Here is a 123,014-nt window from a genome sequence, read left to right as displayed (position 1 = left end):
ATGGGCCTATACGTAATATACACACACAACAAGGCAGTTATTTAACCACTTAAACCCTGTGCACTTAGCAGAAAATGAACTAATACTATCGTGTGTGTTATTTTCACCAAATGGCTTGCATGCCACCTACAAGCTCGCATTCTCGCATGTCGTCGCCAACTGCCATTTCTGCAGAATATTCCAACTAGAATAGGGATGCATTCGCACAAGTTGTGTCGAAACTCGAATGGCTACATATAATGTATATAGGATGACACTTTGTGTCTGTGTTTCACAGAAGAGGAAGTGATCAATTCATGGGGGGGTGGGGGGGGGGGTCCTGTCGTCACTGTCGGGTGGAGACCTAGTGACAAAACCCTTTCTTATCTGGAAACAAAAAAAGATCTGATCCAATGTAGTCATTATTTATTCATTTTTTAATTGGTTAGAATTATACATAAAATCCACTGAAGTAAAATTGACAGTCAGTGCTCAGTGCCTCTTCTCGCTTCCTTTTCCTGTGAATTTGTTTGTTCATTCAGTCATCAGTTTATTCATTTATTCAATCAATCATGAGGAAGCATGTCTTAAATAAAGTGCACACTCATTTCACTGCTCTAGTGTAACTAGAGCCTTGATCAATGGACCCTTGTGGTCCATTTTTATACTCTCTGAGTTAACCCCTTGAACCCACTACCGGTATACTGTCTCTATTCTGGGCATGTCATAATAGGCAAGCATTCTGTGAACATAGCAGATCTACAAGCTCAACAATGCACTTTAATGCAACACCAAAATGTGTTAATAGAGTTTAACCACTTGAACCCTATTTTACACTTCAGCTATTTGGAAATAGCTGATCTACAAACTCACAATTTGTTTTAAAACATGCTTTTATTAAGATTTGAAAGATTTGGAATGTTTTTTAAACGTTTGAACGACACAAATCCTGTAGGGTCACTGGCACAGAATATTGAAATTGATTGAAGAAACACTGCTTTAGTAAGTGGTTTAATTAAGCAATTAACAGTCTTTGCTGTGCAGTTGCTGTGTGCATGGGTCTTAGGATACCCAAACGCAGATCAGAAGCAAGCGTGACGCATTTTGATGCAGTGTGAATATTGCTTGGCTTCTCCTATTTCTCTAGCCTGGCTGGCTACTCTCTGAAATAATCAATACTTTTACTTTGGTACTGTAAGTATATTTTGATGGCAATACTTTGGCACCTTCACTCGAGTCAAACATTTGATTCGGCTGTTTTGCTTATTATAACCCTACCCTATTTTTATATTGCGGTATTGCAACTTTTACTGAAGAAATAAATAAATCTGGATCTTGTACACTCAAGTACTCAGACACCAACTGGATTTATATCGTGATATACTCTCTCTCTCACACCAGAGGACATTTTGTCACTTCAGCCTCACACTTTCATTGTTACATTTGCTTGTAAGCCCATGGGGTCTGTGCCAGGCATAGGCCATCTACTTTTTTCTCTTTACACTACATATCTTCGCCAAAAATAGCCGACCTCAGGCCCAGATTGGACAGTCTGGCAGTGCAGTTATATAGGGCCAGGGCTGAGCCAAAACAAAAAGATAGTAATAAAAAATACATAGTAGGGTCTGTTTGAGCCGTCTTTGGGCCAGTGTAAAATGCAAGGGCCCATTTTCTGTGCCAGTCCGTGCCTGGCCGACCTACAAGCTTGTGATCTTGTAGATCTGTGATGGGGCTCAGGAGATGATCCATGATCCATGGGTCGGCGGTTCAAATCCCGGCTCCTCCTGTCTACATGTCGAAGTATACTTGGGCAAGACATTGAACCCCAAATTGCTCCCGATGTGCTGGTTGGTACCTTGCATGGCATCAGCCGCAATCGATGTATGAATGTGTGAATGTGTGAATGTAATGCACTATGTAAAGCGCTATATAAATGCAGCATTTGACATTTTAGATCGTGTATTTTTGCCTGTATGTTCTCTCCAGAAAGGGACACTGGATCTGATCTCCACCTCTGAGAAAGCCTCGGATTTTCAGGTTTCCCATGAATAGAATTATACCTTGTTGTTATAACATAACTTCTCACCGTATCTCCTTTCATAGGTCAAACAGAATGTATCAACTATTATTTGATTGCATTTGATCTGACTCAAGGAATTCACTGCAGCACTTAGTAAGCAGGCCGACGAAAGCTTTCTACATGCGTCACGTCTTAGTGTAAATATGTCACAGTGTTTTGTTTTTTTACTACAAGTTGGCATCTGAGTGATGCTCCTCGTAACATATAGGCCTATATATAGTGTCGCATAGGACACATGGTGGCCATCTTGCTCTCACGTCATTATCGGGCGGTGGGAAGTTGGGAACCCTATGGGGTGGGGTTTCCCACACCCCTCTCCCGAGCATAACGCGAGAGCAAAATGGCTGCCGTGTGAATATGGTTAACTACCACTTAACACTTCACTCAGTGCTTACTCCCTGCAGCTGTGTGTGGGTGGCTGGCTGGCAAAGAGTGTTCTTCTGCTTATGAGACATTTCTGTCACCTGTTAGGATATTGTGCTCTGGGGCAGCAGAGGGTTTCACATATATATACATCAGTCATATCATTCCACCTCATGCACACATGGTTTGTTTATTTGTTTTATTATGTTGGCACCGCCTCTACGTCATTGCTCGGCAAGGCTTACTTACTTACCAGGTTTATGTTATTATTACAAAACAATACACTACCTAAAAACCCAATGGCCCTATTTTATAGTTATTCTATTTTAAAATATAGCCAATCTACAAGCTTACAACGTACATGCTGCATTTTGATGTGTGTTGTGAGCTTGTGGACCTCCTGTTTTCAAATGTCTTACTTTGTTGTAGGTACAATCTTGGTGAAATTGAAAAGGAGATCCACGTTCTGTTTTACTGCTCTGATGACATAAGAGAAGTATTTGTTAACAAGATGTCTTCTATTTGTAGGGATTTCCTTGAGTCAGATGATTATGAAAAAATGTAGCTATGTTTTGGTAAAGGAGTTTGGCTAAATTCATATGTCAAGCTTGGGAGAGAAGACAGAACACTGTAACTCTGAGCTGTAATTTAAGAATCATAAAAGTCTGTCCATTGTGCTAATTGAGGGTGTGGGCTCACATGAGATTTTCCTTGATGTTAAGAGTGGCATTTGGAGGTGTATTTCTTAACTAGGGTATGATGTAAATTTCGGGACACATCCTCAGTAGTGTGCCTTTGAATCAGGGGGTGTATCGGCCTTCAACGTTCTTATAGCCCAGCAAGGGTCCTTCTGTTTAATCCAGATCCACTGGCTGCCTCTTTCAGCTGCTTCAGAAAGTCTTGCACTCATAGGCCTCCTCAACAGGTGACGGGACTGTGAGCTCTATTACATACACAGACTTGCGTGAAGGGGACCAGAGTACCATGTCTGGCCTAAGGTTGGTGGAAGCAATCTCAGGTGGAAAAATGAGTTGCTGGCCAATATGGACAAGCATCTTCCAGTCCCAGGCCATGGCTAGGTGTCCAGTTTCTGGCTTTGTAGGAGGATGCTTGGGCTTTTCTTGTCCCTCCCGGATGAATGTTTTGATGCGATTTGATGCGATTGCTTGTTCTTGGAGTTTGTTGCACTCCTCTTGATCTCAAGTGCTGCCGGCAGGTTCTTGAGGACCTGACTGTGCCTCCAGGTGTAGCGGTCTTGTGTGAGGCATGATGTGTCTGAGAGTCGCTGGAGCTGGGCAGAGGGGGCAGGTTGGATCCTCGCCATACCACTGATTTTTGGTGATGGCAGCACATCATATATAGCTCTTATGATGAAGCTGATGTTGCTTGCTTCCATTTGCCATAGCTCACTCCAGTTGATCTTTCTCCTCTCCAGACCTTCCCACCGCATTGCCCCTGTTTGACAAGAGACACAGCCGTTGCACTTCTTGCGGTCTCCTCTTGCCTGCGCACCTCCTCGAACACAAGTTTCCTCCGCTCAGATGTTGATGCCTTATGCCAAGTTGGTTTGCTTGCTGCCAGGCCAAAGCCTACTCTTCCATGCTGGATATTCATATATGAATATAATGTAAACATGCTGTAAATGTAAATGTGAAATGTTGTCTTATAAACCCATGAGTACAGGACACGAAAAGAAATAATCAATCAATCAATCAATCAATCAATCAAACAAACAAACAATCGATCGTGTAGGTGATGACTATACAGTTGTAGCCCACTTTTACTCAAGTAGCCTACATTTTTAAATAGCCTACAGATTACTATTGTGGTATTGTACTTTTACAAAAAGAAAGAAAGAAAGAAAGAAAGAAAGAAAGAAAGATGGAAACAAGCCATAGTGCTTTCTTGGGTTCAATCCTTTTAGCATTGCATTTTTATGAAACTGTACTCTTTGACCTTTTTTTTGCAAACTGTTATCAATCAATCAATCAATCAATCAATCAATCAATCAATCAATCAATCAATGTGTAGGAATAGCCACCATTCCTATAACTACAGGATGGATGCTGACTGATCACAACCACCAGCATGACTGGGGTACAGAAGTCATGTTAAGTCAGCCAATGTCCACTAGAGGTCACCAGTGCTCTACAATAGGGATAAATATAGATGGGGATGGATGGCGTTGAATTTCTACATTAGACTGACAGGGGACCTAGTACACGTGTTGGATTTCACCTGCGAGGGCCTATAGGGCCCATATGAATGAAACTTAACACGCAAGAGATGTGTAGAAGCCCTATCAGTAGCCCACATACATGCATACATACTGGTACAGTACATGTACAGCGTACGCACGCACGCACGCACGCATGCACGCACGCACACACACACACACACACACACACACACACACACACACACACACACACACACACACACACACACACACACACACACACACACACACACACACACACACACACACACACACACACACAACAAAAACATGACAACAAAAGCGCAGTGTGAAGTATGTGATGTAAATACATGAAGGGAATCAACTATATGATTTCATCTAAATTAATGTTGACCTGTACCGTAGGTCCTTAGTTGAATTTAGTCTCTAACTAAGGGTGGTGACTGGTGAGTGAGTCCATGGTGAGTGAGGGTTCAGTTGAGCCATTGCGTGCGAGCAAAACAAGAAGATGACACTGCAGTATCACACGACAAGTTGTAACGTTTATTACACACATAGAGAATATTGCTGCATTGTCGGGCAGACATCTCCATCTCCATATTCTAACCTTTTGTGTTTTTTCGTAAATGAATGAATGCCTATAGGCTTACTTGATCACACTACAACATCACACAAAAGTATGAAAAGTAGCAAATGCACAAGTTCGAAATGTGGCACGAAGCGATACATTTTGAGCTAGTATATAGATCTGCTACTTTGATGCTTTTTAATTTGAATCCTGAGTAACAGTTTTGGACATATGAGGTTTCCACCCCGACAGGCTACTGGGCACATGGCATGACCAGAAGATTATGAGGACCGCAGAGTAGAATGACGAGTAACAAAACAAATTCATCTGGTATGATTGTGCACATACAGGTGTCAGTCTTCCTGATAAAGCAGTTGATGCACATGTCAAGTGTATCAGTATGTGCTTAATGCAGATGAGAGTGAATCAACACAAATATTTAGCTGGCCAAGCAGATACATGACCTAGCTTTGTTACATTTGCAAAGCTGTTGTGACTATAAATAAATATGATTATGATGACCGTTCGACAAAAGCAAGCACAATTCTACATAAATAAAAAGATAAGTGGTATCAAAGGTTTGTCACAGAGAATGGGGGGGGGGGGGGGGGGGGGGGGACTGGAACTGGCTGGTTTATGGTTCCAAGTCAATTGTAGCGTGATATTGCCTGATGTGACCCCGGTAGGTCACAGTCAGTGCGTTCAGACTGCTGAACCCAGCAGAGTGGCAGGCAGCAGTCACATTACAGCCTAGTCTTCTCTCCACTGAGAGCACACAGTCCTGCCACAGTCAGCAAATACACAGCCACCACCTCTAATCCCACTGCCATGGAGCCCCTCTCCATTGTCACACTGTCTGTCACTGCTCCTGCTTCAGGCTCTCACTCAGTCACAAAGGAAAAAGACCCTAATGAGCACTTCCCAAAAGTTTACTATAGAGGCTTAGGGAATATGCCATGTTTCAATTTCGTTTGACTACCTCCATGCTGCATGAGGTAAAAAGTAAACTTTTATAACTTATGGTAGCTGGTTATAGGCCTACCCTTTTCAGAGACTTTATTTGAAAACCACTTCATGGAACTTGGCCAATTATTGTTGCACTGGCATACCCATTTTGACACTTAAACCAATAAATACCCATTCGAATGTTTGACCTAATAAAAACGTGAATCAGTTAATTGACAAAAAGCTCCGGGCGACAGCGGGGGCGAGCCCCCTATATGGACGAACCAATCCAAATCAGACGCACCACAAAACGATGACAAAAACAACTTCCAACCAGCCAGTCAACTCTCCCTTTCCCCCCACGTCCATCTGATCAGTTGTATGTACACACACGTGGGGCAGCCCTGTACAGCTCCAACCTGGCAACCTCCATTCAGTCATTCATTAGTAAAAAAAAACCCAACCCCAAACAAGCACAGTTTATCCAGGAGTTACAACAGCAATTTGACGACTCGTTTGGCGGAAAGTAAACAAACAACGCCAGCTGCGCTTGTCGGGCAGCCAACCGCTGGCAAAAAATACATTATTTATCAAAGTTCAACTCCAGGCAGGACTACTATGACCAAGATTCTTTCAGCTTGCAGCGTTGTCAGATCTGCGAGGCATGCATATCTCGTTGGCAGAAGACTGGGGAATGCTGCTGCCTGTTTCAGACCGACGGCAAAACTTTTCAGCATAAAGGTAACAGTGACAGTGCAATGCACGGTTGTCTTTGAAATGCTTTAATCTGTACTAGTCCTACCTAGAGACCCAAACAAACCACACCAATGATTCCCTAATCGCTATGCAATAGTTGCATCATGTAGTTGCATATGATGTCCTTAAAACGGCTTTGTTGCAAGTTGCAAATTGTGCATTGTTGTGGTTTGGGCCTATAGCTCAATGGTTTATTAATTAAAAATAAAACTTGTCTCCTGTTGTGTACTCCAATATACTCCAGTACTCCACACAACCGCCGCGTGTTGTTTAATACGTCAGTCGGTGGGGGGACCCGGGAGTTGTTCAAGTTAAAAGGCAGCAGCTGAGCCAACAGCGTGGTGCTTCAGAATGTGAAGTTCAGTGCAGCAGCATCATCATTGTGCCAAGTGCCATATACAGTAGGCAACTAGGCATAGACAATAAGACAAAGTAGATTGAAGTGTAAATTTTGATCTGATAATGATGCACCATCCATGTTCAAAATTATATATATATATATATATATATATATATATATATATATATATATATATATAAAATAATATTACATTTAGGTAAAAAATTACACTTTGAAGTGCTGCCCACTCATGTTCCTCCAAATATGGGGTGGGTTTACCAGAGACTGATAACTGCTGGTATAGAGGGAAATTATGGGTAAAACATACTGTATACCGGTAGTCATGTATACATTGTTTTGTTATCTAAACACAGGGCGAAGTTTCATACTAAATCTTTAACTAATTTGGCTGGGGACCCACTGGAACTCCCTCAAGGACCCTGGACTGGACCCCACATTGAGAACCACTGCCCTAAAATGTCATTCACCCAGGGGTCTCTCAATCCATCCCTGAAAGCTATAATAATGTCATTCTTTTGAAATTATATCTGTTTCTGGCTGTCTCCCACCCTTTTCCCCAATCGTCCTCCCAGGCACATCGTGCCAGGTACAGAATTTGTCTCAGCAGTCAGCAGCATTCACAAACAATAGCTTTCCCTCTGAGCATGACATCTGAGGTAGGGCTGGGCGATATGACTTAATAATTCAATTCAAAACACTTATTTGTAATTTTGTATATCACCTTTCAAATGCGTCACAGGCAAGAAAATGTAGCTTCACAATTAAAAGTCTTGCTACTATAGTGGCTAGTCAGGGTAGTCAGTCAATCCTGGTCAATCCGATCAGATGATCTCAGGAAAGCTCTCTGAACCGTCCCTGAAACATCTGGGATCCACACGTCCCAGACTCTTCACTCTCATGGCTCCCAAACTGTGGTACAACAAACTCACCTTGTAGTTAGAACTTCAGACTCACTCTCAGTTTTCTGATCAAAGCATTTTGATCAAAGATCCCGGGAGGAGATAAATATAATTTTTATCCCACGATTTTGTAACTCATTTTTCACCCCTGTGTCAATTATCTAATGTGATCCTGGGCTCTACACACCCTCCGCCAATCTGGGGAGAGCAACGGACTTGAACTCATGCTTCCTTCATGCATGAGTGTCCAAGTTGCTCCTTTACACCTGACGGGGGAGTTTCCCTGGTTGGACGTAGCGTAGAGTGTGTGTTATACACTTGCCTAAATGCTCCTCCTGACGAAGGCCAACTGTGGCTGAAACATCGTTTAAATAAACTGAACACTGAGAGAAGCAAAGCTGTGTGGACTTTCATCCTTTTAAATTACTTTTGGTTTAACCCAGGACTCAGGAGGCTATACCATTTTGCCTCGATTGAGTCGATTACGATTACAATTGTTCTAATAATGAAACTAAATCAGCTAGGTGAGTAAAATACAAGGCTCAGTTAGTCAGACTAATCAATTTAGTTAATTATAGAAAAATCTATTGGAACTGCTTCATGATCATTTGTTTCTGTATAATGTCTGTTTCAATATATTTCCGATAAATTGTCCAGCACTAGCCTCAGGTATTTGGCTAGTCTGACTGGGATGGTATTTGACTGTCCTGACTGGAAGGGTATTTGGCTGTCGTGATTGGGAGGGTATTTGGCTATCCTGACTGACTTTCTCCACTCCCAGGCCCAGACGGCCCACCTTGTCTTGGAGGATGGTACCCGGATGAAGGGCTTCTCCTTCGGGCATGAAGGCTCAGCAGCCGGGGAGCTTGTCTTCAACACTGGCCTGGTGGGGTAAGAAGGACAGGTGCCGTGTAACTACTAACTCATGGCTCTGTTCACTTATATAATAAGAACTAACAAAGTGACCTGTGCCGTGAAACATTATTTCACAGGTTCTGGATTTGTTCCCATTTACGCTAGTACAGCTGGGTTCCAGATACGGTTCTTCTCAGTGCTCAGAGCTAACTTGAGAACCCAGAACTCATAACTAGTGAAAATAGCAGATTTATGATTTTCTTTAGTACAATAATTGTGAGAGCGTAGATTGGCTTTTAAAATAATTAAGTTGTCTCAATCAGGTGTCCAAAACTTACTTTCAGGATTAAAATACAAAAATAGCAAAAGTAGCCGCGTTTTGAGCGTTGCAGATCTGCTACTTTTGATACTTTTGTGTGACCCTGTAGTATGCATTAAAGAGGTTGCTGCCTGACTACAACAACCATATATATGTTCCAGGTATCCCGAGGCTGTAACTGACCCCAGCTACAGGGGTCAGATCCTGACCCTGACCTACCCCATCGTGGGGAACTACGGCGTGCCCAACACCCAGGAGGTGGATGAGCTGGGCCTGAGGAAGCATGTGGAGTCAGAACGCATCCAGGTGAGGCACGCTAGGCTGTCTGGCAGCCATACAGTAGCTAATGATTAATTGTCACAAATAATTGTTTTTTTTGCATTTATTTATTCCTGTTGGCCTTTTAGGCTTCGTAAACACAAATTGCACAGGGACAAATGACAAATAACTTAAACAACATCACTAACATATTTTATTTATTTTTTCCAAAAATGTACAAAATAGCAGAAATAGTTGATTCCCATATTTTTTTAAATATATGGACATATTTTAACATGGAAACGATGTACAATAATGCAAAGATAATTGCGATTAGGCGGCCACGAGTGTTAGGCCCTGTGTCCACCAAGGTGGTTTTTTTCAGAGCGCAGCACATGTTTTGGAGTGGTACTAAGCGCTCCAACGTTTTTGTGTGTTTATGCATTATTATTCCACAGCATCTAGGCACCACGCTGTGCATTTTGAAGCGCTTTTAGGTGAACATATTGTAATTTATTTTCTTTTTTTTTAGGTGTCTGGTCTTCTGGTGCAAGACTACAGCAAGGAGTACAGCCACTGGAACTCGGTGAAGTCCCTGGGTCAATGGCTCCAAGAGGAGAAGGTAGGGATCCAACATGGGAGAAGATGTCTGCAAAAGCATTAGATTAGATGAAAGTCTTTTGGTGCAGGGCTCAATAATGCAATAGTGAAGAAATAGCCAACATGAACATAGTACTACATACTTACTATGATGTAGGGCAGAGCGATTAAATAATCATTCTAAAACTGTTAGTCCCAATACTTGATTATGATTGGCTGGTTTCTGATTATGAGAAAGAAATAGAGTCTGCAACACTGGTAAGGGAAAACTCAGCTCCACTGGTTTATTGATACAACGTTTCGATCACTGGGATCATTGGGATCTTCTTCAGTCTGAGAGGGTCGGAGACAGTTACAGTATGTAACTTCCCTCATCTACCCCGGATTTGAACACAATTTCCTTCGCAAGTGCTGACATTATTGCCATTGAGCTAATAGAGCCTTCCTGCTTGCACAGTGGAGGAATTTATTCTTGACCTTCATGTCGATTTGTGTCGGATCCTGTGATTACGGTGAGACATGATTTTTGGCACGATCTGAACGTCTCAATAGAAGAGCTGGGAGACCAAATACAACCACCCCAATTGTATACGTTGTATTGTATACATACTCTACCACACAGATTGGACAAAATTACATTTTAAACCGATATTTAGAACCAATAATCGACTTGCTCATGCTCATGTAGGTTAATTGATAATCTGGTTTTAAAAAAATAGATTATTTAAATTTCTTATATCGAATAGATATTTTTATAATCGACTCGGGACTAAACCGATTAGCCTGATTAATCACTTAACCCTGTTGTTTAATTTGTTGTACAATGGTGGCGTACAAACGTAGTGAAAATAGCAGATCTACAAGCTCATGCAACGTGTCGTGTCGTGTTCGTGATGAAATAATTCATGTTAATTCATTCAAAGTGGTGTGTCTGACAAAAGTTTGAAAATAATTGTGGTATTGATTTGAAGTCATATCGCCCAGACCTACTATGATGCTTGATTTCATATCAGAAATGATGCATATGACAGAGTTCATTTTTATTGTGTAATCTTCCTTCCATTTCAAGGTTCCTGCACTTTTCGGGGTCGACACTAGAATGCTGACCAAGCTGATCAGAGACAGGGTAAATGTACATTATAATCAGTCTTTGTAATTAGTGATATCTGCTCAAATATTATGTATACAATATAAATATTAAAGTAAATCACAGATTTCGTCTGCATCGGGTGGAAGCCTCATATGACCAAAACTGTTTGAAGGATTCAAATGAATTATTATAATTTCTTTGCAAAAGTAGCAGATCTACAACCTCATACTTTTCGAGCTTGTGGATCTGCTAAATTTGATGCTTTTGTGTGACGCTCTAGTGTGTTGCCTCTGCTGACTTGAACGGCTGCTTCCTGTTCTACCACCAGGGTACAATGTTGGGGAAGATAGAGTTTGACGGACAGCCTGTGGAGATGTGTAACCCCAACGATAAAAACCTAGTGGCCGAGGTGTCCACCAAGGTGAGGGCTGCTCACTATTAATAACATATGATACGGGTGAAACAGTTAATTGAATTAATAATTTAATAATCAATAAGCGATCCCTATACTGGGCATTGTAGATAAAGATTTTCTCCAAAACAGAATGTAAACTGATTTTTTTTTTGTGACACATTTTTGCAAAGGAGTACTAACTAGGGAAAAACAGCGTTTCTTGATTACTATATTAATCGAAAAGTTAATAGAGAGAATAATCGCTAAGAAAGTTATCGATAGTTGCAGGCCTGATGTACAACACTAAACACTTTTTTAACTACTTAGGTTCTGTCATGATTTATTTATTTTACTTTTATTTAACCAGGTGAAGGCCCATTAAGATTGAAATCTGTTTTTCAAGGGAGCCCTGGCCAAGAAAGCAAGACAAAAACACCTGAAGTAAACTTTTAAAGTCATCGAAAGCTCAATGTGATTCCATGACCATGCAACATAACAACTAAAAGCCATCTTTTACTTTCTGTGGACGGATGAGGGACGATGATGAAACCCAAACAAACCACATCTTTCCCCAATACAGCTAGTTACTGAATGCTGAATTCTCTCATGGACTTAACTTTACTGTCCGTGTGGAGCTACAGTCGCAGCCTGCTGTATTTTTAGTTACCGCCATATGTGGACCAACATTCTGTGTTGATACTCTCCATGTAACTACCCCGGATTTGAACCCGGTTTCCTGCGCAAGTGCCGACATATTTACCATTGATCCAATAATATAGCCTGCTTGCTTGCTCAGATCAAAATTTGTGTCAGATGCTGTCTAGGTGAGACATGACCTTTGAGTTGACACAATATAAATGTCTCAATTAGACACAAAATTCAACCACCCGAATTATATAAGTTATATTTTCTTTACATACTACCACACACATTGTAAAATAAAAAAGTGTGAAGAGAGAGGTGCAACTATACATTTTTGTATTGTTATAGTTACTGTGCTCTGTACTGTATGGTAGTGTACTGTGCTCTAGTCTGTACTGTACTTGAAAACATCTTTGAGAAATGACAGAGTTACCTCATCTCCATCGTCCCCATGTAGGAAACCAAAGTGTTTGGAAAAGGAAACCCTATCAAAGTGGTGGCTGTGGACTGCGGCATCAAACACAACATCATCCGGCTGCTGGTGAAGGTAAAGGAAGAGAAGGCAAAAAAAGTTTACAAAACAACAGTTGTAGTGGAAAGTACAATTTTGAGGTATTTGTATTTTTTAATTTTCCAATATCCAGTACTACTACTACTCTACATCGCAGAGGCAAATATTGTACTTTTACTCCACTACAATTATAAGAAAACTTTAGTTACTTATAGATTTAGATTATTATCATTACAAAACATACATTAGCCCTGTATACAGCCAGGCAGTAACAAACACATCTTTTATTCCACCAGAATCACCTTTCTACCTGTCACCTGACCTCACACGGCCCACTGGGCCCACCCACCTTGAACAACAGCCAATCTCGCACATTGTTGCTGCTTTACACACAATTGTACTTTCCAGCTGCATTCTCACCAAGACACCAACAATAATGTCCCACTGTCCCACTTTGACTGTTATGCGAACGAGAGGCAGCTAACGATTCGATCTGATCAAAACATGGATTAAAGAATATAAACCCTGGAAAACGTAGGCTACGGTTCTGGCAGGCTGCATGACTAATTTAATCCTACGGCTTCTACGGTTCTGGCGGGCTTCTTAATTTATTAGATAATAAAAAAATGAGACTGGGAGGTTGGGGTTCAATCCCCAGCCTGGTCATACCAAAGACGATAAAAAATGGGACCCAATGCCTCCCTTATTGGCACTCCGCATCAATGGTCGGATTCCTATACCGTAAAAACGAAAGGACAGCGTCAGAACGTAAATGCAGTCATCTTTCTGTGTGTGTGTGTGTGTGTGTGTGTGCGTGTGTGTGTGTGTGTGTGTGTGTGTGTGTGTGTGTAGCGGGGTGCAGAGGTACACTTGGTGCCGTGGGATCAGGACCTGATCAATCTGGAATACGATGGACTGTTCATCTCCAACGGACCAGGAGACCCTGCTCTGGCTCAAACTCTGATCGACAACGTCCGCAAGGTACTGGAACACACCCGAACAATATAATTATAAACCCTGTACTGTATGTATACAAGGTACTGGAACTTAAATAAGAGGTCAATTCACAACGCATCTTTTGTAAGTTGAGGTCCCGGGGCTGACACCAAATGTATCTTTTGCATCTTGACCTGAAAAGTTGGAGAACCCCTGCCCCAGGGGTCTGTCCCCTTCTTCTTTCCCTCTAGTCTACACCAAATCCCCTCTGATCTGATCTACTAGCTTGTGTTGAAAGCTTGTAGAGCTTGTAGACCTTACCCCTGTGGTTCTCAACCTTTTCAGGTGGTGACCCCCCGTAACATTTAATATTTGAACTGGGGACCCCCCACCCTAACAAGCACTCGCAATTGAATTGAGACATTACATTTGGTTTGACTCTAGAAGAATATTGTGAAAATAGGTGAAAAAAGAAGAAAAAAATATTATTTGGCCAATGTTAGACCAGTTTTTATAGTATAGTTTAGTTTTTTGTTGGACATTAAATAGGTCTTAAAAGTCCTTAAATTGTCACCTTACTGTCATTTGGAGACCCCTCAAAATCACGTGGGGACCCGCCTGCGGGTCCAGACCCACGGTTGAAAACCACTACCCTATCCAACGTGTGTGCGTGCGTGTGTGTGCGTGTGCGTGCTGGTGTGTAGGTGCTTGAGAGTGACCGTCCCCAGCCTGTGTTCGGCATCTGTATGGGAAACCAGATCACTGCTCTGGCTGCAGGAGCCAAGTCCTACAAACTGCCCATGGGCAACAGGTACGTTTTATTGCTTTAAATTCTTATCTTTTATCGTTTTTTCCTAATAAAGTTGTCCTTTTAGATGTTCTCTTCCCTGGCCCCTACACATGTAAAGCGTCTTTGAGTACTCGCACTATATAAATCATAGATATCATTGCCAAACCATTATAAATTGCTCATTTTATATTCAATACATATATATTCCATCCATTCTTGAGTTGTCCTGACTAAATTATTATTATTCAGCCCTCCCTCCCTCCCTCCCTCCCTCAAACCAGCCTGGTAATATAAAGACTGCATAGACACCCAAGTGTTAACAGACATCATATTGTGTCTGTTGGGTGGAAACCTCATGTGTCGAAAACTGTTACTTTTACATTTAATAAGTAGCAAGCTCAAATTAATCGAGTCTAATCCCTCCCCAGTGGACAGAACTATAAGTGGGAAGATTCACTTCCCAATTTTATACGATACCTGATTCTATATTTATATTGCGATTCTTAAGTATATGGAAATTCTACGATTAATTACGATTCAATTGCCCCCCCTCCGATGCGCACACACACACACACACACACACACACACACACACACACACACACACACACACACACACACACACACACACACACACACACACACACACTCTCCAACAGTTATTTTTACACTACATTTCATTTATAAACAATTTAATCATTGGGAAATAAGGACAGTATATCATGACTCAAGTCATATTTCCCAAAACAATGCAGCCATAGCATTGGAGACAGTCAGTCAGTCTTTGTGAGATCAGCAATATAATTGCTGTGCCAGTGGTACATGCTACATATGTCCGTCGCCATCTGCTGGCTGAAAGCGGTAACTTGTTTCACATCAGAGAACACACACACACACACACACACACACACACACACACACACACACACACATTCTTGTCATTAAAAACAATAATTAAAGGGAAACTTAACCCTTTTTGCTAAATAATTGATGTTTGGGTGAAATGTCCCTTTTAATTGAATCGATTAAATCACATAATAAAGTGTGTGTGTGTGTGTGTGTGTGTGTGTGTGTGTGTGTGTGTGTGTGTATTGCCCCCCAGAGGGCAGAACCAGCCGGTGCTGAACGTGATGACGGGCCAGGCTTTCATCACGGCGCAGAACCACGGCTACGGCATCGACAGCACGTCTCTGCCGCCGGGCTGGAGCCCGCTGTTCGTCAACGCCAACGACGGCACCAATGAGGTTAGTTCTCGAAGCGGGGTCCGGGGACCTTCCCTGGAGTACTTGAGGGGGTTCCATGGGGTCTCCCAGACCAAAAGTAGTTACTATGGTGTCACAATTGTTTTTTTTACCACTTTAACCCTATCTGGTATGTTCAAAACATCTTGAAAATGTTTAAATCTTTTGTAAACATTTTAACATTACTCTTGTATTGGGGTCCAAGCCACAAAATGTTTTCAGATGGTTGTCCGTGGCCAAACACATAAACACACCGTGGCCAAACACTGTGACCCCACAAGACCACCCCCCCCGCCCGCACGGTGCGGTGGGCGCTATGAGACTCATCAAGTGCCATAGCTGGGCGCTATGATTTAATGGATTAAATAACCCTGGGTGTTCAGGGTGTTAACCACTGAAGCCGTTATTTTTTATTATAATTTTTGTTTAGCTTTAAAGTTTTTATTAAGCATAGAAGAGGGGTATGGACAGAAAAAAATGCAGTACATATGTTATGCTTCTTTTTCTATTTTTTACATACAAAACAGAGAACAGACAGGAAACAGGACAGTTCTGCTACTACATGGACAGAATTGTTTTTGAGTTTATTTGGGTGGTCACAAAACTGAAACTGAAACAAAACAAAAGCTAGACTAAACAGAACAAAACGAAAGACAAGACGAAAACAACCTCCCACTTGGAACTTTGACACCTTCTTCTTTCACCGTATAGGTTTATTTTTAAATAGAGTAAATAGTAGTAATAGCCAGCAAGGATTTCATGAGCATAAGAGAAGAGAAGAGAGGATAGATATGAGAAGTAGAAAAGAGAGAAAGATAGACGGAAGTGAATGGTGAGATAAGGATAAGGAATGAGGTTGGTGTGCGGAGTAGGAGGGGAACACCATGGTTTATAACTATTGGCCTATGGGGTGTTCAGAAGACTTGACAGATTCTCGAGATAGGTTGTTGTCGGACCCCAGGAGGAGGTGAATCCTCCTGGAGAGCAACGTAGATCGTATTCGATTTTTTCGAGATTCAGGAATTACATGGTATCTTTCAGCCAATGGTCTGATTTAGGGGGGAGTGAAGATTTCCAATCTAGGAGGATTCTCCTTCGAGCGAGTAATGATAGAAAGGCTATACAGTTATGAACCTTTTTGTTTGTATTTTTAGGGAGTACCACTTCAGGACAGGGGAGTAAGGATATACTAAACATTTCTGATAAGGATCGAAATATAGCAGTCCAGTATTGTATTAATTGAGAGCATGACCAAAACATGTGTATTAAGTTAGCTGGGGATATGTGGCATCTATCATACTTGTCGTCAACACTGGTATACATTCTAGCTAGTTTAGCTTTGCAGTAATGAGAGCGGTGCAGAACTTTAAGTTGAATTAAGTTTAGCCTGGAACATGAGGTACTACAATTTACCTGAGTGAGGGTGTTACTCCACGTCTCATCCGTTATGATTTCACCTAGTTCCCCTTCCCAGCCTGATTTGGTTGTATTGAGAGAGGTGGTCCTTAAATTAGAAATAATGTTATAAATCTAAGACAAAAGGCCTTTTACTTGCAACGGAGCATCTAAGATGGATTCAGTTCCAGATTTGGGAGAGATGTTAGGAAAAGAAGGATTGTGTGATTTGGCTAAGTGACGGATCTGGAAATATCTAAACAAATGAGAGTTAGGTAGATTGAATTTGGATGACAGTTCCCTGAAGTTAGCAAAAATACCGTTGACATAAATAAAGATCCTCCAGTCTAACGAGTCCTGATCTAGACCACAGAGAGTAAGTTGGGTCTGAACAGGTGCGGGGGTGAACAGGTGGTTATTACGTATCGGGCTATAGGGAGAAAGTTCTCTGAGGTTGAACGAGGATCTGAATTGGGACCATATTTTCAAGGTGTTCCTAACAATAGAGTTGGAGGTATAGCGGTTCTGGGAAATGGGAAGGTTGGATGTAATAAGAGCCAATAGAGATGTGCTCAAGCAGGAACTGGCTTCATTTTGGCACCAGTCCAAATCAGGATCGTGAACCCAACTGACCAACTTAGCAGCCCAGTACTTAAAGTTGAAGCCGTTATTTTTGTTGTACAACAATATTGTTGCACAAAAACAGCCGATCTACAAGGTCACAGTGCTTTGTAGATTTACATTTTTGTTTGTTTTTGATTAAATCAATTAGTCTAAATTAAATCAATTTAGATCTGGTGTAACTTATGTCTTTATACCATTCAATCTGGGAGCTACCTCTGTGTTTCATTAGTTGTTGCTATATATGTAGCAACATTTTAAATTTTAATAAGAATTGGAAGGTTTTCAGAAATCGGTTTTAGAAGGCTTTTCTGTTGCAAGTGCAACCCTAATGGAAATGACCTTTTCTTTTCTTATTGGTTTCCTTTGTGTTGTTGCAGGGCATAATGCACAGCAGTAAGCCCATCTTCACTGCCCAGTTCCACCCCGAGGCTAAAGGAGGTCCAACAGACACAGAGGTGAAGTAGTGAACTTCTTTAGACCGCTCACACACACATCCAACTATCTGTCAGCATCAAGCCCTTCTAAGCTACGTGTTGATCTTTAAGGGCTTGATAATAGAAACCTATTATCAAGCGTTTGCGTTTTTTTCCGTAAATGAACGCCTTACTTGATCATAAAAGTAGCAAGCTCAAAACGCTGCACGGGGTGTCGTGTTTTGAGCTTGTCAATCTGCTACTTTTGAATTTGAATCCTGAAAAGTAACAATTTTGGACGTATGCGGTTTCCACCCACCATAGACATATACTTTGTTGTGCACCGAGAGCAGAACTCAAGCAGACAACGTTTTGTGAGCTTGAAGATCTTTCTAATTTAGCTTGTAGAATTCTTCCCAATGCACAAGAGAATAGTTGTACAGAATATAACCTCTTATCACGGATAACTTTCTTAAAAGCTCTCTAGGCAGTGTGAACTTTCTTTCATTGGAATACCGGTACATTTCATTGAAATAAAAAATGCTGGTAACCTTTGTAATCCCATGTCTAATGCATTAGAAACATCCTTGCAGTATGATTCATTATAATCTGCTTCTAACACTATAAGACCTGCACCCTACTCGGTGCAACTCAGGAATGCGTCATCTTCTTTTTCTTTTATATTGTCGCTGTCGGCCAGAAACCTTATCTCCATATATACTTAACTTTTAGTTTTTTACTCTTTTCATAAATGAATGCCTTAGTTGATCATACTACAGTGTCGTACAAAAGCATCGAGCTAGAGCTTGTAGCTTGTAGATCCACAAGCTCACGTTGCGAGCTTGTGCATCTGCTATTTTTGAAACCTTGTGAAAAATATTGAAAATGCTTAATTATTTTTGTCTCCTGCAGTTTCTCTTTGATGTCTTCCTGTCCCTGATCCGAAACAAGGATGCCAACATAGAATCAGTGATGCCCAAGAAGCCATACGTTCCTCCCAGAGCTAAGGTGGGTCACGTCATCCATCACAGCTCAGTAGTGTGCTCCGTTCAGCCACCCATACTAGGGATGTCCCCAAACATTTTATTTAGCTCCCAATCCGATTCTGATCATTTGATTTTGAGTATCTGCCGATACCGATTTTTCCAGATTTTAATATAAAAAAAACTTATTCCATATCACAATATAATATTTAATATTTATACTAGGGATGTCCCGGTAACGTTTGTTTTGCTCCCAATCCGATTCTGAAAATGAAAATGACGTGATCAGCCCCGATTTCACGTGATCGGATCGGGACAACCCTACTGTGTACAGCATGACCACACTCCAATGCAGGCTTAATTGTCTCCACCAGGCCGAAGGCATGGGGAGAGAGTATGTTCTAAAACGGTTAGTCTCAATACTTGATTCTGATTGGCTGGTTACCGTCACGTGACCGTTGTAAATTTCATTGATAACCCACACCTTCAATCACTTTATATCATTCCTAGCCGATTCCGCATCTCTGTAGCTGTACTGGGGAAGGGGAGCGCTTGATTGCCTTACAAACCCATGCCCTGCGGGCGTCTAAGCACCGCCCGGCTCATATGACTGTGAATGTGTGGCTCCAGGCGGCCCCGTAAAGACATCAAGTGCTATTCTCCCGTCACATAGCCTACTTGCCGAGCAAAACCAAGAAAGCTTAGAGAAGGAAAAGACGCCAACGTCATGGTGTCACGTGACTGGACGCAGGGGTTGCCTAGCAGTATCGCAATGTAACATGCTCTACAAGTGGTTAAGTTTCAGAATAAATACGCAAATTAACAGTAGCCTTAGGACCAACCTGCCTAGTATAATACAACAGTAGTTTTAAGTAGTACAACGTAATAGTAGTCTAGTAATAACTAATAATTGTAGTGAAAGTATAATATTTGCATGTGAAATGTAGAGGTAATATTAAACGATTTAAGTGTCATGTGTCCCTCCAAATATAGTAGGCATAGGCATACCTTATTAAAGAAGTTAATGCTTGCTCTATCAACTCCAGACATTGCCTTATTCAGTTTCAAGTTAAATATGAATGAATGACTGGCTAAATGAAATTGTACTGGTACCACGGAACGTGTCGCGCATCGCGGCATGCACACAGAACAGCTGTATAGCCTAAGCCTAAAACACAATAGTAGACTTAAAATGGTCAGACAAACATCCTTACTGCACACTAGCGAAACTAAAAGGTTTGCTTTTGACGAATATATCTGTAACTGTTTCTTTGATGGAGGAGAATACCACACAGCAGCAGTAGCCTACTGGAGCCATAGCAGTCCACACTGCTGTTAAAGTCAAGTGTGCATGGCATGCTTACCGGCTACGTGCGCTCACAGTCACAGTCACCGATCAGGTATAAACAGTTAAAGCTGTTGTTATGCAAAGTAGTGGCTATTTGAATTCGGCACGGTACTTTACACGGTGTGAAAATAGGGGGAGGTGGGCGCCAGTAAACCTAGACCACTGGGTACTTGGTGGTGACTTCAAGACAGTATAAAGTAATGTGTGATGTTATGTTACAGAAGCGTTTATTTTACAATGTTCTCAATCATTCAGAAAGTGTTCATCCACTGTTTCATCACCAGCAGGCTTGACTATTGCAACGCTCTCCTGTATGGCTTACCCAAAAAGTCCATTGGTTACAACTGGTCCAAAACGCAGCTGCCCGCGTGCTGACAAAGACTAAACGCAGAGCACACATTACACCAATTTTAAAGTCCCTGCATTGGTTGCCTATACATTTTAGAATAGATTTCAAAATTATTTTACTTGTTTTTAAAACACTAAATGGAAATGCACCTATCTATTTTTCAGAAATGCTTCCAAAATATGTGCCAGGCAGACCACTTAGATCATCCAGTGCTGGTCTCCTAGAGATACCAGAGACCCCAAAAACAAAAAAATATGGCAAAGCCGCCTTTAGCTACTACGCCCCTGTGCTGTGGAACAGCCTGCCAAGGGATCTACGGTTCTCTGAATCTGTGGACATTTTTAAACGAAATCTTAAAACACACCTTTTTACCTCCTAGATCATTACATGTCCTTTTCCTGTGTTTAGTCTCTCCTTTTTATTATTGTTTTTATTGCTATATAGTTGATGCTTTCCTGCTTTGTTTTTGCTCTTTGTGTTATATGTACGTATGTATATTTATGTATATGTATATGTGTGTATATATATATATATATATATATATATATATTATATATTTATTATTATTTTTTGCTCTTACTGCAAAGCACTTTGAACTGCACTCGCTGCCTGAAAAATGTGCTATATAAATAAAGATTGATTAATTAATTTATTTATATGCTTGTCTATACTTTGCTCCATTTACGTCAATATTCCACCGCAGTCAATGTCTGCTTCAATTTGGTACTCTGCCACCCATTGTGACGAATCTGCCAGCTGGAATTGCAGACAGTCTTCACGTTCAGAAACGTATTTGTGCTCTTTGGATAGCTCTATAAAATTACAGTGTACAAATCGAAAAGCAACACAGCAGACAACAATGTGTTATATGTCTTCTTTTCGTTTCCAGAAGTGATTATTTTACAAGGGTCTCAATCGTTCAGAAATAGTTTGTTTATGTGCTTGTCCACTCGGCTCCATTCACTCCAATGCATTCCCAGCAGATTTGACACACAGTGACGAATCTGCCGGCTTGAATTGCAAGGTAGAGAAAATTACTTTGGCGTCTTTTCCCTTTAGATGACAAACACCCACTCGGAAAACAACCTGTCACATTGCTTCTTGTATATTCCTGGACCGATTATATGACAAAGGTCGCTATCGTTCATAAATAATGTTTGTTTACAAGATGTCCAGCGGGCTCCCATCCACTCCCATGTATTCATCGAACTTCCGATGCGAGTTTTGGCACATGGGGGCGTGGGGGGGTGTCATGGCGCAGCCCCGGCGTCCAGTCACGTGACACCATGACGTTGGCGTCTTTTCCTTCTCTAAGCTTTCTTGAGCAAAACAAGGACGTGATGTGGCTCGCCCATTGTAAAATACCCGATAACCTGAGACCTCTCGTGGCTTATTGCTTCATTTTGCACTCCGTCTGTGTGTGTGTCCGTCCGCCCGTCTGTGTACAGCTGATCTCCGGCACGTTAACCCGGTCGATGCCAAATTTTGCACACACTCCCTGGATTCCAACATGTACCTTTCCAGAACGGCCTGTTATAGCGCCACCAGGAGGCCGACTTTTGAAAAACACTTTTTTATATTACTCCTCCAGATTCTGTCCAAAAATCCCGCAAATCGTTACACACTATCTCTATAGTCATGTGTTCAAGACGGATCTGTCCGATATTTCATATCCCATCCTAATTGGCTAACATTGGCTTTCAAAGTTTGCAGGATTGGCCCGTTTTGAACAAAAAGCCTCAAATCATGAACACAGCGTGCAATTTACGTGAAATATTTCACAGACTTTCCTACTAGGCTGAGGAATATATCCCACCCATTTCACATTGTTATAGCGCCACCAACAGGTGGATTTTTGCAAAACACATTTTTGGAACAAAATGCCCGAAATAATCCAATTGCCATCCAAGGCGTAAGAAGAAATTATCACATTGGCCTATTAGATAAAGATAGAACTAGATAAAGTGCCCCTTGGGGCACTTTATCTAGTTCTATCTTTATCTAATAGGCCAATGTGATAATTATTATTAGATAAAGATAGAACTAGATAATGTGCCCCAAGGGGCACTTTATCTAGTTCTATCTTTATCTAATAGGCCAATGTGATAATTATTATTAGATAAAGATAGAACTTCTATCTATCTTTATCTAATAGGCCAATAGGCAATAATAGGCCAATAATAGGCCAATAGGCAACAAAATGCCCGAAATCATCCAATTGCCATCCAAGGCGTAAGAAGAAATTATCACATTGGCCTATTAGATAAAGATAGAACTAGATAAAGTGCCCCTTGGGGCACTTTATCTAGTTTCCTCTACTATTATGACAACAAATGTTGGCCGAAAACTAAAGAAAAAATAAGCTATGATGATGACTTAAACTAAGGCTAAATTTCATCAACAAAGAAAAACTAGACTAAAATGTTAAAGGGATCCAGTAGAACTAAAAGACAAGTCATTTTATGTTTGGTTCTGCTCGGTTGTTGCACTCTGAAAGTGTGTGTGTGTGTGTGTGTGTGTGTGTGTCTGTGTGTGTGTGTGTGTGCCTGTGTGTGTGCCTGCCTGGGGTGTAGGTGTCTAAGGTGCTGGTGCTGGGGTCTGGAGGGCTGTCCATTGGCCAGGCTGGGGAGTTTGACTACTCTGGATCTCAGGCTGTCAAAGCCATGAAGGTGAGCGGGAAAAGAAGGTCTCTCTGCAATACCTCAACAGATGATAGGTCATTATATCCTCTAGTTTCAATGTGCAGATTATAGTTTATGTTTTTTTGTTTTTGCTTTCGCCTTTATTTTATATTTTCTTATGGAGGGACAGACAGTAGGCTGACAGGAAATGGGGGGGGGGGGGAGACATGCAGTAAAGGCCGTCGGGATCGGGAGTTGACCCCGCGGCACACTGCCAGACTGGATTACCAGCCAAGGTGCCTGGACCGCTGAGCCATGGCCCATGCCGCAGATTATTGTTTTGATATTATATTGCATGGGTCTCCAACAGGGAGTCCGGGATCTACTACAGGGGAGCCTCCTTTCTTTTTCTTTTTTTTTCTTTTTTTTTTACGTTAACCACTTGGGCCCTAGTATACCGACTTTATTACTCGCTGCGACTCACACTCTTGTGAACTGAGCGGTGCAGGCTGCTCAGCAACACCATTGGCTGGCTGCAGTTAGTTATAGTGCTCAGGGTGAACGGCCCTTTAGGCTGTTCAACAGTGCCACTTTAGGTCACCGAGCGGTACTGCAGCTGTTCGTACGACAGACAGACAGACAGACATTGGAGCGGTTAGGGTTAGGGTTAGGGTTAGTCTAAAAAGTTAAGACTATGGAAATATGATATTTCGGCCCAAACGTGTTGTAGGAGGAGAACGTGCAGACGGTCCTGATGAACCCCAACATCGCCTCGGTGCAGACCAACGAGGTGGGCACCAAGCAGGCCGACTCCGTCTACTTCCTGCCCGTCACGCCGCAGTTCGTCACCGAGGTCATCAAGACGGAGCGTCCGGACGGCATTCTGCTCTCCATGGGGGGGCAGACGGCACTCAACTGTGGTGAGGAGGACGGGGTTTCACCCGTTTCTGTGTCCAGAGAATGTGGGGTTTGTCTTTTCAACTCCGTGACCATGAGTTCGTTTTTACCAACATGTTCTCACCCCCCAACTCGTCACATGGGGCAGTGGATCTTTTTTCATGGCAATTAATGTATGTGGCCACGGACCTCCATCAGAAAGGATTTTAGGACCGCAACGCTGGCCTAGTGGTCCGGGCACATGGATTCAAGTTATCATTCCACAGAAGCCAGCATGTCTTTTATGGAAGTATGTTGCACAGCGATAATAGCTACTCTACAAGCATTGAGAGTTTGTAGTTTGGCTATTTTGGTTATTATTTTAAGATTGGAGGATTTAAAGTGGTCAAACTAGCAATATATTCAGATGTATCTTCCATAAAACCCTAATTTCAGCAGCGGGAGGGCTACAAGAAGTTTTTGCAGCCCTATCTTCCAGTATTGTACTTAAAAAAAAAAGATTGTATCCTTTATTTACCCAGGGTAGTAGTTGAGCACAAGTGCTCATTTTTAGCATTTTTAGGTACTGTATGTTGGTGTCCTGTTCCTCACCTCCCTGTGTGGTCACTTCTCTGTGTCCAGGGGTTGAGCTGTTCCTCACCAACCTGTTTGTACCTGTCTGTCCGGGGGTTAAGCTGTTCCTCGTGTGTGTGTGTGTGTGTGTGTGTGTGTGTGTGTGTGTGTGTGTGTGTGCGTGCGCGTGTGTGCGTGTGCTGTGTCCAGGGGTTGAGCTGTTTCAGAGCGGCGTCCTGCAGAAATACGGGGTCAAGGTGCTGGGCACCCCCGTGGAATCCATCATGGCCACCGAGGACAGACAGCTGTTTGCTGACAAACTAAATGAGATTAATGAGAAGATTGCACCCAGCTTTGCTGTCAAATCGGTATGAGCCCAAATCTGATATACTGGCCTCTTTTCTTTTTTTTCTCTTTACTTTATTTTAGAGCTGGGTGATGTGATTTCAAATCAGTATCACGATTATATAAACGTTTTGCCTTGAGTCTAATGAATGAACAATGATTTTAGATTTGACTTTTCTATACGCTGCACTCATAAATGTTCATAAGCCTTACTTTATTTACTCACTATGTATTTATCTCTTAGCTATGAATGGTCTCTTTTAAAAGGAGACCTGTAGTCAGTTGAGACTGTTTGCCAACAACAAAACAAAATATGAATGTCTGTAATGAATGTGTTTCTTCCTTCCAGGTGTCAGATGCCCTGAAGGCAGCGGAGACCATCGGCTACCCTGTGATGCTGCGCTCAGCCTATGCCCTGGGTGGCCTGGGCTCTGGCCTGTGTGACAACAAGGACAAACTAGAGGACACCGCTCGCAAGGTTTGGGAACATGTACACCTTTAAAAATGATCACATATTCCCTTGGGTTGAGTACTGAATTTGATACGTTTAATGGTAAGGACCGAATGATGTCAGTAGACTCCTTACTACAGAGCACTGTTTCCAAAACAGTGGGTTGGGATTCTGGACCCATTTGTGGGTCGCAGAGATGCGGACCCATTTTTATGGTCCCTTCACTTTTGTTTCCTACATTTATTTTTAATTATTGATTCAAAACCGTTTCAAAAAACATTCCCCAAAAATCTAAATGGTTCATGAATTTAAAAGAAATTAAATTATAATTATTTTCATTAATTTCATGAAGAAATAATAGTCTCCAAAATATTCCATAAATTACAGTATGAAGATCTACAAGCAAGCTTGTAAAGCTGCTATTTTCACTAGTTTGGATCCCAGGCAAACATCTAATTTCTCTTTTGGGTCCAGGGCTAAAGGATTTGGGAAGTGGGCACCACTGCTACAGAGTACTGCTTCACTTAAAAACACATACGTGTACTCTTGAGCGCATCTTGAAAGAAAGTGAGTGAGCGGATATTAGTAAATGAGGCAACCTGAATGCACCATCACGCTTGACAAACACATGGCCAGCCCTGTGTCTGTCTGCCCAGTTGAGCCCTTACATTTTTTTATTTGAGAGAGATTTAACTTAATTTATGAACTATATTACATTATTGTCAAGTGCAAGCCTCTCATGCTGTAATAGACTATAATCGACAGAGGAGGAAGTCGGCTTTTGGTTGCACTTGTTTGAACATTATATGAGTTGTTAACTTTGTTTTCTGTTGTAATCGAAATTTTGAAATTACTCAATAATTTGAGCAGGACAACATCTACAGCATCTGCCTGTAATGCTGTCTAACCTACTGTGCTTCTTTGATAATTAATTCGTATCTGCAAATTTGTATTCTGCAATAGCTGTACGATGTGCGAAACGCTTACAAGATTTTTAAGTGGGCCTTGATCCAGAAAAGGTTGAGCTTCACTACTGTTTTGGAAATGTTTGTGTTGAAGCTCCAATTATAGCTTGCCCAATGGGGGGGAAAAGATTTAGAATTCTGTGTTGAATTATAAAATACAGAGAGAGAGAGGATTGGTTTTGTCTTGCAATGTGGTTGCCCCACTTTCTGAAGCTGTCACATTGATCAAGTCCATGTGTGTGTGTGTGTGTGTGTGTGTGCGTGCGTGTGTGTGCGTGCGTGCGTGCAGGCCCTGGCCATGAGCAGTCAGATCCTGGTAGAGAAGTCTCTCATGGGATGGAAGGAAGTGGAGTATGAGGTGGTCAGGGACATCGCTGACAACTGTGTCACTGTCTGTAACATGGAGAACTTTGACCCGCTGGGCATCCACACTGGTACCAACAACACACATTCTGTTCTCTTCATTTGAATTTAATACATTCACTCAGATTATACTCTATTCTGTTCTGTTCATTTGTTTTTAATTAATGAAATGACTCACTCAGTTTCTCTTCTGTATGAAAAGAAAATCTCACAAAACCCCAGATCAGACTCTATATGGTTGCTGTCTGGCAGAAACATCTTTGGCTATATCTTTTCCCACCCTTTAACCCTTATCCATAAACTAATTTATCATTTTTTACTATTAAAAAAAACCTTTTGAAATAGTTCAAATAGCCGATCTATGTCTCACAATGTCTAGAACTATTTTAAAATGTTTTTCAAAATAGTAAAAAATGGGAAATTAGTTTAGCGATAAGGGTGGTGCAATATGGAGCCCCTTATCTCCATATTATAACTTTCAGTTTTTTTTGTAAATGAATGCCCTACTTGATCATGCTACAGCGTCACATAAATGTATCCAAAGAAGCAGATATACAAGCTCTAAGCGCTGTGCGAAGTGATCACACGACAGAGGCGATATACTATTAAGTCCAAGCTCTTACCCGCTGATGGCTCTCGCTCCCCGCCTCCAGGCGACTCCATCGTGGTGGCGCCCAGCCAGACGCTGTCCAACGAGGAGTACCACATGTTGCGCGAGACAGCCATCAAGGTGGTACGCCACCTGGGCATAGTGGGCGAGTGCAACATCCAGTACGCCCTGCACCCGGCCTCTCTGGAGTACTGCATCATAGAGGTCAACGCACGCCTGTCCCGGAGCTCCGCCTTGGCCTCTAAAGCCACTGGGTAAACAGACCTCCACAGGTGTTTCTCTGCTCTGCTACACCAATGTGTCTCAAAGTGTCCTTGAGTGGGTTCCAAATGGCCATGTACGGGTGTGTAACTCTGAGAGTTATGGGGGTCCTTGAAATTTAAATATTTGAGAACCAATGCACACTAAATGGAACAGAGCCTTAATTAGTATCATCTGTAACACCTGTGAAGGAAGTAGGGAAGTGGCACGGAAGTAGGAAGAGTTATGTGTGCATATAGCCCATTCCACTGGCTGGTTAAGACTCGGGAGACCCGGGTTCGAATCCCGGGTCTGACCAGGCACTTGATGACTGTAACAATATGGAAATAGTTCTGCTGAGCTGAGGTGTAGTAGTACAGTAAGGAATTTTCTGAACAAGGACAAAGTGTGAACACTGAATGTGAATAAAAAAGTAGCCTAGTGAATCTGTGTCTATATTCCACTGCACTGTATCTGACTGCCTGGTGCATTGTCCTGCTGTAGTAAACTGTTAAGAAAGAAAGGGCTGCACTCCGTAAAAGCCTGTTTACATCATTTAATAGTCCATATGTAATGTCATATAAACCATTTTAGGCTGTCCAGCCTTCATCTGTGTGTCACACATAGGATGAAGGCTGGATGGTCGAAAACATTTTAGTAAATGGAGATGGAAAGTATAAACCTCATCATACTCCTCCCCTCTCCTACAGATATCCACTAGCGTTCGTGGCAGCCAAGGTGGCGCTGGGCATCCCACTGCCAGAGATCAGGAATGCGGTGTCTGATAAGACCACGGCCTGCTTCGAGCCCAGTCTGGACTACATCGTAACCAAGATCCCCCGCTGGGACCTAGACCGCTTCCAGGGCATGTCCCTGGAGATAGGGAGCTCCATGAAGAGTGTTGGAGAGGTGTGTGTGGCTAGTCAAACTTGAGTGGAGCTTAAAGGGTAAGACCACTTTTTTAGACGTTTGGGTTGTTTTCTTACCTTATTATGGGCAAACTATTACATTCCATGAGTTATTTCACTCCGTTGTGTTGTTTATTAGCAATTTAAGAAAAAAAAATAGGGTCCATTGACTTCCATTGTAGCGGGGAAACAGCTCTCAAAGTCACTCTTTTAGCACATAAACGAACGCAACTGTAGGAGCCATTTGAAGAGAGGCATTATTTGTATTATTATTATTACCAGTATTATTTTTGACCACCTGGTGGCGGGCTTGAGAAACACAGCACATAGAAGGTGACCACTTATAAAGGTGACACACAGGGGCACTAGGCAGGAACTAGACACAGGGAATGTTGGGAGCACACCGTTCTTACCAAATGTAATGGCAATCCTTCCTTCAAATTTTGTTGCCCATTACTTCACAGGTGGTGAAAGTGGTCGTACGCAGCAGTGCACACAGAAACATGAAAGATGGATGTCCAGTCGTAGAGCTTAGTTTGCCTGTATTTATTGAAGAGTTGTGCAGTTGAGATGAACATACGAATATAGAGATTATCCTGTTATTTTGTCTGCTGGCTGTATGGTAAGCTGGTAAGAACGGTGTGCTCCCACCATACCCTGTGTCTAGTTCCTGCCTAGTGCCCCTGTGTGTCACCTTTATAAGTGGTCACCTTCTATGTGTGGCTCCGCGTCGGGGAATCGAACCCCGGTCTCCCGCGTGACAGGCGGGGATACTCACCACTATACTAACGAGCTGATTCTGACAGTTCAGGAAAACTCATGCGTTTTTATTTTTAATAAAACTTTGTCTTGTTTTGACTAATTTGTGTAGAAAGAAGATCTGGTAGGTATGCCTACGCCGACCGAATCACTGCCATTCGCGTCTGATCTGATTGGACCAAAACTATACACCACTTCCTTATTGGAAACGACGGGGATGTAAACAAATGGATTTGATCTCGTCTGCTTGACACTAAAAACATACACAATGGATGTGTTTGAGGGAGACACTTTATAAGACACTTTAGAAGAAGTGTGTAAAGTGTCTGTGTCTGGGATTTCTCATATGCGACGGTGCATCTCAAACAGCGTGGAGACTTCTGTTTACAAACGAAACCTCGCAAGACGGCCCGCGAGAGTTGGGAACGCCATAGTACTGCTGCAGTCTATCTCCGACTAAAATAGTAACTTTATAAATCTATCTTAAAAGACGAAAATAAAACCGCATGAGTTTTCCTGATGTCATAAACTGTCAGAATCAGCTTTTGTTGCGTTGGTTTATGTGCTAAAAGACTGACTTTGAGAGCTGTTACCCCGTTACAATGGAAGTCAATGAGCGACTATTTTTGTTTCTTAAATTGCTAATAAACAATACAACAGAGCGAAATAACTCATGGAATGGAATAGTTTGCCCATAATAAGGTAAGAAAACAACCCAAACCTCTCAAAAAGTGGTCTTACCCTTTAACCAGTTGAACCCCATCATCCTTATTTTGGGGGGAACATTTAACCTTGTAACACCCAGCGTTGCAATAATACAACATATTTTAATGAATGAATGAATTTTTTTCACCTAAACGTCATCATTGATGTTCATTGTGATGCCATTGGTCATGATATTTGCATATAAATACCCCCCACAGAGGCTGAAATTCACACAAATTAAAATGTCTGGACTCGTTTGAACAATTTTGAACCTATGACCTTTGACCCTGATACAAGTATGTAAAAACTTTTTTTGTGGTCATTACAATGTCTAGAACATGATTTATTTATTATTGTGAAAGATATCAACCAAATGTAAATGTATTAATTTATTATTAATTTATTAATAGCCAATAATAAATGTACATACTCACCGTCACAACACGTCAGCGCGTTGTGAGCTTGTACATCAGCTATTTTCGGCAAAGAGATTTGGTGTAGATCGGGGGGAAAAAGAGTGCAACTCATGTCCGTCTTTTGTCTAGTCAAGTATAGATGAATTCAGAAACGGGTCTCATGGTCCCAGCTTACGTATTTCCTGTAGGCGGAGCCGACATAATACTACTTTAAATGCTTAGTATGAGGTATAAAGTACTTGTGCCTTGTGTTCATAAAACAGAAAGATTTGGTATTTGGTAAGACTGACGTTATGTATCTTTCAGGACCTTTCACTGCTTTGTCTCAACCATTATTCTATGGCTCTGGTCGGTGGATATTTTGACATTCCGTTTTTTTTTTTTTTTTTTTTATGTTGCCACTACTGTTGGAGCAGCCATAAACTACACAGGTTCATCCCGATGTTCTGGGCATCTTTGTAATGTTAGTGTTAGTAAAATGCAGTTAAAAGAGTAACGTTTGAGGCAGACTAACAATCACTCTACAGTTCACTGTAGTAGAAGAGGTGCAGGTTTACCCCGCAGCTATGTTGGCTCCGCCTACAGGAAATACGTAAGCTGAGACCCGTTTCTGAATTAGTCTATTGGGTCTTAGCTCGAGGTTGTTGATTATGTCAATATGTTCTTGTCCTCTGTGTACGTGCAGGTGATGGCAGTGGGTCGTACCTTTGAGGAGAGCATGCAGAAGGCCCTGAGGATGTGTCACCCGTCCGTGGATGGCTTCATGCCCCGGCTGCCCATGAGCAAGGCCTGGTCCCCCAACCAGGACCTGCAGCAGGAGCTGGCCGTGCCGTCCAGCACACGTATCTTCTCCCTGGCCAAGGTACACACACACGCGCCATGCGCACCTCAGCTACACTAATCCGAGAGGTTGGCCATGGAGTTCAAGTCAGCTTTTCTCTGGGTCTCACAGCACACACACACACACACACACACACACACACACATACACATACACACAGGGCTCGACAGTGCGACTAGGTACTCGCATTTGCGACTAAAAATATCACCGTGCGAGTTGTAAAATTCAATTTGTAGCACAGGTGCGACTACAGGATTTGACCATTCAATCGTGATAAAGACAAGTCTCTGTCTACAGCAAGTGCACATTCTATAGTCGTGGTTCTATACCTACATTTATATTTCTGAACGGCGGTGTCGTTCGCCAAAAAGAGAAGAGCTACAAGCCAACAACGTGTCGACTCTGTCGAGGCTCAATGCGGTGTTCATTTGAAGATCTGTTCCCTTTGCTCCCACCGCCCCTCCCCTCCCTGTGTTGCTGCTCCGTGCTCTTCCCTGTCACACTGCTTGCTAAAGAAGTCAGAGCGAACTCAGCGGGATAGCATTAGCATGATCGCACAGATTCAGAAGGAATTGCTTGGACCCCGACACGTTATTTGCAAAGTTTGTTTGTAATGTTCAAAGTTCAAACGTAACTTACTTTTAACCAAACGCGGGTGAAACAGCGTGCAGCCGTGCACGCACGCGTGCGCACACACACACATGGAGTGGACGGATTGATGTTTATCAAAAACAACCCTTGCTTAGCGTTTGCTTACAAAAGTGTGTGCCAAGCATAAATGATAATGCAAATGACCGAACTGGCTGGATTACCGTATTAATATCAGTCAGTCAAAGCCAAGGAGAATGTTACAATACTAATTCACCATCGAGCAGCCTCTGCACTGTCTGAATGTCACACTAACATGATAGAACAGCAGGATAAAAACGGATAGCCTGTCTATCCATCCATGAGCAACTTATTATCTATCTAGCTCTGGTCCATAGCTCTAATGTGTTGCACGTATTAGAGGTATGGAACTATCGATCTATCTACAAAGTATTAGCATAAAACAAATTGATTATATAGATTATATGAAAACAAACATAACAATGATATCATGATGAATATCACTATTTTGTGATAATTGCTGAAAAGATAGTGATATAATATTTTGACATTATTTTACACCCCTACCTCATATCACTTCATTAAAAGAATCACACCCATGTGAAGTGAGGGGCGCTCTTGTCATCATACATCATCAGAAATCATCTCATACTGGCCAATCAGAATGCCTGTTGCCTGTGATTGGTTAGCTGATTTGCTCGTTTACTTATGACATACATTTTCCCTTCAATGTCAATGGCGTCATATTTAGCAGAATTTTGACGTAATTTCTCTGTTGATTGTCAATGGCTCATTTTGAGATGTGTGGGGACAAAGGCTGTATATTGGAGGGGCTAGCGCCCCTTAAAAATACATCATTTTTCATCGTGCTCCTAAAATAATTTGTGTGCTACTAGATCTTTCAACTTAGGCGCACACGTGCTACTTGGAAAAATGCTAAGCGTCGAGCCCTGCATACACACACTTTTCAAATTGTATTTGACCCGTGTATTGAGACCATTGAACCACAACTGTGAGCTTGATAGTTTGAAAAGGTAAACTCAAGGCCATGTGAATGCAAGGTGCTCACAAAGTCAAACTGGTAGAATAGCAAAGGCCTTGGGATTAATGAAGTTCCAAGTTAGTTCAGATGTTGTGACATTTCACCCTCTTGCCCAGGGTTGTTATTTAGTTCCACATGGAGCAGCTCAACTTCGCTCAGCATCCTCTTCTGCCTTTTTTAATTCCAACCCAACTTGTGTGATGGAAGAGAGGTGAAATAAGGAGGCCATTAGCATTATCTGCGCACAGGATGCTGAAGTTCCGGTTCGCAAGCACAAAGAGGAGCTGCACCGAGTTTATGGCGAGAGAACGACAGGGTCGTTGCTTTACCCCCCCTTGCCGGCGCCCTGAGGAGGCAATCACAGTAAGGTGAAGTCAGTGTCAGGCCTCCGTAGCGAGGCACTCTGCGTCGCGGCAAAACCCCGCATGACAGATCTGTCTCCCCCCACCAAACGCGGGATGAGATGGTTGACGCCGGTGGCAGCATTAAGGACTAATGGTCCATGTCTTATTGCCAGGCCATCAAACTTCAGTGATGACCCGCCCTCAAGGGTGTTGGCTCAGACAGACACTCCTACAGTCACCGCAGCTAAGCTAAGCTCATCTCAGCTCAGCTCACGTGCCTTCTGCTTCCAGGAATAGGTTGACTGTAAACCATTGAACTCCGTTCAATTGCGTTGTTGAGCGGAGTCCCTCAGGGCTCCATACCAGTTACTTTTACAACATTAAAAACTTCCCAAGTTATACATGTTGTTTTATTGGTTGCTTTGTGTGTGTTTGTGTGTCACGTGTCAGGCCCTCCACAGCGGTGTTGGCGTGGATGAGATTCACCAGCTGACAGCCATTGACAAATGGTTCCTCCACAAACTGCGTCGTATCACGCAAATGGGTCAGCACCTGACCCAACACGACAGGTGATGCAACACACTCTCACTCACATACGCACACTCACTCACACTCACTATATAAGCTCACAACACAGTAAATCCTAACGGTGTAACGATACATTTTAAAAGCAAACCAATTCCAACTGTCCTGGATAACTGTGATATTGGGATATCCATGTCTTGCCTATTCAGTTCTGTTTTACCGTTTTCATTTTTAGGGTTCTGAAAATGTCCTGTGAGACAAAACTAATTTGGAAGAAAATACTTTTCATCTTCCTCCACTAGATGTCACTGTAGTGTTTATGAAGCTGATCAAACTTGTTCAGGTGTGTGTGTGTGTGTGTGTGTGTGTGTGTGTGTGTGTGTGATGACTCTCTGCTGACCCTCTGGAATATTGAAGATGAAAAAAGGTTGATAACTTATACAATTGGGTTCGTGTTGGTTGTATTTGGTCTCCCTGCTCTTCTATTGAGACATTTTGATTATGTGAGTTTGATTGGACATGATTGGTTGACGAAATGTCAGAGAAGAAATGTTTTTGGTTTTTTTCACACTAAACTCAAGCGTTTAGGTTCTAAACACTTATTAAACGTGTCAGTGTTTAGATTATAAACGGAAGACCATGTTTAAATGCCATGATTGCACTAGTCCTGTCCGCCTGGTTCTGTGTTCTGTCGCTGGGACGGCGGAAGGTTTCAACAGCAGGCTGGCATTGCTGTTACCAGCCAGGGTATTCTTGCAGGTGGTGGTTTCATTGTAAACAAGTAGCCTAAGCAGAGTAGGCTACAGTACTGCATACCCTTACCTACTTGGATGGTTAGAGCGGCGCGATTACATACAAAGTCAATGCAAGACGAGAATTGCGCGAACGGGCGCGGCGCAACCTGGTGCGGTACAAACGGGACGAACTGAGGCGAATATATATATATATACAGGTCCAATTCCTCATGGGGGCCAAGATCCCTGGTCCAATTCCTCATGGGGGGCCAAGCCCCCCTGGCCCCCACAGACTCTACGTCACTGACAAGTATACTGCCTGTAAGTCAACATAACATTTCTCCCCAGAGCAAGCTGGCAGGCAGGAAGGCTGTATTAGCTTGGTGGTAAATCAAATTCAGTACTTACTTGCACAGGAGACCTGGGTTCAAATCCGGGGTAGGAAATTATATTTACAGAGTGTAACTTTTAACATACTGTATCCACAGATGAGATGAGGGGCTTAGATTGGCTTCTATACTGTCTGTATGCGATTTCCTGAAACAAATGTCGCTCCAGCTGGCTCTCTGTATTCGGCTGGCTCCAACCAATCTTATCTAGACACACAGTAGCAGATAGTGAGTCCAGCAGGAACCATTATGACTAAAATAGCAGCTTGCAGCCTAAAAGGCAAACGGAAATATGTTTTTTTATGCATATGATCTGCATACGATCTGACAATTGTTTTATTTGTTATTGAACATTGGAACATTTTATTTTCAATGTCAAAACCACAGTTACATTGTTAATCGCAATTATTAAATTGCTTAAATGTTGTAATCGTGACAGCCCTAACCAGCCCTAACGATCAATGCCGCCACTCACACGACGCGCGCTTCCTAACTCCTGCCTCCAGCAACCCCTACCCTGACTCAGCTGTTCAATAATTAATGAGAATGGGTCCCGCCGCTGCGATACGGGCCCAACACATGGTGGTTATTGGGCCAGAGGACTAGTCTAGAGCAGGTGTTCCCAAACTTTTTTGGTCCAGGTACCCCTTTTGGGGTAGATATTTTTCCAGGTACCCCTCATCCTCGCAACACGGATAACAATATATTTACAACCACAAGCAGTGTTTCCTGCAGGAAAAAGCTTTGGCATGGTGCTGGGCACAGGCCGCAATTTTGATTAATTAATTAATTTGATTCATTAATTAATAAGATTAATACATTAAGATTAATTTGTATTATTGCTCTTGTATTGCTATTGGAGACACTGGGGGGACACTGGGGGACACTGGGCAGGCACTGAGGAGGCACTGGGGAGACACTGGGGAGGCACTCAGGGGCACACTGGGGAGGCACTGGGAAGGCACTCGGGGGGCACACTGGGGAGGCACTCGGGGGGGACACTGGGGAGGCACTCGGGGGGACACTGTCTAAATGTAGACGTCTAAATGTAGACGTCTAAATGTGTACGTCTTCTCTTATGGGGGTCCCTGGCATATCTTTTCAAATGGGGGTCCACAGGCTAAGTAGTGTCAATTTGGGGGTCCTTGACATGAAAAAGTTTGGGAACCACTGCTTTAAACACTTTAGCACTTTATGAACATGAACAAAATAGATGGGTCCCCACTGGAACTCCCTCGGGTACCCCTGGGGGTCCCCGGACCCCACTTTGGGAACCACTGGTCTAGAGGACAGGTGGCTGGTGGGAGGGGGAATCGGTGGGCTGCGGGCTCCACCAGGTATACAATCCTGTATTGTTGGACCCCTAAGCTGAGCGAGATAGATGAAGTGGGGACCCCCTCCCCACTATATTTAATATACAATTGTGTTGCATATTGAGTTGTGTTGCACTTTTTCATAGATGGCTTCATAGTCCTGTTTGACAGCACTAGCAGTCTTGTGTAAATTCACGTTTGTTTGTTTTGTTTACAAAATATATTTTCTAAAATATAAAAAAAATAAAGTTTTATGAAGCTTTTAAGCACATTTATAATAATTATTAAAATAATAAATTAATAATTTACATTCGGTGGATATCTTTCACAATAATACATAATACATGTTCTAGACATTCTAATTATCACACAAATATATATGTATTGCATGCATTTTAGTTACTTTTATCAGGGTTAAAGCTTAAAGGTCAACATTTCCAGAGATTTTGAAGTTGTGTAGATTTGTGCCTCTGTTCGGGGTATTTATATTCAAATAGCATGACCAATGCCATTGCAAGACTAAACAATGAATGATTATGTGAAAAAAAAAAGGAAAAAAAAGTAATTAATTAAAATAAAAATGTTACCGAGAAGCACCTGGGGTCTTAATCATTAACTGCCAGGTGATACAGAATATTTAGTTAACAATAATAATAAGTAGGTAATAATTTTCAGATGCACACGTCTGCGTGTGTGACCACACCAAGACAGACCGTTCACGCTGACTCTAAGGCCTGGGGGTCCCGTTGTGAGCTTGTACGTAGATCTGTTATTTCTTTGCTCACAGGCTTTTTGCACCTGGCCATCATGGTAACAGACAGTTCCTGTCGAGCATCTTTCTTTAGTACTAAATTACAGGGTATGGCATATGGTAAACAATATACAATTAGGGAGCGTATCAACACACAGGTGTAACCACTACATGTTCTGATTGAGCAAGGGGAAGCCTGAGCAGTGCACAAATCCAGATTTCATTATAAACTGTAGATTGCATTTGAATAAAACCATAATTTATATGCCTACACATAGCTTACTCTAGTACTGTACCAGTCTACAGGTAAGTCCAAGTGGCTGTTACAGACGATAGAAAATGTAATGACAAGCAATGCAATGAGCCATGCAGTGCACGTGAACTGCGCTTGGCCATAATAAGCCGATGTTCACATCTCGCTCCATATGATTTTAAAAAACATGATTTACACATGGCATGACAATAGTCACTTCACAGAATATATACCACTTTGAATTATAACAATCGGCTGTGCATAGGCTGAGTATGGCACGAATTAAACAGAAGATGGTGCTGTTTGTTGTGAAGCGGTGAAGCCACGTTCAGTGGCGCGCAGGATATCTGCAAGCTCAACACGCTGTGGACGTGACACGTGGAGCTATTCTATTTTCAACAAAATATAAATGATGCTGACTAAAGCCCAACACACACCGGCTCCGTCCGACGCGACGCGTTGCCGCGCGGCGCCGCCTGGAAAATAGAACTGGTTCTATCGGCGCGTCAGGCGAGGTGTCAGCGGGCGTCAGACGCCGCCGGTGTGCGATAGGTTCATTGAAAATAATGGTGGCGGCTGTTTTGACGCGCGGCGGTCGCAGACGGTGTGTGATGGGCTTAAGTTAGCAAATAATGGCCCATGGGCGTTTATACGGACAATGGCGGTTATTTGGACAAGGTGGTTAAAAGCAGGCTCTGTACCCAAAAATGCCTGTATTTAGCCTGTCCCCAGCAAGTGGTCACAATTTCAAACAGCCAAAAAAGTGTCTAATACTGTCACAATCACATAAATATACATACTAAATGAAAGTAGATTGTCAACAACATAGCAAACAATATACACAGTTAATTATTTTTTTTTAAATTCCAATAAATATCTCGTATCAAATGTGTGTCCCACGTCTCCGTCAACTCCGTCAGGTTTTTTAAAAGTCTTAAATTAATCAGAATATATTGTCGACAGATTTAGCCTGAAGACTCCTTTTCCAAGTCCTGTTTATATTTGTTGCAACAGTGGAGCACCTGGTCATTTAGACCTTGATTAGCCAGGCTAATCAAGGTCTAAATGTAGACGTCTAAATGTATACAGATGTCTATATATAGCACTCATTCTTGAGATGAGGGACAAAAGTGGAAAAAACATGTCACACATAAGAGCCTTATTTATGTTAAAAATAAATTAATTCATAAAAATAAAAGCACTTGCAAAGTTATATGTAATACAGTTGTGTATTCTTATGACATTAATTTAATTATATTTATTTTCATATTCCATCTGAATTAGTTAAAACTGGTTATTATGCAAAATGTCAGAACCTGGGCTGTTATTAGGTAATTTGAGTAAGGGCTATTATTTGGAAATATACTGTACCGCTACTTAAATGTAGTCTTTGCATATGCCTGTAAGGTCGCTGAGGCTAGGGCAAGTGGAGTATTCAGACGACGGCAGAAGATTGGCAGTTCTAATTGCAATGGGAAGTGCATTCCATAGTTTTGGAGCTAGAATGAATCAGAGTTTGGGATGTGTGGAGCGTTCTCCCAGCATTTTTTGTGAATGTACTACCAGCTTCGCTGCGTTGACTGATCTGAGCGTGTGGGAGGGTTTGTAGGGTCCGATGAGACTTACAAGATATGGGGGTGCCCTATCTTTGGTTGCTTTGAAGGCCAGCATCAGAGTTTTGTACTCTGTGAGGGCCATGACCGGGAGCCAATGGAGGGAGTGGAGAAGGGGGGATACGTGAGAATTTTGGCTGGTTGAATACCAATCGATCGAGCTGCAGAATTTTGTATCATTTGGAGGAGCTTAAGCGCTATTAATTTCATGCCGGTACTTTTGTACTTTTACTGGCCCTCTACTTGCTACAGATTATGTCAACATGGTTGACGGTGGTATTGCTACTTTTACTCAAGGACATCTTCCACCCCTGCTGCACCTTGGCAGAACGTCTGTGCAGTGTTGATTCATTAAAAAAAATCATAACTACCTTTTTTCACTGACAAAAACTAAATGAAAACTAAGCTATGATGACTAAAACTAAGACTAAATATATCGACATTTTTGTCAACAAATATAAACTAGACGAAAATGTTAGGAAGGGACTAGACAAGAGATCCAGTACAGTATAAGTAAAAGGTCATTTTACACTTGGTTGCTTGCTGAAAATAGCCAATCTACAAGCTCACAACGTGTCGCGCTGCGATGCGTTGTGAGCTTGTAGATCAGCTATTTTTTAGAAAGTGTCAAATCTGTCATTACGTCAGCATCAAGGCCTGCCAAAATACATTTTTGTCAACTAAATCAAACTATTTAAGAGACTATGACTAAAACTGAAATCTACATTTGTTGTCAAAATCAACACTGGTCCTGTCTGCCCATTCTGCGACACACACACACACACACACACACACACACACACACACACACACACACACACACACACACACACACACACACACACACACACACACACACACACACACACACGGTTAAAGTAACAACCAACGTTTGTAACACACTGAGATTCATTGTCTCGTTATAGTCCTGTTGTCTCTAGGCTTTTTCCTCTGACACAATTTTACAGTGCGTTTTCACTGTCTTTATTTACCGCAGTCGGACTGAATTGCACAGGCTTTAGGGAAAAGAACTGAACAAAAGAGAAGTGATTTAAATTGAAATAAAATGTAGACGTGGACTGAATTGCACAGGCTTTAGGGAAAAGAACTGAACAAAAGAGAAGTGATTTAAATTGAAATAAAATGTAGACGTGCAAACTCACTATTATCTTCACCTCTAGTCAAGATTATTATAAACATAAAACAAAAAGTTTTGAAATTAGTTTTCAGTACTGTACTGTAGATACATTTTTGTTGTAACAATCCTTCTTGGCAATAACTTTTTTTTTGGCAATAACCTTTGTTTTAAAGCCTGTTTATTTCCCTTTTAAATGGTACCCCAGGAACATGCATGATCTGGAACAGTTCATTTCATAGATTAAAACTATGACGAAAAAAACCCTTGTTGACTACATTTTTTCACTGAATAATACTAAATTAAAACTAAGCTAAAATGAGACTAAAATAATATTGACAATTCCGCAGACTAAAAGGATGTAAAAAAACAAAAAGTAGAACTAAACTAGAACTGCACTCTGCTGAGTGCATACTTGCTTGTTGCACACTAGTAGGCCATAAATGGCCAACTAGTGAGCAAGCAGAGCGCGCAAGTACTTTCGACTGCTGTAAACTGTCACATCTCAGTATCTCTGTGAAGGAACGTTTGAAATGTATAATCATTAGGTGTAACTATTTGCTACCTACCTACTTTTTTACAGAAAAATAAATCATTGATATGTGATGAAAAGAAAATGGTATATAAACTGAATTAAAATATATTATACATTATAATTATTTTATTACTTATTGTATATTGTCAATTGTTTTAAATGTATTTCATTTTGGACTATAGTGATATTAATACTAAATCATGATCAGAGTAATATGTGTCTCTAACTTCAATTTCTGTAATAATACTTTCAAATTTGTTAAAATATACATGATCTAAACTAAAGTACCGAAATCTCTAGTTGGATTTGTATTTAATTGTTTAAAGCCTAATCTTGACATGAAGGTCTTTATAGTTCTATCTTTTTCAGTATAATGGTCTTCATTGAAATCTCCTATTATCATAATTGCAGAAGTCGGAGATGATAGATACTTTACCATGTTTTTGATGGCAAATCTGTGCCTGGTTTGCTGGGACCAGATTACACATTACGTCATCGTTGAGAGCTGGGACCAGAGTACATGGTGTGTATATGTGTGACTAGCTCTCAGTGATGACGTAAGAGAAATGGTCATCTGTGTAATCTGGTCCCAGCAAACCAGGCACAGATTTACTTACACAGAAAAGTGGTTGACGCTGTCACGTTGAAGAGACCGAGCGAAATTATTACTTGCGCGCTCTGCTTGCGCAAGTAAAGACAAGCCATTATATGTTCGGTTGTGCTTGGGTGTTCTGTGCTCTGAAAATCTGATTTTCAGCATGCAACAAAGTGTAAAATCTGCCATTATGATGACATGAAGGCCTGCCAAAATACAATTGTGACCGAATGTCTCTGTCTCTGTCTGCCTAATAAGCACAATCCCACTAATTAATGACACTTTAAGATGACAATGGTCACTCTATTGTCCTAAAATGCTGAAATGTTCCCCCCACAACTTATCTTCAACACTTCTTCCTCCACTGTCCCTTCCATGCAGCGCCTCGGTTCCCAGGGAGCTCCTCCTCAAGGCAAAGCAGGACGGCTTCTCAGACCGCCAGGTGGGCCAGGCCCTAGGCTCCAGTGAGGAGCAGGCCAGAGAGCTGCGGCTGGCGCAGGGCATCAGACCCTGGGTCAAACAGGTCAGTGCATCAGACCCTGGGTCAAACAGGTCAGTGCATCAGACCCTGGGTCAAACAGGTCAGTGCTGTGCAGGGCATCAGACCCTGGGTCAAACAGGTCAGTGCTGTGCAGGGCATCAGACCCTGGGTCAAACGGGTCAGTGCTGCGCAGGGTAGGGCATCAGACCCTGAGTCAAACAGGTCAGTGCTGTGCAGGGCATCAGACCCTGGGTCAAACAGGTCAGTGCTGCGCAGGGTAGGGCATCAGACCCTGGGTCAAACAGGTCAGTGCTGTGCAGGGCATCAGACCCTGGGTCAAACAGGTCAGTGCTGTGCAGGGCATCAGACCCTGGGTCAAACAGGTCAGTGCTGTGCAGGGCATCAGACCCTGGGTCAAACGGGTCAGTGCTGTGCAGGGCATCAGACCCTGGGTCAAACAGGTCAGTGCTGCGCAGGGTAGGGCATCAGACCCTGGGTCAAACAGGTCAGTGCTGTGCAGGGCATCAGACCCTGGGTCAAACAGGTCAGTGCTGTGCAGGGCATCACACCCTGGGTCAAACAGGTCAGTGCTGCCTGCCTGCTCCTGGCGCTTCTCAGGGCATCAGATCCCCAGAAAGGCTTGGAAACGGTGAAGCCGTCCCACCGTACTGGCCAGAGCTGGAACTTCAGGCGGCGAAATATACAAATGTGCAACATACACATTCATAGATCTCATAGAATGAAATTAGTCTCTGAAACAGTGTTCAAAAGGAGTTGTATGTATTATTTAAAGATGGGGTGTCATGAATTTTGTATTTTTTTCAATTTTTTCACGTGTTTATGAGATCGTTATTGGACCCAGTGTTGTTTTTCAGGGGTGCTAGCCCCTCCTATGACCAGCTTTCCGCGTTTGTGTGAACACAAACATTGGCTTGTAGTAGCAATGATTTGATTGGCTGAGCAAAGTACATAATGTAGATGAAAGTGAGGGCAGAAAAGTGAAGACGCCAAAAGTGTGATGATTTGATGATTTGATTTGATTGGTTGATGTATGATAATGCATGACGATAAGAGCGCCCCTCACTTCACACAGGTGTGATTTTAAAAAAATTGTATTACCGGTACTACATTTTTGTTCTCTTTTGTATTTTCCTCATTGTGTGTGAACAGATAGACACCTTGGCCGCAGAATATCCTACCAAGACCAACTACCTGTACTGCACCTACCATGGCCAGGTGTGTACTATAGCTCCGGCTTTAGTTTTCTCAGAACACAGTGAACGGAGCGCTCAGGTGGTGCAGTGCTAAAGTGCCTGCCCACCACTGCAGAGGTTGTGGGTTTTTAATCCATCCGGCTTCACTGTGTCTACAGTCTACACAAACACAATTGGCACGTGTTTGGGGAAGCCGGGCGGGTAGGGTGATAATTGTCACTGCGTGTAAGCCTTCGGGCTTGGGCGGCGACTGTCAGCAGGGAGTGTTGGGCGGGAGGAGTAGGACGAATGGTAGGTGAGCCAGTAGCATACAATAGCAGTACCAACACAGAAATGTGTGTGGGGAGGACTCAATTGGCATAGCGACTAAATTGGGGAGAAAACGGAATGTCGTCTCTGTTGGGTGGAAACCCTGTAAAGCACTTTGCGATGCATTTCTGTCATGAAAGGTGCTATATAAATGTATTATTATTATTGTACGTCCAAAACCTATTTTTCAGATAAATGGGGAAAAGAAAATGAGTTTGACTTTGTAGTTATTTTTTTGTCACAATCTTGTGTTAATACTTTTCATTGGTTCAACATTTATAGAATCCACAGGCACATTTTCAGTTTCAAGACGTTTACAAATATAGCCGAACACATGTAGTGTGATGAAGTACGGCATCTTTACACAAAAAAATAATACATTGAGATACAAGGTTTCTGCCTAACAGCAACGATACACTATGTAATCTAAAGAAAATATTTGCATGTTGCAAAAAAATACATATAAATCACAGTTTGATCAGTAGTTTGGCCAAAATTTAAGGATGTTTGTATTTGTCAACAGGAGCATGATCTGGACTTCAAAGACCATGGAGTAATGGTTCTGGGCTGTGGACCGTACCACATAGGTAAGAGAGACTAGAAAACCCTATAGCAATGATTCACACCCTGTGTGGATCAGGGCTCGCTTGAAAATGTGTTCTGGTCCACTCATCTTTCGGCTGCCATCAAACTTGAAATGAAATAAAGTTCGATTAACAGCTGCTGTGGAATATAGTGTGTTATGTGCAACATTGAGCCCTCCAACGGCTCAATAATAAATAGAAATGACACGAATGAAATGAATTCAGTGATGCTGAAATTGATGAACACGGCTCCATTTTGGGAGGGACGCGGTGCAAATCCAAACCGACAGAAATCGGATTGAGGGCGACTGTTGCTCATAACATTAAAGCTTTTCGGAGTCACTAAACAAACTACTGTAAAGAGATGACAGGACAAGCATGTGGTGCATTAGAAATTACTTGTGTATTTTCTGTTTCTGGAAATGTGAGTGCCGTGATGTTTGTCAAGCTACTGTAACCTATCAATAAAGGCAAAAAAGAATGCCATAATCGTGACAGCCCTAGTGACCGCGCCTCCCTTCCTCTCCTCCACCACCAGGGAGCAGTGTGGAGTTTGACTGGTGCGCTGTGTCCAGCATCCGGGCCCTGAGGCAGCTGGGGAAGAAGACGGTGGTGGTCAATCACAACCCCGAGACAGTCAGCACCGACTTTGACGAGTGCGACCGCCTCTACTTCGAGGAGCTGACCCTGGAACGCATTCTGGATATCACTCAGCAGGAGGTCAGACACAGTGCTGTGCATGTCGTTGCTGTTGGGGCAGAAACCTCTTATCTCCATATTGTGACCGTTTGTTGTTTTTCGTGAATTAACGTCGTACTTGAGCATACTACAGCATCGCACAAGGAGCATCAGACGTTTCGAGCGTTTCTTGTAGACATACTTTCACTATTTAAAAAAAAAAATGTACCTGAAAAGTAACCGGTTTGGACATATGAGGTTTCCATCCGATAGACATATTTACAATGTTATTTTCTGCAGTGTGGCGCAAGTGTGAGGGTTGTGTATTGGCCTGAACTGCAATGTGTTGTGAGCATGTAGATTGGAAAGAATGTAGGCCAACTATATAACTTTGGTGATATCAGAGTATTTCTTAGGGACGCTAGCCCCTCCTATATTCAGCTATCAGTGTAGATCTTCGTGTGGGAACAGCATATAGGCACCTGAGTCCCAGGTACCGTCATTTCCCCCTTTTGATTCCCAGTAAATGTTTGTGTTACCATTCACCTCTCGTGTCTGTGGCTCCTTTAGATATATATCCCTGTGCCTAAACTGGCGTGGTGGCAGCGGCGATCAGACTTACATCTCACACAGAAAAAGGATTGTATACCAAGTCTTGTGAAGAGACAGCCTCTCTCGTCGGAACGAGAGAGGATTATTATGGCGACGTTAATCACACTCAAGACGGGCATATATACATAACATATACACACATTGGTAATTAAACAATAATTAGAATTCATCTGCAGCCCGGAATGACACAATATTTCAAAGGGTAATATTATTTAGTTTAGATTTAGTTTTAGACGATAACATTTGAATTAACTTAATTTCTCCGTAAGAGTCTTTTTCGGTAAATAATAAATGAATTCCAGTGTTAGTTTGAAAAGGTCCTGGCTCTCTAAAATGTATCACTTACTACAAAGTTTCCCCTTCTGTTTACCTTTTTGGATTTGCAGTGATGTGTGAAAATGCCACTGCTGCTGCTTGAAGAATAGCTTTATAAAAATGACTTATCCTGGAAATGAGAATGTTTTTGCCAAATGTTCTGCATCTTAAAGCAGTTTCCACAGAAATGCCCCGCGAGCCATTCGTCTCCCGAGAGTCGAGCAAAAGAATCCTCTGCTCACAACAGCATGGATGAAACATGGCCGGCAATAATATCCATATCCTCCCTGTAGACTCCGATATTTACTAAGCTGAGAAAGTAGTGGCTGGAGACGCACGCACGCAACACACACACACACACACACACACACACACACACACACACACAAAGTCATGCACACACAGCATTGGCTCAGGAGGTAAAGCGGCCACTTGGGAATCGGGAGGTTCCCAGTTCGATTCCCGGCTCCCCATGTGTTAGTGTCAAAGTGTCCTTGAGCAAGACACTGAACGTGTGTGGATGAGTGAATATAATGCACATTGTAAAGCACTTTGGATAGGTGCTGTATATTGTAAATGTGTCACGCACGCATGCAATCTCTCTGTATTTTAACCAGATAAAACCTATATCGTTGCTGTTGGGCAGAAACCTATTATCTCCATATTTTAAGTTATTGTTTATATATTGTCTATACTAGGGCTCCTCCTTTTTCTGGGGTGAATGCTCACTCTAGAAGGGATGCTAGGGTTCATGTGGTTACTCAACTATCCTTTGAAAATACCTGATATATCTACAAGCTCACAATGTGTCTCATTGCGACACGTTGTAAGCTTTGATGTGCTATTTTCTGCAGTGCTTTTAGACATGGCTATAGAAGTGACAACAGAAGAGTGGTGTTGTACAGAGCCTTTGGAATCTGGTCAAATAGAGGCAGCCGTTCATAGCTACTGTTGCTGTATGGGGCTGAGACATGGACCCTCACAGCACAACAGGTGTATGGGGCTGAGACATGGACCCTCACAGCACAACAGGTGTATGGGGCTGAGACATGGACCCTCACAGCACAACAGGAAAGACTAGACTAGAGGCAAGTACATTGACTCTATGGGAGCCAACCCAGGGCAGAGCCAGGAAGGGCAAGAAGCACACCACCTACGTAGAGTCCTAGACGCACGTGGCGCGACAGCTTAGCGAACAACACTGTAAGAACCTGATTGCAGTTTACTATGAAATCCTGCGAAACCTGTCAGTCTCATAACACGCTCAATATAATGGCCAATACAGAATTAATTTCATATGTTGATCTGACCTCGTATGATCTCATCAACCAGTCCTCAAGCTGACCTGTTCTGGCATTCCATTATGTTTATGTTTATTTATTTGATATGGACATCAATCACATTGCTCATTGCACAGTTGTACAATTTGTAGATGCATTGTTTACAGTGTGTTAGCACATTAAGCACAAGTGCTAATTTTCACCACCTGTCCACAGGACTCGGGAGACTTTTCTAAAAAGTACAAAAAAGGAATAGATACTAATAATATTTTACAACAAAATTTCAATACCCATTACAATAATATACTAATTAGAAGCGGTTTTATGTCAGACGCTGTGTATCGTTCCAACTCGGCTAGCCGAGTTTGCCTGCTGTTTTTTCCTCCGAGGTGGAAACACTGTTGTGAGGCGGTTAGTGTTGCTGCCGAGCCTAAATCTCGTAAAACAACACAGCGCATTTGCAATGTTGGTACTGTATGCAGCGATTCTGTTGACCTGAGTTGCATGGGAGTCTCCGAGCAGCCATTACGTGACAATACACCAACCCCCTCCTATCCTGTTTTCAGGAAGTGAGGGGGAGAGGCATTTTTTTCTTTTTTTGGGGATCACGTGATCGGAGTGTTGTGCTATCATCCAGTGCTAGTTGGTAAAGTGCCCGGGTGTGTAGAAAGGTGATTGAAAGTAATCAATAAAAACATGTGGTAAACGCAGAAATCCCTTTCCCGCACCGGACCGTTGGGATTTGAACCATGTAGAAATCCCTTTCCCACACGCTGTGTGTTAAGAATTTCAGAACGTGCTCAAAGCCTTGAATATAAGCTTTGTCTCTAAGCGTGTGTGTGTGTGTGTGCGCTAATATCCATAGAGGCTGGTGTTCCGGAGGAATTGTAATCCAGTTAATGTAGCGATAGGATCTGGAGTGTGATTAAGTGTTTGTTTGTTCATGCAGATAACATTACCATCATTCCTCTCTCATGGCTGCGTTTCCCCTTTGCACACACGGGGGGGTGTGTGTGTGTGTGTGTGAGGGCCAAATATCCCCATAAGTATAGTATAATGTATTTTGGATATTGTTAGGATCGTTTTCCTATATAAGATATATCATATATAAGAGAGAATTGTTGTTTTTATGATTAGAAAATAAGATTTGAAGATTCTTAATATTAAGAAAAGGTTGGGGTTGGGATTAGACAATTAGTTAGAGGTTAGGTTTAGGGGCCGATTTATAGTTGCTTGTGCACAACCCATTTTGAGCTTGTAGATCGTCTATTTGAGAGATGGAGTATTTCCGGATTTAGGGCTAGAGTGGGCTGTGTGTGTGTGTGTGTGTGTGTGTGTGTGTGTGTGTGTGTGTGTGTGTGTGTGTGTGTCGTTGCATTAGAGCAGGCAGATAAAGCCTGGACGGGGCGACGGAACAGAGCCATGAATAATGAAGAGGTACGACCTGGCGTTGCTATGGAAACCGCATCCCCCTTGGATCAAGCAGACAGGGAAGGGGGCGGGGTCGTAGCAGTGTTATTAAAGACAAACGACACACACACAGTGGTGGAAAAAAAGTACTAGATTTTGTTACTCAAGTAAAAGTATCAATACTGCAATATGGACATACTCCATTACAAATAAAGGTCAAATTTGACTTGAGTAAAAGTAAAAGTACTCATTATGCTGAATGACCCATTTCTAGGCCATTATTATAGAGCAGGGCTACTCAACTTGGTGGCCCAGGTGTCACTCAGCAAAATACCAAAAGTCCAAGGGGCCGCAAGCCCAAATAATGTTGGTCCTATATTCGATGTGATTTTCTAACACACTATGAGTAGTCTAAAAATTGAGGAAACACACAAAACGGACTACATTTCCATCTACAAAAGGCCAAACCTCATTGAACAAAATTGTCATGACATGGAATGATTAATAATGAAATTAAGTTACAATTACAAAATGAGATGAGAACATGAACAGACTGTTGCAAATAAATCAAATATCAGAGATAACCAGAGGCCAATACTACTGAAATTAATAAGCCATATCACAGTCTCATGGACTGCTACAAATACTCAGGCTATACTTGAAAACATCTGCCCACAGCTGGCTTCAGTCAGTGGCTGACAAACACAACAGAGAATCATGAATATCTTCCAGTGATATTCAGTCACACGTAATAACTAATTACTGCCTACAAATTAAAACGAATGGTTTCATATATCAGGTTTGATTTGGGAGACAAATGTTAAAGAGGAGGCAGGAGAGACTCTCTCCCCATGACGATTATAAAATAATTTAGGCCCAATCCCAATTCGTTTTTTAACCCTACCCCTCAGCCCTTGCCCCTTCCCCTTGTCCCTACATAATGAGTGTCAAGGGGTAGGCAGATAAATCATCCCCCTAGGAATTGGAACGTCCCTAAATATTGAACGTCCCTTGTAGATATTGATATACAACCTGTTCTCAGAAAATAGCTAATCTGCAAGCTCACTACAGGCCAGTGGTCCCCAAACTTTGATGGCATTTCTGTCTCTAGGACCCCCAATTTATATTGTAATATCAATGTCAATTAACTCTGAGTGTACAAACTATCATTTAGCCCATAACCCACTTTGGAAACTACTTTCCATTTTATTTAAGCTGTAGAGATGGAACGTAAATATAACATTGCTGTGGTTGTGATGAAATAAATATATTGTAATTTTGTCTCATGTTGGTAGCCCACCATGCAGAATGTAATTCAGCTAGATATAGCTCATTCTGACACCTGCTCAACAGTTGTACCTGATTCATTGATTATGATTCATTGATTATTATCCTCTGATAGGTTGGTGAAGGTGAACCAATAGGAAGTCCAGTTGGGAGATGGTTCATGTGCAGAAATGCATAGGTCTCCTTAACACTAGCACGTTGAAGCGGTCTTTCTGACCGATTTTGACATTTTGTGGTGGATTTTCTTTGCCTATGAAGTCCTGAGAAAGTTCCCCTTGTATGACTTTTTCCAAATGTTTGATTCAAATCATCTGTTTTTTTTCATCTGAAACGTTTTGTAAATATGATTTAGGCATACTTATAGTAGGTCTGGTCTTTTTCGCCAAATTGACCGCCGTCACCCTTTCTCCCCCGCAAGCAGTCAAGTTCACACCTCCCTCCCGGCTGGAGACGGCCATTGTTCAAGCTAATGGGTCATTTGCATTCCAAATACTATATGGTGTGTTGGTGTGACTGACTGTAGGCTTTAATGTAGGCTACTCACATCATGTAGACTAAATGTTGTTTTAGGTTATATTTGTCATATGCGGTTTATTTCTCCCGAAACGGAAAAAATATATGGTGAAATATGGTGTGTTGACTGACTGGCGTATTGTTTCCACCAAGCACATTGCTCAATAGCTATAAATAAATGTTGACTATACACGCCATCTTTATAGCATAAATATGTAAGGTGGCGATGATAAAAAATAAATAAATTCAGAGGGCACAGCCAGAATCTACAGTATGTATCGAGGAGGGACATTATTGAATGGTCGGTTTGACCCGACTGACTGATTTCCTTTCTTTGGAGCGAGAATGCGTGCCGATGCGATTCCAAATAAAAAATGACAGTGTTTGAAATCATTCCAACCAGATAGACCTACCGAATCTCTAAATGTTTTGTCACTCAAAAGATAGTCCTCCTTTGTCTGTAAACTGTTCTGCAAGCACCCACTTGATGTCTCTGCCTGCCTGCACGCACGGCTCCTCTCCTTTTCTCTCATGCGCACCTCTCCGCTGCCACAATCAATCTATATATTAATTTGAAACCCGTTACATCGATGCGCCCTTACCTATACACGTGTAGCCAATAATGTTTCCCCCTCTAGGCCTATATAAAAATTCCTTAATGACAAAATGACAATATATAACTCTAATGTCGTATTTCGTCGGACTCTGATCAATGCGCCTGGCTCTGGCGTGGTATTTTATTGGCTCAAAACAAAGTCGTACAGTGTTGTAAATTAGGCTACTTCAACCCAGACCCAGTGCCCACCTCTAAATGTTGTCTGTTGTTGTGTCAGTGAATGGGATCTCAGGAAAAAGACGCTCAACTTGAGAAATGATGTCAAAGTAGTAGGTGAACTGAGTTAGTGTTAAGGCTATATGGTGATGGTAGTTGTCGTCACTCCACTGACCTGCTGCTACGGCTGACAACGACGGCGATATCCTGAAGCAGAACGTACGAGATGTTCAATTGAATGAGTAGTATTTATCCAATTGAACTCTAGCTAGCATTCATATTCTGTGGGCGAACAGCTGCAGCAGAATGAAGACATCTGGTGTAAAGGGGAAAGATGGAGGGATGAGTGGATCAAGTACAGAGCCGACATGATCGCTAAATTAGTTGGCTATGTAGGCAGGGTTTAAGCTGTTAATAAAGATTCTCCTCTCCTCCCAGGTTAAGGTGGACTCTCGCAGATCAGACAGAGAATATGCTAAAAGTACTGAGTATCAAGGCTGTTTGATGCTAACTCCACTTCCATCTCATCCCCTCTCTCCCACCCTCTCTTCCTCCAGGGTGTGTCTGGCAGCATAGTGTCCGTGGGGGGCCAGATTCCTAACAACCTGGCAATGCCTTTGCACCAGAACGGCGTGAAGATCCTGGGTACCAGTCCGCTCCAGATCCACCGGGCCGAGGAGCGCTCAGTCTTCTCCAGCATCCTGGATGATCTCGGTGTGGCGCAGGCCCCCTGGAGGGCGCTCAGCTCTCTGGTAACACTATGCAGAGTCCATGATGGAAAGCATTGTATGTTGAGACAAATGTGGGGGGAAAGTAAGAATCATGAAATGCAGGAATCATATAAAAGTATACTGTACTCTATGCTACAAAACACAACAACCGTAGCAGTATACTGTATAATCATCTAGGGCTGGAACTGTCAATTATCTGTTCATTACTGGTTCTATTGATCGAATGATCTTCTAATATTTGTAATTGTTTTATTATTATATTATAATTATAGTATAATTATTATTTGAAATTGCTGTCACAATATCCATATCAAGGTAATTGGTCAGATATATGGTGATATTTGATTGTGCCCATATCGCCCAGCCCTACTCCACTATTTCGCCGTTTACTATTTCTCACTCTCCCATAACCAACTGCCCTAGTCACAACCTGCCATCCTGGCATGCACGGTCGAACACACACACAATCGCACACAAACGTGCACACACACCCCCCGGGCGAGGGAGCCTCATCTCGGAGTGCTGAAACATGTTGATGGCGTCCCCAACGCCAAAGCGTGTCTCTTCCATTAGCGTTTCCCTGTTAGGCTTCCAGGGAACGGGCAGAGCAGTGGAGGGAATTAAACTGCCGTTGGAAAAGCCACAATGCGGATGGAAGAGGAGAGCGCAGGCGAAGGAAAAGACACTCCGGAGCCTGTCTTTTAATGTGTGCTGAGGCCCGACCCCCGCTCCCCTCCGTGATCAGCAAAGGCACAGTTTGCTTTTTAATGGGCTGGGGTCCCGCCAGCCCAGCCCGCCGCGCCTGCGGGACACTGCGTGCTGTTAATGGCCATCCGCCTCACCAGTGAACACCCGGTAATGATGGAGAGAACAGAAAGCTGAGGGAGGGGGAGAGAGGAAGGGAAAAGGAGGGGACGAAGTAGATACCCCTGGGGGATCCAAGTCAGTGGACCCGTACATGTCTGTAATTCCAAGAGTGTCGAAATGGAACCAAATGGACCTGTAAGGAGTTGAATTAACACTGAGGATTTGGTCCCCCAGAGATTACAATATATGTTTGTGGCCTGAAGCCCGATTCATTCTTTGTCACACGTTGAAAATGAGGCTTAATGCATATCGTTGCTGTCTGTCGGAAACCTTGTATGTCCAAAATTGTAGTTTTGTGTTATATCAAATTGGGTTTCCTTGACGTGGTTAATCATCACCGCCAGGGACATTATCTGCTAAGTTGAAGCTTTACACCAAATATGGAACGGTTTAGCAGAAAATCACCTTTAAGTGGTTATCCACCTCATGTTTTATGCATGCGTAGAGTAATCCATTATTAGCCTGTCCTAGATCAGGGGTTCTCAACCTGTGGGCCGCGGGCGATCAAATTATTTTGGGTGGGTCCCCAATTATTATTATTATTATTTTTAATTAAGAGTTTACATAGTACAACTTTAACTCTCATGGCCGAAGCAGAGAAAATCGTGATTGAATACAAAACAAATACCCAAGAAACCTTCCCAACTCCTGTTCGTCTTGTTTTCCCATTCCAGGAAGATGCCTTCTCCTTTGCCAACCAGGTGGGCTACCCCTGTCTGCTGAGACCCTCCTACGTTCTGAGGTAAACCCTCTCCTCTCCTCTCCTCTCCTCTCCTCTCCTCTCCTCTCCTCTCCTAGTAATCTAACTCAGACCTTTGCATTCCTCTCACACAACCATAGCTTTTCTATTGATATTTACAATTGCAGGTAACTATCTAATCAAATGCTTAATATCAATGTTATAGGAATTTCTAATCATGTATTTAATCAGGTTGGATAAATGTAAAAAAATAAGAAAGTAAGAATCATAGCGTCTGTCTGTCTGTCTGTCTAGCAGATCAACTGACAGCATGTCACACTGTCTTTAATGACTAAGCTTTGAACTGATTCTGAAGACCTGTTTTATGACCTAAACCCTAGAGGTGGGACGATATGGGTACCTCATGATACGATATATGTGGCGATATTAGGCCCTCGGTAATGATAATATCACGATATCCGATATATTGCGATATTTGCGATATATCGATATATTGCAAGAGATTTCATCAACGATATATCATGATATCTGCAACTGAAAATGAACCCCCCCAAAAAAAAATCAGGAATTACTACCGTAAATCCTCAATTATTAATCTGGGCTTTTATTTGTCTCAACCGATTCTGATACCAGACTTTTTTTGGAAGGAGGCCGCTATAAGAAGGAGGCCTATATTTCTACTTTTCAAACTGACCAGTTTGAAACCCTCGCTGTTGGATGTGATGCAACAGGTAGATAATAGGATCATTTTATAAGTAACTAAATAACAGATTGTTTCTCATATCCTTCCTTCCTTCCTTCCCTTTCTCCATGCGTCTGCAGTGGATCAGCGATGAACGTGGCGTACGGAGAGGAGGAGATGAAGCGCTTTCTGGAGGAGGCCACTCAAGTTTCCCAGGTGAGATTCAACCTTTCTCCAACAGAAGCTACGTGTGTGGGTGGAGGCGCTCGGGTTACCAACCTTTTTTTCTTTTTTATCAGGGAGGGCCCACTTGAACATCTCTGCTTATCTGATAACTTTAGTGGTCAGATGGGTGGGCCTCATGGATTTTCAGATCAACGGAACTAACTTGCAGTAGTATACTTTAATACAATGGAGTGAACACAGTACTGTGTAAGTAGTACCTACCCTCGACTTGAACCCGGTTTCCATACGCACATGGTCACGCGAATAAGCCGCTTGAAGGTGGGAGAAGTGCATCATTGCATCATTGCAGCTTCAGATCAATTGCTTTTTTCTCCTGGTAAAACAGAAGGACCGAGGTTTGTAGAAAGGAGGATTAACATACTCTACTATACAGAATAGACACACACAATTATATTTGAATCACTAAAAACAACGTTGTATAGTTACCCACAGGTTGGGAATGGCTGAATGGAGGTAAATAAAGAGGAAGGGAGGGGAATGTGTTGCTGCTCTGATAAGCCATCACCTTCTCACATTAAACTCCCAACTGTAACTGTTACTTTATTTCAGGCCAAGTGTCTTTTACATACATACACGCGCACGCAAGCGCGCACGGCAGTCAGATAATACTCTCCCTCTCCCTTTCCCTTCTCTCGTGTTCTCCCTCTGCTCTCAATTAGCCATCACTAGCAGCTGGCATGGCTGCTGGCTATAGTGTTGTATGTCTCTGCTTCACTGCCCCTCTGGGTGGCACTAGAGCACCTGGCATACACTGACACGCATGCACGCACGCACGCACGCTCGCTCGTACACACGCAGCCCAAGAAATGTATCCAAAAGCTCAATAAAAGACAGTGGCAAACAGAAAAGTCTTCAGCTTTGATTTAGAAGAACTGAGAGTTCATTGAGACACTTCCGCTCAGATTGACCATAAACCATTTATTGCAAAGCTATGCATTTTAGTATGGCGGCGTGGCTCTGCTCATGTGATATCAGATAATCTGTGTACTGAGACACAGCTCTGATATCAACGACCCCCCCAGAACAGAGCCAAGGATACAATAATTCCATGAGCAAAATACACCGTAATAACACATCAACACAACATTTGCAAATAATCCGATAATATCCCATAACCCCTGGACTATGAACTACAGCAGTGGTAACCAACCTTTTCAAGCCCAAGAGCCCATTTTATTCCCAATTGTCTCATTGACAGTCTCAATGCATGTGCACACATCCACACAAAGACTAAAGCTTAAATTAGAATAAATACTTATACGTAGTATGTTATATTATCAATGTCAAATAATATTAAGACAAATGTATTAGAAATAAAAAATATTAGGACAAAAATACAAATAAACTTCTTTGTTGAGTTTTTTTTAAATAAAACAAAATGCAAAGGACATGAATTGCTTTTACAGGACAATATTTTGTTTCTCATTTCAATGAATATTCACATTGGCAGATGTTCAAATGACATAGGCATAACATGACCATATATATTTGCACAGATATGGTGACATATACTCTCAGGGTCAGCCCACCTTTAATGAGACTGCTGTGACTGCCCTTTATCTGCAAGCGTTTTGAAATCTGGTTCATATTTAGTGATTGCCAGTCTGAGGGTGTCATTAAGATGTGAGTCAGTCATACGAGTTCATGATAGCGTCCCCGACACGTTGAATACTAAACTTATTTGTAAAGTTCGAACGCCAACTTTTAACCAAACGTGGGAGAAACACTGTACACGGCTGCACACACAAATAAAGAGTGCACTCGCGCACGCACATGACGGATTATTATCGATCAAAACAATCCTTAGCGTCGCTTACAAAAGCATGTGTTGCACAGCATGAATGATAAGTAATCACCGACCTGGCTGGATAAAAATCAGTGGTCCATATCCATTGTGTGACCTGCTTAACGAGCAACGGTAGGCAGCCGAGTAAGTTACCAGCTTAGTAAATGAATAGTCTACTGTAGCTGTGTGTCAGATGTTCTGTCTGAAGTAGTCAAAGCCAAGGAGAATGTTACAATTTAATTCACAATCGAGCATCTTGCCCTGCATCGAATATCCCATGATAGAACAGCAGGATAAAAACAGATAGTCTGTCTATCATCCATGCATCCATGAGCTAAGCGTCAAGCCCTGTCTAGGACCCACTTCCTTCAAAACTGTGGCTTTCTTGTTCCAATAGTTAGAATTTGCAACTCTCACTGTGTCATGTTTTGACAGCGGCACTAAACATTTTGACACTTTGTCACAGTGATATTTATCCAGCCAGGTCGGTGATTACTTATCATTCATGCTGTGCAACACATGCTTTTGTAAGCGACGCTAAGGATTATTTTGATCGATAATAATCCGTCATGTGCGTGCGCGAGTGCACTCTTTATTTGTGCGTGCAGCCGTGCACAGTGTTTCTCCCACGTTTGGTTAAAAGTTGGCGTTCGATCTTTACAAATAAGTTTAGTATTCAACGTGTCGGGGACGCTATCATGCTGCGTTCACTCTGACACTCTGTGCTGCCTGCGAGAGAACAACAGACACACAGGACACAGCACATGAGCACAGAGTGCTAAAAGGGGGAGGGCCGAGGGCGGTGCGGTGGAACAAGGGGAACAGATCTTCAAGCTAAAATGCATCGAGCCTCTACACGTTGTTGGCTTGTAGATCTGCTCTTTTTTGCGAACGACATTCTGCTGTGTATTGGCAGTGATGGCTGGCTGCCCGTCAGTCTGACAATTCGGGATCGACTTGAAAGGTTCCCCCTGGTTGGTTACCCCTGAACTACAGGGTGGAGGCCGGGGAGGTGGGGGAAATGTTCACACAGATGCTGAACGAGCTGCTTTGATAGCTCAGCATGAAGAATGAGTATAGTGAGCTGAAGCTGCTTAAGAAGGCCGCCTGAATTGCACTGTGGGAATGAGGACGTGGATGAGATAGCTCGTAGCGAATGAGTGAGAAGAGAGATGACCTGGAGAGGCAGCTGATTTAAAGAAGCAGAATGAATTACTAAGGGGAATGAATGAGGGGAATCTATAGAATAACCTTCTGCCTTCCGTGCCTCAATGAACTATCGCTTACGCTGGATTTAACAGACCTACAGTACTGTTTTCTGGGAGTTTTCTTACAGATACGTGCATAACGCTGCTGATGAGAAATGTATTTTGGCCCTGAACCGTTCAATCCTTTATAAACCAACAGTAGTGTGTTGGTCTCTCCTGGGCTTTCGCCTTTATTTTATTTTATATAGGGATAGGTAGGCTGACAGGAAATGGGGGGGTGACACGCAGTAAAGACTGTCGGGATCGGGAGTCGAACCCACTGCACTCTGCCAGACTGGACCACCAGCCAAGGTGCCCAGACGGCTACGCCAACCGCCCGGGCCTCCTGGGCTTTTGTTGACTATCCGTGTCTTGCTGCCTCTCTGTCCTATAGGAGCATCCAGTGGTAATTACCAAGTTCATCCGTGGTGCCAGAGAGGTGGAGGTGGATGCTGTCGCCAAAGCGGGCAAGGTGAGACATTACGTTACTGATACTGATTCTTCTTTTTGTGCCCATTCATTGACATTGTATAGCCCACTGGTTCCCAAACAAGTATTTCGGGACCCAATTATGCGTCACAAATCAATTTCTATGGGTCATGAGTAGAGTAAAAATCCCATTTTCTTTTCCTACATCGAAACCAAATGTCCAAAACCGTTTTCAGGATTCAAATTCAAAAGCATCAAATGTAGCCGATCTGCAAGCTCAGAAGAAAACGTGTCGCTTCGCTCTGTGTTTAGAGCGTGCAAATCTTCTACTTTTGATGCTTTTCTGCTCACCACGATCATATGTAAACCATATCCGAATCCGCTGTTCAGCACTTGTTTGGCCTGCCCAGCGGTTTGTATGAATCTTGTTCTATAATGGCGCCACATTTTCCACAATAATTCAAAATCCCAGTAACGGGGGTTATCTCTGCCTTGTTTTATTCAAATCTCCTTAACTCGGTGTCCCTATCAATCATACTGTGATGTAACCAAGGCATTATTCACTCTTTCCACCATTCCATTGTGAAAACGGAGAGGGGTAGGACAGATAATACAGCAAACCGCAGACGGAGTGGAAAGAAAGTACAAGTAATCTCCTTCATCTTTTAGTGAAAAGACATTACAGGCCTGATAGATTTGATGGGGAGAAAGGAATGCATTAAACCACAGAGCTGAGTGGAGAATCGGAGGAGGTGCTGCTCTGACAAAATTGATATTTCTTTCTGATAACATACAATTCACAACATGTTCTTTAAACCTTTTCTCTAGGACAGCCATAGTCCTGTAGTCAAATTGGCTGGGGCCCAACATGGGCCCACAATTTCGCCCACTGGCAGTGGTGGCCCCATGTTGGCCCACTGGGACCCACATTTTGGGCAAAATAATATTTTAACCACTTAAACCCTATACGTGGCTTGTCCCTCAGGGCTCTATACTGGCGACTTTTCCTGTTTTCGCTCTTCGCTGAAAATATCCAATCTACAAACTGTTAATCTGCTATTTTCTGTCACTTAATGTTTTCGATTAACCTACAGCAAGATTAAGTGGGTTATTGGTTATTTGCCCCCAACCCTATCATCTGTACCAGGCTGTGGCTTGATTCCCACTTTCTAGTAATGAGTGCTCAGTGTGTAGTTATGCATACATACAAGTGTACTTCACTTCACCTCTGCAGCGAGTGCGTTTTCATGTTTTTAGCACACAGGCACTTTTGTTATGCAGCACGTGTAGTAGTACATATGTCCATGCACACAGGCACTTTTGTTATGCAGCACGTGTAGTAGTACATATGTCCATGCACACAGGCACTTTGCGGCAGCGGTGTTCATGCATGTCTTCATATGACTTTTTCATGTTTAACCCATAAAGACGAGAGCAACCAAACACAGGGGTTTGGTGCTATCACTGTATGTTCAACAACTTGAGATCAGTTTCATGCTGCTACCATCGTTCTGGTTACCAAATGGGTTCCAGTTATAGACCCGTAAAGCAGTTATTCTCAATGTGAGGGGTCCAGGGTTCCTTCAGGGGGATCTAAATGGACCGTTTACAGGTCTGTAACTCTTGGGAGTGTACAGATGAAACCAAATAGTTCCATTAGGGGTCCATTTGGTTACCGTAAATCTGTGCACTATATATATATATATATATATATATATATATATATATATATATATATATATATGCCTAAATTCCAAATTTGGTGCTACAGTAGTGGTTAGATTTGTTTGAGAACCACTACCGTAAAGCACCATTTCGGCAGTGGTCCCTGGACCCGACATTGAGAACCAGTAGGCGTCCTCTCACTTTTCCCCCGGACCACCTCCCTTCCCTTCCTTTCTCACATTTACAAAACCACAGTGTGAATGCCAAACAGCTCTCATTATTCCTGACCACAGTCTGTGTGAATGTGCATTTGTACGAGAGCCCAAGAGAGTGAGAGTATTAATTACTATCTCCATCCAAAGTGCACTAATGAATGCTGCGATTAGCAGAAGTTTAAATGAGGTAATGACACGGCAGCGCCGTGAAACGCAAATGCTTTCCCACGGGTGAATAGGAGGGTGTTTTATCTGTTGACGCTGACATTATCCATAGTCTGGGCAGAGGGATTCTGCTGCAAAACAGCTTTCAATATTATTTTAAACGATTCTGTCTGGGGTTATTGCTACAGTCCTTGTGTGCTCTCAGTCTGTTTGTCTGGGTATAAAATACGCAGATGAAAAGTTTCATATATCCTTCTTTTATTATAAAGGTGGTTGACAGTCAGGTTGCCAGTCCCTCGTTGCAGTGTCACGGTTCTCATTCACCACGGCTGATTCCAGTGATTTTCGATTCCATAGAGATGAGGTCTTTGCCTTTCTCTAAAGGATGATTTATACTTCGTTGCGCCAAAAATAGCAGATCTTTAAGTACGTCATAAGAGAAGAGGAGGCAGAGGACCGGGTAAGATGATTCACGGGAGACATATGATTCACTGTGGTGACCCCTGAAGGGAACAGCCGAAAGGAAAAGAAGGAAGAAGTGGTTCTCTATATTCATCAGCTATTTGAAAATTGCTGGCTATTTTAACAAAATCTTGAAAATTGTATATATTTTTTTTAAATATTGTAACTACACACCGTACACAATATTTCAGATGGGGCAGTCCATTGCCAAATTCACATTCATTTGGGGGTCCTTGATTTGAAAAGTTTTCTGAAGCCCTGTCATAATGGAGTGGTTTTGTCACAGGTGCTTTGCCACGCCATAACGGAGCACGTGGAGGACGCTGGAGTGCACTCGGGAGACGCCACCCTCATGCTGCCTACTCAGAGCATCAGCCAGGGGGCGCTAGAGAAGGTCTGCACTGCACTGTGCTGCACCGCACACAACCACACTTCATCCAACAATCTTCACACATTTTATGGCCCCGGAATTTAAAAAAATAAAGGCAGCTAGAGTACCCAGCAGATGAGGAAGATTTTACTCTGAAAAGCCCCGCCTTCCATTATCATCCAAAACCGGGAGGTATAATGTTGCATTACTACCTCACGCTAATAAGTCTGATCACTCTTTGGAAGTGTTAATATTCCAAACGAGATGCTTGGTTAAGTCAGAAATTAGGACAGAACAGACGTTCTGTTCAAAACCATGGGGAGTGCGATTCAGAGATAATAGCAAGTTTTGTCGGCCTGTAAACAAGGAAGTGAATGGCTGCGCGCATGCGCAAAACACATCGGGGAGCGCTGAGCAAGGCATTGCCTAGCAACGGCAGCTGTCAAAATTTTTTTTTTAGTGATCCGGTTTTATTCCATTAAAAAGGACCTAAAGACATCTCCAGACGCCTTGGGCCTTCTACGGGTGTAAATATAAAGACGTGTGTGTGTGGGGGGGGAGAGGATGTCTTGGGCAAAATAAGTATTAACTGGACTCTCTCTTTATTCTGTGTCACCTGGGTGAAACAGAGGGACTCCTAGTCTCACACGACACAAAGCCCTAATTTATAGTTCGATGTTGCGTTGCATCACAACGTGTTGTGAGCTTGTAGTTTTTCAAAAAGTACTCGCATGCTTTACTTAAAGGTAGTGTAAGTGATTTTCTAAGTATTCAAATTCTCTAAATTGTGATAGTACTCATTGCTATAGATAGTGTTTGTTCAGAAACAGGAGTCTCCATGTCTCTCCAGCTTTATATTTAACAGAAAAAGCATTTTCAGAAACTGAAACTGGGATACCAATTTAATTCAATCAGGATAGGGAACGCAGTCAGGATACAGATTAAACAAGTGGAATTGTAAGTGACGACACAAAGAAATAAGCAGACAAAATTGGAACTAGAACACTATAAAAATGAAGCTCATAAATGGCTACTCTCTCCTGATTGGCGGAAATGTTGTCACCTACCTGAAAATGTTTATTTCTCTTTATTAAAGAGCTGGAGAGACGGGGAGACCTCTGTTGCTGAACAAACAACCTTTAAGGTTAAAACTTTTTGTTTTAACCAAAAGAATAGCACTTACTCTACCTTAAGTAGACTAAAAGTAGCAATACTGCAATAAAATAGAAATAAAAAATATTTTATAAATAGAAGTCCGGAATTACAAATTTACTTAAAGGTACAAAAGTATTGCTATCTAAATGTACTTAAAGTACCAAAAGTAGAATCACAAGTTTTTTTGTTTTTTTTTCACTTACATTTTATTGAAGGAAGAACAGACAAGAAAACACAACTAACAAGACTATACTGAAAGAAAAAGAAAAAAAGTAAAAGAAAAAAGGCTGCATTTTTAATACTTACTTTACACCACTGGCACTGTGTGCAAGATTTAAAACCTGTCTTTGCCTCAGTTGATATTCTGTGGGACGGGAGCACGCCTGTGATGGACTGTGTGTGTTCCAACCATGACGTGCTCTATCAATTTTGCCCTTCATTCTACGCATAATATGGAGAATAGTCACTGTCGTACCGAAACCTTGTATGTCCAAAGTAAAATGGTAAAAAAATGACTTATGTTACAACTGATCCAATGTACTGTTGTCATGCATTTAATCTCAAACTCTTGTTAATACTTTTCGTTGTTTAAATATTCATACAAACCACAGACATACTTACTTGGGTTATACATTAATTTGAACTTTCAATAATACTGGACACAAGGTCTGAAATTGTTACCATTGAGCTATTGGAGCCTGCCTGCTTGCTCAGGGGATAAATATCGACCTTTTACAGTAAGTCAAAATTCGTGTCAGATGCTGTGTCTACTGGAGGGTAGACGTTTCACACAATCTAATTGTCTCAATAGAAGATCAGGGAGACAAAATACAGCCACCCCAATTGTATGAGTTATATCGTATTACTTTTTAAAGATTTGTTTTTGGCTTTTCTGCCTTTATTGATACTGTAGTTTCAAGTGAAGATAGACAGGAAAGAGGGAGAGAAAGAAGGGGAGATACACGCAGAAAAGGTTGTCATGAACGGGACTCGAGCCTATATGTGGCATGCGCCTGGACCACTAGGCCACCAGGTGCCCCAATTATATTTTATTTATATATAAAAATACATAATTCTCATAACAAAACAAACACGCACGCATGCACACAAGGATATGGCAAATTACATAAACGTATTCTCAGTTTGTCTGTCTGTCTGTGTGTGTGTGTGTGTGTCTCCCTCTCCCCTCGTCATTTCACACTCAGGTGAAGACTGCCACTCGGAGAATTGCGGAGGCATTTGAGATTTCCGGGCCCTTTAACACTCAATTTCTGGTTAAAGGCAACGATGTCATGGTAAGTAATGTGCTCCCGGTCCCGTGACTAAATGACGGATGGACATTTTCACAGCGAAAGTCAAGGCAAAGGCAATCCACTGTTGAGCAGAAATTACCGTGTGCCCTGCAATGAATTACATAAAGCTGGGATGGATTTCATGATCAATATTGCCTTCAATGGTGATTTCCCAAATACATCAGCCAGTGGCGTGCGTGCATGCCGTGCACTCGGATACTGCATATCGTCTCTGTTGGGTGGAAACCTCATATATCCAAAACGCGCCACCTCGTGCCATGTTTCGAGCTTGTGGTTCTGCTACTTTTGATGCTTTTGTGAGTCTAATAGTAGGGCATCAATTTACGTTAAAGTCAGAATATGGACATAAGAGGTTTCTGCCCGACCGCAACTAAATGTAAGCGAGAACATGTGTGTCTTGTTTACAGATATAAACTGGCAAGTCCTGCAATTATCTAACGTCTAAACTACTTCTCCCTGTGATTAATGAGAACTGATTTAATTTGTTTTGAGAAAGCACAGCGTTGTTTCGAAGTCCGACCGGTGCCAGGTGTTTGTTCCGATACGGATTCTGGAGCACTGATTACTGATAGTTTGAGTTAAATTAAGAAAATTGCTAAACGTTCGAATCAATTTGAAAATCTTTGATTTGATGACATTTTCTATTACAGAAAAAAAACGAACTAAAAAAAGAATTCACCTAAAGTGATTTTTTTAAATTTATTTTACCACTTAAAGCTCTATTCAAAATCACACCTGTGTGAACTGAGTGGTGCAACTCCATGTGGGGGTCCCCAGTGGGTCCCCGGAACTTCCAGACCCACAGGGTGCCAGCCCGGTTCCGGGGAGCCGCCCGCATCCGAAACGGTCGAGAAATGACAGAGTTACTTTGTGGGGGAATTAGCAGACACCTCTCCCTCCCTCTCTCTCCCCCTCCCCCTCTCCCTCTCTGTAATTAGCAGGCAACAGTGCAACACTATCTCTCTCTCTCTGTTTCTAGCAGCGCCACTTTTTCCCCTACTGGTACTCTAAACATAGGGACATGTACTGTACGTGGACATGGGTACATTACTGTTCCTTGGAGTGGTTGCACCACTCATGCCATAGCCAAGCTTGTAGATCGGCTATTGTCAAAAGTGGTAAAACAAAATCAGGACAGAATTGCCGATACAGTAAAAAAAACAAATCAAGTAATGGCAGATATAGCGGCCACACCGATATCCTGTTTCTGTCTGTAATTTTCCCTTGCCTCTCTCAGGTGATAGAATGTAACCTGCGGGCGTCACGCTCCTTCCCCTTCGTATCCAAGACCATCGGGGTGGACTTCATCAACGTGGCCACCAAGGTGATGGTGGGAGAGCCTCTGGACGAGGCCAGTCTGCCCTCCCTGGAGAACCCCATCATCCCGGTGGACTATGTGGGCATCAAGGTGAGAACCCCGTCATCCCTGTGAACTATGTGGGCATCAAATACCAGCTCAGTGGCCTGGCTTGTGGTTAGAGTGTTCGCCCTGTGACTGGGACCCAGTGCCTCCCTGCTTGGCACTCGGCAACAAGGGTTGGATTGGGGTAAGTCCCTGTGACATACTAGACATACTACCCGTCCTTCCTCTTCGACGTCTCCCTTTTGACTGACACCTGTCTATTCAAAGTTATTAGCGCAGCCGTGCCCGACAGCCGGTGAAAACTAGAGTTCTTAACAGGTTGAATGCCGACATTTTTCGGCAGTCTTTCAGTGTTTAAAGTTACCTTTGAACAGCCAGTGCACCGACCGCTGAGTTGCTTGTCATGAAAATCCACTTTAAAACGGTGTAATCGCTTGTTGTAGTGTTGAGAAGTATTCCAAAGTGCCGACCACAACAACAGACCGGACGGGGCACTGCTAGGCAGCTTTCCCATTGTAAACAATGGGGACGCAATTTCAATTTGCATGCTGGAGCGACGGACCTTTTTGCGATGACGTCATCAAAACGCGTCTCATATGATATCCCATTCTGTCCGGTGGATTGCCTGTATGACTTAAAACTAATAAAAAACATGGATTAAACAATGAAAACATAACTCGGACAACTCGCGAATCGCAGAGAAAGTGTTCTACAATTAATTAACTCGAGCAACTCGTGAAAAGTGTTAAGTGGTCAGACGGTTGATCTGAGAACGTTTTCGAGATTTTCCTTTGGGCCGATTCATACGACTTTAGGACAGTACCCGCCCCCCCGAACCTCAAATTACGTCACATTGTAGGCTCTACAGCACCGAACCGACTTTTATTCTGCTCTAAAATAGGAGTATGAATCGGCCCTTTCTTTCTTTCTTTCTTTCTTTCTTTTTTTTTTCTTTTTTTCTTTCTTTTTTTCTTTCTTTCTTTGTCTGCCCAGCAACAAGGTAAAGTAAAAGCACGGGGAACAGCCAGTTTAAGCTAGCTCTTTATCTACCTCCTCTCCTGGTAACAGCGCTAAAGTGGGAAACATGAAAAGTACAATGTAATAGCCACCTGGCTTATCACCCAAGTCCTAATAACTACTTAATCACCGTAACTCCTTTCAGCTATTCCTGTTGTATGACAGGTAAATTAAGAGTTTCTTTGAATAGATCTGTGCAACATTATTACATCCATTGCTGCTACTCCAAATCAACGTTGTTCTATTAGATGGAAACCTTGTATGTCCAAAAAATGTTTTTTTAATTGGTACATTGGATACAAATGTGCTAAAATTTTAGGTGAAAATGATCAACATAATTTCAACATAAAAACTACAAACTCGCAATGTGTCACCATGCGACACATTGTTGTATGAAAAAAGGAGATACAAGTTTTCTGCCCCCACAGCGACAAAGTGAGAGTTCCATTTGGTTTGAGTACGGTAACAAAGGCAGTAATTATGTCTCCATCCCTCCCATGTGAGAGAGGGTGGTGTGGGGTAGAAGCGGGTTTGCTGTTGCGATGACATCCTCTGTCTCGCAGTCTTACCTCAGATTGGCTTAGTGGGAGAGAGAGTGTACGTGTGGCCAGCTGTTCCTCAAAGCTGTTTTCAACCCAAAGTCATTTCTCCCTCCTTAATTATCATGGCCGAGCTGCCTTTAACAGTGGGGCTGGTTGGGATTCAATAGCGCAGGATTAATCCCCCCTACTCCTGCCCAGCTACCCGAAGTTTTCAATTTCCCAGTCTGCATGCTGGTGAGGAATATTAAACAGAGAACCATGGATATCCCTAATGGAATGGAATGGACGCCTAATGGAAAAGCCCAGAGTTCGATTTGTAAACAAAAACAACTTGCCCAAATTACGTCTAAATCAGTAGTTCAACTCAAGAGACTTTACCACTCGGATGAATGTAATGATGTTTATTACAATAATGAGTACAAGTAATTGATAATGTAGCAATATGAAAACATAAAATGATGTCTCTTTGGTGCGGGCCCCATCAGAGGATTCTGACCTTCTGGAGCCTCAGATCAGATCCTGCCTGATGGAAGGTAGGGGGCTCCGGAGCCAGCCCTCCGCTCCTGGAGGTGCCTGCTGCTGGCCGGTGTCGGGGAGGTGGAGGGTGACCTGAACGGATAGCACAAGTGAGGAAGAGTCCTTTTAGGGAAGGCTGACAATAGCTTGACCAATCCGATTGGAACAGGCCAAATTGGAGGAGACTGATTTGGAATGACAGTTTGTTCCGTCCCTCAGTTGAACTCTCGTCTTATAACTTAAATTTCTTTGTGCCAAGGACCCCGAAATTGATTAACAACAAATCTACTCTGCTGGGAGGGCACAAAACATTTTCAGATGGGGCTCCGCGCCTAAAAATGTTGGGGGTCCTTGGCACGAAAAAGGTTTGAGAACTACTAATTTAGAAGGCATTTGTAGAAAGGGCCTCAGATTTTAAGCATGCGTGCTGTGTACTTTCACTTCATGCACGAGATTAGGTCTCTGCCACTCTGCAGCCTAGTTCTAAAAGTGATGGCACGCAAGACTCACACTCATTCATTAATGTAACACATAAAACACACCCGTGACTAATTCACTGCCCTGACACATTTTACACGTCCTCTAGGTCCCTGGAACCATTTTGGGGTACCTTGACATTAAAACGTTTGAGCACCTGACTGATATAGCAATGTAGGTTTTTCAGAAAACTCTCAGGATTTAGGAGACTAAAAAAGAAAAGAGTGCTCAGTCAAAAAAGTTAAAATAGAAAAAAAACGTCTACAACGTCTGTCTGCAATACATTATCAGTAGAGCGATACTGGATTTGATCTGTTTAATGACATCAGAGATATTATGGTCTCCAGTTTCCGGGTGAGAGTTCCTCAACCAACCATTGATTGAAGTGTCTCAGGCCATTGAAACAGCAGCACATACAGTAGATGCTGTTTCAGCATTGTCAGACAATCTACATCCACCGCGTGCCATGGGACCCTGCCTCTCGTTCTTCTGCATTAAGCTTCCAATGACATTCTCTTTCTCTCACCCAATCTCTCTCTCTCGCTCTCTCTCGGCTTCTTCCAATAAGCAGGCAAAGCTAAACGATGTGCATGCTTAGCATTATGTCCACACCTCGGTGGCAGGGCCACAGCTGTAAACACATTGAGATGTATGAATCCATTAGGCCAGTCCCAGTTGTAGCCCCCTTCCAAATACATGGATGGACGCCTCCTCACTCACAGCCAGCTGTGTTTTCTGGAGCGCCACGCCATACAGCCCGGGAACCCCCTGCCCCCACCCCTTCATCAAGGCGGACATGCTTTCGTCTTCACAGTGATGCCTGACGAGGGAGAAAGGCTGAAGTAAGTGTGACAGACATACAGAAACAATGTCACTGTCTGCGGGCAGACAGTAACCTGTGTTCCAATGGATCCGGTGTAGGTATTATTTAGTGACACGCTCTTGTTAATGCTTTTCTTTGGTTCAATTCATATTCATAAGACCCACAGATTGAACCACTTTCACTTTACACATTTTTGTTTCAAAATGGTGAAAAATGCAGGTGAGCTTGTAGATCTGCTATTTTTGCATTCCACTGTTATTATAGTTGTCATACGTACCTGACGAAGGACACAGGCCGAAAAGCGTGTTTTTCCCACTTCGGTAATACAAGTTTAACGTAGGACATTCATTTCGGGAAAACAAGGTTGAGGGTTTGAATCCGGCTTTGTGAAGTGTCTGCACCAACACAATTGGTCCATGTTCGGGGGAGTGTAGCCGTAATTGTAATATTGGTCTCTGCACGTAATCCTACCTGCTGGGGTAGCAGGAGTAGAACGAAGGTTCATACATCCTCCCGGTGGGGGCTCCTCACTGCCAGGTGAGTCAGTAAGATACAACACACACACACACACACACACACACACACACACACACACACACACAAAAGTGTGTGGGGAGGAATCAATTGGCATAACGACTGATATTGGGGAGAAAAAGCGGTAAAATAAGATGAAATATGGTCACACAGGCAGCAACATGCTGTGGGCTGGAGGAAAACACTCCATTCACTGCTGCTGGTGGGGAGGGAGGGAGGGGGGGGGGAGAGCACAAGGTGGAAGACACCTTCCGATTTAGTTCCCATTTTCCACATGGAGCTCAGCTGGTACGCCAAGATAACACTGTTGATGTTGTTGGAGCTCCTCAACTCTGCTGGGAACTACCTGCTGTCTCTCGTGTGTGCGTGTGCGCGGGTGTGTGCATGCGAGTATTGAAATAGCAGGATAGTTTCTCTCTCATGCCAACCACAGCCTCTCCCAAAACCACAAGACTTCTGGGGGACAAATTATCCCAAGTTGAGGAAGTGTGAGGTTTGGTGTTTAGATGTGAGGACTTAGCCTGGAAACCAGGCTGAAATAAATCTGCCGAACGCAGTGACTCTCAGTCTGGATTCCAGGCTAGTGAGGACCAATCTAGTATGATGCATCCACTTCACATGTGGATGCACATCGACCAACAACTACCGCAGTGGTAGCAACAACATAGCAACAATCTATGAGAAGCTTTTTTTTTTTAAATCTCCACTGTTGCATGCATATTAACCTTTTGCTCAATCGCTCTCTGTCTCCATGTCTCTCTCTCTCTATCGCTCTCTCTCTCTCTACTTCTCTCTCTTTCTCAATTACTTTTCCATTTTATCTCTTGTTCACAGTTGTGCGTCTGCACGGACTCCCCAGCAGCTCTGGCTCTCTCTCTCTGTCTCTTTGAACAAAGCCTGTGATAAGACTTTTCCCTCTCCTCTTCCCCCGTCGTAACATTGGCAGCTAACATTAGCGCCACGTACATTCACAGCTGATTAGATAGCCATGCAGCTTCAAGGATGAACCCCACCCCAAGTCTGTCTGTCTGTCTGTCTGTGTGTGTGTGTGTGTGTGTGTGTGTGTGTGTGTGTGTGTGTGTGTGTGTGGTGTGAGAGCGACAAGAAAAATGGCTTAAGTCGGGTTAGGAAAAAATGAGTGTGATTTGGAGGTTAGGTTCATACTGTAGGTGTTATAGGGGTTAGACACAAGTTATTTTCGATGCAGTCACAACATTGTTACAGTATGTCCTCACAAGTGTAGTAATGCGTGTGTGCCCGTGTGTGTCCAGCACTCTCTGCCACATAACTGCCACCTCCTTCCTCAAGGTAATGGGAGCTGTCTGCTTCTAATTGGAGAGATAAGAATGGCTTCCCACACTGGGGCAGTCAGCGAGGCCCACACGCTCTAATATGTGTCGCGCAATAAAGGAGAAGCTCCTCTCTTCTCGTCTGTGCTCTCTCCTCTGTTTCCTCTCCTCTCCTCTCCTCTCCTCTCCTCTCCTCTCCTCTCCTCTCCTCTCCTCTCCTCTCCTCTCCTCCTGTTGCATTGGTGACCACTGATGGCTGTGTGTGTGTGTGTGTGTGTGTGTGTGTGAGACAGAAACAGCCAATCGGAACAGGCTGATAACAGGCCTCAGTGGGCTTACGGCACAGAACCGCCCGCACTTCCTTTCTTCCCTCCTCTATCTCATTTTCTTTTATTTTGGGACCAGGTCGTTGCACCTCACATCTCTCTCTCTCTCTCTCCGTCCGTCCTCTCGCCCCACCTACATTCTCCACGCAGCTGTTGTCGTACATAGTTGGTATGCGAGGAGCAACGCTGGGTTAACAAATCCTATCGATGCACTGACTAGGGAGAAAATAACATTGTAGTTCTGGGTCTGTGTGACCCTTCATGCATCATTACTGTAAGCATAGGCATAATAATTAGCTTTAGTGGTTTTACAGTCACGTGTACTTGATCATACTACAGCATCACACATCACTACAAGCTGAAAACGTGGCGCGAAGTGACGCGTTTCGACCTTGCAGATCTGCTACTTTTGTGACTGTTGAATTTGAATCCTGAAAAGTTACATTTTTAAACGGTTATTGTTCTTTTTTTCGGGGGAAGAACATATGACCCACTGGGCCCCCTAGGTGGCAGCCTTGTCATGAAATTAAATGAAATGGGTACATACAGTATCATTATATCATATGGCTGATGTCTGCCAGAAAACTTGTGTCTCCATATTTCAACTGTTTGTTTCTCTCGTCATTATTAATGCCCTAATTTGTCATTCAAGAGGGTCACACAAAAGTAGTGAAAACAGCATACAAGCTCGCAGAAGATCTGCTATTTTCACACAAAGTTTTTTTTATAAGAATAAAAGGAATTTGAATTTGAATTCAACTCATCCCTTCACTCCTTCCTATGTCGTCCAGGCTCCCATGTTCTCCTGGCCCCGGCTGAGGGATGCAGACCCTGTGCTGCGATGCGAGATGGCCTCCACTGGAGAAGTAAAAACCCTCTTTCTCTATAATTGTCCTGCCCTAAAGTCGTCTTGTTGTTCTGTCTCTTTTCCTCCCAATGCAACAAACAACGCAAAACTGAGTGTGTGTGTGTGTGTGTGTGTGTGTGTGTGTGCGCGTGTGTGTGCGTGCGTGTGTGTGCGTGTGTGCGTGCATGCGCTCGTCTTGATGCAGGTAGCCTGTTTTGGACCGAATATCTATTCAGCCTTCCTGAAGGCCATGCTCTCCACGGGTTTCAAGCTGCCACAGAAAGGCATCCTGATTGGCATTCAGGTGAGGCAGCCAGCTACAGGGTCCCCAAGGCTGTGTGTGAGAGAGTGGGGACGTGTGTGATGGTGAAGCTTGCATCTCAGCATGTGTTTATGTGTGTGCGTGCATAACAAACGAGATGAAACGCAGATATGGCTCACATCTTTTTTCTTTGATTAGATTTTTATAAATATTCTTCGACATAGAAGATTCACAGGTTCACAAAAAAATATTATTACTGTTGACGTGGAAAAGTTTTTGTTTCTGAAGGATTTAATGCGATAAAAAGCGATGGAAACACTTTTGTTGAATGAATAATAACGCAGCCGCTTCTTTACTGCTGCCGCCTTGATCAATGGAAACCATTTTTGCTGCCGATGAATGTGTTTGTTGTTGGGGGTTCTACGTTCCACAGGCCCATTCATCTGCATATTTATTTTTGTGGCGTTGCAAAAAGTGTGCATGGAAATGACTTTTGGGTACAAACAGTCTAAATACAATAGCAATTGAATAAACCCCCCTGTTCCCTTCAAACATAAAATCACATATATAATTATAAAAATCACACCTGAGGGGCGCTCTTATCATCATACATCATCTCATTCTGGCCAATCACAATTTGCATCCTCGCTTTTCCGTCTTCACTTTTGTCTTCACTCTTCAAAGCTGGGCATAGGATGGGCTAGTAGTGCCCCTATAATTAATATGGCCTGATTTGGCTACAGATTGTCGACAAAGCCCTAAATTTATGTTTTTATTATGTTCCAATTAGGGGTGTCAAAAAATCAATTCCCGTTATGAACGATTCAAAATCGATTTATAATTTCCAAGAATCGTTTTTCTTTTTTTAGATTAATTTTTTTCTGGTTACAGTTACATGAGTTTTCACTACATGGTGTTTGTGATATGAAATGTAAGCTTACCCTAGTAATCACAGTAAACATCATGTCTTCAGTCATTTTCAAGTTACTGTATAGTCACTTCAGTTTAGCACAGTGTCTGTCAACGAGGAGCCAGCTGACCCTCATTGACAGGCAACAGGCATCAAGGCAACTCGTGTATCTCTAACACAATATTGAGTTCAATCTGTGCAATTTATTTTGCTAGAACAATACACTTAAATGTATTGTTCTAGTAACTGAGTGAGAAAAAGTAACCGAGTGTCGGAAGAAAAAAGAAAAAAGGATTGAGAATCGAGTTGAATCGGAAAAAATGATTTTGAATTGAATCGTGACCCAAAGAATCCGAATCGAATCGTGGGACACCCAAAGATTCACAGCCCTAGTTCCAATAATCAATGCCAAACATGTACGCGACCCATAGAACGGGTCCCGATCCAATGTTTGGGAAACATACCATCCCTTTCTCTCTCTCTCTCTCTTTCTCTTTTTCTCTTTTTCTCTCTCTCTCTCTCTCTCTCTCTTGCGCTTCCCCTCACTTTGATTCTGTCTGTCTGTCATGCTCCATGGCTCTGCATGTTAAATCTGTGTGGTTGCAGATGGGATCTGACAGCTTTTATTTCCCATCATGCCATGACTCGTGAGCCATCTACATTTCAGATCCACTCAGCCACACACGCACGCACTCGCGCACATGCAACGGGAGAGGCTACAGATCATGTTGAAAGTATGACGAAGAAAGGCCTACACGTAATAAAGAAGGACTTTAATACGGCGTCGGCACATACCGTATCTGTTGGGCAGACGCCTCTTAATATTTCCATATTTTAACTTTTTGTGTTTTGTTTGTAAATTAATCCTCTATGTGATCTTGCTAGAGCATCACACAAAAGCATAAAAAGTAGAAGATGTACAACGAGCTTGTAGATCTACCGTTGCTAATCATTGTTTCCATAAGAATTCCACCATTCTGACAGTTTCTTTTGGCCAAGACTTTTGTGGCCTTGGTAACCACTCCCTTTGAAATCACATTTGAAATCCAGCAGTGAATTTCATCTATGTTTATATAGCTCATTGTGTATATTGCGTTTAGCTCTTTTTCTTTTTGGGCTTGACCCTGTCTTATAGCTGCTTGCAGCTATATTTTTTGAGGGGCGCTCGCCGCTAGCCCCTGCTATGTCCAGCTTTGACGGTTTGACATTGAAGACAAAAGTGTGTAAACAAACTATGAAGACAAAAGTGTGTAAACACAAACATTGAAGACAAAAGTGAGGACGCAAATTGTGATTGGCCGGAATGAGATGATGTATGATGATAAGAACGCCCCTCACTTCACATGGGTGACATTTTATGCCTGAACTGTTTTGGACATACAGGTTTCCACCCAACAGAGACAATATTTAAATCGATGTCTGTCTGTCTGTCTGTCTGTCTGTATCCTGTCAAATGCTGCTTCTGAATAATCTCCTTATATGACTCATCCCCTACTTCCTGCCAACGGTCCAAATGGAACCATGGAATAGAATACAAATGTCTCTTTTGGGTCTTTGGGATCCCCTGCTACAGAAGGAGCCTTTTTAGACCATGTTTTTTTTTATAGAGAACCAATTTATTTGAATAAATTATCCCTAAAAATGGTTCTTTAGTACATTGGTTCTCAAACCCCAGGAGGAGACCCCAGGTTCCATGGGGTCCCCAGCAAAATGATTTAATATTGCTATATCTTTAAATTTGTTAAATATTTGCCAAATGTTTTAATAACACAAATCTTGTACAGGGGTCTGTGGCCAAATTCACATTAATTTGGGCGTCCTAGACATGAAAACGTTTGAGAACCTGCTCTGCTTTTAGCTGAACCAATATTTTTCCAGTGTGTACAGTAAAGTTGGCTACCTCGTCTTCTCTCGCTCCCCTGCCTCCATTGCTCAGCATTCACACAGAAAAATGTACTCAGCGAGACGACAAGTCATCCCAGGAAAACAAATTGTTTGCTGAGCTGAAGGGTGCACAGTTTGAGTCTAATCAGTTGCAAATCAGCAGCAAACACTCACAGAGGAGTGTTCAGCACTTTTCAATATGCTAGATGGAATCCATTAAGTGGGTCATTTGATACCGAAGTGCATTAAAACCCAACCCATTTTTGGATGCTAGCTTAGCTGGAAGACACTCAATTATAAAAACGTTTTAGTTCATGCTGTTTTTCTGTCATGGAGAGGAGTCTGTGTGAGAACAGCCCATCACAAATCTTGAAAAGGTAACTATTTAAAGCTGCAATCCTGGAACTTATTTGAATGAATAAAATGCACAATGTGTGCTTCCCCTATAAGCCAGAACGGTGTGCCATTGCCAAAGAAATCTGCGCTATAAGCTTACAAGACTGGTCAATTCCGCCCGCCCGGAAGTTATAGCCGTCCATATTTGAGCCACATCTTCATTCTAGGCTATGCATCGTCGCGGAATGCATTCACTTTTATAAGGTCTCAAAAATCGTTTGTCTCATTTTCAAATCTCAAATCATCGTTGTCAGGTCTCAAATATATAATATTTTAATGTTTCTTTCATAAATGAATAACCTACTTCAAATCTTCCAATGCTATTTCTGAATTGTCTTGTGAAAGTTTGTCTGCGGTTTTATAATAGTGAACCAATGATTAGTATGACCAAGAGCTTGTGACTATAATAACTACATTGGATCCATTGGAATGCAGGTTATTTTTTGTTTTTGTTGAAAATGAACCGTTTCGTATATATGAGGTTTCCGCACTCTAACAACTCTCTAAAAGGGCGTGCTACAGCTTTGTAAACTGAGCTTTATTCTTGGAATAAATAGCATAACGTTGTCACAATAAGACATCTTTCATCCTGGAAAGTATCCATACATTTTCTCAAGTACTAACACTTAACCACTTCAACCCCCGTAGTCTTAGAGAACTGGACTTGAGTTAGAACTGTAATCAGACCAAATTATCTACCCCAGCCAGCACACCCACTTGGGCCCAATATGGTTTCAAGGTGGGCTTAACTATATTGTCAGCCCCTGTCCATCGACATGGGCCCCACCTGGGTTTGGGCTATAAGTGGGTTCTACCTGGGCCTTAGGTGGGCCCCAACTAGACATTTTTTGGCAAATGTTCCCCCCAGAATATGGACGCTGATATTCAAGTGGTTAAAAGTGTCTCAGAGGAGGGCCAATTATATAAAGATAAAGTTGAAAATCGGTGTGTTCCTTTAAAGTAGGACTATAGTAAATAACAATGAAGAAATCGGCAAATCACCGTAAAAGAAAGGGGCGCTCTTACGTACATCATCATACATCGTCTCAATCCGGCCAATCACAATTTGCGTCCTCACCTTCGTCTTCAATGTTTGTTTCTTCAACAAACACTCAAAAGTGTAGGTGTAACAAAATTGTTTTGTTACACCTACCAAAAGCTGGAAGATCACACCCGTGTGAAATGAGGGGCACTCTTATCATCGTACATCAATTTGTTATTATCATTTAACCATGATACAATGTTTAAAAAAACCATTCAATATATTTAAATATGTCTAATTTCTCCTTTCATGTTTTGATGTTTAATTGACATATTTAGCGGAATTATCAGCTCTTTATCATAATACATCATCATGCATCATCTCATACTGGCCAATCAGAATGCCTGTTGCATTGCATGCTTGTGATTGGTTAGCTGAGGTGTGCATCAGCCTTTTGCTATAAACCTTTACTTAAACAAAATCTTGTAAATTGCACCTGACTAATAACTTAAGTATATTTTGGTGCCAATACTTTGCACTTTTACTAAGTAAAAGTGTTATTACAGGACTATTTGTATGTTGTCTCTTTCGGGTGGAAACCTCATACGTCCAAAACTGTTACTTTTCAGGATTCAAAAGTAGCAGACGGACAAGCTTTGAGCTAGTAGATCTGCTACTTCTGATGCTTGTGTGTGATGAAAGTAGGGCCTTAATTAAAACTCAAAACGTCAGAATATAGAGATAGGTTTCTGCCTGACAGCAACGATATAGCGGTATTGCTTTTACTGAAGTACAGAAATATGGGAGTTCTCCTTCCACCGCTGCTGCTGACTGCACATCAGGGCTATTGATGGAGCCAGTGGACATAATTGAGAGACAGAGGAAGGGAAGCCTTGCTGTGAGCTGGAAGAGGATCTTGTGGCGGTGGTCAGTGGTTGATGGACCGTGTCCTAACCCCCCCCCCCCCCCGCTCTTACTGAGAGCAGGGAAAGCTGCACATAAATGCTTTCTCTGTATTGAATGTGTCTCTTGCTGCCATGCCTTGCTTGTTCTGTGTAGAACTGACTGAATGATGGCAGATCTTTGGGCATCAGACCCAGAGTTTTGTGTCCGATAGGGAGGAAGTAATTGGCATAATGAAGTACAAAAAGTATAATAATGGCCAATACATCGATATACAATAGTCATGCCGCTCTTGTTCATCAGTGACATTCCTCTGTCTCCTCTACTCATCTTTCTTCCTTCCTTCCTTCCTTCCAGCAATCGTTCCGGCCTAACTTCCTCGCCACAGCCCACCAGTTGAAGGAGGAGGGCTTCAAGGTGGGTAGTACTGCCCCCCTGTGGTGGCCTCCCAAAATCTGTAGAAAAGACACTGTCTGTCGCAGTCGAGCTCTTATCTCTATAAACTATATACTGTATTAACTTTGTGTTTTTGTTTTGTTTTTGTAAATGAATGCGCTCGCAATCACACTACAGCGTCGTAGCAGATCTACTAGCTCGAAATGATGCATTTTGAGCTTGTAGATATAGAGCTCTATAGAGCGTCGCAGTCCCGCCCCCTCGAGAGACCCGGAAAAGAAATTCATTTTCCTCAGACTTTTCAGAAGGAAAAAATAATAATTGTACATTTACCACAAATTTCACCCAGGGGTACTTGGCTCCTGTTTTGCTTGACACTGAAGCTACGTATTCACCGGACCCCGCCCACTCCACTGAGTGAACTGCTTCTTTGAGTCTGATATTCAGGCTAAGATTGTAGTTCAGCTATTTGGGCAGAATATTGGCCAATTTTCACTGAATGTTTAGCGTATCATGACATGGCCAGAATAGGGCCGCTAGGGTTTAAAACTCACGTGGCGATGTCATTGACCACTGTCTCCCCTCGGGGCTACGCACATTCTAACACCTTCTCCCCCATGCAGTGGGGATGCCATTGTCTTACAAACATTGTTTAAAGATAATTGACTTAAAAATGGACTGGGCTGTCCGCTCTGACACGCGGGTGTTAAGTGTAAACCTAGGCCTACCATAAGTGACAAAATGGTTGTTCTTGGGCGTGAACCTTCCGACCTTTGCTCCCCGTCTCCAGCTCTATGCCACAGAGGCCACCTCAGCCTGGCTGTGTGCCAACGATGTGCCCGCCTTGCCAGTGGCCTGGCCCAGCCACAAGGGAGAGACCAGCCTACCCACCATCATCAGGTGGGTCAGTGTTACATTTAAAGTTCCTTACAAAAGATTCCTAGAGGTAAGTGATATGTGGGAAATACGATGTGCTCTTTCACAAAGAGGAGATAGTTTCACTTAAACTAAAAATCTGTTATACTTTTAGACACAATTTCTGTTTACTAAATAGTTGTAGAGACGGGGGAAGTCAACAATTATGTTTTACTCTGCGGTTGAATGCTGTCCCCCCCCCTCCCCTAGGCTGTTCCTGTCATCAACTTGTAGTCTTGTTCATGTGACAAAATGTACTGCTTTATTCGCAAGTTGTAGCAAAACATCATGACAACATTCCGTCATAAACAAGGCATCATGGCAAAGTGAAACCATCTGCACCAAATGTTGGACATGTGTGACAGGGAAAAATACTTGCACAGATGGAATTAAATAAGCCTTGAAAAGACAAACACACGCACATACATTCGGGACAGACAGTAGGCTGACAAGAAATGGGGAGAGAGATTGGGGAGTGACATGCAGTACAGGCCATTGGGATCGGGAGTTGAACCCGCGGGACACTGCCAGACTTCAACTACCGGCCAAGGTGCCTGGACCGCTGAGCCACGGCCCAGGCCGAAGTCGGCATTTCTATTTATTTTTTTAAACGACCGACCCAGGGATCATTGGACGAGCTGCTCTACCTCCTGAGCCACAGCCGCCCTGCAATTTTTTCAAATAGTACTAGAGACAATGATTCTTAAAATAAAAAAGTCAAGGGTAGGGTGATACTATGGTACCGATTTTTTATTTATTTAATGTAAACCAAAAAGACATCAAAATATTGCTAGAGACAGCTTAAAGCCTACACATAGTTGCCATAAAAACATGAGTAAAAAATCTTAAAAATTAAAATGTCATGATATGTCACTCCTCCATTTAGTTGGGTTATTTGCCCAAGTTAGACCCCAACTACATTCAGGCAAGTTAATACAACGGTAAAACACACACGTTTTAATTTCTCAAGTACCGTTGGAGCTCCGCGGTAGTTAGAACATTTATATAAGCCCCGTCAAAATATAGACATGAAATCAGTCAGGATCGGGTTGTATTATTGAGAATTCCCCTCATTTTAAAAGCGACAGGTTCTCTTGTCTGTCAGCTCTCCTCTGCTCTGTTAACATAATGGGTAACCCATTCAAGTGGTAAATTAAATGTGAAACAAGTCCTCTATTGAGAAAACAAGAAGTTATGTTGACAAAGACCCTCCATACATTTGGAAACATATTTTTATTCAAATCAATATGGTCTTCAGTAAATTTCAAAATATTTTAAAAGTAGGCTAACTACAGTTGAATTTCAATAGGCTTCTATGGCTGACAGTAGACCATTCTAACGGACCAGAAGTGGGGCTGCTGTCTCTTTTGGGGGGGCGTGGATTTGTAGACGCCATCTGTCTCTATTCTTTTTTCATCTCTGTGTGCAAACAAGGGTTGTCTGTGCGTGTGTGTGTGACCGTGCGTGCACATGTGCGCGTGTGTGATTGCTTTAAGTTTTGATATTTGGCAGCTTAGGGCATGTCCATATTAATGTGTGTGAGAGGACTACAAATTGTCGGACTGGCTACAAGAAGGGCAAAACAATTAGTCAAATATTGTTGTGTCTGCCATTATTGACAGTCAATAGATATGGAAAAGATGTCTATATCCATAACTGGTCTATAGCCTGCTTATGTCAATGGGTCAAAATGAGTCAAATGTTGACTCTGATATATTTGGATTTAGACATTGATTTGTGTCTTTAATTGAAAAAAAGTGTGTATTATTATTATTACATGTGAACAGTCTAATCAACGAGGGCCATATTGATCTGGTGGTCAACCTGCCCAATAACAACAGCAAGCACCTCCGGGACAACTTCCTGATTCGTAGGATGGCCGTGGACCACGGTGTCCCCCTCATCACCAACTACCAGGTAGGACAATCGCACACGACTATATAGAGTGTTTGAACTGCATTGGTATTTGCATCTGCACTTGTTGCTTATTTAGATAGATGCTAGTTACAGTACGTTGTTCACGGTGCATATGCTAATTACTGTACATTTATATGTACCCTGTTTATGTTTTAAACAGATGCTGGGATTTCTATTCCTGGAATAGTTAGCATGCTATAATGGAAGTCACATTCTCACATTAATACAAGTGTGTGTGTGTGTGTGTGTGTGTGTGTGTGTGTGTGTGTGTGTGTGTGTGTGTGTGTGTGTGTGTGTGTGTGTGTGTGTGTGTGTGTGTGTGTGTGTGTGTGTGTGTGTGTGTGTGTGTGTGTGTGTGTGTGTGTGTGTGTGTGTCTCAGGTGGTGAAGCTGTTTGCAGAGGCCATCCTCTATGCCGGCGAGCTGGACACCACCAGCCTCTTCCACTACCGCCAGAGAGAGAGCCAAAAGAGAGAGGCTCATGGCCTGCAGAAGGTGTAGAGCCCTACCCCTATACCACCACCCAACCACCGTACCCACCCTCATGCCTCCCTCCTCCGACCTCGTGCCACAAGCAGCATGCAGGAGGACCTTGTCACAACCTCAACGGATAAATGCTTTCTGCCACCAAAGCACTGATAGAATAATCCTGATGATGCGAAAGAGTATTCCGCATCTGCTGGAGAACTTTCTGCATGAGGTTGGAAACCACCAAAACTGCTGCGTTTGCTCCTCCAGTGGTTTTTTGGGTTCCGATGCCGAATCATGTTTTTGGAGACTCCTAGAGAGTGATGGGAATGATCATTTGTTGCATTTGACTCGAGTCGTTTCATTCGTGTTCACTAAAATAATATTTGTTCCAATAAGTTATTCACCATTCCGTACTTTCCACACAGAGGAAAATTAACAACTTGAGCAACGATGGACGTTTGAAGAAGTGACCGAATTTGGTTCACGTTCCGCACAAAAGACCGAATCACCTCAAACTAATCGCTCGTAAACGATGACCTATAACTACTCCTAGATTCCAGAGTATCAATGTTTTGACGGATATTTTCTTTAAATCAGTTTGAAAAATAGGTTCAATAACGACGACGCATATATTGGCTGGTCTCTGCTTCGCCACTTAAACCCCACCGTCCTTATTCTGGGAATACAATACAAGAAACGACACTAGTATAGATGGGAGGGACTCCGCTCAACAACGTATAGGGTTTAAGTGCATGGTAGTACAACATGCAGGTGGCCGAGCTTCTTTTTGTTTTTGCGAGACAACTTCTCCTATCTCTCCTCGATAATATTATGTTGCCTGTCTTGTCTCCAAGCCTGTGATGTTATAGGGGGAGACATGGCACCATTGGAGCAGCAGGAGTGACAGCCCAGTCTAGTTACCAGAGCCAGAACACCAGGTACTTTCAGAGGATTGTGCTTCCTGCTATGTTACATGGGATTTTACGCCACGGTTAGAAACACCGCTGTTGCGTCGCCGTATCCTTAAAAGTACAACCACCTATGTACTCTCTTTTTTTGTTTTGTTTAAAGGAATACTATGTAACTTGCCCCTTGTTTACATAACAAAACAACAGTGCTGGGGGGAAAAAGTACTTAAATGCTTTACTTAAGTAAAAGTATCAATATTGCAATATTGGAATAAGTAAAAGTCCAGAATTCAAAATGTACTTGAGTAAAAGTACAAAAGTATTGGCATGAAAATGTACTTAAAGATGTAGTGAAATGGCTTTTTGGGGCATTTTATTTTGACGTTTCAGTCTGAAACGGCAGGCTGCGTTTCTGAACCAATCAGAGCGTTGCATCCCTCCAGGTTATGGGACGTTAGTATCCACGTGAGTCTGTCTGTTTATAAGTTAGAGACTGAGGCAGTCGGCAATAGCTCAGCATGTGTGCTACTAGTATGTGGCTTATTTCTAACCTATTATGTTTTCAGATACATATTTCAGTGTGCTGATTAAGTTTAAAATTAGTAATACACTGTCTGGATGTCATCTTGAATGATATTAAAAACAGAGTAGTTCTGTAATCAAAAGCAGCTGTGTTTGAAGGAACAGCAGCAATGGGAATAAAACAGGTGAAAATTAATTTTATATGCATGCAGGCCTCTCACGTCATCACGCAGCACATTTCCGTTCAAAGGAAGTACCGGTGTAAGTGCCAGTTTGTCAGCTTTCGACCTTTTGTATAACAAACTCACTGATGCACCCATTCTGTGGGTTTAGGTGTACGCAGTAGGAAGAATGTCATTGTCCACTTGGTAGTTGGTACATTCATTTGCTTTGCTTTTATTTCAAGTAAATGCATGGTACAAACATCTTCCATGTTGCTGGTAAAAACCATGTATCCACAAAGTGCATGAATTCCCCACACAGGCTGTCCATAATTAAGCCCTAGGCCTGGAGGCGTGCCCGTCTATGCCCAACCCACTAACCCAATTAACCAAGTAGCTTCAGAATATTCTTGGCTAAATAATAACAATAATAATAATCAAAAAACACAGTGAATTGGCTTCTACAACCGGTAATTAAAATCTGGTTTTATTTCCCATTGTTTTGGCCCATATGATGACCACGGATATGCTCTAAAAGTGTGAAACACATATTTTTCATTTCACTACATCTTTCAAGTACCAAAAGTAATATAAATATAAATACAATATAAATACAAATTATACAGAAGCTCCCATTTCATGTTTTCAAATATATAAAAATATTGTAAAAATATCCGTACTTAAGTACAGTACTTGAGTACATGTACTTAGTTACTTCCCACCACTGCAAAACAATATGTAATGTACCCTTCGTTTCCCTCTAACCACTGCAAAACAATATGTAATGTACCCATCGTTTCCCTCTAACCACTGCAAAACAATATGTAATGTACCCATCGTTTCCCTCTAACCACTGCAAAACAATATGTAATGTACCCTTCGTTTCCCTCTAACCACTGCAAAACAATATGTAATGTACCCTTCGTTTCCCTCTAACCACTGCAAAACAATATGTAATGTACCCATCGTTTCCCTCTAACCACTGCAAAACAATATGTAATGTACCCATCGTTTCCCTCTAACCACTGCAAAACAATATGTAATGTACCCATCGTTTCCCTCTATAACAGCAGTTATCAGCCACGTCAGTAGTGTTTACCAGCAGAAACACACTGCCCTCTCGCTGTGTCTTACTGTAGCTGCCAAAACGTGCTGGGGCATCACCTCACTGCTTGTGTTGGTGGATGGACACGTATTTGGGTATTACCTTTTGAGAGCTAGTCAGTGAGTTCCCGCCGCCTAGTTTGAATCCTTGTTTACAAACAGATAGCCTGAGAAGCTACATAGTATACCTTTAACTTTGACTACTGCAAGGCATTGTTCCAGTGCTACCAATGTCCGGTGGCCATAACCAGATCTTTGTCAAACCCATGTCTTAACATAAATATCTGTTATCAGTTATCACAATGTCTCGATAACAACCATTTAAACGTAATTTCTGAAGTTAGTTTGGCTTCACAAACCTCTGACTGTTCACGCAATGCATTATGGGTAAGATCCCACCAGTGCAGGTCCAGACTAGCATCGTTATATCATGCGAGGACAGCTAGTTTCCAAAAGAGCTCAAAGTCTTACACGTAACTTCAATGTTTACAGTTTTTTAAATCTTTTCACTTTTTGTGTGTATACTTGTGAGAAACAGAAACGGAGCCTGCATTTCTTCATTTGAAGACATCTTGCATCCTCTTCTCTGCATCGAAATCACATATTAAAGTATTGACATGGGATCATGCAGTTTTGTAATTCTGTGTGTGTGTGTGTGTGTGTGTGTGTGTGTGTGTGTGTGTGTGTGTGTGTGTGTGTGTGTGTGTGTGTGTGTGTGTGTGTGTGTGTGTGTGTGTGTGTGTGTGTGTGTGTGTGTGTGTGTGTGTGTGTGTGTGTGTGTGCGTGTGCGTGTGCGCGCGTGCGTGTGCGTGCGTGCGTGCGCTGTTTGTGAGTGCGAGCGTATGCATTAGAAACAAGCAGGTGTTCTTACTCCCACGCCAAAAGCCATGAGCTTGAAACGAGCTACACACTAAATTTCACAGTGTTAATTTAACTCTGAAAGTGTATAAAATGAAAGAAATAATTTACACACTCTGGGAGTTCAAGGAACACTCAGGATTTTCCAGTGCATTCAGGCCAGACATCTCGCCCCTCCCGTTTGTAATGTGAGAGCTGGTGAAAACTTCTGGGAACTCTGATTCGGCCAGACAGCACTGCAGTGTGAATGTGAGCTGCTGTGTTGTCATGCCACAGTCACAATGTGGTACTACTACAACAGCACAGTGTTACTGTGATTTGCGGACATGGAAACAGTGTTAACTACATGAACCCTAGCCGAAATGTGCTTGTAGATCGTCTATTCTCGGCACAGATATTGGTGTAAAAGGAAAAAGGAGTCGGGCCTAGTATAAGACCAATGGGGGATTCCAGTCAACTAAGAATACTGCATGGTCTAAGTCAGTGGTTCTCAACCTTTTCTGTTTCAGAGTCCACTTGAAAATCGGAAAAGTGTTTGCGGAGCACCCATCTGACCACACATCTCACCATCCAGCTGCCGTGTTAAGTGTACTTTATACATCTCAGAGGTTTAGTGGTTTGATGGGGTGGGCACTGGGCAGTGTATTTTCAGAGCATGCTATTTTAATAATCGACTGTGTTCCGGCTTGGATCAATACACTGTAAAAAGAGCTGGGTTATTTCTGTAAACACACTGTTGGGTTGTTTTTACCGAGTCATAATTCTGTGTTTGGGGTACTGTACACACACTGGTGGCGGGTTGATCATGCTGGGTCAAAGCGGTTAAAAGGGCTTCAATTGCAGGAGAACAGCTGGCTGGGTTATTTGTCTTTATTGTTCCATGTTGAACTTTCTGGAAAATGCTAAAGCCATCTTGACAGAGGATATTATGGTAATTTGATATACCTTTTTAACTATTTTAGTTTAAGTTGTAGTGCAAGTTGCATGATATTAAGCTCAACATTTACCGGGTAACTATCGTGGAAGAGTTGTCTGACTTGAGAGCTATAGTGGCGAGATGAGTATTGCATTCCTAGATGCACTAAAGTTATTATTTTATTGAGAACAACACTTGTTTATCAAAGGCTATATCTTGATCCTCAGGGTGATTTTTCAATATTGTTTGGTTGCCAGTGAGCCTTGTTAAGTGTGTGTGTGCGTGCATACGTGTGCATTGTGTCTCAGAGCGAGGTAGAGCCAGGCGGCCTTGCGTTTGGCAGGCAGATGTAAGATGTTCTATCCCCCCAAAAGACAGACAATCCACAGATCTATGCTTCCTTGGGGGTTTACTTTTGGTTTTGGTGATGCTGACTTTTATTTTATTGTTCTTTTTAATTATAAATCAGGCACTGGGACTTGAAAGTGTCTAGAAAGAAAGTTGCGTGACATGAAAAGGGTAATGGTGTTTGCACCGAATATTCTCCAAATGATTAACATTAAGCCTATTAATTTGTTTTAATATCTTGACATTTTCAACTGTATTGCCATACATACGTATGGCATGGTATGGCAGTCATGCTAATGTGCAGGGGTGCGTCAACTAGAACCACTGTGCTAGAGGTTCGGGCCACTACGCGGCACTCAACGCCTACGTCGATCCGATCAATATGCAGATCCCTGAGAACATTTCCTATTTTGGAGATAAAAGGTTATTCTACAGTGACGGAAACCCTTACTGTTCCTTTCTTATTAGAAAAAAATAAATGTTAAATAGTGATCTACATCATAAATAGCAAGTCTGCAGATTTTCACTACTTTTTATGCAACACACATGAAATACAGGGCATTAATTTATGGAACATAAACATAAAAAGTTATAATATAGGGATGTGGCGACGATTGTTTTACCAAAGACTGTTTTACTGCAGGCACAGTAACTAAGCAACAGGGTCGGTACTGCTGCTCCGAGCTCCAATGAGAGGCTCCCCGCGGAAGGCTCATGCACAGCGTACCGTACCTTACCTGGCAAATCCCACTTTGATTAAAGTGTGGGATCGTTAAGTTTCACCTTAGACTGATATGTTGAAAGATTGCTTTTCAAATTAACGGTGCATTTTGCATTCTACTATACGAGTAAAGTGTTCCAAGCTTTCAAAGTGTGCTCTCTCCCATGGGGCTTGGAACAAATTAAAGCCATAACTGCAATCTGATTACCAATCAAAACTGCTTCAGGAAAGTGTCATTAGGGCAGTGTTGTTTTTGGCAGCAAATTTTTGATTTTAGTTTTAGTCTTATAGCTCTTGAATAGTTTTCATTTAGTTTCAGTCACATTTTAGTCACATGAAATGTTTTAGTGTTGTCTAGTTTTAGTCGACTAAATATCATAAGATCCGACACAGGGGTAAGGGGTTGACACTATGGCAGGTAAATAAAATGTTGGGACATGTGGAATTTGCTTTGGAGTTGCCCAAACTGCACGTGCACATTTGAGTGAGGAGTCTGCTATAAACACAACACGAGATATATATATATAAACACAACATGAGATCACGACGCTGGTATCGCCTAACGGTATCGGTATTGGATCGGAAGCGATCATCCCTAGTAGGTGAGTTGCTTGTCATGAAAATCCACTTCAAAACGGTGTAATCGCTTGTTGTAGTGTTGAAAAGTATTCCAAAGTGCCGATCACAAGAACAGAACGGAGCAGGAAGCGCTCTGCACCGTTCCACCCGCTCCATTGTACTCACTTTCCTATCCCTTTGCATGCCGGAGCGACATACTTTTTTGCGATGATGTCATCAAAACGCGTCTCATATCCCATTCTGTCCGGTCGATAAAACTCGTGAATCACAGGGAAAGTGTTCTACAATGAATTAACTCGAGCAACTCAGGATTAGTAGTCAAAGTGTTTTAACCTCAGAAAAACAAGGTTAACAAGATGATATGATGTAATTTCTGAAAGCCAGACGTTGGAGGGACTATAGCGACTAAAATTAGGTGCCCACTCTTCCGGATTACTGACTATTTTCAGCACGCGCGTACAGCGTTGGCGACCCAGTGGTACGACGGGTGTATAAAGCAGGCTGTATGCCACAGCAGCTGCCCGCAGGAACGTTAAATTATGCACTGTTTCAGTGTGCTCCGCTGGCATCAGGGCCTGCTGCTTCTCATGAGGGGAGAAAATCAACCTGGCTAATTGACATGCTTTTGTCACACTGGGCCTCAAATTAATTATCTATGGAGGTGGAAGAGGGGGTGGTTGGGGGTTGGCTGAAGTCAACACAATTGACTCAGTCGCCCGGCGTTGGCCACTAAAATGTCTGGCTTTTTAAATTATGTCTTACAGTATGGCAGCCAAGTCTATGGACGTTGTGTGTGTGTGTGTGTGTGTGTGTGTGTGTGTGTGTGTGTGTGTGTGTGTGTGTGCGCGCGCGCACGAGAGAGAGATTTTTATGTCTGTACTACATTGCAAAAATCTCTAAAAAAAATCTGTTATTTTTCAGAGAGACAGAGTAGCCTGTGCGTGCATGCACCTGTGCGTGTGTGCGTGCTGTTTGAGATGTTTGACATGGTGTCTTTGCTACATTGCAAATGTCTACATTATTTTTCTGCAATTTTTCTGAGAGAACAGGTGTGTGTGTGTAGGAGTGCTACGGTGGGATGCTGGTTCGTGACTACACATTAAAATGTAATTAGGGAGCTGCTTATGCATACATTATGAGTATGGATGAGACACACTTGCACTACTCAGAGGAGCCACCCTGACCTGCCAGACTGCAGGTTATAGCATCTCCTGGCTGCGCAGTGCGCACGTACACACATTAACACACCCACACTGAACGCCCTACTAGACTGAACACAATGCCAGCATTCGTCACAGTCACTGTATGCCAATACTATTACTTTTCAGGGAATTGAATATTTTTTGTCAAAAGCTCTTGTTAATGCTATTAACAAGTATTTATAAAATCCATGCAGACAGACATATCCACTACGTTTCTTTCTTTTCTTTTCAAAAATAGTAAAAAATAGACAATAGTCTCTTATACTGTAGCTACTGTAGCCTACTGACATGGTTTTCTTCATACTTCTCTTAGTCTTCACTTATCCTGAATTTCCCCTGTAAAGTATTCTTTTCCCCCTCCATTGTCGTGCCGGATTTGCCTTTCGTGAGAAGAGGTCAATTCAAACCTGGCACTATTTCACACTTTGTCAGTGACAAAGCTTGGATCCAACTGCTCTAATCCACTGTTGTTTCACTGAAGTGCCACAATGGCAGGCTCTCTGAAACATGGTGGAAAAAGCACTTAAGTAAAAGTATCAATACTGCAGAAACACTCTGTTACAAGTAAAGACAAAGAGTAAAGTAAAAAAAAATCTAAATGCGCAGACTTGGAGACGTTGAAAAGATTTCAGTTCCGTTTGCTTTCGCGAAAGGACATCGACAAATGTGTCAGGTTTGTGACATGCTTGTGAGCTTGTAGATCGGCTATATTTTCGGTGTGTGTGACCCCATTTTACGACTTTTGGCTGGCACACATTCTGGACATGGACAGCCACAGAGCGAGTAGCCATAACGCATAAAATAAAGCGTTATTCTATTGATTAATTTAATGCAAGAGCTATTTCCTTAATGCTAAATCCGATTGCAATGTATTGATTAGGTCAAAGTGGGTGATTTTTAAGTGATGATCTAAAGTGATAGGATTGCACCTCCTTAAATACAAATGTATGAGTTTATTTTCTCCGAAATTTGCTAGTTCATGAACTCAGAAATCTCTGAGATTAATGTAAAAATAATGTGACTTTGAAAAGTCGAGACTGCGAGATTTTACTAAGAAATATCTGACATTAAAGTTGCAAATCTGCAAAGGTAGGAAATGTCCTACCTTAAACAGGGATTTCTGAGTAAAATGTCAGAATATTGCCACGCCCTCCTCTGACCTTTTTTAAATTATTCTTTTCATTATTAGTACACAATTGTACTTAAGTACACTTTCCACCCTTTGGAATGTCACGTGTATCTGTAAATTTGTCGATCTAGTATTCCTGATACTTTTGCTCAGCATTACCCATTACCAAAAAAGCAACATTTGAAACAATGGACAATGACTGAATGAATTTTATTCATATAGCACCTTTCCAAACACATAGTTACTGTACAAAGACAGGTTATAAAACAGTAATCATAAAAGACACAAGCTTTCGGACCAACAGCTACACTGTTAACCCGTTATTCTCTGCAGCACGGTCCTTACTCTATCTGTGCAACACTGCTTATTTACTATTTAGCCTTTGGTAAATATCCATTCTACGCTGCCTCCCCATTAGCCTTAATGGCATTTCCGATGGTGTTCAGCTTAATTTGTTTAATAAGCCGTCAAAAGATCGTCCTATTTGTCATTTGTAGGTGTTTGTACAACACACTGCTGTTGCTGTTGCAGTCCAACCACCTGGTTAGGTTTCACTCACTTCTTAAGTCCACCAGAAGTGTCATGATGTGCCAGTGTGTGCATGGAATGCACACACTTGTCACACCTGTCAGGACACACCTGTCAGGTCGAAATTAACCAAAACTGTTACATTTCAGCAGTGGTGTCGGACTGGGTGGAAAAGTGGGACAGAGAGCTTGGATTATTCACACACACAAAAAAAGTGAGATTGCTTGTCCCAGGGCCCAGAATTTGGTGCTACGTCTGCAATTCAGGATTAAAATTCAAAAATAGCAAAAGTTGCAGATCTGCTACTTTTGATGCTTTTATGTGATGCTGAATTATGTTCAACTAGGGCGTAAACCCCCACAAAAAGTTAAATGCTTCCTGTATCCGTGATCTGTATCCTTAAACACTTATTATTGAGATTCCCAAGTTTGTGTGTGTGTGTGTGTGTGTGTGTGTGTGTGTGTGTGTGAGTGTGTGTGTGAGTGTGTGTGAGAGAGACACACGCAGGCTCTGTACCCAAAAATGCCTGTATTTAGCCTGTCCCCTAGCCTGACACTCAGCCTCAGCCATTTCGTTTCACTCCATTATTTATGACAATAATTTCATTATATTTATTTTCATATTCCATCTGAATTAGTTAAAAGTAAGGCTGCACAATATATCGTTATCGAGGTATGAACATGCACAATATCAGTATCTCAAAAAGGCAACGGTATCGCGATATAGATTTATCGTCGACATATCGATATATCGTCCACTTCTAAAGCCAGCCCTCTGTTTTAGCCTGTGCCCCTCGGAAAATAAACCATCACTCCGTTTGTCCCTCTGTCCTGCACACACGAACACGCACACACACACACACACTAGGGCTGCACGATATATCGAGATATCTGCCATATATATCGCGATATGAATTATATCGCATCGTATCGATATCGAGTCAATCGAGATATCTGCCATATGAATTTTTGTCCATATCGTGCAGCCCTAGTGTGTGTGTGTGTGTGTGTGTGTGTGTGTGTGTGTGTGTGTGTGTGTGTGTGTGTGAGCGAGAGAGCATGCACTAGGCTACAGACATGTGTTTGCTGCACTCGTGTGTGCGTGTCCAAGCAGCAGAGGGAGCGGGTGTGAATGGTTGAGTATCATCTGTATTTTAACGAGGGTATTAATGGATGAGAGGCTCTCGTCTCCTTATGGTTTTCAACCCTGTATGCGAACAGAGAGCAGACTTTATTACTGTGTGTGTGCTGCTGCCAGAGCACATTGCCTCGCCTCTCTAGTGTCAGTGGTGACAAGTGCGTAGGCTACATTTACTCAAGTACTGTGCTTAAACAAGTACAGTTTCAAGGTACTTTTACTTTACTAGAGGTTCTGGTGCCTGAAGCCAATGCCACCACTGCTGCCTGCCACTACGAGAGCCAAAGTGAGACATACTATATTGTTGCTGTCAGGCAGAAACCTCTTATCTCCATATTTTATGATTCCATCCATAATTTCGCTCATACTGCAGAAAAAGTAGCAGATCCACAAGCTTGTTGAACATTTTCAAAACATAATTCTCAACTATCGATTTGTCGGAAAAGTAATAGATATATGATAATCGCTAAGTTAATACTAGATAGTTACAGCCCTAGAACGAAAAAAATAATTAAACGCGGAAAAAAAACTGCACGAACTGAAGTCAAATTGAATAATGGCTCCCATTGTGCAATTTGGACCCAGCACCTTCCCAAGGCAAGGGATGGATGGGGTGGGGAGAGATCAAGCTTAATATACCAACAGTAGCCTATGGTGAAATATTTACTTGGCCCAGATTCATGCTTAATGAGTTCAAAGGAACCAGTTACATAATCGGGGCAGCGTTGAATGTTTAATGCTATCTGGAGTTGTTCCGAACGCACTGCTGAGACCCTGCTCATCTTTCAAATGAGAGTTCATCTCCCATGGCCCCCACCCCCTTCCTTTAGTTTATCCATTTAAGACTGATTTAGTCTGTCGAGCAGAAACCTCCTATCTCCATTTTCTAACTTTTGTCAACTTATTTCCCCCATATATTAAGGCCCTACTTGATCATAACATTGCAGCGTCACATAAAAGCATCGAAAGCAGCGGAATGTAGATTGTACATGCTACATTTGATGCCTTTTTTATTTGAAACCTGAAAAGTAAATGTGAGTTTTCCATTCGACAGAGATGTTAATTGCAACTGTAGACCAGATTACTATGAAAAACAAACCTGTAAAACATGTCGCTCCGTCAGTCAGTCACGCCACCATATATGGCTGTCAGTCCATCACGCCTTGTGACATATTACGCCTCGTGACATCACGCCTCGTGACATGTCACGCCACCATATATGGCTGTCTCCATAATGAAGATCATGACACTGACCTCATCTAACCCTAGTTAACCATACATGGAGAAGACTGGCTCATCACCTAGATCTACTGAAGCCGGCCAACAACTCTCATCTGACCTCAAACCTCAAATCCTTAAGCCCTAACCACACCAAAGGGTCGCCATGCAACTCCTTGGGTCCAAACGGTTGCAAGGAGTTGCATGGTGAGTTGGTGACCCTTTGGTGTGGTTTGGGGCCATTGAATTCCATGTGTTAAATCACTTGCGACAACGTGCGTCAACGTGCAACAGGACATATCACACCGCTCGGACAACACTAAAACTGTCTCGACCCTTTGTTGTGGTTAGGGCTTTAGATCTCCATATATGGAGCTGACCTGTTCTGACATTCCATATGTTGATCTGACCCCCCCCCCCCCCCCCATGCCAAAGCGCCAACGCACGCCCAGCAGTCTGACATCTGCCGTCACCCAGGCGGATGCGTGCACGTGACCTGCTTTTTTCCGTTTACAACAAATGTTTTAGCCAAAAATACACGGCCTACAAGCTCACAACGCGTCGCAACGATCTGCTAGTTTTGCCTAATTGTTCCCCCCAGAATATGGATGATGGGTTCAAGTGGTAAAGAAAATATATTTATAATATATATATTAGAAGACTTCTGAGACTTGCCCGAAATATGAATTCAGGTTGAAAGTGGTTATCGCCTAAAGGTTCTCTGCCAATAGTAAATCTTCAAACTACAGTTTAAGCTTTTACACACCTGACTGTAGGCAGGTGTGACGAACACCAGCGGTCAACAACAAAGAAACAAAGATATGGCCTTCTTCTCCACTTGCGATTAGAACATTCTATTATCAGAGCGAACAACATTCCAGCGCAAGGACCCTCATCATGTTATGTCACAGAACCTGATTAGAATTATCTTTCATTTGCGAGTGAATAAAAGACGTTGCGTGCAGGAGTTCCTTTGATAATTAACTGCCATGTGTGTCTTCAAGAGCCTAATTACATAGAAGTTTGCCTGGTAAATGTCTCTGTTAATTGGCGATGCGGATGCCGGTACAGTGCTCCCCCCTTGTAGTCTGCCTGTTCAGTCTCGGACCAAAGCAGTGCTCAGATCCCCCGAGGCCCTATAAGATAGAGAGTGTACTGTAGGATCTCAGTTTGGACAAGAAGGGGCTTTTGATGAGGCTGGTAAATCAACAAAATGATCCGTTTTCATGAAAGACTTGCGATTCAGTTTTTCCCCCGCTCCTGCTGCTTCCGCCACTTCTTGTGCGCGTCTCCATCGCTGGGGGGCGGAGCGGCAAATGGAGCATCTCGGGGAAGGATAACATCACAGTCTGTCTCTTCAGAGTGTTGTATTTGTCATGAGCACAATGGTTTGCCTGTGTGTCAACAGTCTGCGCAACCTTTCCAAAGCACCTAAATGGTTGCCCTTTATTTTAATGAATACCGAGTCACCTCCTGTAGGTTATTGTTCTTTATAAGTAAGTAGGTCGGATAGGCTTAGTGTTTGCATCAGCAGCCACACCTTCAATCAGCTGAAGGTCCCGGGTTCGATTCCCGCCCACTGTGAATGTGTTCTCTCCATCGTCAGTTCCCATACCCTAGGTGGGGTTGGCGAAAGGGCCTTTCTGTGTGGAGTTTACATCAGCGCCCTATAGAGCGTCCCTCTTTCATGACGACGCCAGGCCCAGGAAATGAATCCCAATGCATTTTTCCCATAGACATTTCAAAAAGTATTTTTTTTAGCGTCGTACGAAGCCAACTCGAGTCGTGACAAATCATGACAACAAACACAATATTTTGGACCAAACAAATAATTACAAAGAAGAAAAACGACAAAAAAAGTGTTGCCGTTTTTTTTTAAGTCTTTGTTTGACCCAAAACATTGTGTTTATTGTCTTGATTTGTCACGACAAGAGTTGGCTTTGTCCGTGGCGTAAACGTCTTTAAATAAATACTTTCTGAAAAGTCTGAGGAAAATGAACGGGATTTCTCTTCCGGGTCTTTTGAGGGGGAGGGACTGCGACGCTCTATAGGTGGGGTGGGTCTAGTCTAGTTAGTAGTATTATTTTATGGTTATTTTTTGGTTGTTTTTTTCATCTGCTGTTAGTAGTCATGGTTGTCAGTTCCCACCTGGTTGTGTGGGAGTTCTGACTGCTCCAGGCTGTACTGAATAACTTTTCATAATGTCTTGAAGCTAGGACTGAAGTCTAACGCATACAGGTCATCAGGTGTTTTGTCTCCTCCAAAGAAGATGATACGATCTCTCACTGTATATCAATTATTTTAAGCCTAGAATCAAGCCATCAGCCAGGATGTTGAGTTGGCGGTGCCCGGGCTCGAACCCATGATCTTGTGGTCTAAAGGCAAGAGCTCTCTCAACTGAGCTACTCGGACACTATGAATATGGTGGCGGATATGGTGACACTTTGTTGTGCATTACAAAAATAGCAGATCTATACAAGCTCAAACTGTGATACATGCACAAGGCAGACTGCCGTAGGTTCCACCCCTTCGCTGCTCGCTCTCAATGTAAGTGAATGCCAGACATTCACATGTGCCTGTACCCTGTAACCTACATCATCCTATACGGCCTATACGCTACATCATCACAACATATGCCTGTACCCTACATCAATGGTGTGTGTGAGTTGTCCAATATATGTGTGAACACAGTTACACAAGCCACAGCAGAATTGGGTTTAGTGTCTTCAACAGTCCATATAAACGAAAGAAACTGCAGGTAGAGGTATATCCCTAGTGCTGTTATAGGGCTTTGCAATGGCTTACTGCAGTTTTAGTAGGCTAGACAGGTGCATGTGCATGCGTGTGTGTGTGTGTGCGCGCGCGTGCACTTTCTTTCCCAGCTAGCACACGGCACACCTCATCTTTGACATTCCAGACGAAGCTTGAGCTAAAGCCTTGGTTGGCCCGTACAGGGAAATCTGCACGACGCCACCGGAATATTAAAGCCACCTCTCCATCATGTGTAATTGCAGCCCCTTCAAGCTAAACAATGGATGTGATGGAAGCTCGACGCAGTTTTGTTATGCTGATTGCAAAACGCACCCTTTGGAGCCTTCAATCTCTCCCAGCCCACCCTCAGGGCCTGGATGCCAAGACATTACAAAAGGGAAAGCTTTGCCATTACTCGTGATTCTCTCGCAAAGCATTCCAAGTTGTGCCTTAACAAGCGATGTTTGCCATTTAAACGGCGTAATTTAAGTCAGCTTGTGAAGTTGTAGCTGAAGTAGCCTTATTAGGTGATGAAGAGGTGTGTGTGTGTGTGTGTGTTTGTGTCGTCCAAGTTGTTGTGTCATAATCATTATTTTGTGTTATGTGCTGCTCGTCGGAGATGCCACAGCTGTCCTGTCGTTTTGAGGGTCCAGCCTTCTCTATAATCAGCCGGGGAGTCATGAGACTCATTGGGAGCAGATTGTGCTCATGTTAAAATGAGCTCTGCTGTCCTTTGTAGCACACATGTAGTCATTCTGGCTCAAAGAGTTATTGGCTGCAGCTGTTGCACCTCTCCCTTCTCTCCAGTCTCCACACATGAGTTATCTATTCATCCAGCCCTCAGTCTCCATGTGCTTTAAGTTAAACAGAATTATAGATATAGATTTAGTTGTTTGTTTGTTTTCTTCCGCACACTTGAAGCAATTCAAGTCCCTGCGACATACTCCTTGGTATACTTGCACATCAAACTGCCTCATGCTAAAATGGAACAGCACCTATGGGCCACATGGCTCGGGAACTGTTGCTTACCAACGCTAATTACCAGTACTTTTTTTTGCAATTTCTTCAGATATAAAAACTGTTTTTTGTTTAGTTTTTTCATTATGTCTGCTAAGATGAACATGCCCAGCTGTCATTACAGCATCTTTAAGCAGTAATAACTTGAATATTAACCACTTGAGCCATATTTTTCATGTGGCAAGTAGTGAATATGTGGCCAGCCTTGGTCTTCTCGCACATGCACGTTTTTCAGCAGAGCATAAGAACATTCGTTTTCTTTATAAAATAGCAGAATTTCTAGCTGGCAGAAATGGACACGACCTGTATGGGCCGGGTAGGCGGGTACCTGTATAGACCTGTAGTCATGTCATGATCCAAGGAATCCAGGGGGAAATAATTGGTGGATTGTACGACCTACGGTTCAAGAGGCCAAAACGTGAAGAGGCATATGTTGTAGTGCCACCACTTTTGTGTGTGTGTGTGTGTGTGTGTGTGTGTTTGTGTGTGCGCGCGTGTGTTCACGCGCAGTGAAGGGCTTCCTGTACAGAAGTCCTTGTCTGGAGTGTGTTGTTACACAAGCTATTGATTATGTGTTATATGGTCAATTAACTGATTGACTCTCCTGCGCTTATACAGTAGTGTAGCAAACAGGGAGAAAATAGGAGACGGACGGTTCAACCCTACTGTGGTGAGCACAGTTGGCCAGAAGTCTAAGAACAGGCCCGTTCCAAGAAATAGAAAAATAGTTCCGAAATAGTGTTTGTTGAGAAGGCTGTCATTGACTCCAATGTATTCCACTCAACTCTCGCCTGCAGTTTGCCTTCCAGTGCGACGGATCTGCTGGAATGGCTGGATAGCGAAAATGATGTAGGTGACCGTTACCTTCTTCCTAATTACCTTGGCCAGTTCTAGGAAATTAACCGCTTTCTCAGTGTTGACAGATTTTCTGTTCATTTTCTGACATTTCCACTGCTTGACCAGTGGTGGAAAAAATACACAAATGTTTTACTTAAGTAAAAGTATCAAATAAAATACTGCAATATAGAAATACTCAAAGTACAAATACCTAAACATTTTTACTTATTTTATACAGTATGAGTAAGTAAACATAGGCCTACTAAGTTACTTTCCACCACTGCACTTAACACAGTGCTATGTTCAATGAATACCCCCCCAGAATAGGGACACTATAGGGTTCACGTAAAAAAAATAAGTATGCGCCATTTGTAACGCAAATAAAATGTAGTTAAAATACCATTCCTCATCCTAACATAATATGACCATGTCGTTTTGATATCTTATTTGTTCCATGTTTGAATATTCTTTCCTAACAGCTAGGTCAGGTTTATACAGAAGATTCATCAGCCAACGCTGGTTCCATGTGAACACTCAGAGGGATCCCCTTGACTGTTCACATGGAACCAAATGGCAAAATAAAAAGGACAACATTGTCCAGTACAAGCCAGCATGGCGTTGGCTGCTGGGCTGATGAATCTTCTGTACAAACCTGACCTAGCTGTTAGGAAAGAATATTCAAACATGGAACAAATAAGATATCAAAACGACATGGTCATATTATGTTAGGATGAGGAATGGTATTTTAACTACATTTTATTTGCGTTACAAATGGCGCCTACTTCTCCTAAATACTATTAAAAAATGTATATACATTATATATATATATATTAAGGCTGTAAAGGAACGTCCAGAGCATCTGTCACTGTGTAGCACACAGTCATGATTGAACAACACCAGAGAATAGCTTGTGCACTGTAGCTTCCCATGCATGCTTGGCCGTTTTGGTAGCTTTTTGTCGCTGCCAGAGTGAACGCAGAATGACGATAAACACAAATGCTGGAATATCTGTTGGCATTTAGCAGCTGTCTGGGATTTGCACACAGATATGCATACTGAGCATTGTGAAGCCTCATCCTTTAGCCACCGATTTGGACTGACGTCTTTTTAATTCGCTCTGCACTTTTATGGTGGTCAAGTGTTGACTAATAGGCCTAATTTGTGAATCTGTCTTAATTGCTGTGTGAAAGTCGGCATGGCTGATTTTCCCCTCTGCAGATCTGGATGTGAACAAAGTGATGACAATGCTGCTCTGCACAATGGTTATCTTCATATACTGTAGTGTATGCCATCGCTGTCAGGCAGAAACCACTTATCTCCATGTTTGGACTTTTTGTTTTTCGTAAATTAACGCCTGGCCTACTTGATCATTCTGCAGTGTCACACCAAAGCATCAAAAGTTGCAGATCCATAAGCTCGTTAAGCTGGCGCAAAGTGACACATTTTGAAAAGCAACCGTTTTGGACATAAGAGGTTTCCACCCGACAGAGACGATGCACTAATTAAGGGTTTGATGGTCAACGGTAATATATCGCTATCTTACCTCATTTCACGACTCGTGACATATTTGTTAGAGATCAAGTCATTGTATCATGAACAGAGAGATAGAACATGAAAATGGATCGAGGCCTGATTTGGATTGCCTTGAGTTTATTCAGTAACACGCCTCCCCACCTTTTACACACAGAAAAGTGTTAAAAAAAATCAAATCATGTAGTTACTTATTATTTTAAAGCCGACAAAATAAAGAAAGGTTTTTAGAAGCACTTCTAACAGCCTGAAAGCAAAGGGGCTTTTGGTGTCCAGTGAACTTGTGAAGCAATACCATTTGTTCTAGATGTAAGGAGAGGACAGGAGAGAACTCGGAAGCATCCTGCTCGGAGAGTCTACACTGTGGAAGTTCTCCACAGCTCTCTCATAGACCTGCTTTATTTCTGCTCCTTGGCCTATGCTGCATTCTTCAACCACCAGAGACATTCCTTTTAGATGGCTGCCTCCCTGGGATCTCAGCGTCTCATCTGAGACAAAACAGGATTTGGCCTGTAGAAACCAAACCTGAAGACTATTTTCAAATTTCTACTGGTCTCAGGAGAAACCAGGAGAGGGAGAGAGAGACACACCAAAGATCCGACATGCGGAAATCACCCGTCACTCCCAAACATGCGAACATATGAAATCTATGCAAAAGTTGCATCTGCAAAACAATGTTATAATATACAATATGTAGTGGTGACCATGGGACCATGCTTCATCTCTCAGCTAAGGGGTCCTTGGCCTGGAAAAACATGGAAGACCCCTGGTGTGCAGAGACACTTAGGCCCACAGATTATTCCTCTTTTACACACCCACCCACCCTCCAAAGGCCGAAACCATGGACTGTGTGACCATCAACTGTTTATGCGTGCGGACATCAAAGACATTGGCAGCAGGGGGGCAGCCCTGGGAATACATCTCAACATCTCCAGCATTACCCTCTACCTTGTGGCACTTCGAAAACTCATTAATTGGACACTACATGTCAGCACGATCCTCCAAATTGTAGTGGGAGTCTGCATGGGTATACTGACTTATATAGCCAGTTGACCAACTGACCAGCTGAATTGGCAAGTCAGTTGCCTCAATCCTTTTCAAGTACCCCCAAGTGAATGTGTATTTCGCCACAGAAATTAAAATTTAAAACAATAATATATATTTCTACAAGCTCACAACCCGCTAGGGCTGCACGATATGGAAAATAGTTCATATCTCAGTATTTATGCCAAATATTGAGATTTCCATACGATATGATACGTAGCTTGCGGAGTTAGTTCAGTCAGATATACTCGAGCGGCTTCATGCTATACTCAAGGGCGCAAACATATCGAGGAGTTCATTTGCAGAATGACTAATAATTGGTGTATACAGTGTTTGCAAGACCCACATGTCAGACGCTGATGTGGCAGCCAGCTGACCAATTGGGTGGGGTATTTAAGCTCACCTAGACTGCATGCTTTCTTCCTGCCTTCCTTCTGCATATGGTTCCTGGTTGTTATGTGACTAGACCTGTACGTGCCCTGCCTACTTGGGAACGATGCAACTTCGGAATCTAATGATATACGTTGTCATAGCACCCGTTTAAACTGTCAGCCGGTGTCCCACATGGAGATCTGTGTATGTTGTTATGTGATGTTTGCTCCCACTGCCATCCCAGCACCACCGGTGGGCTCTGCTATTTCTGTTCCCCATGGGGGGTTGTTATTGTATATCTATCTCCCTGTTCTTAGTGTTTAATGATGGTGTTAAATTGTGCCGAGCACTCGAGCAGGGAGAAAAATGTAGCAGAGCCGAACACCAAGATAAAATATTATATGCACACTTGTATTTTCATTCTATAATACATATTGGTTAAATCTATCCGTGAGTTATCTGACTGAAATGATATTAGTTAAAATGTTATATTCTACATTTGAAGTGTTGCAACATTGAAAACTAAACTATTGAAAAACTGCATAATAACAAGTCAATATCACTCAACGATATATCTATATATTGACAATATATCATATAGCGATACCGTTGCCTTTTTGCGATACTGATGTTGCGCATCTTCATACCTCTAACGATACTATATCAATATATTGTGCAGCCTTACAACCCGCACTCGGCTATTATCAATTATCTGATGTAGTAGACCCTAGATAGAAATTGTAATTCACTGATAATTTACCATTCACTTTAGTTTTTTAGACTGAAGAACAGCTGAACGTTAGGCCTACGTACCAGGGAGAGCAAAAAGAGCGCTGGGTCCGCTCCGCCCACTTCCAATATGCTACATTCATTTCATATTAGAAGGAAACAAAGGTTTTAAACTAATTGGTAGTAACTAGTTAGTGTTAGCTGAAACATCTGAATGAGACCACCATTTCTGTCTCTTTCCCTGTGTATTTCAGACGAGAACTGTAAGGTCTGTAAAGTGCCTTTGCCTCAACCCCCAAAAATATCTGCAATCTCCAGGCCATGGCATTAGTGTATGCCAGTAAGTCTGGCTTCTAATGACTTCCACTCAATTAAAGAAACATTATAATTAAGGCTCTGTTTCTGATTATTGTCTTTTCTATTAGCCTCATTTGAGGTCATATTTCAACACAAGCCTTATCCCTGGTGTGTGACTGTGTGTGTATGTATGTGTGTGTGTGTGTGTGTGTGTATGTATGTATATATATATAGAATAGACTCCGTCTTAATATTAGTGAGGCCCTTCCAATTATTGCTTAATGTAGCATGGCTTCGTAGAGGAACACCGGTCCATCGGACGAAATCAGGCACTTTATTTTTCACTGCATATGAGATGGCTTTCCCTCACAGTGTGCTCCCAGCCTACTTAGGCCTGTTATTGCCCCGTTATTGGCCCTCCGACTGCAGCAAAGAGAGGAGTTTGGAGGCGAGGTGTGTGGATCTCAACTCCTGATCAATACTCCTGATTCACTGGTCCATGCGTCATGTATGTACAGTCAGGAACATGCAAAGCCAAGGAAAAGGCCTATATGTGGCATTGATTTATTTAACTTTAACTAGCAATACCACCATGTAGATAAGATATACTCTGTTAAAAGTAAAAGTATATTTTGACTCAGTCCAGGTCCCACATTGTAGCCATGCTGATTCTGTGTGGATACCGAGATCCACATCACTTTTTAGTTTCGGCTGCTACTGCTATACTTTTGTGTGATGCTGTAGTATGATCAAGTTGGGCGTTTTGGTTGAAATATGGAGAAGATACATTTCTGCCAGATATATTTCTGAAAAGCAGGACGAGTGGCATATGTCTCCAAACGGGGCAGGACTAACTCAGTTTAGAAGAAGAGGAACTCAGTCAATTCTCTCTTTTGCTATGTCCATTTTTAGCTTTCCTCCAGTTCTTTTGTTTTCTTGCTCTAATGATATGTAGCTTGCAGTTGCAGAGTTAGTTCAGTCAGATATACTCGAGGGGTTTCATGCCGTGCTCAAGGGCACATTCATATACTCAAGGGGTTAATATGCTGCATTACGAAGTGGGTGTATTCAGTGTGCGCAAGACCCACATTATTCGCTGATGTGGCAATCAGCTGACCAACTGGGCGGGCTGCTTAAGCTCACTAGACTGCATGCTCTTCCTGCCTTCCTTCTGTTTATGGTTCCTGGTTGCTGTTATGTGATGTTTGCTCCCACCACCACCCCAGTACCACCGGTGGGCTCTGTTATGTATGTTCCCCATGGGGGTTTTTATTGTATATCTATACCTGCTCTTAATGTTTAATGATGGTGTTTGATAGTGCCGAGCAGGGAGAAAAATGTATCGGAGCCGAACGCCAAGATAAAATATTATATGCACACTTGTATTCTCATTCTATAATAAATATTGGTTAAATCTATTTGTGAGTTGTCTGACTGAACTTGTATTTCTTTTCTCAGTCCCCAGTTCCTTCCTCTGTGTGACTCCAGTGCTCCTAGAAGCTGAAGCGGAGGTATCAGCCAGTGCATCCATGCAAGCATCCATTAGGCAAAAACCAATTTCACACCAAGCCAATTTCATAAATATGGAGTACGGCCCTGTGGCATCAGGAGCGGGGAAGCTTACGGCCCTTAAAGGTATAACGAATAGGATTTGTTGGTCGCGGTTTGGAAACACAACATTCACAATGTTGGCTCCTCCTCTCCACCAGCTCAAAGAGATCCAGACAGTTGCTCAGGTGGCGGCAGTGCGGCACCAGTCCAGATAGCAACATATGAGTCAATTGGTGATGAAATAGGCAGAAATATTGAATCCATGTTGAATGCAAACTTAGATTTGTTTGTAACCTTAACCCAACCTTAGCCAATCAGATCGCAGTAAAAATGTGGATTAGTCCAAAAAGGGACATATAACTCTCATAACTCCTCAAACTATTGAAAGTGGACTGGTCCAGTCTGAGAGGTAGTAGGCTACCTTGATTTGCTGTGCAGCGCTCTGTCTGTGGCTGACTAGCTAAGAGGGTAAAACACATCCCTGCAACTGTGGATTTGCTGCTCTCAACTTGATCAAAGTGTCAGACAAGATAAGACACAACAAATCGTAGTTCTTTGTAGTATGCTTGCTGCATGTGTGAAAGCAGCAGATACCCACGGGGATTGCGGGTAAAAAAAGGTAGTGGCCCCGCACTATTGAGCGCTTGACGGCGCCACTGGTAGCCTGCAGTGCACGCCTGCACGGAGGACCCACTTATGAACTAAAAAGTTTATAAGAAATTTGTAGGCCTATTGATTTTTTTATTTTTTTATTATCAGGCAGCCCAAGAATCAGACACATAGGGTCGGGTTCAAACTCCATATTGAAGATCTCATTCAACTGCTGCACAATACCCAACCAGTATTAATCATATGTCATGACCATATACAGTGAATATAATTTCCCTCTTCAATGTTACACTTAAGACGGTGTAGAGTAGGAGGTAGAGTAGGCGAAGGCTAGGTGAGATCTGTAATCGGTGTATGGTTCTTAGCTGAATCGACCAAGCTCTATTACAATACACACAGAAAGTTGTTTGGCATTTTCAAATATTTCACACCAAACCTCGTCTGTAATTTCCTCTTGCATCTTGTGTGTCAACAGTTGTATTGGATCTTAACAGGTCATACAGAATACTTATAACGCCTCTTGTAAAATGCATTGTCAGTACTATCTCTCAATTGGAGAGGTAGTACTCTGCAGTCTGCACTGTACTGTACTCGCTGTACTGTACTGTGCTATTGTAATAGTTATAGTGCACAGTGTGAAGCTACACAGCGCCACTTGAAGGTAATTGTCACAGCACAAGCAGTATTGCATGACTGTTCCTACTCCAAACAGACATACACAGGGACATAGGACACACACGGGCCGCAGCCAGTCATTGGAGTTTGATTTGATTTGATTTGATTTATTTAGAAAAGCAATTATAATACAACATTATAATCAGCGATTCAAGGATTACACAGTAAAGTCCAAAGACTTATTTCCACTGGGGTCCTCTCACACTGAACAATACTTTGAAATACATAACAGTACATATACATTACTTACACAACACCACAAGTACATCCCTATCCATCCCTCTAGGATGACCCTTTATAGGGGAACCTTTTCCAGTAGCCATTTTTTAGTCTTCTGTTTAAATGTCCTCAAATTGTAGGTCAGTTTAACGCTGGATTCCAGGCTATTCCACTGTGTGGCTCCTATATAAATGAATGAGCCTTTGCCCACTTTACTTTTAAAAGCAGGGAGCACCACATCTGCAATACTGGCTCTGGTGAAATGGTTGTGTACCTCGTTTACCTGCCTGAAACATGTTCTTAAAACTTCTGGGACCTCTCCGTATTTAATTTTATGGACCATGTTAAGTCTAGCGATTGTAACCTTTGATTCTACTGGGAGCCAGTTCAGCTCTCTGAACTGGTTCCTTCCTATATGGGTTCTGGGTTCCATCCCTAGTATAACCCTGATCAGTCTATTTTGAGCTGACTGTAGCTTTGTTTTAAAAGACTTAATCAAGCCCTCGAACCACGATGTACACGCAAAATCAAAGTGGCACAGGATAAGGGAGTTGGCCACCACTAATTTTGTCTCCCTATCCATGTATCTTGCTGTTCGAGCTAGAAACTTAGTCAGTCCGGAGACCTTGTTTAGCACCTTGCTGGCCATATTTCGGCCGTCTAAGTTACCCTCTAAAATACAACCCAGGTATTTCACTGATGATTTTGCTGCTATGAATTCCGAATTTATTTTGATCTTGAAGTCTGTGCTTCTTCCTAATTTGATTTTCGAGCCAAAAAGAATTGATTCTGTCTTCCCTGAGTGTAAAGATAATTTATTATCTATAAGCCAGGAACTAACATTAGCTACTTCCTCACTTAGGGAGCTTTCTAATGTGGTTTGATCCTTGTGGGACATTAGCAGTGCAGAATCATCAGCGTACAGGAACAAATCACAGTTACAAGCATCTGTCATATCATTCACGTACACTGAAAATAGGGCTGGACCTAGAATGCTTCCTTGTGGAACTCCACATTCCATGGTGTTTGGGTCAGATAATATGCCATTCACCTCTACCCTTTGTTCGCGCCCTGTCAGATATGATTTGAACCATTTACATGTTGCCCTGTCTGCCCCCAGGGCCTCAAGCTTGCTCAGTAACCTACAGTGGTTCACTGTGTCGAATGCTCGCCGTAAATCCAGCAGCACCATTCCACAAAGTTTTCCATTGTCAACTTCTTTCCTGATTTGTTCTGTTAAATATAGTAAACATGTGTCGGTTGAGTATGATTTTCTAAAGCCAGATTGGAGTTTATACATTAGGTTATTCCTATTTAGGTATTCATTTAGTTGTTCATTAATTATCTTCTCGAATATTTTTGATACAGAGCTCAAAATTGACACCGGTCGGTAGTTACCGGGGTCATTTTTGGCTCCTTTTTTGTACAGGGGGAGTATTTTAGCCTTTTTTAGATCTTGTGGGAAGACACCCTGTTCTATTGATCGGTTGAAGATGTGAGTGATATATGGAGCTATCTGTCCTGCTGCATCCCTTAAAAAGAGAGGAGATATACCATCCAGACCTGTGGCCTTTGCACAGTTAATCTTGGAAAGCATCCCTGAGACTTCCTCCACTTCCACCTTCTGCAGGGAGAATGAGTTAGAGGTCACCCCCTGGTTCTCATAGAAGTTCCTAACCCTATTACTGTCAAAAATACCCGGAGAAGCCGGCAATTTGGCAACCAGCTCTGCTGCTACATTAGTGAAATAATTATTGAATTGGTTTGCCACTATTTGCTTATCAAAAACCATCTCATCATTGATCTTTAGGCCGATCTTGCTGCCTTTATTATTATTTACTTTATTACCTGCTCCTAGCTCTTTTAGGGTTTTCCAGAGTTTTTGTGTGTTACCTTTATTCTCCATTATCTGATCTTTATAGTGGGTCTGTTTTGCCTTATTTATGAGCCTCTGGGTCTCATTTCTTAGCTTCTTAAAAAGAGCAAAATCTTCTACTGATTCGGAATTGCGGTAAGATTTATGGGCTCTCTCTCTGGCCCTGATGGACTCCAATATTTCATTACTAAACCAGCGACTAGACCTCTGTTTAGTTCTCACCTGTCTGAGGGGTGCGATTGCGTCAATGGCTTGGGTGAATTCCTTCCCAAAAGCCTCCCAAGTTTTATTGACACAGCCTCCCGTTAAAACTGGTGTCCAGTCCCTTTTTCCTATTTGTTCTGTGAATTTGTCCACAGAGTAATTTTTAAGAGTCCTCGCCAGGACAGTCTTATGGTCATTGTATGTATCCCTTACTATTTTTCTTGTGCAGAATGTCATATAATGGTCGCTAATGCCATACTCTATGGTTCCGCTCTGTGAAATGTTTGTGACATCTGAGACTAAGATAAGATCTATTATGGTTTTTGTTGTTTCACTTACTCTAGTAGGTTGTTTGATTAGTTGCTTAAAACCATAGGAGTTACACAAATTTTCAAACACTTTCATTGTAGGGTGGGTATGTTTAGATACATCGGTATTCATATCTCCCATCAGATTGATCTCCATTGAATCAGCCACGTTGGATAACACAGAGTCCAAAGAATCATAAAACTCTGTCTGATCTGGAGGTCTATAGCAAGCCCCAAATAGTATGGGTTTTGTTTTGGTTAAACAAATGTCCAGCCAAACGATTTCCAGTTCATTCATGAGATCCTCTCTGACGTTAAAAGAAATGTCCGTGCGAACATAAACACATACCCCCCCCCCATGGCGATTTCTATCTTTTCTCACAACATTATAATTATTGATTGCAATTTCCGAGTCATTTATGCTTGAATCAAGCCACGTTTCTGTGAGACATATTATCCCTACTTCTGATTTTATCATAATTTTCCTAATTTCGTCTATTTTAAAATACAGGCTTCTCACGTTGAGGTGTAAAAAATGCAGGCCTTTTTTATTAAACGCTGCCTTGTAGTCTGACTCCGTTTGCGTCGCCGTGCGTCCGTCCGAAGAAGGTCCGTGCCCGGTGGAAGACGGGCTAGGTCTAGGAAAACAAAACTGAGAGGGACTAATATGCTGGGGCTGGGGGGCAGGACCAGGGGGACGTCAATAACTGGTGGATGAGGTATCTGTCAGAGGCGCAACGTGATGTATAATGTGGTGATCTATGTTGGCCGCTAGTGCTTGGCAGCCCCATCTATTTGGATGGAGCCCGTCATGACTGAAAAAGGAGGAGCGCTGCCAAAACAAATTAAAATTATCAACGAAATTCAAATCGTGCTTGTGACACAGGTGCTTAAGCCATATATTAAAGCTGTCGATCCTGCTGAAGCGCTCGTAGCCACCGCGGCTGTGGCGAAAAGTAGGAATTGGCCCGGAAAGAAAGAATGGCAGTTCAGTAGCTTGTAGAAAGTCAATGAGGCGCAAATAATCCAGTTTTGAGAGTTCAGATTCACGTCGCGACGTGTCATTTGTCCCAACGTGGACTAGGACCCGTGAGATGGACTGTGGAAGTGAGTTAAATAGAGTGGGTAATTTTTCCAAAAGGACTGAAATGGTGGCGCCTGGGAAACTATGTGTAATTGAATATGGAAGGCTGACATGCTTTAAAATGGAATCAGAAACAATCAACAATGTCGGGGATATTGGAAGCTGGCGAGGAGATGGACGAGTAAAATGAACTTTATTTTTGGCTGCGGCGGGGCGGAACGTATCGGCAATCGTGGCTGACGAGCTAGTTGACGGGGCGCTTGGAGGGACAGGTGGCTGACGGTGACCCATGGAGGGTTGTGGAGGTGGTTGGATGGTGGCTGTTTGACCCACAGACTGGCGCCGGACAGCCGCTTTCAGCAAGCGCTGGCGGTCATTTTTTGGACCGGAGGTACTGGCACCCAGTCTGGAATTCCGCGAGGGCGCGGGGGGCAGTGTGTGTGTGTGGGCAGATAGTGGGGGGAACTCACTTTCATCTAGGAGGGAGAACTTGTTTTGAGTGATAAGCGGGGGTACCTGCGATAATTGGTGGGAGGGGGGGGATCCATTTTTCCGCCGTGTGGCAATTTTCCATGGACCCGGAGTGGAGCTGCTCAAGGTCGGTTTCATGCAGGGGACGGTATCGTCAAGCAGGGACGGTGGACTGGGACGTCTGTAGGTCCAGCCGTCGGGGCACACGACTGTGTCGTCGAGAAGAGCAACAGCATCAGCGGCAGGGAGGGGGTCAGTCGGACAGCTGCCACCTTGGCAGAGGGAGTCGAGATGGGTCTCATCGTCATGGATTTGATAGAGCGTGGACACTCTCATCTTTAGTTCGGACACCTCCCGGGACAGTAGGAGGCATCCGTGGCAGCTGGGCGAGGTAGGTGATACCACCATGTCTTGAGCTGAGGGTACAAAGATAGCTTTGGCCAGTAAAAGGTGATACAGACAGGATAGAGTAGGCTAGGAGATTGACATCAAGTGGGCATACAGCAAAGCAGAATGGCACGTACTGGCAAGGGCCACACAAGTGGTGGCCCGATGCGGAGAGTAGTCTCAAACTGTAAGAGCAGATCTATGTTGGCAAAACAGCAGTGCAGAAGGGAACCTACCAGCGAGGGCCACACATGGTGGCCCGGTGCGGAGAGTAGTCGCAATGTGGAGAATAAGGCTGGTTTAGATGTCTGGTCCTGTGAAGTTAGCCTCCTGGCTATAGCTGTCAGGTTGGTTAGCAGTATAGGGCGTTGGCTGCTGCGCCATACGAGTGAGGTTTCCGAACGCTAAAACAAACGCTCCAGTGCATCTGATCATTAAAAGCACTAAACCGGATAAAAATATACTGCTAAAACTACCCGTAGGTAGAAGGTGGTATAAAAATATGTAATAGAAATAGGTAAAATAAGCTGATATTAAAAGCCGCGACTGACAGGTAGCACAGAACGCCGGCGCATGCGCATCACGTGCGTAGACCCGTAGTGGTGTGCACCGCTCAAAAACGAGAGACTTACTGTGTAGTTAACTGTAGATCTATCCTTTGTGTACATTCTTTCTCTTACAATAATGGTATGCATGGTTCATAATTTATCAACCATGCATACCATATTGTAAGAGAAAGAAGGAATATAAAGATCACCTCCAATTGATCTTGCGGGCCAGCTGGCGTGTTAAGGGGCATTAGAAAAAGCAAGACTTCACTGGATGCCAGCGGCTCCACAATTGTCATTTTTTCCACATCCCGGCCCAGCCTTCCACCCAGGAGCTGGACACACTTCTCAGATTTTGAGTCAGAGGCCGTGATGCCGCCGTTTTTCATTCTATTCATAGCCGGCGCCGCAGAGACAAAGACCTCTTTGTACATGCACACAGGAAGAGGGCCAACGTTAGCTTTTTTTTTGGGGGGGGGGGGCAGAAGAAGCATGCAAGGATGAGGGGGAGGCTGGTGCTGTCAGTCTCATCTCTCTGCTGTCTCTCTGCATCCAACCTCGCCACGGCTGACAGCAGTCGTCCGAGCAGAACGCCCGCCCGGCGCCCGCCCGCCAGGTAATTCATATTCTCCACCTGCGTGGCCCACAGCATGCACCGCCACGCCAAACACAAGGAGACTGGCGCACAGTAGGAGAGAGGAAGAGGAGGAATAGAAATGGGAGAATAAAGGAACAAAATGGGGAAAAGAGGGAGGGACACAGAGCTATGGCGAAGATGTGACCTCTTACCGCCATATTTTATATGCCGGGAGGATTTGTTTATTTTTCACAGTTCTTGAGGTGATCTAAGATCCCGCTATGGGGATTATAATACAACTGAAAAAATCACACTTGTGTAATGTGAGGGCGCTCTAATGTGAGGGCGCTCTCTGTCATCATATACATCTCATTCCGTTCTCAGCCAATACATACAAACACAAAGCTGTGCACACGCGCACACACGCAAGCACACACACACACACACACACACACACACACACACACACACACACACACACACACACACACACACACACACAAAGCTGTGCATAGGAGGGGCTAGCACCCAGCCCCCTCAAAAATACACGAACCTGTGAAATAGCGCCCTCTACCGATATTGATGTGAGACTTCTCTCACCCCCCCCAGCCCCCCTTCCTCCCACCCCTCCCTCCCCATGCCATGTCCTTTGTGATTCAGGAGGTAAATGCAGCCACGGGATGAGGACAGATTGCGGGGGGCTCTCTGTGGTGTAGCGTAACCGATAGGCGGTTGGATTGAGAATAATTCCCTCTAATGACGCGGCCGGGCTCAATGCTGTTAGTGCTAATGAGAACACACGCTACGTGAGCAGAGCTCAGATGATGCCGCCACCACTCTCCGGCTCTGTCTGACTGTCTGTCTGTCTGTGTATGTGTGTCAGGGGTCTTCAGGGGGCCCTCAGAGTTACTACAGGGACGGCAGCCGGTCACAGAATATTTGTGGTATAGGAACCTTTTTTACCAGCTGCTATGCAATAGTTGCTGGTCTATGCATGACTATGAAACTTGCATGACCAGACCGACACCGGTAGTCTGCGAGCAGTAGTGGGTTGCCAAGGCCACTTATTTCCAGCCAAACTTGGCTTGTTTTGGGCCAAAAACCAGCCCAGCAACTGTGAGGGCTCACAGTTGCTGGGCTGGTTTTTGGAGGTTGGTTACCTTATTTCTGTCACGACAGTTGCCAACACTGGCAACCATACTGACGAGTACTTCTGATTGTTGGCTGCCTTGTCTCCAGCAACAACCTATGGGGATAACATCCCATAGTCTGCACCAAGGGGCAGCTATGCACTCCAATGTTGAAGCGCTGGGCCCTAGTGGTAAGAGGAAGGACTGCAGGTGGACCCGTGGATTCATGACGAAACCATGTGCAACTGAGCGCCCAATGTTAAAGCCCAGCTGCACTTCCGCATTTGGACACCAAAATTTGTGTCCAAATGCTGAATCAGCGAAAAAAATGCGGAAATAGACAGTCCTTCCGGCAGCCTTCCGGGTGCTTCAAAACGCCACTGAGCAACTTCCACTGACATGAATAGCGGAGGGGGCGGAGCTTCGCGCCAGTTCAGTCTATCCTTTTAATACTCTATGGTCTGCACGACATGAAGAAGAGTCACAACATAACAGCTCCGTCATTTCGATATAATTATGCAACATGGACCAATTCCGTAACGGGTCTCATGGTCGCAGCCTACGTATTTAGATACATAACGTCAGTCTTACCCAATACCCAATCTTTCTGTTTTAGGAACACACGGCTGATGTACTTTATACCTCATTCATACTAAGCATTAAAGTGATGAGTATCCAGTCTAAAAGAGATGAGGACCGGTGGTCCACTCTAGTGGGTTCCTTGATTAATTGGGTGAGATTTACTTTATTTTGTGTGTTAATAGTAGGCCTACTCACCTATACAATAAAGTTGGAAAAAGGCTATAAGTAGTCCTAGGCTACAATTATGCAGCAGCCCTGGCCTGTGCTGAAATATCAAGATTGCGATATATATCGATACTTCCTCCCGCGATAAATAATTGATACACCACCGGCAAATATCGATAAAATCCGGGAGGAAAAACGGGTCGCGGAGCGTCTGTAACGGGATAATTCCGGAAGGAAAGAACGGGTCGCGTTGACTCGCGTATCGTCCATAAAACATGACAAAGTTACTTATTACTAGTAGACTAGTAGCCTTTTATGCATAAAAGGCAGATCTGCTAGCAACATGGGGCAGTCACAGCAGCCCCATGTTGCTAGCAGATCTACCTTTTATGCAACGACGACCGTCTCTCTGTTTTTCTCTCTCATTGTGAATGTACCCCGTTGAAGTTACAAGAGTTAGGGCCATTTGCACCAAGAAAGATTAAGCCTTAATCTGGTTTAAATCAAGGTTTATCTATTAATCCAGTTGCACCAAACTTTAAACCTAGTTTTCACTGATCCGGTTTAGTTTTAAACCATCCTTTTAATCTTGGTTTTGTTTTTTTAATCTTGGTTTTAATTTTCACAGTAAACCTGGATTAATGTCAATCCTGTTGCACCACTACTTTAAACTTTGATTTAAGTATCAATAAGGGATTAATTCTAAACCAGCAGGAGAGGAGGTTTAATTGAAAACAACATGGCAGCATATATACCTCTACGTGTTTGTTGTTGTTTGGGAAACTATCGGAGGAAGTGGTGGTGTATGTGATCGACGGAACAGATCTATAAACCTACCACGCACCACGGAGTGACCATACGTCTGTTGTTTTTTTAGCGAGCGAGACGACTTTTATTATTATATATATTTTTGCTGCAGGCACTATAATTTAAACATTCTCAAATATGAATGAAATAGTAATGCTAATGATGCTCACGACTGCTGCTGTTTATTTACAGCGCAAAACCAAGATGGCGGACACACAACAAAGTTTAATCCATGAATTAATCACAGTTTAAAGTTTTAATCACAGTTTAATGGATTTTAATCACAGGTTAAGGATTTAATCACAGATCTGTTGAGCAATGCTTAAAATTAAGTGGTGCAACACAACTCGAATTAAAATTAATCCTTGATCAACAAATCCCTGATTAACACTAAACTAAACTTTATTTAATCTTTCTTGGTGCAAACGGCCCTTAGACTGGGTTCTAACTGACACAAAATGTGATTATTCATTATGAACAGTTTGAAAAGTAGAAATACAAACCTCCTTCTTATAGCTGCCTCCTTCCAATAAAAGACCGGTATCAGAATCGGTTGAGAAAAATAAAAGCCCGGATTAATAATCATTTTTTTAATGTATTTTCAGTTGCAGATATCGTGATATATCGTTGATGAAATCTCTTGCAATATATCGATGCATATCAATATCGTATCGTGAGGTACCCATATCGTCCCACCCCTAAGCAGCAGTGCACCAACAACAAACAAATTAATTAATACAATTATGTTGAGCATTATAATGTCTTCTGCATATATTACCTTGCATCTCTAAACATATTAGAGCATATTCAAATACTGGTAGGGTACTACTGGCCAATCTGGACTGGAGGGGCACAAAGTCCAATCTGGGGGGGCATTGCCACCATTGCCCCCCCCCCCCTAGCCGCCACTGTAATGCATGTCTATAACAAAACAGCACGTGTGCTTCTTCTGCTTCAGTCAATTTTTGCATTTTCAGTCAAACATTGCATGTACCCCTGGTTGAGCCCCATCCCCTGTGGAGCTGGCAGGCAGTGCAGTGGAAAGTTATTTAAGTACAATTTTGAGGTACAGTATTTGTACTTTACTTGAGTAGGCTATTTCCAATATTTTTACTTCAACTCCATCTCAGATCCAAATATTTGTAGCCTACTTTTACTCCTCTAGATTTTTTGCTTCAGCTAGCTACTGGTTACGTCCTACGTGAAAACCTGAAATGGGACATTCTGCATTGGTACATGTTTGAGTACATGATGATGCCAATACTTTTGAACTTTTTACTGAAATAAATTTCTAATTCTGGACTTATACTTCTAACAGATTATTTCTATTTCTATATTGCAGTGTTGATACTTTTACTCAATAGGCCTATACTTAAAAATGTGCGTACTTTTCAGACCACTGCTGGCAGGAGCATTGGCACAGCTCTGCCTCGGTGCCCGCCGGAGGAGCCTGTAATAATTGGCGCGCAGACAAACGCACGTGTGTCCACAGCCACCTACGAGGCACACATGTTACATGTATGTTGCCAACCATGCCATTTCCGCACCTCCCGTGGCACATTGTGGGTGTGAACGCCACAGTGGGTCTCTGCGCATAACTATGCCCCCCATATCGCCTCCTCCCCACGCACACAATAAATGTAAATTCCCATAGAAAGGAGGTGTCATTCACTGCTGCCGTTTTTCCCTTTTCTCCTTTGTACGTATAGTGTTTACTGTTTTGTATTTGTTGATGACATGTATTATTGTGTTTATTGTATGCTATGTTGATGATTATAGCCAGATTTTTGTACCACCCCTTTTTGGGGTTTCCAACTTGTATATTTGTGTATAATCTGCTGTCGGGAGGAAACCTCTTAACTCCAAAATCTTCATTTTTCAGGAAATGGAAAAACAAATTAAAACATTTAAGAAAACCTTATATTTTTTAAACAAAGCAATACTGCTTCATCAAAGTTGGTATTGTGACTTTATATATTATCAGATACTTGCACGTGTCATTATATTATCACCACTTTACCCGAATACAGCTCAAATGGAGTTAGGTGGTTTTCTCTGTCAAGAAGACACGGACACACACATGCAAATGTGATTATCACACATGCACGTGACGTACACACACACACACGTACACAAACACACACACACACACACACACACACACACACACCCCAGCTAACATGTCCATCTGGGCCCCACTTGGGTTTTGACATGGGCTATGGGCATGGGTTCCGAGTGGGCCGTGCACCCAGTTTTCACAAAGGGCCCACCCGTGTTAGCCCATATGGGCTTTTGCGGGTTTCTAAGTGGGTCTTAGGTGGTATCCAAATGGGCCATTTTATTTCAGAACCATGTGTGCGCCACCTGTGTTTGCCTATATGGGTTTGAACTGGGATCTGATTGGGCCTTAAGTGGGTACCAGCTGGGCGAATTATATGTGACCCATGTAGGCCACACTTGTGCCTCATTGTCTTCCGTCCTGTTTCTGTTTTCCCCTGCTGTCGATTGTTCATTCCTACGGATGCAGTGTTTCCAGTTTTCTGTAGTAGTTTCTTCAAGTGTTCAAACTTTATGACTGGATAGCACTTGATCTGTAGAGTCCTACATTACTATCTCCTACGATCAAGGGTTAGGGTTAGGGTACTGTAGCATGCCGTTTTTTCATCATTTTTGAGGATTTGAAAAAAAGGACGAAAATCACTCCGACACCATGGACTATAACCCATGGTCAGGAAGTGATTTTGTCTTTTTTTCAAATCCTCGTTTTTCATCGTTTTTGACCATGGATTATAGCCGGGTTAGGGTTAGGGTACACTAGCATGCCGTTTTTCATCATTTTTGAGGATTTGACAAAAATAAAAAAAACGATGGGTTATAGCCCATGTTTTTTGAAATTTTGAAAAAAAAAATTAGCCTCGTTTCTCATCATTTTGGACCATGGGCTATAGCCCATATCGTACGGCATACTATAGCGCACCGTTTTTCATCATTTTTGAAGATTTGAAAAAAATGACAAAATGACAAAAACGAAAGGTTATAGCCCATGTTTTTTGAAATTTTGAAAAAAAAACATAGCCTCGTTTCTCATCATTTTGGACCATGGGCTATAGCCCATATCGTACGGCATACTATAGCGCGCCGTTTTTCATCATTTTTGAAGATTTGAAAAAAATGACGAAATGACAAAAACGATGGGTTATAGCCCATGTTTTTTGAAATTTTGAAAAAAAAAGTTAGCCTCGTTTCTCATCATTTTGGACCATGGGCTATAGCCCATATCGTACGGCATACTATAGCGCGCCGTTTTTCATCATTTTTGAAGATTTGAAAAAAATGACAAAATGACAAAAACGATGGGTTATAGCCCATGTTTTTTTAAATTTTGAAAAAAAAAGTTAGCCTCGTTTCTCATCATTTTGGACCATGGGCTATAGCCCATATCGTACGGCATACTATAGCGCGCCGTTTTTCATCATTTTTGAAGATTTGAAAAAATGACAAAATGACAAAAACGAAAGGTTATATCCCATGTTTTTTGAAATTTTGAAAAAAAAAGTTAGCCTCGTTTCTCATCATTTTGGACGATGGGCTATAGCCCATATCGTACGGCATACTATAGCGCGCCGTTTTTCATCATTTTTGAAGATTTGAAAAAAATGACGAAATGACAAAAACGAAAGGTTATAGCCCATGTTTTTTGAAATTTTGGAAAAAAAAGTTAGCCTCGTTTCTCATCATTTTGGACCATGGGCTATAGCCCATATCGTACGGCATACTATAGCGCGACGTTTTTCATCATTTTTAAAGATTTGAAAAAAATGACGAAATGACAAAAACGATGGGTTATAGCCCATGTTTTTTGAAATTTTGAAAAAAAAAGTTAGCCTCGTTTCTCATCATTTTGGACCATGGGCTATAGCCCATATCGTACGGCATACTATAGCGCGCCGTTTTTCATCATTTTTGAAGATTTGAAAAAAATGACGAAATGACAAAAACGATGGGTTATAGCCCATGTTTTTTGAAATTTTGAAAAAAAAAGTTAGCCTCGTTTCTCATCATTTTGGACCATGGGCTATAGCCCATATCGTACGGCATACTATAGCGCGCCGTTTTTCATCATTTTTGAAGATTTGAAAAAAATGACGAAATGACAAAAACGAAAAGTTATAGCCCATGTTTTTTTAAATTTTGAAAAAAAAAGTTAGCCTCGTTTCTTATCATTTTGGACCATGGGCTATAGCCCATATCGTACGGCATACTATAGCGCGCCGTTTTTCATCATTTTTGAAGATTTGAAAAAAATGACGAAATGACAAAAACGAAAGGTTATAGCCCATGTTTTTTGAAATTTTGAAAAAAAAAGGTAGCCTCGTTTCTCATCATTTTGGACCATGGGCTATAGCCCATATCGTACGGCATACTATAGCGCGCCGTTTTTCATCATTTTTGAAGATTTGAAAAAAATGACGAAATGACAAAAACGAAAGGTTATAGCCCATGTTTTTTGAAATTTTGAAAAAAAAACATAGCCTCGTTTCTCATCATTTTGGACCATGGGCTATAGCCCATATCGTACGGCATACTATAGCGTGCCGTTTTTCATCATTTTTGAAGATTTGAAAAAAATGACGAAATGACAAAAACGAAAGGTTATAGCCCATGTTTTTTGAAATTTTGAAAAAAAAAGTTAGCCTCGTTTCTCATCATTTTGGACCATGGGCTATAGCCCATATCGTACGGCATACTATAGCGCGCCGTTTTTCATCATTTTTGAAGATTTGAAAAAAAATGACGAAATGACAAAAACGAAAGGTTATAGCCCATGTTTTTTGAAATTTTGAAAAAAAAAGTTAGCCTCGTTTCTCATCATTTTGGACCATGGGCTATAGCCCATATCGTACGGCATACTATAGCGCGCCGTTTTTCATCATTTTTGAAGATTTGAAAAAAATGACGAAATGACAAAAACGAAAGGTTATAGCCCATGTTTTTTGAAAATTTGAAAAAAAAAGTTAGCCTCGTTTCTCATCATTTTGGACCATGGGCTATAGCCCATATCGTACGGCATACTATAGCGCGCCGTTTTTCATCATTTTTGAAGATTTGAAAAAATGACGAAATGACAAAAACGAAAGGTTATAGCCCATGTTTTTTTAAATTTTGAAAAAAAAAGTTAGCCTCGTTTCTCATCATTTTGGGCCATGGGCTATAGCCCATATCGTACGGCATACTATAGCGCGCCGTTTTTCATCATTTTTGAAGATTTGAAAAAAAAATGACGAAATGACAAAAACGAAAGGTTATAGCCCATGTTTTTTGAAATTTTGAAAAAAAAAGTTAGCCTCGTTTCTCATCATTTTGGACCATGGGCTATAGCCCATATCGTACGGCATACTATAGCGCGCCGTTTTTCATCATTTTTGAAGATTTGAAAAAAATGACGAAATGACAAAAACGAAAGGTTATAGCCCATGTTTTTTGAAATTTTGAAAAAAAAAGTTAGCCTCGTTTCTCATCATTTTGGACCATGGGCTATAGCCCATATCGTACGGCATACTATAGCGCGCCGTTTTTCATCATTTTTGAAGATTTGAAAAAAATGACGAAATGACAAAAACGATGGGTTATAGCCCATGTTTTTTGAAATTTTGGAAAAAAAAGTTAGCCTCGTTTCTCATCATTTTGGACCATGGGCTATAGCCCATATCGTACGGCATTCTATAGCGCGCCGTTTTCATCATTTTTAAAGATTTGAAAAAAATTACGAAATGACAAAAACGAAAGGTTATAGCCCATGTTTTTTGAAATTTTGAAAAAAAAAGTTAGCCTCGTTTCTCATCATTTTGGACCATGGGCTATAGCCCATATCGTACGGCATACTATAGCGCGCCGTTTTTCATCATTTTTGAAGATTTGGAAAAAATGACGAAATGACAAAAACGAAAGGTTATAGCCCATGTTTTTTGAAATTTTGAAAAAAAAAGTTAGCCTCGTTTCTCATCATTTTGGACCATGGGCTATAGCCCATATCGTACGGCATACTATAGCGGGCCGTTTTTCATCATTTTTGAAGATTTGAAAAAAATGACAAAATGACAAAAACGAAAGGTTATAGCCCATGTTTTTTGAAATTTTGAAAAAAAAAGTTAGCCTCGTTTCTCATCATTTTGGACCATGGGCTATAGCCCATATCGTACGGCATACTATAGCGCGCCGTTTTTCATCATTTTTGAAGATTTGAAAAAAATGACGAAATGACAAAAACGATGGGTTATAGCCCATGTTTTTTGAAATTTTGAAAAAAAAAGTTAGCCTCGTTTCTCATCATTTTGGACCATGGGCTATAGCCCATATCGTACGGCATACTATAGCGCGCCGTTTTTCATCATTTTTGAAGATTTGAAAAAAATGACAAAATGACAAAAACGAAAGGTTATAGCCCATGTTTTTTTTAATTTTGAAAAAAAAAGTTAGCCTCGTTTCTCATCATTTTTAAAGATTTGAAAAAAATGACGAAATGACAAAAACGATGGGTTATAGCCCATGTTTTTTGAAATTTTGAAAAAAAAAGTTAGCCTCGTTTCTCATCATTTTGGACCATGGGCTATAGCCCATATCGTACGGCATACTATAGCGCGCCATTTTTCATCATTTTTGAAGATTTGGAAAAAATGACGAAATGACAAAAACGAAAGGTTATAGCCCATGTTTTTTGAAATTTTGAAAAAAAAAGTTAGCCTCGTTTCTCATCATTTTGGACCATGGGCTATAGCCCATATCGTACGGCATACTATAGCGAGCCGTTTTTCATCATTTTTGAAGATTTGAAAAAAATGACAAAATGACAAAAACGAAAGGTTATAGCCCATGTTTTTTGAAATTTTGAAAAAAAAAGTTAGCCTCGTTTCTCATCATTTTGGACCATGGGCTATAGCCCATATCGTACGGCATACTATAGCGCGCCGTTTTTCATCATTTTTGAAGATTTGAAAAAAATGACAAAATGACAAAAACGAAAGGTTATAGCCCATGTTTTTTGAAATTTTGAAAAAAAAAGTTAGCCTCGTTTCTCATCATTTTGGACCATGGGCTATAGCCCATATCGTACGGCATACTATAGCGTGCCGTTTTTCATCATTTTTGAAGATTTGAAAAAAATGACGAAATGACAAAAACGAAAGGTTATAGCCCATGTTTTTTGAAATTTTGAAAAAAAAAGTTAGCCTCGTTTCTCATCATTTTGGACCATGGGCTATAGCCCATATCGTACGGCATACTATAGCGCGCCATTTTTCATCATTTTTGAAGATTTGGAAAAAATGACGAAATGACAAAAACGAAAGGTTATAGCCCATGTTTTTTGAAATTTTGAAAAAAAAAGTTAGCCTCGTTTCTCATCATTTTGGACCATGGGCTATAGCCCATATCGTACGGCATACTATAGCGAGCCGTTTTTCATCATTTTTGAAGATTTGAAAAAAATGACAAAATGACAAAAACGAAAGGTTATAGCCCATGTTTTTTGAAATTTTGAAAAAAAAAGTTAGCCTCGTTTCTCATCATTTTGGACCATGGGCTATAGCCCATATCGTACGGCATACTATAGCGCGCCGTTTTTCATCATTTTTGAAGATTTGAAAAAAATGACGAAATGACAAAAACGAAAGGTTATAGCCCATGTTTTTTGAAATTTTGAAAAAAAAAGTTAGCCTCGTTTCTCATCATTTTGGACCATGGGCTATAGCCCATATCGTACGGCATACTATAGCGTGCCGTTTTTCATCATTTTTGAAGATTTGAAAAAAATGACGAAATGACAAAAACGAAAGGTTATAGCCCATGTTTTTTGAAATTTTGAAAAAAAAAGTTAGCCTCGTTTCTCATCATTTTGGACCATGGGCTATAGCCCATATCGTACGGCATACTATAGCGTGCCGTTTTTCATCATTTTTGAAGATTTGAAAAAAATGACGAAATGACAAAAACGAAAGGTTATAGCCCATGTTTTTTGAAATTTTGAAAAAAAAAGTTAGCCTCGTTTCTCATCATTTTGGACCATGGGCTATAGCCCATATCGTACGGCATACTATAGCGCGCCGTTTTTCATCATTTTTGAAGATTTGAAAAAATGACGAAATGACAAAAACGATGGGTTATAGCCCATGTTTTTTGAAATTTTGGAAAAAAAAGTTAGCCTCGTTTCTCATCATTTTGGACCATGGGCTATAGCCCATATCGTACGGCATTCTATAGCGCGCCGTTTTCATCATTTTTAAAGATTTGAAAAAAATTACGAAATGACAAAAACGAAAGGTTATAGCCCATGTTTTTTGAAATTTTGAAAAAAAAAGTTAGCCTCGTTTCTCATCATTTTGGACCATGGGCTATAGCCCATATCGTACGGCATACTATAGCGCGCCGTTTTTCATCATTTTTGAAGATTTGGAAAAAATGACGAAATGACAAAAACGAAAGGTTATAGCCCATGTTTTTTGAAATTTTGAAAAAAAAAGTTAGCCTCGTTTCTCATCATTTTGGACCATGGGCTATAGCCCATATCGTACGGCATACTATAGCGCGCCGTTTTTCATCATTTTTGAAGATTTGAAAAAAATGACAAAATGACAAAAACGAAAGGTTATAGCCCATGTTTTTTTTAATTTTGAAAAAAAAAGTTAGCCTCGTTTCTCATCATTTTTAAAGATTTGAAAAAAATGACGAAATGACAAAAACGATGGGTTATAGCCCATGTTTTTTGAAATTTTGAAAAAAAAAGTTAGCCTCGTTTCTCATCATTTTGGACCATGGGCTATAGCCCATATCGTACGGCATACTATAGCGCGCCGTTTTTCATCATTTTTGAAGATTTGAAAAAAATGACAAAATGACAAAAACGAAAGGTTATAGCCCATGTTTTTTGAAATTTTGAAAAAAAAAGTTAGCCTCGTTTCTCATCATTTTGGACCATGGGCTATAGCCCATATCGTACGGCATACTATAGCGCGCCATTTTTCATCATTTTTGAAGATTTGGAAAAAATGACGAAATGACAAAAACGAAAGGTTATAGCCCATGTTTTTTGAAATTTTGAAAAAAAAAGTTAGCCTCGTTTCTCATCATTTTGGACCATGGGCTATAGCCCATATCGTACGGCATACTATAGCGAGCCGTTTTTCATCATTTTTGAAGATTTGAAAAAAATGACAAAATGACAAAAACGAAAGGTTATAGCCCATGTTTTTTGAAATTTTGAAAAAAAAAGTTAGCCTCGTTTCTCATCATTTTGGACCATGGGCTATAGCCCATATCGTACGGCATACTATAGCGCGCCGTTTTTCATCATTTTTGAAGATTTGAAAAAAATGACGAAATGACAAAAACGAAAGGTTATAGCCCATGTTTTTTGAAATTTTGAAAAAAAAAGTTAGCCTCGTTTCTCATCATTTTGGACCATGGGCTATAGCCCATATCGTACGGCATACTATAGCGTGCCGTTTTTCATCATTTTTGAAGATTTGAAAAAAATGACGAAATGACAAAAACGAAAGGTTATAGCCCATGTTTTTTGAAATTTTGAAAAAAAAAGTTAGCCTCGTTTCTCATCATTTTGGACCATGGGCTATAGCCCATATCGTACGGCATACTATAGCGTGCCGTTTTTCATCATTTTTGAAGATTTGAAAAAAATGACGAAATGACAAAAACGAAAGGTTATAGCCCATGTTTTTTGAAATTTTGAAAAAAAAAGTTAGCCTCGTTTCTCATCATTTTGGACCATGGGCTATAGCCCATATCGTACGGCATACTATAGCGCGCCGTTTTTCATCATTTTTGAAGATTTGAAAAAATGACGAAATGACAAAAACGATGGGTTATAGCCCATGTTTTTTGAAATTTTGGAAAAAAAAGTTAGCCTCGTTTCTCATCATTTTGGACCATGGGCTATAGCCCATATCGTACGGCATTCTATAGCGCGCCGTTTTCATCATTTTTAAAGATTTGAAAAAAATTACGAAATGACAAAAACGAAAGGTTATAGCCCATGTTTTTTGAAATTTTGAAAAAAAAAGTTAGCCTCGTTTCTCATCATTTTGGACCATGGGCTATAGCCCATATCGTACGGCATACTATAGCGCGCCGTTTTTCATCATTTTTGAAGATTTGGAAAAAATGACGAAATGACAAAAACGAAAGGTTATAGCCCATGTTTTTTGAAATTTTGAAAAAAAAAGTTAGCCTCGTTTCTCATCATTTTGGACCATGGGCTATAGCCCATATCGTACGGCATACTATAGCGCGCCGTTTTTCATCATTTTTGAAGATTTGAAAAAAATGACAAAATGACAAAAACGAAAGGTTATAGCCCATGTTTTTTTTAATTTTGAAAAAAAAAGTTAGCCTCGTTTCTCATCATTTTTAAAGATTTGAAAAAAATGACGAAATGACAAAAACGATGGGTTATAGCCCATGTTTTTTGAAATTTTGAAAAAAAAAGTTAGCCTCGTTTCTCATCATTTTGGACCATGGGCTATAGCCCATATCGTACGGCATACTATAGCGCGCCATTTTTCATCATTTTTGAAGATTTGGAAAAAATGACGAAATGACAAAAACGAAAGGTTATAGCCCATGTTTTTTGAAATTTTGAAAAAAAAAGTTAGCCTCGTTTCTCATCATTTTGGACCATGGGCTATAGCCCATATCGTACGGCATACTATAGCGAGCCGTTTTTCATCATTTTTGAAGATTTGAAAAAAATGACAAAATGACAAAAACGAAAGGTTATAGCCCATGTTTTTTGAAATTTTGAAAAAAAAAGTTAGCCTCGTTTCTCATCATTTTGGACCATGGGCTATAGCCCATATCGTACGGCATACTATAGCGTGCCGTTTTTCATCATTTTTGAAGATTTGAAAAAAATGACGAAATGACAAAAACGAAAGGTTATAGCCCATGTTTTTTGAAATTTTGAAAAAAAAAGTTAGCCTCGTTTCTCATCATTTTGGACCATGGGCTATAGCCCATATCGTACGGCATACTATAGCGCGCCATTTTTCATCATTTTTGAAGATTTGGAAAAAATGACGAAATGACAAAAACGAAAGGTTATAGCCCATGTTTTTTGAAATTTTGAAAAAAAAAGTTAGCCTCGTTTCTCATCATTTTGGACCATGGGCTATAGCCCATATCGTACGGCATACTATAGCGAGCCGTTTTTCATCATTTTTGAAGATTTGAAAAAAATGACAAAATGACAAAAACGAAAGGTTATAGCCCATGTTTTTTGAAATTTTGAAAAAAAAAGTTAGCCTCGTTTCTCATCATTTTGGACCATGGGCTATAGCCCATATCGTACGGCATACTATAGCGCGCCGTTTTTCATCATTTTTGAAGATTTGAAAAAAATGACGAAATGACAAAAACGAAAGGTTATAGCCCATGTTTTTTGAAATTTTGAAAAAAAAAGTTAGCCTCGTTTCTCATCATTTTGGACCATGGGCTATAGCCCATATCGTACGGCATACTATAGCGTGCCGTTTTTCATCATTTTTGAAGATTTGAAAAAAATGACGAAATGACAAAAACGAAAGGTTATAGCCCATGTTTTTTGAAATTTTGAAAAAAAAAGTTAGCCTCGTTTCTCATCATTTTGGACCATGGGCTATAGCCCATATCGTACGGCATACTATAGCGTGCCGTTTTTCATCATTTTTGAAGATTTGAAAAAAATGACGAAATGACAAAAACGAAAGGTTATAGCCCATGTTTTTTGAAATTTTGAAAAAAAAAGTTAGCCTCGTTTCTCATCATTTTGGACCATGGGCTATAGCCCATATCGTACGGCATACTATAGCGCGCCGTTTTTCATCATTTTTGAAGATTTGAAAAAATGACGAAATGACAAAAACGATGGGTTATAGCCCATGTTTTTTGAAATTTTGGAAAAAAAAGTTAGCCTCGTTTCTCATCATTTTGGACCATGGGCTATAGCCCATATCGTACGGCATTCTATAGCGCGCCGTTTTCATCATTTTTAAAGATTTGAAAAAAATTACGAAATGACAAAAACGAAAGGTTATAGCCCATGTTTTTTGAAATTTTGAAAAAAAAAGTTAGCCTCGTTTCTCATCATTTTGGACCATGGGCTATAGCCCATATCGTACGGCATACTATAGCGCGCCGTTTTTCATCATTTTTGAAGATTTGGAAAAAATGACGAAATGACAAAAACGAAAGGTTATA

At 42.1% G+C, this 123,014-nt stretch overlaps 1 protein-coding gene across 1 annotated transcript; it reads left to right on the top strand.

Moving 5' to 3' along the window:
• Nucleotides 1-6,753: 6,753 nt before the first annotated feature.
• On the top strand, nucleotides 6,754-101,341 carry cps1 (carbamoyl-phosphate synthase 1, mitochondrial; the record flags this gene model as incomplete). Its single annotated transcript, XM_080785933.1, has 44 exons — nucleotides 6,754-6,876; nucleotides 8,933-9,042; nucleotides 9,487-9,631; nucleotides 10,116-10,205; nucleotides 11,253-11,309; nucleotides 11,602-11,694; nucleotides 12,767-12,856; nucleotides 13,673-13,801; nucleotides 14,461-14,567; nucleotides 15,649-15,790; nucleotides 18,184-18,261; nucleotides 19,132-19,227; nucleotides 23,473-23,568; nucleotides 24,251-24,440; nucleotides 25,180-25,337; nucleotides 25,664-25,792; nucleotides 27,020-27,164; nucleotides 27,747-27,957; nucleotides 28,654-28,852; nucleotides 31,417-31,593; nucleotides 34,018-34,136; nucleotides 41,792-41,937; nucleotides 43,066-43,127; nucleotides 43,938-44,001; nucleotides 44,537-44,718; nucleotides 51,423-51,617; nucleotides 53,138-53,205; nucleotides 53,986-54,061; nucleotides 57,519-57,596; nucleotides 60,347-60,454; nucleotides 62,791-62,880; nucleotides 64,136-64,306; nucleotides 70,577-70,651; nucleotides 70,838-70,936; nucleotides 76,327-76,386; nucleotides 77,156-77,265; nucleotides 79,068-79,197; nucleotides 79,578-79,693; nucleotides 80,537-80,605; nucleotides 97,441-97,496; nucleotides 97,966-98,160; nucleotides 99,533-99,546; nucleotides 99,948-100,083; nucleotides 101,034-101,341. The coding sequence occupies 44 exons, from the start codon at nucleotides 6,754-6,756 to the stop codon at nucleotides 101,339-101,341; spliced, it is 5,292 nt and encodes a 1,763-aa protein (XP_080642059.1).
• Nucleotides 101,342-123,014: the final 21,673 nt, after the last annotated feature.

Source organism: Protomyctophum bolini (genome assembly GCF_963924005.1).
Source record: "Protomyctophum bolini genome assembly, chromosome: 16".
Classification (NCBI taxonomy): domain Eukaryota; kingdom Metazoa; phylum Chordata; class Actinopteri; order Myctophiformes; family Myctophidae; genus Protomyctophum; species Protomyctophum bolini.
The sequence above is the reverse complement of the archived record's forward strand: the minus strand, read 5'-3'. Positions and strand labels throughout refer to the sequence as shown.